The sequence below is a fragment of the Panthera tigris genome, chromosome A1 (genome assembly GCF_018350195.1).
Source record: "Panthera tigris isolate Pti1 chromosome A1, P.tigris_Pti1_mat1.1, whole genome shotgun sequence".
In the NCBI taxonomy this organism is placed as follows: domain Eukaryota; kingdom Metazoa; phylum Chordata; class Mammalia; order Carnivora; family Felidae; genus Panthera; species Panthera tigris.
In genome coordinates, this window is record NC_056660.1 from 22321279 (window position 1) to 22465398 (window position 144120).

Sequence of the window (144120 nt, forward strand, 5' to 3'; positions counted from 1 at the left end):
CTTGCCACATTGCAAACACTGATCAGGTTTACCTTCTCTATTTCAGCGCCTTATGTCTGCTTCCACAACCTATTATAGATTCCTAAGGGCAGGGACCACACCAAAAAGATACATACTCACCAGCTTGCTTAGCACAGCCCTCTGCATGTAACCAGAGCTCAGGACATAGCTCTGGCTCACTTATGTGCCTGAATGATAGACATTATCTCAGGGCAAATTGCTTCATCCTGTTTCATTTTTCCTTAACCTTGAGGCCAAAGTCATACAGACTGTAATGAAACCACAGAAAATTGGATATGAAGTGATTAACACTCACGCTGCTTCCCAGAAATGATTTAAACACTGTTTCTCAAAAAGTGCCATGATTCTGCCAAATGGGGTCTATGTCCATCCAGCCTGAGAAATGGCAGCCAGCATTCACACAGCACTGGCAAGGGGAAGCAAAGCCTTTTACAGAAATCCGTTCGATGAACATGTAGGACTTAAAAACTATACTTTCAGCAATTGTGTAAACAAAGTCGGTATTACCAGCGCTGGAGGGGGAAGTAGACATTTCACACACTACAGTGGGGGCCTCTATATGGCCTCTGACACACCAGGGAAGTCCCCCAGTCCTAAAGATAAACAGGAGTTAGATGCCAGAACCCAGTAGGGGTCGCCACACAACAGTGTCTGAATATTGTTCTAATTAGTACAGAGAGATTCGGCCATCTTTGGCAAATCCCTTTGTCATCTTCATAAATTATCCAGTCTGGGTGAAATATCTGAACGTGGTGGGCTCAAGTGACTCTTCCAGAGTGGACAGAGCCCAGTAAGGAGCCTCTCCCACAGCCTTTCTTCATCCGCTGCACTTTTGCCCTTGAGTCTGTTATAGACGCCCACCTGTAAACGTGGGTATTAGGAAGAAAGGGTGGAAAGGGAAATTAGACAACGTTTACTGAATACATACTATATACCGGGCTTTTTGTTAGGCAGTTCATTCACATTACCTGCAGTTCCTACGGGGGTCCTGAAAGGTGGCAACTGTTAACTTCATTATGTGAAGAAGGACACTGAGGCTTCCAGAGGTGAGGCCAACAGGGCTGATATTCCAGCTGGGAAACTCCACCCACCTCTGAAGCTCACACTGTGTGGCTGCCTGTCCCCGGGGTCCTGAAAATCTGCAGGCAGCCTTCGTTCTCCCTATCATTGGGGCCTGTAGAACCAGAACTGTCCTTGAAACTAGCAAAGTCATTTCTTAACACAAACAACAGTTATTTCATGTAAGGTGGCCTCTTGGTGAAGAGGTTTGGAACCTCGGGCAGGAAATGATGCATGTATCTGCACCGCACAAAGCCGTCCAGAAGGCAGCATGAGAAAGCTGCTCCTTGTGTGGCTGCCAGGCTGTCACCACTGTGTCCCTCAGAGTGCTCACTCAGAGCCGGCAAAGGGAGACTTGACTCACTGAAGGGAGTCATAAGAATAGTTTCCCTTGCAACTACCCCCCACCCCCAGCATTATCTAATTTAATCCCTGCTTTCCAAGGAAGGGAGCAGAGTCCCCAAGAGGGTAAGGAGGTGTCAAGGCCACACAGCTCCTAATGAGCAGGGCCGCCCAGCCTCCGGTGTTCTGCTTCTAGAACTCATGGCTTCCCCCGCTGCGGGGAAGATGTAACACTTTCCAGAAGAGCCTCTTCCTCCTCCCAGAGCTGAAATTGTGCCCCCAGCAGCCTCAGGCTGGCCGGCAATCTGGTGTGATTCAGAGGCACTAACATAACTGTCCACTGACCCCTAGATTCTCCATCCTACCTATTTCCTGAGGCTTGGAGTTTTGGGTGTTTTTTGTTTTGTTTTGTTTTGTTTTCTTTTGTTTGTTTTAATAAGGAACATGTCCTTTCATTCCATAACTAGACATGCTGCAAAATGCAAATACTGGCACAAAAGGTAGCAACACTGATTTAAATTTGCACTGACATGCAGATAGTTTACATAGTCAAAAGGGAAGAGCATGAGCTTTGGAGTCAGAACAGAATTCAAACTTGGCTCTACCAGATGTGAGCTGTGTGGCCTCAGGCTTGTTGGTTCACCTCTCTGAGCCTGAGATGCCTCATCCATAAAGTGAGCATCCATAAAGATCATTTGCGAAGTGCACGGAAGCACCCAGTGCAGAACCTGGTGGACAGTATGTGCTAAGTCAGTGATAATCATTCTTTTCATGACCATCATAGCTTCTTGATAGTTTTAAGTTTCCAAAAGGTATAACCAAACAGAAGAAATAGCAAATGTTATTTGCCGACTTCACCTCCACCGGCTGGTAGGTCTATAATCTGGGGCACATTACTTACCCTCTTACCCTTAGGTTCCTCACTTTAAAACCAGACTGTTGTGAGGATTAAATGAAATAATGCATGTGAAAATGCCTTGTAATGTGGGAAAGCCTGCGTCAATATGCAGCTGTGGAGGATATTTGAAAGTGCAGGGTGAGTCCAGAGGTCACATCAGTTTACAGTTAGAACACTATTGGTCAGAGTAGTAATCACAGGTTATACAATGTAGGTGGCAGAACCTTGCTGGAGCTGTAAAGAAATTTCGACTTAAATTCTCTGTATATCTCTTAGTATATATGTAAAGAGACACATATATTTTATAGATAAGTGTAATAATATGCTATATGATGATATCAGCCTAATTATACATCACATAAATCCAGCGATAGCCTTGTCCTTTTGTTTTGAAGCACTTTCTAGCGCTACCCTCAGGCCAATCTGGGAATAAGTCCTGCTGTCTATGCTGATTCACAAAAATAAAGCATGATACTGCAGGCGGGGTGACCAGACACCCAGGTGGAGCTCCGAGGTCAGAGCTAGCCTCAAAGGCAGTGTGCCCCTGAACAGGAGATCTAAAATGGCCAGGATTGGTATGAAAGCATGCACAGACATGAGCTTCCTCCGAGGTAACTGGAAAACAAATATGAAAAAGCCATTTGCAACTTTCCCAGACAAATGAGGTCAGGAATAAGCTCCCCTGCAGAGTGGAAAGCACCTTGGAACTGTTTCTGCCAGCTCATCTGCAGGAAGCTCGCAGAGTCTAAAGGGGAAGACCCTGTTTCCCCCCCCCCCCCCCCCACCGCCCCAGAATTCCTTCGCTCCTCCACCCTTATCCATCAGCTGAAACAGTGTTCTTACTGTTCATCTGCTTGCCACTGGTTCTAGATCTGTGTTTTACCGGAGGATTCTCTTCCCACCGGACAATTTGCCAATACGGCCTGGCACACCAGAGCAGTTTTGCTCCAGAGAAGTAAATATAGCCTTTTAAGGATGCAAATAAATGCAAGAGGGAAAAACACAGATTGTTTTATGGAGCTATTGGCCGAGTGATATAGTTAGCAGCTATCAGGCCCTTGAAATATGAAAATTAATTAAATTCAATTTGATGAATGACAATAATCGCTTCAAATAGGATAATGTGATAAATAACCCCTTTCATACAGAAAGGAATCATTTTAGTGCTACAGATGCCTTGTTTCGAGGATGGCTGAAATGCAAAAAAAATATGAGCTTATGATGTAAATGGTACTTATTATAGTAAAATGCTGCCCTGTAGGCCCCACCAGTGAGATTTCTGCTTCTCGATACTCGGTTTGTTCTCACATTCCGGCCAGCTGGGGTGTTTTGATCCCCAGAGGTAAACACTCCTCTGAGTATTCAATTCCTGTTGCTGCTGTAAAAAATTACCATAAACCTAGTGGTTTGAACAAATACAGATTTTTGCTCTCTTTTGGTTCTATAGATCAGAAGTCCTGATGTGGGTCTCACTGGGCTAAAATGAAGGCAAAGTCGTGTTCCTTTTGGAGACACTAGGGGGGGAATCATTTCTTTGCCTTTTCCAGGCTTTAGAAGCCATCTATATTTCTGGCTCATGGCATCCTCCTCCTTCTTCAAAGCCAGCAATGTAATAGCTTCAAATTTCTATCTCACTCTGACCCCTCTTCCAGTTTAGTATACATGCATCTAGTGTGCACACATTTGTCAAAACCTATAGAAAGTACAACAGTAAAAGTGAGTCTTAAGGTGAACTGTGGACTTCGGGTGGTTATGATGTGCCCATGTAGGCTCGTCAGTGATAACAATTGTGCCACTCTGGTGCAGGATGTTGATAGTGGGGGAAGCCACACGAATCTGAGGGAAGGGAATGCATGGGAAATCCCTGTACTTTCTGCTCAATTTTGTTGTGAACCTAAAGATACTTTAAAAGAAATTAAGTCTTTTAAGGAAAGAATGATGTGAACAATGTTCTTGTAAGGGTTTAAGGCACTAGAACGTAAGCTCCTTGAGACAGGAGACCGAACATTTCAACTTTATAACCTGAGAGCTGCATGAATGCCTGCCCATGGTGGCAGCTAAATCCATGAGAGAAGACCAGAGGGTGACCAGGGTGTGGTGAAGTTGCACGCAGCCCACGGCCACCCTCAGTGACAGCGACTCATTTTGCATTGTGAGGGCTCTTCCTGCAGCCCAGAGTGGAAGTGGGAAACCAGAAACCAGCACTGATCATTCAGCCCTGGGCCAAGTACTTCTGATTGTCCCACCTCAGGCTCAAAATAAACCTACAAGCTAAATATTAATGTTTCTACTTTTGAAATTAAGAGTGGGGCTCATACAGGTTAAGTAACTTGCTGAGCTACAGGTTGAAGGGCTTGGATTAAAATCTAGGTTTGTGTGGGTCCAAAGCTCATGCCAGGCTTCCTCCTCAAGAGACAAGTGTAGAGAAGAGCAGTTTGAGTGTTTCGAGCTCGGATGCAGGGGAATGATGCAGCAAAATGGACTTGAAACCAGGAGAGGTTCCCAGGGAGGATTCACTGTTGAAGTCAGCTTCATGCAGTCACGTTAAAGACTAGTTGCCACTGGAGTAATTCCCAACACTTTTAAGATGCCGGCAGTGCCTGTGGGCCCTCCCCGTCGGCAGGAACCAGGCTAAGGCCTCCAGACCAGAGCAAGCAGTGCTGGAGCAGAGAGGGGCCAGCAGAGGGCGCTGTGCATATGTGGTGGCGCAGGTCTTTCCAAGGCCTGGCCTGGAGCACGTCCCCAGAGCTAAGCCAGGGGTAGAGAAATGTCTTTTAAAACTAAGTCGGTTTCCTTCCCTTGAGACAAAGTCATGCAGAGAATATTTTTCAGGAAGCATTGGAGAGTGAAGTTTGCCTCTTGCAGATAGCAATTGTGGTTTTCTTTCTCTGACATAAAATGTCCTTTTGCTACAGTAGATGTCAGGAGGCAGTGCAGAAAAGTGAGTATAGCAGAGAGTGAGCATGTGCAAACCTAGATCTGTCTCTTATTAGAGGTGTGGGTTTTGTTTTCTTTGAGGCTCCTTTTTGTTTTCTTCTTTAAAAATGTTTATTAGGGCGCCTGGGTGGCTCAGTTGATTAAGCATCTGACTTCGGCTTAGGTCATGATATCACAGTTTGTGAGTTTGAGTTCCGTGTGGGGCTCTTTGCTGAGAGCTCAGAGCCTGGAGCCTTCTTTGGATTCTGTGTTTCCTTCTCTCTCTGCCCCTCCTCTGCTCACACTCTGTCTGTCTCTCCCTCAAAATAAATAAACATTATAAAAATTTTTTTTAAAATAAAAAAAAATAGAAATGTTTATTTTGAGAGAGAGAGAGAGAGAGTGTGTGTGTGTGTGTGTGTGTGTGTGTGTGTGTTTCTGTGTGTGAATGAGCAGAAGGGGGGCAGAGAGAGGGAGAGAGAATCTCAAACAAGCTGGGTGCTGTCAGCACAAAGCTGGACGCGGGGCTCGAACCCATGAACTGTGAGATCATGACCTGAGCCAAAATGAAACCAAGAGTCGGATGCTTAACTGACTGAGCCACCCAGGCTCCCCCTCCATTTTGTTCTCGGTATGCTGGAAATCAAAGGCTTTATCTGGGGGGTCTGTTCTGTAGGCTGAAGATAATGTACAGAAGAGATAAGTACATGATCTTATGCACTTTGCAATCATTTCGGTCTTACAATCCCTTTACGTTCTTGCAAGTTATTGAAGACTCAAAAAGCTTTTGTTTATGCACATTCTACCAATCAGTATTTTCCACATTAAAAACTGAAATTTACTTTTCAATTAAATTTCTTATTAAAATATTTATTTCAGTAGAAAAAATAATAATAGTGAACCCATCACATGCTCACTTTCTTTTAAAGTTTTTATGAGAAATAACTATATTTTCAAGATAAAAAAAAAACTGGAAGAGTGACAGTGTTCTCCATTTTTGTAAATCTCTTTAAGACCTGTCATTTGCATATATGTTCTCAGATTATGATATCACACATTAGGTAGTCTCTAGAAAACTCTTCTTTTTTTTAATTTTTAAAATATTTATTTATTTTTGAAAGACAGAGCACAAGTGGGAGACAGAGAGAGAGAGAGAGAGAGAGAGACAGAATTCGATGCAGGCTTCAGGCTCTGAGCTGTCAAAACAGAGCCTGGTGCAGGGCTCGAACCCATGAACCATGAGATTATGACCTGAGCCAAAGTCAGACACTTAACCAACTGAGCCACTGAGGTGCCCATCTAGAAAACTGTTCTATACTGTCATTGAAGAGAGTGAAAAATGCAAATAACATCTTAGTGTTCTACGAAAATAGTTTTGATCCAGGCAATCAATAAGGGATGGTGATTACATTGTTTGCTGAGTGAGTTCATTACAAATTTCTACGTAGCAACTCCTGACTGAGCTCACAAACCTTCCAGTGTATGCCAAGGTGAAGTCTATACTGAATATACAAAATCGAGAAGTCACTCGGAAAGCAACTGGTTAACTAGACACTTTACTTCAAACTTACATAAAATCTGCCTTTCAGTGACTTCCAAAATGTTTCGTTTCCTTCCTGCTTTTGATGATGAGATGCATTTACTGTGTTTCCATCTCCTCCCCAGCAGGCATCCAAGTCTGATGAATCCTTGTTAACGAACTTCTGCTTCCTGCAGAGACCTGTGAGACTTCCATGGGCCTTAATTGCCCTGCCTCTGCCCAGGTGGGCACAGGGCTTCCCCAGGCGCCTTCTGCAGGGGTGGGGGTGGGGGTGGGGGTCACGCCAGCCAGAGGGGTCAACGCTTCAGCATTGAGGCGGAAGTTTCCTCTGTCCACCCTGCCCGAGTCCTCCCTCCTGACCCACTGCTCTCTCCCTGTCCAGTGCCACCTCTGCATTTAGCCCCTTCCTCTTCCCTCCCCTCTTCTCCATGCATTGCAATAGAACACCTTCATGTGCTGGGGCCATGCTGGGCTCTCTTGCATGTAATTCAGATCCAATCTACAAAGTAAATAGCATTTGTACTCACTTTCCCAGATGAGGAATAATAAGATACAAAAGAATTAAGTGGCTTACCCAGGTTCCCATAGCTAGTTACTGCTCAAATCAGAGAGCGACCCTGTGGCTGCCTGGCTTTCCATCTCATCATTGATGAATTTTTAAAGTAGCTTCTTCATTTGAAGCTGTCTGTGTTGGCTGTCTTTCTCACGTGCCACTTTTGCTACATCTCACCACACACACCCCTACAATGTGCCCTCTGGATGCGTCTTCAAATAAACTACAAATTCACCGGGTACCTGTGATGTACCGGGAGCTGCTCTAGTCTGCAGGGAGAGGGCAGTGAGCGGGCCTTATCTCAGGCACTTTCACTCTCTTCCTTTCTGCACCGACAGTTGGGCCTGTTGAGGTTTTTTTTGCTTCTTCTGTCTTTAGCCCAGAAACACTTTTATATTGGGCACAAAATTTTGCTTTGTGCTTTGTCTTTGGCAAACCCCTCCCAACTTTTCTTCTTGCAAGGTCACTGTCATGCAATTTCCCATTTTGTTTCCAGCCTTGAAGATGTTAGCTGGCCCTGAGCCACTCTTCTCTTCCTCACCCATGCCCTCTGTACCATTTCAGGGTAGATGTCTTTTCTGGAACCTCTCATGTACTCATGGCAGCCTACCCCCCCCCCCCCCGCCCCACCACTGTCTGCTGAAAGCTGGCATGGCTATAGAAGCTGCAGGGTTGATGGCACCTTGGGGTCCACTGAGACACCAGTACCCATGAGGTCAAGGGCAGGACAAAGACCCCTGAGGGCCGGGCCTGAGAAAGGAAGAGCCAAGTTGGGAAGCAGTGCTCATTCAAGTCATTCATTCAAAATCTGTATTGAGTCACTTCTTTGTTTCAGGGACTGATCTTGGCATGAGCTGTAGCAATGAATGAAACTAATGAACCTACCCCAGTGGAGTTTGCAATACACCGGGAAAGACAAGCCACAAACAGATAAATATATACAATAATGTCAGACGGTAATAAATATTACAAAGAGGAATAAAGTAGGATCTAGGGATAGACCTGATGGAAGAGAGGAGTGGGGGCCGTTTCAGATAGTATGATCAGAGAAGAACTTTCTGGGAGGGGCAGCATTTAAGTAAAGTAATAAATGAAGTAAGAGAATGGGCCAAGTGAATACCTGAGGGAGACATTTCCAGGCTGAGGAAACGGCTGTTGCAAAGGCCCTGAGGTAGGAAGCATGCTTGTTGGTTTTGAGCAGAAGCAGGAAGCCAGCATTGCTGGAGGGAGTAAGAGAGAAGGGGATAAGGGGTGAGTGGGGAGAGCCAGAGCTTCAATCATGAGGGAGCTTATAGGCCATGATAAGCTGTTGGGATTTGAACCCAGGACTTCTGATTCCAGCTATAGCGCCCTTTATGTTGCACCACACTGCCTCTTGAAGGGTTTTCCTAAGAGATAGTCTAGTTTTAAAGGTCAGCAAAAGTGATGGTTTGGACTCTGTTGCCATTTACTTTCCTTCGGTTTACTCACAAGCCAGCTAACAATCAGAGGCAAGGTCATGTACAAGATCAAGAATACAAAGGTCAAATCTTCCTAACACCTCTCTTATTTTCCCCAGAGGTGTACCCTAAGTTCTGAGTTCATATAGCCTGTGAGGAGAGAAGAATCTGCCATGAGGAGGAGGCCAGAAGCATTGGGCCGAGGAGGGTCATGTTGTCTCAGGTGCATTGTATTCTTCTATGAACCCACTGTGTCACCCCCAAAATTTATGTTGAGGCCCTAACGCCCAATGTGACTATATTTGGAGATGGGGCCTTTAGGAAGGTAATTAAGGTGATAAGGGTAGGGTCCTAATCTGATAGGACTGGTGCCTTATAAGAAGAGGCACCAAAGAGAGTTCTCTGTCTCTGTTTCTGTCTCTTTGTCTCTCTCTTTGTGCACACAGAGAAAAGGCCATGTGAGGGCACAGTGAGATGGTAGCTCTCTCTACAAGTCTGGAAGGGACCTCATTAGTAACCAACCCTGATGGCACCTTGATCTTGGACTTGTAGCCTCCAAAACTGTAAGAAAATAAATATCTTTGTTTTAAGCCGCACAGTCTGTGGTATTGTGTTATGGCAGTCTGAGCAGACTAATATACACTCTAATGAGTTCCTTCTGTTTTCTGTTCTTTATTGCATCACTGGGCCTCTAGCAGGCCTGACCAGGGCCTATGTCACCATCAAATTGGAGAGGAGCATTGCCTCTGACTTCTGGGAAGCACAGTTTTGCTTACAGAAGGGCCAGGAAGGGATAATTCATAATCCAAGATGTCTTAACTTGTTTATGACTCTATTTCTTCATCTGTAAAATGGAGATCATCATATCATTGCTCTGGGGGAAGTCTTAGGTATAAAGTTCAATGTAATAAATAGTTGCTGACATTCGTTATGCATAAGGTGTTGTACTGGCAAGGATATAAGGGCTGTTGTACTGGCAAGGATATAAGGGCACATGTGTATGACCCTTATGGGAAATTTTTCTTCATAATAATGTACATGTATAAATCAGTTGTGAAAGCATTTTGGGAGTGTCACATTTTTATTATTTTTTTTTAATTTAATGCTTATTTATTTTTGAGAGAGAGAGAGAGAGAGAGAGAAAGACAGAGCATGAGCAGGGGAGGGGCAGAGAGAAAGGGAGACACAGAATCCAAAGCAGGCTCCAGGCACTGAGCCATCAGCACAGAGCCCAATGTGGGGCTCGAACCCACGTGACATCATCACCTGAGCTGAAATCGAAGGCTTAAACCAACTGAGCCACCCAGTGTCACATTTTTACGTAAGGAGGGGTTTTTTCTTATCATGTTAATAATCTTGTTACTTGTTTAATGTAAGTGCACTGATTTTTGTAATCATTATAATCTTCTAAGTATTACCTCTTAAGGTATTAAAATATTTATAAGATTAATGTATTTGTGAATTTAATTAAACATTTAGAAGTAGTGGATTAGGTTTGTAATATTTAAATATTTAGAAAAAAATTACTTTATTAAATGTATATATTTTGATTTATTATATACCTAGTCTAAGAATATTTGGAGGGTCATTGACTATTTAATGTTCAAAGAATTGCTAATTATTTAATAAATGTATACATAAGATTACAGCATTATGCACCCCTCCAAGGTAACAAAAAAATGGAGGGAAGTAGGGGCTGTTAAGAATGCAGAGCAGGGTGATGTAGAAAGACTCGGGAGCTGCTGCCAGATGTTTGAGAGATACAAAGAGAAGGAGAAAGATTGAAGGTGGGGATGGGGTGGGATGGGTTTCTGTATGCTAAGAAAACAAATCCTCTTGGGCATTTTCTTGAAGGGATGTATTAAAGATTCTAATTGCTTAATTACTCCTTAGTTGCCAGGCTGTGTTTCTTTGAATGTACCTCCATGCTATAACTGGACCACACAACTACCTGACTTCACACAGGTTACAGGAGCAAACGTGCAAGGTAAATGCACAGAATTATTAAAACTAAGCAGTTTTCTCTGCAGTATCATTCAAATAGAGCCAAAGTCTTCCCTCCTGGGAAGTCCAAACAGCCTATGCTTAAACTTTCTGCAAAGTGACTTGTCCAAGTTGGCTTACGGATGAAGGATGGTGTGTTTTCGGTGAAAGCATCTTGGAGAGGTCTACTCTGTACCCAGTACTTTGCTAGTTGCTTTTACATATGTTGTCTTATGTAATTTTCACAACACTATGAGATAGATCTTAATAGTTTCAGGTTTACCGATTAGAAAATTGAAATTTTGAGAGATTGCTTCCCTTGCCTGGGAACTCCAGAGCCAGAGTTCACACAGGACTCCCAGACTGTGAACCCACAGCCTCCCTGTTGCACTGAACTGCTTCCCAGGACCTTAGTCTTGAGTCTTGTATGTTACCCATAGTCCAGTCCTCACCGATCTGTGATTTTCTCTTTCTTGTAGCCTTGCGGCAAAATGAAAACAAACCAACACAAAATAAAACCCCTAACTTTTAGTTTAAGCTTGTGAATTTCAACCATCCCTAAAAAACAGGTGGTCAGGACTGAGCTCAACCAGATTTGGGATATTCCTGATTTCTAGTACACATTTTTGATGGTCTAACATTTAACTTTTGAGATTATGGCTTTGTTCCCATATTTCTGGATATAACGAAATTTATTTATGTAAAAAGCTTTTTATAGATGTCTGCATTTGAGAGGTTAAGGAGACCCAGAGTTGCTTTGAGTCATGATGAATTTGCCTTCCATGACATCACTTCTTAAGCAGAGGATTAAAGTCCTTTGTTCCAACAGCCCCTGGGGGGGGGTCACCTTGGAGCAGTTCCCAGATGCTTGCTTCTCCCTCATCTCAAGGGTGAATTCTGACTTCTGGCAGAAGTGCTACGTTATGCTCAGCATAATCACTGCATTCTTTTAATTTTTTAAATGTTTATTTATTTTTGAAAGGGAGAGAGAAAAAGAGAGAGAGTGCTTGTACGCGAGCGAGTTGGGGAGGGGCATGGAGAGAGGGAGACACAGAATCTGAAGCAGACTCCAGGCTCTGAGCTGGCAGCACAGAGCCCATCGTGGGCTTGAACCCATGGACAACGAGATCATGACCTGAGCTGAAGTGGGGCCCTCAACCTACTGAGCCACCCAGGTGCCCCACTGCATTCTTATAAGTAGGAATAGGAGTATACCATTTTCAGAACACTCAAAATAACAAAATCCAAACGTGAAGAACAAATTAGGGACCAACTCATAATTAATTAAAACTAAATAATAAAAACTCAATTGAGACAAAATATCTAGTAGCACATGATAGTTTGCATTTCTGTAGAGTTTTATAGGTTCCAAAAGGATTGGCATATGTTTTCATATTTTTTTTTGTCCTCATGACTACTTTGCAAGATGGGGCAAGTGTGTCAATTCTCATGTTACCGAGAAGAAAAACCAGGGCAAAGACAGCCAAGTCCTTTGCCCAAGGTCACATAGCTGGAAAGTGTTAAGAGCTGAGGCTAGGTCTCAGCTCATTTGACTCAGTGTTAAAACACTCTTTCCTTTATAAGCGTGCTTTTTCAGATTTATATTTTCCCTTGCAATAGAACTCAGATACTCAGAGCTATTTTGACATGTATTCAAATTTGAAATGGAGAACAGTTTGTAAAAAATGACCTGACTTTTTCCAAAGAGGGTAGTGGGAGGTCTGAAATATTCTGAAAAGAGTCTCTGAAGATATATACCATCAAGAAGCACTAGCAAATCTTTTAAAAAACACAGATAATCAGGTCTGACTACAAATATATTCAATAAAAATTTCCAGGTCTGGGTTTGTTTGTTTGTTTGCTTGTTTGTTTTAAAAGCTAAAGAGTTGATTCAGCCCTAATTAAAAAGCACAAACTCAAATGTGGCCCACACGAGGCAATCTGAGGACTGGTGAAAAGGGTCATCAATTTTCAAAGTGAATGGCTCCTGTGCTCAAAGACTTACGCCATTTCCTTGCAGGCAAACCTAATAAAATTAATTTGTACTTATCTCCTCAAGCAGAGAAGAATATAGAATGAATCAAGTACAGTTGAAGATAATCAAGAGTAAATTCCGTTTGGCTGCAGGACATTGTTCTATATTTATACTGAAGATCTACTCTTCATGTTCCTTCTAGAGTAATGTTCCTCAGATACGAATGACTCCAGTCATTATGTAGTCTTCCTCAGAAGTCTCCCATGACTTCCCAGTGCCTCTTGAATCATGTTCACAATCCTCCATGATCCCACCCAACCTGCTTCCCCAGCCTTTATGCACTACCATTGCCTACCAGTCCACATCAGAGTGTCACAATTTTCAAAAAGCACTAGATTTGTTTGGGTCTTTAAGTCCCTCAACTGCAATACCCTTCCCTTCTTCCTTCCTCATTGTCTGTCTGCTAAACTCTGCTCTTTCTTAAGCTCTGGACCATTTTCCATAAAACCGTCATTTGAACTAGAATTCTTTATACTCTGTGTTCTGTTGGTGGTTCATCTGTCTGTTCCTTGTTTGTAACATCCATCAGTTTCTGACTTATGTCTTCGTGTTATGTGGCATAAAAAAAAAATCAAGTAGTAAATTTAATTTAATGTAGTCCCAGGGTTGGAATTCATCCAAGAACCTGGCAGAAATAAACATAAAACCTCTCTGGAGGAGAACCAACATAAGCTTCAAAATATTCCCACTGATAAAGTTCCAAAGAACAGGGGCCCGGAGTCAAAAATCACAAAACATACCAAATCACCATGGATGAGAGGCAACAAAGATGATATAAATCATAGTAATATTTCAGAATACAAAAGATAGGAGATCTCAAGACCAACCAGGAAAAAGTCAACTCACTTATGAAGCAGTATCACACTCCAGTTTAGTGTATAGTACACAAGAAAATAAGGTATAAGTGGCAAGTGTAGTAGCTAAGAGCATGAGCTCTGAAAACACATTGACTGGTGGTTCTATCATTTGTAAGTACATTTTGGCAAGTGACTTTACCTCTCTGTGACTTAACTTTTTCATCTGTAAAATATGATTAATAACATTTTCAGTTTCTTGTATTTCATGAAAAAATGCACACATATTTCCTAGAAGAGTATCTAGCATTAATAAATTTTTTTAAGTTTATTTATTTTGATAGTACAAGTGGGAGAGGGGCAGAGAGAGAGAGAGGGAGAGAGAGAATCTCAAGCAGGCTCTGTCCTATTAGTGCAGAGCCTGATTCGGGGCTCAAACTCACGAACTGTGAGATCATGACCTGAGCCAAAACCAAGAGTCAGACACTTAAATGACTGAGCCACCCTGGTGCCCCTGCTAACTGTTATTAAAGGAATTGGACAGCTGACTTCTCATTAGAAACAACAAAAAGCAGAGGATAGTCAACCTAGCTATCAGCCAAGAACTCCTGATTTACCCATATATTTATCTACATCTTTACTATTCCTTCTTGCATTTCAGAGTGTCCATCTGTTATCATTTTTCTTTTGCCAAAAGTAAAATCTTTAAGTTTCCTTTTGTGAGGGCTTATTGCTTGTTAACTCCTTAAGGGTAAATAATATATGAAAACCACAGTGAAATATGAACACCACAGTGGAAGTCACTTGAAACTCACCAGGTTTCAACAGGTTAAAAGTCTCACTATCTCAAATGCTTCCAAGGAGGTAGATGTATGGAGGTTCTCATACACTGCTGTCAGGGGGTTGAACTAGTAAAGCCAATTTGGAAGAGAGTTGGGTATTACGTAGAATGGTTGATCATGAACACATTCCTAAGTATATTATCAGACAAGCTTTGACATGTGTGTACTGAAAGGCACATTATGAGAATATCTGTAGAAGCGTTGTTCCAAATAGCCAAAATCTGACATTAATCTAACTCTTCATTAACAGAAGTATGGATAATTAAATGTTACATTCATATGAGCAGCAGTATCATGACTGAAGTTCAAAAAGATAAAGCTAAATGGAAAAAAAAATAGTTACTAGATTATTCCATTTATAAAAAGTACAAAAACATGCAAAACTAAATACAGTTGACCCTTAAACAGTGTTGAGTATTGGGGGTGCTAACCTCTTACACTGCTGAAAATCTATGTATAATTTTTGACTCCCTCAGAACTTTACTAATAGCCTACTGTTGACCAGAAGTCTTACTGATAAAATTAAACAGTTGATTAATACACATTTTGTATGTTACATGTATTACATACTATATTCTCACAATAAAGTAAGGCAGAAAAAAGAAAATCTTATTAAGAAAATTGTAAGGAAGAGAAAATACATTTACAGTGCTATACTGTAGATAGAAAAAAAATCTGCATATAAGTGGACCCACGGGATTCAAACCTGTGTTGTTCAAGAGTCGACTATAATATTTTGCTTGGAGATATATTTATATGGTAAAAAGAGTTACTAACACAAAATTCGGAATAATGGTTACCTTCAACATCAGGGGTACATAAATATGTGTGGTGGTACTAATAAGATTCTATTTCTTAGGCTGATTAGGGAGTAAGAACAGAGGCAACAGTTTTACTCTTTAATTCAGACATTTTTATTTGTATGAAAGTCTTGTGAATAAAGAAAGTGTCATGCTTAGTTTTAAGAAAATTAATTTACATCAGACTCTAAGCATCCATCGCACAAGGCTAATAGGAAATTCAGTCTTGGCCATTATAAGGGTTATCCATTTTGAGAGTTATACAAGAGTTTGTTTTTCCCTAACTTGAGGGTTATGCAAAGGTCCTGATGTTCTACATGAGCCAACACATCAGGGAGGCCCTTCTGGTCCACTGACCCAGGCTGTAGCTTCCATTTATGTCACACGGGCCCTGCTATGTCCACTCTGCACTTGGAATGCTGGAATCTTTGGGGACAAGAGCAGGGGAGCAGGGAGGGGCCAGGGATCCCTGGGCTTATAATTTAGCCTCCTCAGGGGGTGCCTGGGTGACTCAACTGGTTATGCATCCAACTCTTGATTTTTGCTCAGGTCATGATCTCATCATTTGTGGGTTCAAGCCCCGTGTCAGATTCTGCACTATCTGCTTGGGATCCTCAATCTCTCTCTCTCTCTCTTTCTCTCTCTCTCTCTCTGCCCCTCCCCTTCTCCACTCATGCTCTCACTCTCTTTCAAAATTAAATAACCTTAAAAAAATAGCTTCCTCAGAACATCATACAGCTAACCCTGCTAAGACATTTCCAACTTCCATGTAAACTAGTCTCCATTCTAAGCTGTGTATCTTTGAACTCTGGATTCTTATGTCAGTGCCATACTCTTTATTTACTAGAGCTTTAAAATACACACTAATTTTTTTAGAACAAGTTCTATTTCATTATAATTCTCCTTGTGGCTTTTATTAGCACTAAATAGCTGCCTCTATGTACTTGGAGACAAAATGTTTCAGAGGAAGGATCTGTATCACCATATTCCCTGAATTACCCCCTCCCCACCTCACCCCCATTCTCCCTGGACAGGGCCTCTATTTTCAAGCTCTTTTCCAGGAATAAAAATGAATTCCTGGAATTCCTGGAAAAAGAAAGCCCCCCCCCACCTGTTTTTGGCCAGTTTGATATAATCTCTGCTTCAGAATAAATTGTAAGTCATCCTAATTAAATTTAAAACATAGAATTGGTCATTTAAAATAGTTATGAAATATAATGGCATTTGTTCTTAGGTCTTTACTGAAATAGCATGGTGTCCACTAAAGTTGACACAACAAAAATCCTTTCTCCCAGTTGAACAATTTATGCACTTGCTTGAGGGGATATCTAATCTCTCAAACAAAAAAAGAACTATATCTAAAACCTCAGGACCTTCTTGGCTTTAGCTTTGGTAAATAAAGACTTCCATTTTGTTTTCTTCCTGGAGGACAACATTCTTTACCAGATGAGATGTTTCATCCTGACTAGAGAAAGGAAAAGTCTTGGAAGAAGAAAAAGTCATTAAGCATGCTCTCTGTCTCTGTCTCTGTCTCTGTCTCTGTCTCTCTCTCTCTCTCATGCACACACATGCACACTCACCAGAGATTTAAAGACCCCTCCATGACCGTTCATCCCAAGGACCTTGGGTGCTCTCAGTTATCACAGCTTTATCTGGGCTAGCTTAACCTTGGAGAGTTGTTGAGATTTCTAATCACCCTTCAAAAATCCCTGTGACTTTACAACATAAAGTCCTATTTTAGCTTTCATCCTTCTTCCACCAGCACATCATTCCCTCACCCTCCTCAGCTGCTGGGGCTGCTGCCTAGGTGCTGGCCACGCTGAGCTTGGTTGGCTGTCTGGCTGGCAGTTCTTTTCCACTTCACTTGCAATGCAGAATATGTGGCCTCTGCAAATTCCATTTCAGTTTTCTCCCAGCTGAGATTTCAGTGGGTTTAACCCTACTGCAGGTGTAGACTCTGATCATCCTCTTTCCATCAGAGCAATCCCTTCTTTGGTCTAGTAAACTAGAGCTAGTGTGTAATCTGAGTAGGTCTGATCAAAGGGAAGCCCTATAACTTTATTAAATGCTTTGAGCAGGAGATACTCTGTTTCTTCTCCTGGAAATAATAAGTAAGGAAACGTAGCCTCAGGCTGTTTGCAATCAGCTTATTCCCATGAGGGGATTCAGCCATGGGACCAAGCCGATAACTGGAGAATAAGGCTCACAGAAGCCCCAGGTGAATAGGTCTGAAGTTTAACTTTTCTTTGGATATTACAGTTATATGAGACAGTGACTGTTTAACTCACTTGGAGTTGGGTTTTCTGTTACATGTGACTAAAAAATATCCTGATGTACCTCTGACCCCAGGAAGTGACTCCATTCATCCCAAGAGGGGTCTCCCCTCCCGTGGCAGGGCTGGGCAGGCCTCCCTCAGGGGCCCAAATCCAAGTCTAACCATTTCCTGCTTTCCTTTCTTTCCTTCTTTTTTAAATAAAGTTTATTTATGCATTTATTTAGAGAGAGAAAGAGAGAGTGCAAGCGGGGTAGGGGCAGAGAGAGACAGACAGACAGAATCCCAAGCAGACTCCTTGCTGACAGTGCAGAGCCAGACATGGGACTCAAACTCACCAAATGTGAGATCATGACCTGAGCCAAGATCAAGAGATGGACACTTAACCAACTGAACCATCCAGGCACCCCACCTGCTTTCCTTTCATCTGTCAGTGTTCATTTAGTGCCCATTTCTGGTGGCCTTTCTTTTCTGTCTTGTTTCTTTTTTAATATATATTTTTCAATTTTTTTAATGTTTATTTTTGAGAGAGAGAGAGAGCTCAAGCAGGGAAGGGGCAAAGACAGAGGGGGAGAGAGAGAATTCCAAGGAGGCTCCATGCTGTCAGCACAGAGCCAGATGTGGGGCTCGAACCCATGAATCTTGAGATCATGACCTGAGCCAAAGTCATCGCTCAACTGACTGAATTACCCAGGTGCCCCTGTCTTTTTTTTTTTTAAAACAAACAAACCAACAAACCAACAAAACCCGAAGAATTAATTTAAGTTTTTAAATTTAATTTTAACTTAATTTTTATTTCAGCAATACATATTTACAAGTTAGATGATTAGTTCTTAAAAGGGAAAGAGAAATCGCCACCCTTTTTCCCACTCCAAACTCCCCAGAGGCCAACCTTGTCCGTTCTTTTCATTGTTTCTTCTGGGCTGTAGCCCCTATTGCTAAATAACATTTTTATACAGCTTTTATCATTCTTTAGCTTTAGTTATTGTGCATTTTCTGTGATTGAAGATGGGGACCTAGATTTCTTATACCCCTCCCCCACATACATATCCTCTCCTCTCATTTCCCAAAAAAAGTTATATCACAGCATTTTGTTATTTACATTATATTGTGTAAACTTTAGTCACAGCTGAGCCATGTAGTGTACTATGATTATATTTCCTTTCTTAAACAACAGTTTCTTTTTGCTAGCATTCAATGATCACAGTGTCTTTTCCCTTGCTTACTTTTCTATGTACTTTCACTAGTTCATCCCAACTTCTTCAAGAAAAATATAAATCTCTCCAAATTGATTGTTCAAATCAGTTAGTTTCTTGTTTTTCTGCTACCACCAACATCCTGTGTTGTTCACCTTTCCCCTGTACTGGATTCCTTGTGTCCTAGATGTCATGTTTTCCTCTATTTTGGCTTAATCACTTATTTTGGAGGAGCACATCCTCACAGTAGGTTTCTGATAAAAAGTACATGGGTAATAAAAGTGTTGAGACCTTTCATATTGAAAATGTCTCTATCCTGATTTGTTTGTTGGTATTTTTTATGTTTGGACCTTTCCCCCCTGCCCATGTGTAGTGGTCATTGACTATTCATAATTAATAATGAGGCTCTAACAGGTTGACTAGATGCTCTCTAAATAGATTAGTTGCAGTGTGGGCCTCCCTGTCAGTAGGTAATAAGGCAGATGCTGGCTTTTATGTTGGGGAATTCTCAACAGTCTGTATCTGTTAGTCTTTTTCTTGCATTTCCCCATAGGTGAATTCTCGTCTATTGTTTTGACAGGATATTCTGTCAGCATCCAGACAGAGGAGTAAGGGAAGGGTTCTGGGACTCTTGTTTACAATGAAAACATTCACTTCTTCCCTGACTTTAGAGCACTACCTCTCTCCCACACTCTACTCTGCCTGGGATCAACAACTCTAAAGAGGAAATCTCATGACAGTGAGGAGGGGTAGGTGCCTGGTGGGGGGAGGGAACTCTTATTCAGATTTTCAACCAATTTGCCTGAAGATTTGTAGGAAGAGTGGTAAAGTAAGCACCTGGCCAACCCTTCTGCATGGAGATTTTTTAAACTCTTACAAGCTGTGTGAACTTGAACAAGTTTCTTAATTTCTCTGAGCTTCCATTTCTTCATTCATAGAGTGAATGGCTTTAGTGTGAGGGTTAAACGGGGTTCCTGAATGTCAAGTGCCTGGCACAAGTCTGCCCAGCGTGGAGAGGGCATTCAATTGTTGGTGGTACAACGTTCAGGGAGGTAGTAGTTGGTAGTCTCCCTAGCTTTTTTCAGTGGACAGAAAGGATCCCTTCCCACTATCCAGTTCTTTTCTATACTCCCTCAAAAGGAAAGCCACCCTACGCATGTTCTGCCAAGATATTAATAGAATTTCAGGGGTACAGCCACCTTTACAACTTACCCTCTACCCCACTCTCTCTTTCAGTGCCCAACCAAACCCTTAAAGCAACCTCCTCCATTCTGGCTCCCATCCAAATGGATTAATGAGCAGGACTGAGAACTGCAGTGCAGTCCAAACCCAAATCCTAAGAGTAATATTGATCCCCTCTATTCTGCTATTTCACACATAATCCCTCCACCCCCTAGGGTAATGCCCCAGTTCCTCCTCCTAGTCTTCTTATCCTTTCTAGCCCCCTGGCAAGAGAGACAAAGAGAACCTTCTTGCCTTCAGTGTGCTAGAGCCTCTCTCCCAGTGCAAAATAAAATTTGTCTTTCTCCCTACTTCTAACCAGCTCTTTCTTGCCCTAGTCCTTCTCTCCCTTTTTCTCTCACCGTTCTTTTTTGGGACCCTGACTGCCTTGTTAAAGGGCAGCCTTCTTCACAAAGTCTTTTCACTGATTCCTTAGGATACTTTTCTTACCTGCTCTGGAATCTCCTTTAGCTCTGGAACCTGGCTAGATCTTAGGGGACTGAAGATGGAAGAGGAGCTGGAGAAGCTGGGGAAGTTGAAGTTGTCTTAAAGTTAATTTAGATTGGCTGGTAGAACAGAGATCTGGTACAGAATCTGAAGAAAATAAGCACCCAGTGTGCTTAGCATTTTTTCCCAGTCTAACATTTTAGGTTGCAAGACTAGTAGAGATTTTGCCTGCTACATTCTCATTTAGACTCAACCACTGAAAACACACCTAATAAAATGTTTGAAGTAGGACTTATTAACAGAAGTCATGGTCAATTTAAATGTTAGGAATTGATCTTTGTTGGAAATAATGTAAATACATGGTCATGTGACTGGGACTATGTGTGAATGAAGGTGGACACAAGTATACAAGAACAGGCCTCATTTAATAACCCCTTAAACTTGTGTTTCCTCTTTCAACCACATGCAGACAGGAATGCTGTACTTTGTCTTCCAGGGTTGATCTTTTCTGAGTGCAGACCTTAGTCTGTCCTTAAAATTTTCCCCAGCAAAATAATAGAGCAAAGGATTGAGGCAGCTATTGGTTGCTGCCAAGGTCAGTGTGATGACCACAGCTTTATGAAGATTGTCTTCACATGTATCCACTTTCCACACGACCAGGTGGAGGGTTCTCAGTATGTGATAAGGCAGGAAACACAGAAGGAAGATGATCAAGGCAATGATGATGGTGATAAGTGCTTTCTTGTGAGAAACCCGCAGCCCAGATTCTGGGACCTTTACCTTTAACAGGACTCGAATGATTAGCAGATAACAGATGCTGAGCAAGCAGAATGGTAGCATGAAGCCTATCACCAAGGCAATGTAGTTCATCGTCTTCAGTTTAACAATTTTATTCATATTCAACTCTAAGCATAATGTGGTATTGCCATTCTGCTCAGAGCCATTGTTCAGAAGCACTACTGAGGAAGCCATGATAAGGACCCATATGACCACACACAGAATCCAGGCACTCCTGATACTAGCCACATGGAGGAGCCGGAAGGGATGAACAGTTGCCAGAAAACGCACAATGCTCAGCACAGTCAGGAAATAAATGCTGCTGTACATGTTGACATACATAGAATAAGACATAATCCTGCAGCTCAGGTCCCCAAATATCCAATTGGAGCCTCTGATGTAATAGTCAACTCTGAAGGGCAGTGTACTTGTGAACAAAAAATCTGAAATGGCCAGGTTTAGCATGAAAACATTCACAGACGTGGACTTCTTATAAGGCTGCAGGAAAACATATATGGAAAATCCATTTCCCAAGGTTCCCCAGACAAATATTATCAGGTACACGATGGGGTAAAATCCCCTTTTGAAGTTTTCGATTGAACAGTCCGTGTTGTTGTCATTACTGCTGAAGATGCCATTGGGTTCCATTTATGATGTGGAGATGTATAGAGGCAAGGGCATAAGTTTTCTCTCCACGCTGGATTAAAAAAAAAAAAAAAACACAGACACAAAAAGTTACTTCCTGCTCACTACTTACATCTTTCCAGGTTTTAATGAAACAGGGAGAAATACTAGCTTTTCTTTGAAACTTGAGTCAAAAATATCAGCAAAGTTTTTACCATATGCTCCATTATATTTCATGATACATTTCTAGAAATACAAAATAAACATTCATTTACTTTGTTGAAACAGAAGCCTCAAACTTGGGAGACCTTTGGTCCAGTGCTTATGTTCATACTGCAGTCCAAATCTACCAGACAGCAGATGTTACAACAAAATGTATGGAAGACAAAAGGAAGTGGCACAACATTTTCAAGTGCTGAAAGAGAAGTCTACCAACATTCTACTATGTTGAATAACAGTGGCAAGAGTGGACATCCCTATCTTGTTCCTGACTTTAGGGGGAAGGCTCTCAGTTTTTCCCTATTGATGATATTGGCATGGGGCCTTTCATATATGGCTTTTATGATCTCGAGGTATGATCCTTCTATCCCTACTTTCTTAAGGGTTTTTATTGAGAAAGGATGCTGTATTTTGTCAAATGCTTTCTTTGCATCTATTGAGAGGATCATGTGGTTCTTGTCCTTTCTTTTATTGATGTGATGAATCACATTGATTGTTTTGTGGATACTGAACCAGCCCTGCATCCCAGGTATAAATCCCACTTGGTCATGGTGAATAATTTTTTTAATGTATTATTGGATCTGGTTGGCCAATATGTTGAGGAAGAAAAGTCTACAATTCAGAGTTCTATAGCCAGCAAAAATATCCTTCAAATATAAAGGAGAAGTCAAGGCATTCTCAAATGATGGAAAACTAAGAGAATTTGTTGGCAGCAGACCTACCCTAAAAGAATGACTAAAAGAAGTTCTCATATCAGAAAGGAATCAGTAAAAGAAGGAACCTAGGAACATCAGAAAGTAAGAACATGATAAGCAAAAATATGGGTAAGTACAATAGGATTTTCTTCTCTTTTTTGATTCTAAGTTATGTTTGATGATTGAAACATTGTCTGGTGTGATGAGCTTTAATGTAGGGGAATTTTTAAAGATAATTATAACTATATTATAAATGGGGAAAGGTAAAAGGATACAAAGGAGGTAAGATTTCCACACTTCACTTGAGTTGGTAACATGATGATGCCAATAGACTGTGGTAAGTGATGTATGTGTAATGTAACACCTAGAGCAGCCATTAAAAAGCTATACAAAGAGATAAGCTCAAAACACTAGAGATAAATCAGACCAGAATACTTAAGAGTGTTCAAGTAGCCAACAAGAAGATAGGAAAAAGAAAATAGATAATACAAATAGAAAAATAAAATAAAATGGCACACTTATCCCTAAAAAATAAATAATTACAATAAATATAAATAGTGTAAATATACCAATTAAAATATAGATTGACAGACCGATATATCTATATCTGTCTCTATATATATATGTAAATTATATGCTGTATATAAGAAATTCACAGTATTGACATGTTGAAAGTAAAAGGGTGAAAAACATATATGTCATGCAAACATTAATGAAAGGAAATCAGGAGTGGCTCTTAAGACCAGATAAAGTAAACTTTAGAACAGAGAAAATTATGCAAGGGACAATATATAATGATAAAAGAGTTTATCTACCAAAAAGACACATCAATTCTAAATGTGTATACACCTAACAACAGTTACAAACTATGTGAAGCAAAAACCGATAGAACTGAAAGGAGAAATTGACAAGTTCATAGGTATAGTTGGTAATTTCAAAACCCTCTCTCAGTAAGTGATAGAGCAGCTAGACAAAAATCCACAAGAATACAGAAAAACTCAAATATAACATCAACCAACAGGAACCAATTGACATTTATAAAAAAATCCATTCAACCAAAGCAGAATACACATTCTTTTCAAGTGCCCACAAAACATATACCCAAATAAACCACATCCTGGGCCATAAAAAGAAAACCTCAACAGATTAAAAAAAAATTTGAAACCGTACAGAGTGTGCTCTATAACTACAATGGAATCAAACTAGATATCAACAGCAGAAAGATAATAGGAAAATCTCCAAATGCTTGGGCACTAAACAACACTCTTCTAAATATTCCATGGGTCAAAGAGGAAGTCTCAAGGGAAACCAAATGATATATTGAACTCAATAAAAATGAAAATGTATCATATCAAAATTTGTGGGGTATATCAAAAGCATTGCTAAGAGAGAACTGTAAAACACTAAATGCATACATTACGAAATAGTTTTAAATCAATCATCTAAGCTCCAATCTCAAGAAACTAAAAATTTTTTAAATGAGATAAACCCAAATCAAGAAAAAGGGGGCAAGTAATAAAGGTAAAAGCAGAAATCAAGGAAATTGAAAACAAAACAAAACAAAAATCAAGGAGAATCGATGAAAGAAAGAACTGGTTATTTGGAAAGATCAATACAATTGACAAACCTCTAGCAAGACAGACAAAAGTAAAAATAGAGCAGACACAAATTACCATTATCAAGAATGTGAAACAGGGAACATCGTGATAGATACATCAAAAATATAATAAAGGAATACCATGATTACCTCTACAAGAATAAATTTGATAACCTAAAGGAAATGGATTAATTTCTTTAAAAAAAAAACTACCCCAACTCACCAAATACAAAATGATAAGTTTAACTACTGAGAAAATTAAATTCTTAATTTAAAGCTGTAAAAGGAATCTCCAAGTCCAGGTGGTATCCCTGGAGACTTCTACCCAAATCTACCATATTTAAATAAGAATTAACACCAATTCCATGCAATCTCTTCCAGAAGACAGAAGAGGAGGATACATATCCCAGTTTATTTTACAAAGCTAGTATTACCTTGATATCAAAACCAGACACAGTATAAAACAAAAGACTACAGACCAATATTCCTTATGAATATAGACACAAAATCTCTTAGCAAAATATTAGCAAGTAAATTTTAGCAATATTACAAGAAGAATTATATATCATGACCAAGTATGGTTTATTTCATGCATTCAAGCCTGGTTCAATATTTAGAAAACAGTCAATGTAATTCATGTTAAGAGGCTAAATGACAAAAATCATGTGATCATATCAATGAATGCAGAAAAAGCATATGAACAAAATCCAATACCAACTCTTGATCAAAACTCTTAGAAACAGAGGCATACAGGGGAACTTCCTCAACTTGATAATTATCGACAAAAAACCCCCACTCATAGCTAACATAGTTAAGGGTGAAAGACTGCATGCCTTCTCCTTAAAATTGGGACCAATGCAAGGATGTCTACTCTTACTACTCTTATTTAACATAATGCTGTAAATTCTAGCCAGTGAAATAAGGCAAGAAAGGAAATCAACATCTTACTGATCAGAAAGGAAGAAAGAAAACACTCCCCATTTGCAGATGACCTGACTGTTTACACAGAAAATCCCAAGGAATCTACACCAAAAAGTCATAGAAGTAACAAGTAAATTCAACCAAGTCACAGGACACAACACATAAAAATCAATTGTATTTTTATATACTAGCAATGAACATATGAACACATTGGAATAAGAAATACAGTACCATTTGCAATCATTCAAAAATAAAATGAAATACTTAAGTGTAAATCTAACAAGACATTCCAGAATTTATATGTTGAAAACTACAAGATGCTGATGAAAGAAATCGAAGTTCGAAGTAAATGGAGACACACACCATGTTCATGGATTGGAAGGCTCAACAGAATAAAGATGTCAATCTTTCCCAAATTGGTTTATAGGATTAATGAAATTCGTAATAAAATTCAGGCAATACTTTTTTTGTTGTTGAAATAGATAAGATTATTCTAAAATTTATGTGGAAAGGGAAAGGAATTGGAAGTGCTCAAGACTGTGTGATATTGAAGGGATAGACACATAAATTAGTGGAACAAAACAGAGTACCTAAAAAAAGAGTTACACAAATATGCTTAACTAATTTTTGACAAAGGGCAAAAGAGATTCAACAGAAGAAAGATGGTATTTTTGTAGTGCTGGAGCAAGTGGACATCCATAGGCAAAAGAATGAACCATGACTTAAACCTCGTACCTTATACAAAAATTAACAAAAATGGATCATAGACCAAATTAGTCAAATGTGAAACTATAACTTTTTTAGGAAAAAAGGCATATGATAAGATCTTTGGGATTTAAGGCTAGACAGAGAGTTCTTGGACATAACATCAAAAACATGATCCATGAAAGGAAAAATTGATAAATTGGAATTCATCAAGATGGAAAACTTTTGCACTGCAAAAAGTTCTGTTAAGAGGATGAAAAGATAAGCTACAGACTAAGAGACAATATTTGCAAAACACAGATTCAACAAAGGACCAGTGTCTACAATATATAAAGAACTCTCAAAACGCAACAGTAAAAAACAAACCAACCAAACAAAACAAACAATCCGATTAGAAAATAGGCAAAAGACATGAAGAGATATTTCAGGTGTGTAGATGACATATAGGTACATAAAAGTTTGTCTAATAGCATTAGCCATTAAGGAGATGCCAACTATAACTACCATGGGATAGAACTACACATCTATTAGAATGGCTAAAAAAAAAAAAAATAGTGATAACCCCAAGACATTCTAGTTACCAATCAGACTTGCAAATGTAGTAAATTGTGATAATTGTTTCCTAAACTTCTAATACCCATTGTATAGTCTGTCTATTGTCCTGAGTGTTGTTTGCCTCTCAGAGGAAAAGTTTCTAAGGAAAAGACAAGGAAAGACCCCACTAGTCCATCTTCCAGCTGCCCCAGGGACTGAGTGTTCAGAAGGACTGGCATTCTTTGCACAAATTTTGTCCTTTGGATCAACTTGGTGTAAGGTCATCATTTCAAAAATTGGAATGACTTCCTCTGTCATATCTTTGTGACCCTGAGATCTGCTTTGTTGTTTATTCAGCCCTAACTTGAGACAGGTGACCTTTGCCCAAATTTCAGAGGCAGAAGTGCAGACAAGCACCATCCTTACACCACCGCAGGTCTCCTGGGGCCCACTCAACTTCAAACTGCACATCTCCCAGGGCCAAGAGGTTTCCTTCAGCTTTTCCTCCCTGTAAAGCACTCGTGCAACTGGCACAGTATCACCAGGGACAATTCAGAATTGTAATGGCCGCTTTGGGGAAGTTTTGACATAAACAAGATCGTTTACTTGAGAGCCACTCTAGAAACAAAGAGTTTCCTTCAAGAGGAAGTTGGAAGTTGTCTAAAAGAAAGATTCTTTTATTTAATGTTGGTGATACCCCTTCCTTTACTTCCTTCTGTTGGGGACTAATAAATGGTGGGGTTTTTTTGTTTTTTGTTTTTTGTTCTTTTTAAATAAGTCATTGACAAAATTGGCAAGGATGTAAGCCAATTTTGATGTCATTCCTTTTCATGTATATATTTTGAAATATGTTGTTTGTTTTTTTTTTTAGATTTTATTTTTAAGTAATCTCTATACCCAATGTGGGGCTTGAACTCACAACCCTGAAGTCAAGAGTTGCATGCTCCTCCGACTGAGACAGCCAGGCACCCCCCAAAAATTGTTTTTCTATATACAACCTTTCTTCTCAGAGGGAACATAATTGTCTTTTTTTAGTGTTAATGTCATATTCATCTAAAGGAGTTTCCTCTTCCTTTTTGTTTTTCATTTCCTCTTTCTCATTTTCCTTCTCTTAAGAAATAATGATTACTTGATTAAGAGTCCTTCACTCTTTATGTGTACATTTGAGGAATGTATAGTCCAGATAAATAGGTGAAATGTATGAAATGTAAAAAAAGACAAAGTTATTAAGATGTATTTCATTTGTGGACCCTAAAAGTATATTTACATAATAGCTTTGTTATTACACTTGTGAGAAAAGAAAGGGCATTACTTCTAAGTTAAAAGAAGATAACATTTTTAGCATGATTCAGAGTCTTTAAAAATTAGTTTAATATATAAAAACTAGTGTCAGCACAATATTTTGGTTTGTACAAGGCCAGGATTAAATTTCTTTTGATTAAACTGAATTTCCTGCATTGTTTATGAATTAAGCAATATTCCACTACTTCCATAACTTGTTTAAAATTCAAAATTATACATATAAAATTGTATTTAACTAAAATGACCGATAACAATGAATGCCTTTTTAAAGGTTTAATTTTATGACATTCTAACTTTGGGACAAAGCATAAGAATTTAATATTTTAACTAAAATTATAATTTCCTAAAATTATGATTATAATTTATAATTATAATCATAAATCCTTAACTAACTTTAGGACCTCAGACAAATAATTAATAAATAATCTTTAGAAGCCTAAACAGTTTCTAAATAAGAAACAGATACAAAACAGTGATCATTACATGTAATTTTTTCCTTAGTGTTTACAAGGGCAGTAGATGAACAAAATTTGTAAATGCCTTTGAATTATACTTTTTAATTATATTATACTTTAAAATTATTTAAATTGCATGACATAAATGCTAGTAGATAGAAAAATATCTGAATTATTCTTTGTTTTCTCTCCTCTAAATTTTCTTATGCTTGATGAAAAAGAAGGTTGTTTATTTTGGTTAAAGATGATAATTAATATAAATAGTTAATACAGAGAAATACAAATATGCATAGAAGATAATGATATGATTTTCTGTTTGTTTATTAAGAAAACTAAAATAGTTTATTCAGAGGGTAAATTTAATTTGATACACCCTTTGTTTTATTTAATAGATTTAATTTTAAAGCTATAGTTCAATACTTTAAATTCATTACTATTTGTGTATTTATACATTTGTGAATGCCTAAATGCATACATATGAGGGCATATTAATAAATCCTTTATTACAGACTGTTTTAGGAATAATGTACAAAAAAGTAATATTAGAATTAGTCTTTTTAATATAAAATAATTAGGTTATTTTATACTCATTAATAAAGATTTTTGTAAATAAAATATTCTGTTAAATTTCAGTGCTTCTGATATAATTTTAAATCATTTTTAAAAAGATTCCTTGCTTTCAAAATAAAGTTTCTAATAATTATTATTGAGTATTTTTATAATGTTGCCTATAGTTATTTCTTGACTCTGAGTTATATTTTCTCTTGTCAAACCGTTATTCCTGATTCTTTCCCAAATCCAGGCCCCCAATTTAGGATAAAGCTATTAATATGCCATTTGTGCCTAAACCATCTTTGGGTTTTACTACAATGGCCAAGGGGTAACACAAGATTTGTTCTTTCATCCTATGAAAGAAAGAAAAAATGAGAATAATTAGATTTCTAAAAATCCTTTGAATTTTGATTAATATAAAGCTATTATAAGAGTGTATTTATTAACCAAACTTAGTAATAAAAAAGCTCATAAATTACCATAAAAAAGGTTGAAGTCCCTAAGTTAATTACACTTAGGTAAAATATGCTAATATAAATATCTTTGAGGGATTGCATACTTTTTAAGTTAAAAGAAGCATGCTTATGTTTAAATACCAAGATTTCTATAGCTGAGTATAAAAAGATTTTTTCCAGGGTTCTAAGCTCACAAACACTTTTTCCTTTTTTGGCATGACAAATCTCAATAAGCACTAGACTTTCTGAGTCAATCACATGGGAATCATCAGAGACCAACTGTTGATTTCAGTCTTTCATTAGATCTCATTAAGCCATCTTGTTTAAGACTGACAGCAACTCCAGCAGGCTTATAGAGGCCTTACATCCACTTAGTCAACTTAGTTCTATGGTCTCCACTAACCTTTTAACAGTCTCCCTGTCGGTGGTGTCTGGCTGACTCAGTCAGAAGAATATGTGACTCTTGATCTCTGGGTCATGAGTTCAAGCCCCACATTAGGTGTAGAGATTACTTAAAAGAAATAGTTTTCCTGTTATACAGACTCTCCTTTTGATAGAAATAACCTGGGACTTTTCAGTCAATCACATAACTTCCTATATAATTTTGCTGGTTTCCCTTAAAACATCATCATCTGTTGCTTTAACACTAAACTAGCTACCCTCCTTTCCTCATCTATTAAAAAAAAGCCCATGATTGGTTACCTCAGTAATGGAGTTATCCATACTTTGCATGGACCTTTTAGATTCTCCCTTGGATATCCTGATTTAATTTTGTTTGTTGGTTGGTTCCTACTTTGGAAGAAAAACTAAAATTTCCAAGCAGGCTATGCTTGAATTTACCCTTGAAATAGGAGTTTTACCTTGAAATAAAATCAATTCAGATGACTAAATTAATTGCCTTTACTCAGACTTGCTGACAAAAGGATAAAAGAACCAATATTTATACTTATACATGGAATATGATTTTGGATCCATCCATGAATTCAAAATAGTTTAGAAATAGAGATTTCCTGACACTACAAGACTCCCTATAAAGTAGACAATGAATCAAAGAACCTTGAGATGTCTTGCTATTACCCAAAGAGAAAGCCATAATAAAAGTAGAGTTTAGCAAGCCCATTTCATGATTTACCTACAATGGCAGAGATAAACTGGCAATGATATTGAACCAACACTGGCAGGGAATTTGAAGGCTATTGCTAAGGACATTCTAATGCGTGCCCTACCTGCCATCAGCACAATTCTAGCAAGTCTGTAAAGGTAGAACATGGACAACAACAGCCCCAAGGCTCCTTTGAACATCCCCAGAAGATCTGTGAATGTGTTCTGGTTATTGTTTATTCTCAGAGTGTGTTAAGGCTTTTCTTTGCTAGAGAGCTCTGGCTGTATGGTAGAAAAAAAAATTGCTTAGTTTGGGAATCCCAACCTGTCTCTTCAGTAAGAGACACACATTTCACTGACATAGTCATCAAAGAACTGTAAAGCTTTACCTTTTACTTAGAAACGATACTCCTTATCCACGGACAACAGGGAAAGTAACACCTAATGGAATTCTAAAATCCTCAAACTTCTAATGGTTGAAGTATTTCCATTGGCCTTGATTGCAGGCAATGAGATCAGTCCCCTCTAGAACCAACAAAGTATCTCCTCCTGAGTATATAACAAGCTGCCTTGCGCATTTGGGAATTACTTCCAATCTTTGATCCTATCCTATTGCCATCTAACATGATGACTATAGGAAAGCTGCATTTCCAAAGTATTCTCCAAAGCAGTCTCTGTCTGATCAGAAACCTAGATATTTGGTCTTCTGGAAAAGACCTCAGAGAAAAACTTCTCTTAATCCCAGATGGAAAATACCCTATTGCTATCTTTAACAACTGACATTGTATTAACATTCCAATATTTTAATTTTTGGACTCATGTCTCCCAACTAAAAAGACATTCAGAACTCCCCCCACCCAACTACTGGAAGTCCATTCCTTTGAAAGACCTCAAACTGAAGATTTTTAGAAATTCTCCAGAAGTTGTTGATTTACAGAAGTGGGAAACTTCTGCCCAAAGCAGTGAAACAAATATTGACTGCAGAAGCAGATGGCTTTCACACAAGACAGAACAAATTTTCTAATTCTTTAGCACCCTCTTCTTTCCCTTTACTAGTCATCTTGTTCATCATTGTACTTTTACCATATTAACTAATATAATCTCCCTTATCTTCATCCTGTGACCTATTATAGTCTTTACCACTTAAGAGAAAACAAAATTCTCTGGGTTGTTTTTTCTTAGACCATAGCCACTGTTCTGAATTTAACTGATTACTGGCAAAATTTAACAACTAAAAACTAGCAAACGGGTGGCTGGGTGGCTCAGTCCATTAGGCTTCTGACTCTTGGTGTTGGCTCAGGTCATGATCTCACAGTTCGTGAGATGGAGTCCCACGTCAGTGTCTGTGTTGACAATGGAGAACCTGCTTGGGATTCTCTCTCTCTCTCACTCTCACTCTCTCTCTCTCTCTCTCTCCCTCTCCCTCTCCCTCTCTCTCTGTCTCTCCTTGGCTAATGCGAGCTCTTGTGATGTGCACTTTCTCTTTCTCAAAATAAATAAATAAACTTAAAAAATAAAAAAAAAACCAAGCAAACAAAAAACAAAAAAAAAAAAACACTTCAAGAGGTAAATTTTCTTCTATATATCCCTTCTGATATTTAAATTTCCCTTGCATAATTAACCAATTTCAGGCTTATTAAATTGTACATTGGCCCCATATCAACAAAATACTTCTGCTGAATTCCTTACAACCCTATCAGCAAAAGCTGACACTTTGGGAGTAAGAACAAAGATTTGGTCTAACTTGGATAGAAATTGCTACTTTATTTTCTTTCACAACCTTCCAGCTTGCTGTGCAGGACCTGTTTGACTCCACTGAAGGAGAATCTGTCTGCCTCAAGTGACTTTCCACCACAGATTCTCAAATAAAGAAAAAGGCTCATTCCTGTTTTGATAAATGATTCTTAAATTCCCAGTACCACCAGGTTACTTCTTATGTGGACATCAGGCTTACACCCACCTGCCATATGTACCCACTGCCCTATGTATTCAAGATCATCGTTAGAGAACATCAGATGTTTAAAACTACCACCCCTCCAGGAATCATGTTTCCCTAAAAAGAATACACAGAGACATCTGAAAGAGGCAGGCACAGGCTTACGAGAGAACTGTCAGGAAAGATTACTAAGTTCCCGGCATGCATACTGTGCAAGCAACAACTACCAGAGTTGGAACAATCTAACTGGAAAGAATTACTCATAACTTATCTCTGACCTTGGCAAAAATCTTAAAGGGTCCAACTTCTTCTCTGGAAGCTGACAAAAACTCTCTCCTTGATCAAACTCCAGCCAGACTCCTCTGAGCCCTCTTCCTGACTGGGCTTCTACCTCGGTCTGTAAGGACTTGAATAAAGGTCTAACAGTTTTTTTTTTTAACAGCTCAGGGTCATATCTCTAGGATGACCATAACCTTCCCTTATTATAGAGCCTGAAAAAACTCAAGGATGTCAAAAGAATTTACTATTTGTTCCAGCCAACCTGAAGATAGGGCTCCTGGCCCCCAGGCTCTGTGGGAGGGTAGAATCCTAAACTTCATAAGTGTCAGTTAGCAAATCCAGATGCAGTTTCCACTATTTGCAATTTTTTACTTCCCTGACTCTGCTGAGCTCCTGTTTACCGCCGCCCCCCCCCCCATTCCTTCATTCTTCCTTAAAAACATCCAGTCATCTCTGTAAAAATTTAAGTTGAGTTCAGTTCATGTTGGAGTCTTTTCTCTACTGCAACAGTATAAAATCTGTCCTTATTTTAGTGTCTGGCTTTGCTTTATCTTTGACAAATCCTAGGTTTAAATGTAAATTCATGAGGCAGAGTTGTCACAGATAATAACATAGTCCTTAATTTCTTCTTAACTAGCCAAAGAGAAATTTATGCTAGAATAAACAAACACTTATTACTGCACCTGTAAATATTACATAACAACCTATGACTGGAGGTGTGTGTGGAGAGAAGCTTCCTGGAAGTCTAGAAAAGAACAGCTGGATTTGGGTAGGGGGGACATGTTTTCACTGTCTGAGTATGATGGTATGGGTTTCTGTTTTTCAGTCTTTTATAAGAACTAATAACCATTTTTGTTCCTACAAAGTCTGCTTCCTTGAATCTTACTCCCAAATTATCTGATGCAAGCATAAATCCTATTATAATTCCTAACATCTTCTTTCTGAGATTCCCCAGTTTCCCTTTATGTGCATTCTCCTTTAACACAACCAGTCAATAAACCCAACCTTGTTCAACTGTAGGTGTGTTCCCAATTGCCTTTGACTAGAAGACACTGACTCTGAGAATCCATATAATGATCTAAAGGTATGGCAAAATATTAGTTAAATTAACATATCCAAAGAGATGGTTTGTAAATATATTTCTGAAGCAGCAAAGATGTTTTTCAATTCTCCTTCAGACACTTACATGAAAGTGTAACTCAGAAATCACATAAATGATTTCAAAAAACGAAAACCTTTTTTCTTTAATTCAGCACTTCCCAAAGTATCTTCCACAGAATATGAATTCCATGAGATGTTCTGTAAAAGACAAGGCTTCTATGTTTAAATCAGTTAGAGAAACACTGCAAGCTCTAGTATTCCTCTTTTGGAGATTCATAATGGAATTAAAGGCTCTATGGGGCTCTGAAGAAAGAAAAGAAAGAAAGAAAGAAAGAAAGAAAGAAAGAAAGAAAGAAAGAGGAAGGAAGGAAGGAAGGAAGGAAGGAAGGAAGGAAGGAAGGAAGAAAGAAGGAGCGAGGGAGGAAGGGAGGAATGACCTTTTTACAAGAACAAGTTATTTGGCTTAGGGCCCATCTTAATCCAGTAGGAGCTCATCTTAACTAATTACATCTACAAAGATTCTATTTCCAAATAAGGTCACATTCACAGGTACCTGGGGTTAGTACTTGGATATATTTTGGGGGGGGGCATAATTCAACTCACAACAAGGATATATAACATCAATTTCATGGGGTTGTTGTAAACATTAAATTAGAGAGAGAGAGAGCGAGAGAGAGAAAGAGAAAGAGAGAGCTTCATAGAGTAGTTGGCACTGGGTAAGTGCTCCCTAGCTGCTTTACTGTCATGAATGAATGTAGGAATGACCTAGCTTCAACATCTGTCATCCCACTGACCATGAGGATGAGTTGATGACCTCAGTTCTCAAATTCATTTGAAGTGTAAAAAGTAGATTCCTGTTGGTATTTGCAAGAAAGGCATTCTGTACAGAAATACTGATAACCTTTATTCTGTTTACGATGAAAATCTCTTGATTCCACTTCACTCCTTTGCTTTCAGTCTATTCCTACCAGGGAACCTTCTAATAACCCATCTGCTTCATCAGTCCTCTCTGAAAGGATGGACTTTGAATGGTGAACTGGAAGATTACAATAAAGGGAAAGTATAGCCCCCCATTATAAATGTCCAAACCAGAATAACCAGAATTCTGGGTTAAAAATGAATTCCCTGTGAGTTTGGCTTGTGTGAATTGATTTCTTGACAAGATGAGATTTCTTATACGCAGAGCTGAGGGCCACATCTTATTTCTGAGAGATGGTAGGGGCTTAGTTATGATTACACAGATAATGGCTCTCTGCTTTTGATCCATCTCAACAGCAAGTCTGAGGTTTCCAGCTCGGGTTATAGGGAGAATGGTGAGGCCATTAGCTAGGATGAGGAGCACACACTCTAGAGTTCAGGAGACAGGTCAAGGATGTACATATGGTTCAGAAAGATCATCCCTCAGAGGCTAGAAGTCTGTAAGCCTGACTTGGGAAAGGGAACACAGTAAAATGAGGAACTGGAGATAGTGTCTTAATTCAATGTTATAGAGAATTAAAGTATCTACTGGTTTGCAAGGCCAGGACAGAAGGATCGAACTTTGAATCAGGAAATGCTAGAGGTAGTACAGTCAACACAAATCAAGTCCATGAAGCAAGCATGAAGTTCGATTAGATGTCACAATTATGTCAGCTCTGGATGGGTGCAGCACTAGAACCAGGGTCAACAAACAGAGCCTTAGGGGACAAAGATACAAGACATGGTAAATAAGACTGGTGTATGACCAGCTAGAGGAATTCCTATGGAAGGCTTCCATTACAAATGACATTTTTTTTTTGGAAAGGATGGAATTCTACCCATATGACCATACAGAACCTACTTTAGTCTTAAACACCCTGACTTTGGAGCCCAGATTCTGAGAGAATCTTAGGGAAATCTCATATCTAACAGACCAGGGAAGGATCTCAAAAAGGAAAAATGGACTTGAAAGCAATCAAGTCCTTAAACTTTTTGACCATGAAGACTACCACTTCTCCCATCTCAAGACTAACATGGCTTGTGAATTGCAATGAGAAGGGCAGCCTGGGAAGGTTAGGAAGCAGCCTGCACTCTTCCCTGACTAGGGTGTGGCAAGCCTTCAGGGACACTCAGCTATGGATGCTGAGAAAAGTCCCATCTCATAGGTAGAGCATGGAAGCCAGCAGGTACAACCACAGACAAGAGGTCTCAATAGATAGTAATAAATGTTCCATCAGGAACTTGAGATGTTTGGGGGGACCAAAACCAGACTCTAGCAACAGGGATTCCTTGAGCAACTGGGAAGCAAGGCAGAATTCATGGGGAAGTCCATCTGTAAGCTGCAAGACCCTTTACAGCCAAGCCACAGTGCAAGGAGAGGGTTTGGGGCCTGAGAGGAGGCCTGACCAGTGCAGGCAGGCCCTGAATCCTGGAGGCCCTGAGTCCTTGAGAGCCTTGGGTCCCAGAAGCCCTGGATTTTGGAGGCTTTGAGTCCTGGAGGCCCTAAGTCTGGAGGCCTTGCGTCATGGAGATCTTGGGTCTTAGAGAGCCCAAGGGCTGTACAAAGCCTTGGACACAGAGACTCAGGCCAGAGATGCCGAGGCAGGGGTCCATTTTCCCTAATGAGGTGGAGACAAAATTTCAGGACAGGAAAGATGCCCAACTTCAGAGTCATGGCACAAAGTCAGGATCAGATCAGCCTAAGGGTAAAGCCGAGTTCCAGAATTGCAGGTAACACCGAGTTCCAGAATTGCTTCCATTCCTCTGCCTGAGATTGGGATTGTTTCTGGGCCCTATAGGGGCCTGGAGGGGAGTGGGAGCGGTCGATGGCTGGCAAACAGCCTGTGCTTCAGGGAGACAATACCTACAGAAGCTGGAGCTTTGAGTCCAAGAGCATCTTAATCCATGGAATGCTAAAGAAAGAGAATACACTAATACCCTTCCTAGAAGCCTCATTTACCTAACAGCCACAGGCTAAATGCAGGACCAGCTCAAATCCAAAATTCCATTTAGCTCAACACTTTCTCTTGAGAATCCTTTAAAACATTGATTGTTCTTTTCTGCCCACATAAAATATACCTGACCACATCACACTTCAACCTTTCACTAGAATGTAAAAAAAAAGGAAAACGAAAAAAAAAATTGCCTGCTATCTGTGGCTGTAAAATCAGCCAGACCAATTAAGTACGTGACAGGAAGCTGAGAAATACATGAAGAGGTAAATTCAAGGAAAATTAGGAAATAAACTGACAGCCTAATTTCCACCGCCTTGGCAGGAGAAGAGAAAGAGCATGTGTACAGCTTCCTGTACTGAGAGGGGGCTTGAAACAAGGAAAGAATTAGGGCTTTGTCTCCTGCAGCTTTACTGGTGATCCAACAACAAAGAAGAAACAGTGAGAAGCAGCAGCAGATGGGGATTCCATATTTTAGTTACGAAGAAAACCAAATGTGCTGCATGACCAGATAAATCTGACCAGGATGAATAGCTTCCATTGATGCTTAGAATGTTTTCATGGTTGTAGCAAAGCTGCAACTGTCCAAAACATCACAGAAATTATTTTCATCTATACTTAGAAAAATACACATTTTTAAAGAAAAATACATTTGTGACACATTCACAGGTGATCATTAGACCCTGTCACAGAGTGCCCCCCCCCCCACCCCAGTCAGCATTACTGTGTGTCACAGCTGCACTCACCTTCAATTCTGGGACCTGTCTCAGAACCTGAAGCCTGAGGCACTCAGACACACTGACTGTAGGTATACCCGGCAGAGCAGCAAAGGGAGCATTACACAACGGGATGCTGTGAGATTGTGATAAACTTCTAAAGAACAGAGAATCTTCTGGAGAATAAACGCCGGTGCAGTCTGCTTGCATCATCTTTACAAGGAACTCATGATGGGATTTTCAGCAGCACCTAATCTGTCAGCGCCATGTCAGGAGAGCTAGACCGGCCTGCCGGCAGCCTCCCAGATTGCCACTAGGTGACGTTCTGGGTCCTCTGTTTGGCCACTGTCTCTGGAACTTCTAACTCCCACACTGAGAATGCTTCTGGCAAGTTAACATCAGGCCCTTGGCTGTCTGATTTCATCAGGCAACCTCACTGCCCTCACTTCAAGCTACCCACCTTGGCCAAACCTGCCTAAGGGCTCTGGGAAAGCACACATCCTCTGTTAGCCACCTCCACCTCAAGCCACAGATGTTTGTTCATTCAAAATAAGCAACAGCCAACCTGTATTGTGTTTACTCTGTGGTAGGCACCTTGCAAATCTCCTTATGTATATTAATGCAATTAGTCCTCAAACAGCCCGAGGTACTCTGCATCAGCTATTGCACAGATGAGAACAACCAGAGGGCAAAGGCGTAGAATAGTGTGTGTGCCCAAGGTCACTTGTGATTTAGTGGTGGGATGGGGCTGAAACCCAGTTCCCAGCTCTCTGTTACAAAGCTGTTCTGTCTCTACTTGAGCCACAGATACTGGGTCCTGTGTATCTGACAAAGAAGAAAATACAGTCTCGGACCTACAGGAACCTCCATGGTGCTGACTAAATCAGATAAGTTAATAGATAAAGCAAGGTGAGAAGGGCCATCCAAATGAATGCCATAGGAACAGCCTTGGGGAACAAGGGAATTTTTAGGTTACTAAGGGGGAAAGATTGACTAGGGAAAGGGGACAGGGGTTCCAGACAGGGGAGCAGGATATATGAAGATTGGTTGCTAAGAGCACATGGCAAGTTTGGGGAACAGCAAGTGATACAGTATAGGAGAAGCATGAAAGGGAGAATGAGGTGAACAGAGGGTGATTTGCGAGTGACCTACATCCACACTAAGGAGTTTGGGTTTTACTCTGAGGGCAATGAGAGCCCTTGAATTATGGAAAGCAGATCTGTATTTTAGACAAGTGATTCTGGCAGCAGATGGGAGGGCAGTTTGGAAGGAGGCAAGCTTAAGTTCAGAGAGATTGCAAAGGACACTCCTGTGATTGTCCAGGGCAGAGGGGGTGGACATATTTGGATGGGACCAAGAGATATAAAGAAAAATGAGAGATGGCCAGAGTTGCAGATGGACCAGTTATAGAAGGGGGGACCAATCAAGGGAAGGGGGGATCTTCTCAGGTATTTGCAGGGAGAATGTTACCTTACACTAATAAAAAGAATACAAGAGGAAGATGTTGTTTGGGGGAAAATGAGTTCAATTTGGGACGTTCTGAGTTTGAAGCTTTTGTGACACATGTAAATGGAACTGTCCCCTTGCAGTCTAGAGCAGGGCCATCAGTGCTTAATGCTAACTGAAGCCAGAAAAGTGGATGACCTCACAGGGGTGTGAGAACAGAGAAGAAAAGAATGTCAAAGACGGGACCTTGCAGGGACATCCACAATTAAGGGGCAGGCAGAGAACAGGAGCTGGAAAGATGATTGGCAAAGGCTGGCCAAACCGTAAGAGACCAATCAAGAATGCAACATCAAGGAGGCCAAGAGAAAGACTGGTTGAAAAACCAGGTAGTCAGTGGGGATAAAGTCTCAAGGTTATCAGTGACCAGAGGGGTGGGGTGGAAGTCCAAGGACAGGGAGCTGATAGAGGTGCAGCAGTCGAGAAAGTTACTGCTAAGATGGGAGAAGACACTCTTGAGCTCTGTAGTTATGAAGAGGTGCATTGCCGGAGGAAGATTTTGAGTCAGGGAGGGAAGATGCATGTCTTCTTTTCTTTGGAGACATCTTGATTGTTACTCTTAGCCAACCTCCCTCCAGTGACTTCAGTCTCTTCCTCTCTTCGTTTCATCCACCTGAACCTCTAGACTAGAATGTACACTGTGCCTGAAGTGTAGCAGACCTGCTCTGACTCCCTACCCTCCCACATTCTAGTCGTAGAACACTTACCCTTTGAGCTTCAGCCTCCTCACCTTCAAAATGAGGCTAAGAAAGCCTGTAGGACTTGCCTGTAGTTGCAAGTGAAAGAATGTGTTCACTATGCCTAGCAGGTGGTCAACCAAATGCCAGTTCTCTCTTCTCCTACTAATTCTGTGACCTATTCAAGTTTTTGTTTTGCTTGTCCTGTTACACCTTAACTCTCTGTACTACTGAGCTCACTGTTGTCATTTTTTTCTCATCTTCCTCTTTTTAATTTACAACAAGAGCTGCCCTGCCCCATCCCCACCACCTCCTGAGAGCCCCCTCCGAATCATACATGACTAAGATAAGGTCATCTGCTCCTGCTCACCAGCGCGTACTACTGCTGCCTCTCAGACTTCCTTCTCAGTCACTCTAGAATTTGTTCCTCATGTCTTGTCTATGAAACATCCACTTCTCTAACTTCTGTGGTCCTGGGTACTTGTGGTTTTCCATTTCCTGATTGTTCAGTAATCCACTGTTAGTTCTTCTTTACCAATTGTGGACAACCACTGGAGCCCCACCAGCCATCCTCAGCTCACCTCTCTCTAATCCCCCAAGAACTCACCCACGATGAAGACTTTACTCCATCTCTCTGCCTCTGACTCCCAGATGTCTTTTTCATATGAAAATATCATATTTTTAACTTACAATTTGCAAAAAAAATTTCTCAGTTATGTCATTTGCTTCACTTGGCCTATCTTGTGTGATAGGCTGAGTTAGTATTATCTCAATTTTATAACTAAAGGAAAAAAACCTCTGAGAACTAGAAAATTTTTAAGTGTTTTTTCCTGACTTCTAATCTAAGCCATATTCCTACATTTCCAGTTGTCTACAGGATAGACTTATTTGGAGACTCTGTCTCTGCTCACATCTTCCTTGGGTTTCTCCTCCCTCTCAAACCAATCCCACTCAGCTGGTGTTATTGGGCTGAATGTTTGTGTGCCCCCAAAATTTTTATGTTGAAGCCCTAGCCTCAAATGTGACTGTATTGGAGACAGGGCTTTTATGGAGTTAACTGATGTTAAATAAGGTCACAGGGTAGGGCTCTGATCCAATAGGACTAGTGTCCTTAGGAGAAGAAACACTCTCTGCCATGGGAGGACATAGTCAGATGGTGGCCACCTACAAGCCAAGAAGAAAGGCCTCAGAATAAAACCTACCTTGTTAGCACCTTGATTTGGACTTCCAGCCCCTAGAACTGTGTGAAATAAGTTCTTGTTATTTAAACCTCCTGGTCTGTGGTTATTTTGTTATGGCAGCTTGAGCAGACCAATACAGCTGGTGGCCATTTGGGGGATGTTTTCTTTAATTTTTCTTTCTTGTATATCTTACATCCAATCAGTTGACAGAGTTAGCTCTACTACTTTTGTATGACGTGCCTTGAATTCTCTCCGTGTCTTACTCTCCACGTACAAAGTCATCACGGTCCTTGGATTTTGTTCGCCGATGCTTAGAAACTGTTAGCATCTCCTGACCTGTATACCATCGTGAGATTAAACCATCACAGAACCGTGGGATTTGATGGTCCAGGTGAATTCACAGCCCCATCAGACCTCTCCCTTTCCTCCTCTCATACATGTACGTCCTCACACTATGTCGCCGTGGGTTTGTAGTTCTCCACTGCATGCAGCTTCTACTTTAATAGCCACCCTGCGGTTCACTACTCCCCGACAATAATGCCCTTTGTTTCCTCTGTCAACTTTAGAGTATAATTTGGATTTTAGCTCCCAGAGCTACTGCATACTGTGGAATAGCAAATAGGACATTCTTCTTATAGTTCATGGAAATGTTCAGAGGAGGGAGTTGGTATAAGATCGTGGAGCCAAATCTGCCACTTACAAGCCTGGGGATCTTGTGCAAGTGATTTATCTTCTCTGGGCCTCGGTTTCCTCATCTGGAAATGGCACAGGGAGGGTGAAGTATCTCACACAGTGTGAGCACTCAACGATGTTGACTATTATGATTAAACTTCGAATTGGGGGCCCAGAGAAATGATTTAAAAGGTGAAAAGGCCCTGGGGGCATGGGTCACACTGGAAAAGCAAGGCTGAGAGATGATTTAAGGATAAAAAGAAATGGTGCCTCTGCAGGGAGGAAGCAGTGACTGAGCACTGGTTCTTTCACTCACTGGCTTTGTGAGTTACCCTGGGCAAGTAACTTCATCTCCCTGTGCCTCCATTCCTCCTTGGTAAAATGGGGGCAGTGATAGCACTAGTCATTTCGCCACGGGGCTGCTGTGAGGATGAAGTGGGGTGACGCACAAATGATACCCAGGCCAGGGCTGGGACGAGAGAAAGCACGGCGTGGGAGCTGTTATTACTGCAAAGGACCGCAGACTGAGCCCCCGAGGTTGTGAAGAGAGGATGCAACACTCTGGATTGGAAGAGTCTGCAAAATGTCCCTTGAAATCCCAGAGGCCCCAGAGTGCTGACCAGATACGTCTCCCTGACTCCCAAACAGGGAAGTATCATTGAGTGCCTGGTTCTTGAAATCCAAGACTGCTAACTTAATAGTTGGACCTGGCCCCAAATGTCATGGAAGGCATGTAAAGCTTCGTATACTTTCTGGCCTCCTGGGAACAGTTTTGTACTTTCAGATTTTTTCTAAAGGGATAACATAAATTAAGTTCTTGGAGACCAAAACAGAAATACAGACAAAAAGAATGGAGGTGACAACATCTTTTGATTGAGGAGCTGGGCTGGTCCCAGATTTCCAGAATAAATGGGGGCAGGAAGGCCCCTTTTCCTTGGAGTCAGCACTTTGGAGCATTCTGCTGCTCCAATCCCTCCCTTTCCCTGTCTCCCCGCAAAGTGCCTCAAGGTGCCCCAAAGTGCAAGTCACTTTGCAAACCACCAGGCTAATGCCCTTTTGCCTTCCAAATGCCATTTACCTCCCCAGGCCTCATAGCTGACAAGTCAGCACCTTGACCCAGATCTGCTGTAAAGCAGTAAATGTTGAATAGTATTTATGGCTCTGGAAGTACCCTGAGGAGGAAATTCTCTAACTGACTTTCTCTGTACTGTAGGGATTCTCCTTAACAGCTCTGGGACCAGAGGGACTTTTCAGCCAGAGTCCCGGGGCCTGATAATTCACCCTGAAGGATAATTGGAGTTTCTGCCCCATGGCCTATGCAGAGTTTTATTGTCTAATTCTTGTCCTCTAGTTAGGACTCCACATTTGGAAGTTGCAAAGCTCACAGAGCCCTGTCTTCCCAGGTCCCACCAACCTGTGTCTGATTCACCCTGGAACTCAGCAGGCAGAAAATTCAGTGTATTGTTCATAGGCTTGCTGTGGGTTTCTGGAGTAGCTTGAAACCTCTGAGGAAGGGTGTTTGGATCTGGCCTGTGTTCCATACAGAGAAGACCTGAGTGAGCCCTTGCAGCAAGGGCGGGGAGGCTTTCACAAGCAGTCGTCACAACAGACGGAGGATCTCTGTGGTGACCGAGTGCACGGAACACTTTCTCCCTTGTAATTGCCTAAACTAAGTGGTTTATTTTTATTTTTTTATTTGAGAGAGAGAGAGAGAGAGCGCACGTGAGCAGGGGAGAGGGGCAGAGGGAAAGGGAGAAAGAATCCCAAGCAGGCTCCATGCCATCATGGAGTCTGATGCAGGGCTCAATCCCACGACCCTGGGATTATGATCTGAACCAAAATCAAGAGTTAGTCTCTCATCTGACTGAGCCACCCAGATGCCCCCTAAGTGGCTTCTTTTATAACCAAAATCTCCAGCCCCCCATCGCCATCTCTCCTCAGATTCTTCAGGAACCCACCGGGATACTGAAGGAGGATACTGCGAATTGGTCAGTCTCCCTGACCTGCCTGCTGACTAAATTCCAGAATGTTCAGAGAAAGTTCAGAAACCCCCAAAATAAATTTTGAATTTCATTAATTTGATTTCCTATTTTAGCTCTAAAGACTAAGCACCTTATGATATCAAGTTTCCTAATCAGAATATTTTCGTAAAATCGTAGCAGTTGGATTGCCAACTTTTCAGTGATTTTGTCCAGCCGCTGATCCACATGTGCCCTTCAGTTTGCATCAGCCTTCCTCTCCTTTTAGCACCTTTCCCGACTCCTGTGAGCTTAAGGGAGCCGCCAGGGCTTTCCTGGCCCGGGCTCTTCCTAAAGCTGCTGGGCCCTCTTGAACTGTTGACTGTTAGGTCCAGTTTGGGAGTGGGGCTGGATATGCAGCACACACTGGCTGTGTTCCCACTGAAAGGGGAACTTTGCTCAGACCACAAAATGTGTGGTAAAATGACATCCACCGCCACAAATGCACAGGGACAGACGGAAGAAGCACCGTAAGAAAATGTGTATTGCTAGAGTTGCCACTAGGGCAAAGATCTGTATGGATGAAAAGTGACCATTTGGAAAGCGCTAGTGTGGCCAAAATGTCAGAGGTCAGATGTCAGCATCAGACTTAGAGGTGAACAACAGTTGCCTTTTTTTCTACCCCTTGCAGGTAAGCTTTTCTCCTCTGTTTGCTTGGTTGCTTTTCTCCTCGTTTATACATTCTCCTGTGATGTTCCTTTCTGGATAATTTTCCTGTGCAAAAAGGTGCCTATGAATTTTGGACACATTTGTGGATAATTGCCTCTTCAAATTGGACTTTCTTCACAATTTCATTCTTTATTGTGTATTTGGAGGGTACAAATGCTTCCAGAGAGCAAATTATCCCCAGAGGCATAGCAGGAGCTGAAGCCTAGCAGAAGGTCAGCATCCGAGCATGTGAAGGGGCCTCTCTCTGCCCCCAGGAGTGAGATGTGTGGCACTATCTCTGACGTCCTCCTTCTGCCTCTGTCTTTGCTTAATTTCCTTGTTTCATTCTCTACTATTCTCCCAAAGCTAGTTTTTCTTCCATGTTCTCCCTAACCAGTAACACTCAGCCGCTACAACAAACAAAGACAAATTGAACACAAAGAACCCCGAACACACAGGGACCACTCTGGGCTCCTTAAACATATAACTTCATTTTTTAAGCATTATTTTGACTACGTGCTATCTTTTCTCTGGCTCTTATAACTTTTCTCAGCTCTTTGTTAGTAATAATGTTAATAATGTAATAATCCTATGACACGGATTATGGATTTAATTTTATAAAAATACCTCGACAATTTTTTGTCCCCAAATGCCCTTCACCAGTGTATGCAGGAAGAATGGTGGTCTCTGTGATTTGCCCAGTTCCTGGCCTCAGGAAGGCCGCAGGGCCACTTTGCATCTGTCTCTGATTCTCCAGTCTTCGAGTTGCAAAGACAGAAGAAAGACAGAAGCCAGCAACTGTCATCTCAGAAGCCATTGCCCAACTCAGTCCAATAATTTCCTCATGACTGTGTCAGCATTAGGGACTTTCCTTGCCTGCAATGAAAGTGCCTAAGAGCCATGACTCAGAGGCTCCCTCAAAGCCCACTCATTCAAAATTAAAACTCCCTCTCTTTCTCTTCCCTCCTACCGAGCCATCTCATATTTCACCATCGAATTCACTTTTTAGAGCCAAGAAATCATTTACAAAGGGAGCTTGTTAAACGTTCTTTGTTTCCTGGAATGATACCGAGGCATTGCGATGTCATAGAAAAACTTTAAATTGCAACAGGATCCCAATCCCAGCTCTACCCCTTGCTAACTGTGTGAACATTAGCGAGTACTCAACCTCTCAGAGTTATCCAGAAGACCAGGAGGCAACACAGGTGAAAGAAAGCCTCCGACACGAAGCTGCCCTGAGCCTGGCACAGTCAATGCAGTGTCATGCCTAATGCAACTCTGCCTGTTGCCAAGGGAAGAAAAGCCTGAGAACTTTTTGGCATGCCGGATGTGGGATAATTGATAACAAATAGATAAGGAGGTGTGTTTTGATATGTATGGAAAAATGGAAAACCAAGGTAATGGCCCAGGAAGGTGCCCTAGGAAGCTGCCAGTGGCACGGGGGCAGTGGGCATCCGTAGCCTAATGAGGAGAGGGCACGGAACAAGAGCAAACCACGGGCTTTCCTCCTCCCCTGGCCTGTCCTGCTGTCCAGTGTCTTCTCCAAGGGAGGCCTGGCCTCATTACCCTCCTGTCTATGCTCCGGTATAGACGTTACAGAGGAGCTGATGGCGGTCCCAGTACAAGTTGTCATCTCTCACCTGCACAAAGGACACAGTCTCCTGAATGGCTCCCTGCCCCCACTCTTGCTGTTCTCAGTGCATTCTCTACACAGTGGCCAGAGTGACCTTTCCAAAAGGCATATCTGACCATATTACTCTTCTGTTTATCACCATCACATCAGAATCAAGTTCAACTCCAGGCACATCACAATATGGATCTTGTCATCTGGGATATTCTCTCCATTCCACTCCCCTCAGTAAAGTCCATTCCAGCCTCGTGAACCAACACACCTGGCTTTCTGTTGCCTATTTACTCTGAGCTCCAGCTGATCACCTGGCCATCTTTTACCCAATCTCAGGTTTCTTTATGACATCATTTCTTCCAGCAAAAGCCTTCTCTGCCCCCTGGAGCTCTTGGCTGGCTACTGCCCCACCTGGCCCTGCTGCCCCATGGGCTTTCTGTCCCAGCACCTACCCCATGGGCCAGCCATAGCTCCTGTCTAACCCCACCCACCAGACTGGTCACCACTAACGGCAGGAGGAAGCCTCACTTGTCTACCACTGTATCCTCAGGCCCTAGCATGGCTTGTGGCACATAAACATGCTCAAATAAATGGCCACTGAATGAGCTAATGAAGGTATTATTCACCTCCCTCATTTTATGTCTCACAATAAATATTTTCTAAGGAAAAGAATCCCGATGGTCTTTTGTAACAAAATGACGTTTGCACATTTTTCCTCACCAACTTTCCACTTCTTAAATTCAATCTAGGCTCTGGGGACAGGCATACAGAATCAGTGGCATGGGGGTAGAGGGGTATTGACAGAAAGAACCCAAATAGTGCTCTGTTCTAAACACTGTAGAAAGGGACACTGTATCTCTGAGGGCTGACAGTCGTTTTTCTCACTTTGTGCCAAGTTCCCCGTAGGGATTTGTGTCTGCCAGGAAAACGGACTTTAATCCTCTCAGAGAATTTATAAGAGAACAAAGTTATCGTTAAGGTAAAACTCAAAATACAATGAAACCAACATCCTTTAAAGAATCGGCAATGCCCCCACGTACTCTGTAGACCATCATGTGTTCTGTACTAAACATGAAAAGACGGGAAATTGTTTTTTTTTTTAATGATAAAAAAATTCTTGTTTTTATAATGTACAATAAAGGTATGTACACTGGATCCTTTTAAATTCTTCCAGCTTAATTAATCTTTAAATCCCTGGAGCAAAGAGGCTGTGCTCCCCGCTTTCCCTCCACTTAATTCTTCTGTCTATCCCCCACCCCCACCCCTGTCCTGTCCTCCCTCCCTTCCCCTCTCTTTTTCCTTCTAGTTCTCTTCAAATCTCCTTCCCCTTTTCCTTGAAACCTCTCTTCGAAACACCAGAGAAACAAAAAGTTTACTTTCCTGACCCTGGCTCTTCTCAAGGACGCTTCCAACTTTTGAGATGCTTTGGTTCCCACTCACTGCTCCAGCTTCTACTAGTTCCCTTGTCAAGGGCATCAGCCTACACTGCCACTAAGTCATCTATCCGATAGGAAGAAGTTTTGCTTTAAATACTCTGAAACCTTGTACCGTTTTCTCCATGGGTCAGTTAATGATATAAAGAGGTCAATAGGTTCAACAGAGATAAACATAAGCTATTAGCTAAACTCCACATTCATTAATGAATTAATATATTTATGCCTTCCCATCTAGTCTTTAATTTCATTTATTTTTGAGAGAGACAGAGAGCTTGAGTGGGGAGGGATAGAGAGAGGGAGACAGAATCAGAAGCAGGCCTGGCACTGTTAGAGCAAAGCCCGATGTGGGACTGGAACTCACCAACTGTGAGATCATGACCCGAGCCGAAGTCAAATGCTCAACTGACTGAGCCACCCAGGCTCCCCTACCTTCTCATCTATTCTTAACAGAGCTCATGTACTAGGTTTTCTGCAAGGACTCCATCTTCGGGCATTCTTGGTCAGTAGAAGGGTTGACACCTGCACATAACTAACTCCAATACAAAGAAGGCAGTGGTCAGTGCCCCCCAGAAAATCACAGATATGGTGCTGGAGGTTCTGACATAAATTTGATAAGGTGCAATGGCAAAGCTGAGCAATCCAGACAAATGTTTGTCTTTCTCTCTTTGGCTGCTATGTTAAGGAGAGCCCACTGGGTAACTGTACAAGCTCTCGTTAGGCTTTTATCTTCCAGGCTTAGCCTTGGAGGACGAGTGTGCCTCCCAAGTCTGGTGTGTAAGACAAACTTGAAAAATGGGAGTCTCTGAGTCTGGAATACACATGAGATACCAAAAACGCCCAAGGTGATCCTGACACAGAGCAATGAGAACATTGCAAAAATATGTTATTTTTCTTCCAGAACAGGTGTTATTTATGTTGTCTTGTACCCTGATAACCCCAGGTGGGTAGGAAGGCAGAATGCTAACAGATGCTGGGCTTAATTTTGATTCATTTGGAACATTCTGGAGCCCCAACCTCCCTATCTTTTAACCAATGCACTGGAAACAAATCCATGTCTTTAAAGCATTAGTAAGTTGAAACTCATAAATAGATTCTCATCTCAAGAGTTTATGTGGGTGAGGTGGATGATAGAAATTTCTAGAGGTTTTGTTCATTTTATGTTTCCCACAAATTACTTCTGCATTATTAATATAGTATTAAAAGAAAGATCTGGGTGGCTTGCCTGAAATTGTACCTCTCCTTCCCTTAATACATATTGATCTCAGGCATGGGTCAGAGACAGGAAAATGTTTCAAATGACCTATGTCAGCTATTATTTTGCTGGCCACCCATTAGAACAATCTGGGAAATTTTTGAAAAACAAACCAAAACAAAACAAAAGACTACTACACATGACTGGCTTACCTCTAAAATCTAGGTTTTAGTTATTTTAGGGATACTTTTTTAATTTCCTCAGAATCAGGTGATTTTGGCTGAATGTGCAGCTAAACCACTGAATCAGGTCCCAAAGAGGTAATAAACAGATTATACACATATGCTCTCAAACACACACACACACTCTCTCTCTTTCTACCTCCACGTAAAACCACTGACACCTACATTCTCAAATTTAACTTCCTCTCCCCCAATATATTGCCTCTCCCCTGAATGGGAAAAAGATACATTTTACATAATAAAATGACCCAGTTGCAGGGTGCCTAGGTGGCTCAGTTGGTTAAGCGTCTGACTTCAGCTCAGGTCATGATTTCATGGTTTGTGAGTTTAAGCCCCATGTGGGCTCTCTGCTGTCAGCGCAGAGCCCACTTCGGGTCCTCTGTCTCCCTCTCTCTCTGCCTCTTGCTCTCTCAAAAAATAAACATTAAATGTCCCAGTATATAAAAAATAAGAAAGATGCTCTATGGCCAAAAGCAAGGGAATGCTTGAGTGAGATGTAGCAAATCTCTTCAATGCAACAATATCCAGCAATTTAAAATTACCGTTATGAAGAATTTACAGCAATGTAGAAACAATTTATGCTCTAACGGGAAAAAAAATTATCATTAAGTAATCCACACTGTATGGACACAACAGTGGAGATCAAACTAAAACTATATGCAGACATGCAAAAAAAGAATGAAAAGAAATATCCCCCAAAATGTCAATAGAGACTAGCTCAGTAGTGGTTTTTACTTCCTTCTACTTTTCTATACTTTCCCAACATCTTTTAAACTGCCATGTATATGGTAGGAAAAAAGTTTACACTAGAACAAAATTAACATACTTTTCAAAAGTCATTCTTCCGACTATGAAGTGATAAGCAAGGTCTAATTCTCAGTAATGAATTAACAAAGCAAAGATGAAAATGCTCACCCAAAGGTTTCTGTGTTTCAGCTGGCTTTGCTTCGGTCTTCTCTATTCCTCCCACCTTCCTCCTCCAAGTAATCCAGCTTTTTCAGAAGAAAAGTGAAAGAGCAAATTTAGTTTATAAACAGTTTCAGCTCACAGCAAGAAGATAAGGAACTTTGGTCAGCTGGTGTTTCTGTGCTTATAGGACTTGGTGTGGGTGTTGGTCTGGCTTCCTTCTCAGGAAGAAGGGGGAGATATTTCAGCTAGGGACTACCTCTAAAAGGAAGAAACCTTTTAGGGATTAGCCCTGTCTCTCTAACACTGTTTTTATCAGCATCTTTCCCAACAGATCTGGGGAATGTGATGAGTTAGAGTCACCCGTATTAGGCAGCTATTGGTTCTCCTAAATGGTTTTTGTTCCCATGACAACACTAACATCAATGTCACCTCATATGCCTTATAGGTATAGCACTTTAGAGTTGTTTAGAGCATTTCCCATTACCCACTTGCTTTTCCGATTTATTTGCACATGGGTGGAGGCCTTCCCCATTCTACTGCAAATACTGTGTTGGAGGTCACCAGTGACACTCATGTAAAAGGTCCTTGCTCAGTCCTCATCTTCCTTCCCCAATTTGTTGCACAGTTAACCAAAGCCACTTTCTTGCAACTTTCTCCTTTTTGTTTCTCTGACTCTCCTTGTTCTTTTTCTACCCCTTCAGTTGCTTCTTCATTGCCTTCCTTTCTGATTCCTTTTCTTCTCCTTTTCTAAATGTGAGCTTGCCCCAAAAGTCTGTCTTCTGACCTCTTCCTACCATATTCTCTTGCTTTTATGTATGTTGTCCACATCCATGGCCACATTTAATATGGCTTCTCCCAAGCATATACTCCCCCAACTACACCATCTAATAAATGGCACCACAATGGTTCAACCAGTTATTACGTCTGTAAACCTAGAAGTCATTCTTAACTCCTCTCTTTCTCCCACAACCATATCCAAGCCAAACAATTCTATTTGTTCTAGCAGCAAAATGTGTCCTCAATCCAACCATTTCTCACTTTCCCAGCCCCCATTAAAATTCTCATAGTTTTTTGTATAGAATGTTGCAGTAACATTAGACAAGAAATAACAGACACCCAAATTGGAAAGAAATAAGTAAAACTATGTCTGTTTGCAGATAATATAAAATTATATGTAAAAAACCCTAAAGATGCTACATACAAAATAAAATCTGTTAGAATAAACAAATTCAGCAAAGTTGCAGGATACAAAGTTAACACACAAAAATCAGCTTGCATTTCTATATGTTAAAAATGAATAACCCAAAAGGAAATTAAAGAACAATTCCAATTACAGTAACATTGAAAAGAATAAATAGGGGTGCCTGGGTGGCTCAGTTGGTTAAGAGTCTGACTTAAGCATCCTTGGCTCATGGGTTCGAACCCCACATCAGGCTCTGCACTGGAAGTGTATAAACTTTAAAAAAATAAACTTTTTTAAAAAAAGAATAAATAAATAAGGTATTTAGGTATTAATTAAGGAGACTTATACACTGAACACTACAAAACAGTGCTGAAAGAAATTAAAGAAGACATAAATAAATGGAAAGACATCCCATGTTCATCGGTTAAAAGACTTAATATTATTAAGACATCAATAATATCCAAATCAATCTACAGATTCAATACAATCCCTAATAAAATCCCAATGATATTTTTCTCAGATGTAGAAAAATCTATTCTAAAATTCATATGGAATCTAAAGGACTCCCAAATAACCAAAACAATCTTGAAAAAGAACAAAGTTGGAGGACCGATACTTCCTGATGTCAAAACTGACTACAGCACTACAGTAGTGAAAAACAGTATAGTCTTGGCATAAAGATAGATAATAGCCTAATGAAGTAGAATAGAGATCTCAGAAACAAACTCACATATAGGGTCTAGTAACTTTTAATAAGGGTGCCAAGACCATTTATAGGAAAAGACAGTGTTTTCAACAAGTAGTTCTGAGAAAATTGGATATTCACGTGTGAAAGAATGAAGTTGGACCCTTACCTAACACCATATACAAAAAATTAACTCAAAATGGTTCAAAGATCTAAGCAAAGGAGCTAAAACTATAAAACTCTTAGAAGAAAACATAGAGGAAAGCTTCATGGATTTTGCAATGATTTCTTGAATATAATACAGATTTTAAAAGAAAAAATAGACAAATTCGACTTTATCAAAATTAAAAACTTTTGTGCATCAAAGGACACATCAAAGGGTAATAAGTCAATCCACAAAATGGGAGAAAATATTTGCAAATCACATATCTGATAAAGGATTAATATCCAGAATAAAAATAGAACTATAACTCAACAGCAACAAAAACTAACAACCCAATTTAAAAATGGGCAAAGGACTTGAATATAAAGAATATAGAGGGGCGCCTGGGTGGCTCATTCAGTTAAGCCTCCGACTTCAGCTCAGGTCAGGATCTCACGGTCCATGAGTTCGAGCCCCATGTCGGGCTCTGGGCTGATGGCTCAGAGCCTGGAGCCTGTTTCGGATTCTGTGTCTCCCTCTCTCTCTGCCCCTCCCCCGTTCATGCTCTGTCTCTCTCTGTCTCAAAAATAAATAAACGTTAAAAAAAATTAAAAAAAAAAAGAATATAGAAATAGAAAATATACAAATGGCCAACGAGCACATGAAAAGATACTCAACATTACTAACCATTATAGAAATGCAACTCAAAACCACAATGAGGTGCTACTTCACACCCATTAAGATGACCGTTACCCAAAAAAGAAAAAATAACAAGTGTGAAAAGGAAGTGAAGAAAACAGACTCTAGTGCATTGTTGGTAGGATGTGTGTGGTTTCTCCCAAAAAATTAAAAATAGAATTACCCTCCATATGATATGGCAATTCTACTTCTGAGTATATGCCCCAAAGGATTGAAAGCAGCTATTGCACAACGAGGTACATTTTAAGAGCCATTTGTACACTCATGTTCATAGTAGTATTATTCCCAATAACCAAAAGGTGGAAGCAACTAAAGTATCCATTGATGGATGAATGGATATGCAAAATATAATATGTACATACAATGAAATATTATTCAGCCTAAAAAAGGGGAGGGGGGAGTTCTGACACATGCTACAACATGGATGAACCTTGAGGATACTATGTTAAGTGAACTAAGCTAGTCACAAAAAGACAAATACTGTGTGATTGCACTTTTATGAGGTATCTAAAGTAATCAAATTCAGGAGCCTGGCCCAGCAAGTTGGCACCAGCTACATATTTGTGCCCCTTCTCCAAGCTGCTGGCTCTAGCCAAGTCTCCCAAGCAGCTCTGCAGTGCAATCAAAGTTGTACATTTGGGAGCCACCACATAACAGACCTGACTGGCTGCAAGTTGGACTGACCTTGGGCACCTCCATCTTCTTGTGAATCTATCTCATCAAACAACATAATGAAGGTGTTTTAGAGTATCAGAGAAGAAATGGGCTGGAATAAACTTCTGAAATACTAACACAGTATGCTCTATATAGTGATTATACCAGTTTCTTTGGATTCACCAATCTGTTGAGTTGTAAATATGAGAGAAAAAGTTATATGTGAGTGTATGTCAAATCAGCATTTGTGTTTTGCATCATTAAATGAAAAAACAAAAATACTTCCATATTCTTAAATAAAATAAAATAAGTCAAATTCATAAAGACAGAAAGTACAAGGGTGGTTGCCAGAGGCTGAATGAAGGGGGAAATGAGGAGTTATTGTTTAATGCATATAGATTTTTGGTCTTATAAGATGAGAAAAGTTTTGGAGGTGGATAGTGATTGCATAACAGTGTGAATGTACTTGATGTCACTGAACTGTAACTTAAAAATGGTCAATTTTATGTTACATAGATTTTACCACAATTTTTAAAAATAAGTAATTTTTAAAATAAATTAGAAAAAGTCCAAAAAAAAAAAAAAAGAATGCTGTATAACATCCTACCTAGTTGTCTTCCTGTTTCCACCCTTGTTATTCTACCCTTGTTTTTCAAGAGTAAATCAAATCACATCGTCTCCTGCCCAGAACTCTGCAATGGTTTCCCAATATTCTCAGAATAAACATCCTTATAGTCAAAAACAAAGCAAAACAAAACAAAACAAACAAAAAAGTCCTTATAGTCCACAACGGTCTGACCTATCAGTCCGTCTTATGTATCTGTGCAACTTCATCTCTATCCCTGAGGACTTTCCTACTGCTGTTCCAGGCACCTGCCATAATGTCCCTGTCCCCTTACTTCCTCACTTCATTTGGGTCTCTGCTTAAATGCCACCATGACTTTCTTGACCTCCCTTTCTAAAAGGCCCCTCCCACACACACACACTCTACCCCCTTAACCTGCTTTATTTTGCTTTACAGTGTTCATCACCATCACTATTTCTTATAACATCATATATTTGTTTGTGAATCATTGGACTCCTGTAGTATGTTGTGTAGACATCTCTAACTCATTGGGGTTCTGGTCACCACAGACATCGGCAGCTGCCGGTGTTCTTGTCCCACCCTTGGCTCCCTCACATGTTATCAGGAGCCCCACACTTAGGCCTGTGGATATTCCAGCTTTCTTGTCCATTCCCTGCCCCTGAGAACAGCTGCCCTTGACCACCGCTAGGCAGAACAGCTCCACAAATTGTATGCTCTTACACATCTGAGGAGGCGGCCACAAAGGAGTCCCCGGGGACATCTGGGTGCTGAATTCTCAAGTATCCTAAACACACTATAGACAGTGAAGTTGGAGGAGGTTAGTTCCACAGCCTCCCTGTCGCTTGGGACAGGAAGTACTGGAGGAGGACCAGAGAGGGATCCTCCAAAGCATGGTGCCAAGGCCAGTGGTTCCTCATGCCCACATCCGTGAGCAGTCTGCCTTCATGGACCCATTTCAGCCTCCCTTTCAGGTCACGTTTCCTGTTGGTGGCTCTCTTTCTCCTTTCCCAGGCTCCGGTCAAACGGAACTGTTTGTTCATCTCCCAAAATAAAAGGCACTATTTTAGGGCCTAACAGTAGCACAAAACGGTAAGTTGTGTTGGATAGAAAACATCAATTGCTTCTTTGAAGATAAACAAGGAAGGCTTTGTTTGTTTTGCCTGTTTAGAATTTGTTCACTGGACCTGGAACAGACCTTAAAAATCATCGTGATTCTTCCGAAGAAGTGCAGGCTCAGACGTGCAAAGGGTCTCAGTCCTGGCAGGTGGCTACGTGGCTGGTGCCACACCAGGCCTAGAACCTGGGACAGGGGCCTGAAAAGCTGCTAACAGTCCCCAGGGCCTGTACACCTGACCCCACTCCACTAAGGTCCTCTGCCAGCCCAAATACCACAGGAAAGACATGCTGGGTCTGGACAGGTCTAGGTCTCCTACAACCCTGGAAACCACTGATTCTGCCCCTGCCCCAGCCCTTCCCAGCCTTGACTCTGGCCGGGTGATAGGAGCCAGAACCACAAATCCTTCCTTATCCCATCTGTAGTTTCCACAAGTGACAAAAGTCTTGAAACTTGGAGAAAAATAAAAAAGTATGTCTTCCTCAAAAGTTCTGGGCTGCTGCCGCTATGAAGATGAAGAGGAAAGGGGCTCCTGGAACTACTGTACAAATGTCCCACAGCTCTCCCACAATGACTGTGGCCAGGACAGTGTGGTGACGTGACCTTCACACCACAGAACCGGGGGTACGGCGGGTGGTTAGCTGTACTGGCTCTTCATGGGGCTGTGGAGAAGGGGCTGGAGCCGAAGCTGCTGCTCAGAGAACGAGGTTCTTGCTGGGCCTGGAACTCTGTTTCTAATATTGGATTGACCCAAGTGGAAATTAACAGTGGACAAATATCACAACATTACTATTCTCACCTTCAGAAAAGAAAAAAAAAAACGCTTGAGAAAGTCTACAGGCAATCATTATAGGTGTTCCTTCTCCTCCCCGAAAAGTTCAGCAAACTGGCTAATGTCCAACTCATTAAAATAAAAGCAGTGGAAAAAATTTCACCCTGCACACCCAGAACTAAGTCTTGCCTATCAGGTTTTCAAGGAGCAGAATAAGACTCCTTTTGATGGTTAGAAAGATGAGTGAGGAGGGAAAATTCCCCTTTTTCCCCTCTACCTCTGAATCTGTAAACCTCAGGGAGGGAGAGGAGAAATCTCTTAAGACTTTCTTTTATTTTTAGAACAGTCTGGAATTTCTAAGCATTCCAGAGGCAGGCAGTCATTCACTGAGAAGGATCCACTAAAAAGTCTCTTTTTTTGGTACAATTTGGCCTGATAACACAAAGAGCTGAAATCTTACTATAATCCAACTTTCCAGGATGGCAAATGAAGGCATTTGTTTAGTGTAGAAACAGAAAAGATCCATGACTTTAAACAAAAATATAACCCTAAAAGAGCAGAGAAATAAATCAACACATTTTTCTAATTTGTTTTTCCTGACAACCTCGAGAAAAAAACAGGAATAATGTCAGCCTGTTTTATGTGTAGCATGTTTCAGGCCACAGAGATCTTCTCTGGAACTCATAGATTTTCTTTTTAAGTTTATTGATTTATTTTGAAGGTGGGGGGAGCGTGAGTGGGGGAGGGTGAGAGAGAGGGAGAGAGAGAGAAGCCCAAGTAGGCTCCATGCTGTCAGCGCAGAGCCCCACATGAGGCTCAATCCCACGAACCATGAGAGGGTGAGGCATGACCTGAGCCAAAATCAAGACTCAAATGCTCAACTGACTGAGCCACCCAGGTGGCCCAAGGACTTCTCTAAAACTCTTAAAGGCCTGCAGAATTCCTGGAAAGATGAGAATCAGCTCTGATTTTGAAGGAGATCTCAGTTGGTCCTGGATAACAAAGTGAATTAAGGAAAATCAGGGCCAATTTCTTGCTGATTTTATTGATACACCAGTCACAGAAGTTTTACTCAGACTTTTAGAGACATTGACTTGAATCTAGCAGGTATATTCTTGTAAACACAAACCTGGGATTCTTAAAAAGTCAGAACTAGTGTTAAGGGCATCAGGGAAAGTGTTTATTTTCATAATGCAAGATTAAACACCAAGGAAGAAGTCAGTATGAATCATGTTTCTATTTAGGTCATTAACAAAGGGAAGGAGTGGAAACAAAACTTGAAACCTTGAATTTAGAAAGCAGCAAAGTTTATGCATGGGAGGGCTCATTCTGTGATAAGACAAACAGATAAAAGAATTACCCAGTGTAGTGGGCTGAATGGTAGCATCAAATGTATGTCCACGTCCTAATCCCAGAGTCTGTGAATTTTTTAAGATGTTATGAATTTATTCTGAATCAGAGTAAATTGTGTTCACTGTGGCTCAATTCCTTACAAATCATAATCCTTGATAAACACAGTTAAGCAGTTTTAATGTTTATTCCTTACTTATAGTGGATACACAGCAGTTTATACACAAGGCAAAGCCAGCCTGGTTTACTGGGAGTGGAAGTGTGGTGAGGGGATCCTGCCACAGCCAGCTAGCAAGGGGTAAACCCACCTACACCCTCTAGGACCTCCTTCCTGCTGAGCCATCACTTGATGGTAAGGGGAGAATTTATAAACATGAAGTTTAACATGGCAGATGATGGAAAAGGACTCTTGAGAAAAATAGCAAATGAGCTACCAGAAAACCCTAAGGAATGTCCTGTTCTCAGCTTTCCCTGGGTCAAGTCTGAGTTTGAAGCTGGAGCTTTAAGAATTAACGTAGGGGGTAAGGGGCAGGGGACCCTCCTGATCTCCCAGCTCATGGCCAGGCTCTGTGCCAGAGCACCTGGGGCTCCCCGAGAGACCCTGTGAGCAATTTCCACCTAGTTCCAGGCAGAGCGGCAGAAGTGGTGGTGTTACCCTGATTTCCCTCTGCGCTTGGTCAGCCCAGGCACTGCTTGTGCCCAGGCATTTAAACAGCAATCACAATGGCAACAGGCTGAAGGCCTGTGCCTCCTCCTTTCACATCTGTACACAGAAGGATGACCCATCTTGAGCAGAAAACCTCAGAGACATTTGGGAAATAGAGATGGGGAGGCTGGGGACAAGGACAAGATAGGGGGAGATAGTTGGAAATGGACTGTCACCCCAGATGAAGACCTCCGAGCAAGACCATTCATCTGGTTCCTTTACCAGTGAGGCAGGATCTGAGGCCCACCTGGCAGCCTGGGGCTTGGGCTTGCTTACCCTCAGTTCTACTCCTCACCACCACCCCACCTTCTCCTCTGCTCTCTCTGGGGTGGGGTGGCAGGTTCATCCCTAAAGGATGCATATCTCAGACCCCCAGGTCAGCCCAGCTTCTGGCTGGATTTGGAGTGTGGAAGAAGGCAGTGAGGAGCCAGGGTATTTCTTCTCATTCTCCCTTCCTTCTGATGGCAGCTATGTCTCCTCTGTGGCTCCAGTTCCTGCCTTCTTGGCCCACCATGGCCCCAGATCCTGCAAGGAGACCCCTGGGCTTGGGGAAGGCCATGTCCTCCCTTTGTCCCTGCAGCCACCATGGTAATCACCTCCCATTGTGGGTCATCTCTGTGTTACCTCATGCCTCTCTCAGTCAGCTCCTTCATCACAGCATAAACCTTCCCTGTTGTAAATACTCAGAGTGGGCTCTGTGTTCCCGATTGGACTCTGGCAACTACACCACCCCAGCCCATGTGAGCTGATGGATGGGCTTCTCTGATGAGCTCTTTACTCTATGAGGGGCATGTGTTGATCACACTCAGATGCTCCCACAATCAGTCACTAGGCATCCTCCGTGGGCCCAGCCCATGCAGGCACTGCCACACACACACATGTATCATGTACATTGCAATGACCCTTTGAGATATTGTCAGATGACACATAGCCTAAATAATGAGGTGGGCACATTTCAGAGATGCTGAGTAATTATGCATCCTCCGACCATTAGCAATGTCTGGGATACAAACCATAGATCCCTTTGACATGATAAACCCATCTATCCATATTAAGTGATTTCTACTTACCAACAGAAATGATGGACTCTTCTTAGTATTACTGAGCTTTTCCACGGCACTCCCATTTATTTGGCACTGTAGTTTTCTTAGTTTCTCAGGCTTCTCTCCATTTCAACAGCCCTGAAAATGGGGGCAGAATGTTCTTCTTCAATTGGGCATGCTCAGTAGAATGAGCACAAGCTGATGGCCCAAGAAAACAGTAACACAAAATGCATCATGCATCCAAGTATCTAAAGAGTACTTTACAATTGCTTTAATAGCTGGAGACCTCAGAATTCCACATAGCCCAGGACATCTGAGTCATTAGGGAGGTCACACGCACCAAGCCACTGAGGAACTGTCCAAAAGAACCAATTCACTTTGCGTTTCACAGATGAGCCATGAGACTCCTGTTGATGACTTCCCAGGGCCCAATTAGCACTACTTTCTGCTCCAGTGGGGAGGGAAAGATGCCCCAGGAGGAAAGGAGCTTTGGCTGGCAGTCTAACCTGGGCTCTGTCCTGGTGGAGTAGAGAGAGGTGGGTTTGGCAAAGGAGTAGATGCTGTAGAAAAACAAACAGATGGGAAACATGCAGTGAAGAAGGCATTCTGACATCTGAATTTTCCACACTCCAGGAATGTCAGTGTTTATAAATTCCTTCCCCTGGCGTACATAAAAAGACTCTTCTGTTTTGAACATGTTAGGTAATTAGGAGCCTGGAAGGATGAAACCCCAGGAAACCTAGTAGGATACATTAAGGAACCAGCTTGCTGTATGGCTGTTGTTTTTCCTCTCTGTATAGAAGAGTAGAAAAGAATAAATGAATTTCTCCTATGGGCCAGAATTAGAAAAATCTCACATGTCTTTGTAGCACCACTGTCTATACGGCCACTGACACATAGTAGATACTTAGTAAATATATGTGTGTGGATGAAGAAAGAAATGAAATAATCTTGCCAACTTCAAAAAATACATCTTCATTTATTCTTTTTTTTTTTAAATCCATTTGTCCAACAAACATTAAGCAGAGTTGGGAATGCAAGCTAGTGCAGCCACTCTGGAAAACAGTATGGAGGTTCCTCAAAAAACTAAAATAGAACTACTCTACGACCCAGCAATTGCACTACTAGGCATTTATCCAGAGGCTACAGGTGTGCTGTTTCGAAGAGACACATGCACCCCCATGTTTATAGCAGCACTATCAGCAATAGCCAAAGTATGGAAAGAGACCAAATGTCCATTGAGGGATGAATGGATAAAGAAGATGTGATATATATATATATATATATATATATATATACACACACACACACACACACACGCACACACACACAATGGAGTATTACTCAGCAATCAAAAAGAATGAAATCTTGTCATTTGCAACTACGTGGATGGAATTGGAGGGTATTATGCTAAGTGAAATTTGTCAGTCAGAGAAAGACAAAAATCATATGACTTCATTCATATGAGGACTTCAAGAGACAAAACAGATGAACATAAGGGAAGGGAAGCAAAAATAATATAAACACAGGGAGAGGGACAAAACATAAGAGACTTAAATATGGAAAACGAACAGTGGGTTACTGGAGGGGTTGTGGGAGGAGGGATGGGCTGAATGGGTAAGGGGCATTAAGGAATCTACTCCTGAAATCATTGTTGCACTCTATGCTAACTAATTTGGATGTAAATTTTAAAAATAAAAAATAAAATTAAAAAAATACATTGTTGCTAAAAAACAAACAAAAACATTAGGCAGAGCTGTGTCAGTCCACATAGGATGAAGATATACAATAACACCTAAGATGTGGGTCCTGCCCTCAAGAGGGTCACTGCCAGAAAACGAACATTTCTGAGTACTTGTGCCAGTGGGGGCCAGTCCTAGGGCTCAGCGAACACTACAGGTACCTCTTTTTTAAAAAATAAGTTTATTTATTTATTTTTGAAACAGAAAAAGAGAGAGCACAAGATGGGGTGTGGTTGCAGAGGGAGACACAAAATCCAAACCAGGCTCTGAGCTGTCAGCACAGAGCCCGAAGTGGGGTTTGAACTCACAAACTGTGAGATCACAACCTGAACCAAGGTCAGACACTTAACTGACTGAGCCACCCAGGTGCCCCTCTGCTATAGGTAGTTCTGTGTGAATGACAGCCATTCTGGCTTTGAAGATTAGGATAAGGTGTAGCTTCATCAGTTCCCTGCTGTGAGAACTCCCTGGTGTTCCCCCTGATGTCCTGGTGAAGTAGAGACCCTCTCATCTGGCTCCCATCAGCTGGCTCCCATCAGCTCTTCTTCCTAAGGAAGAGCACAGCAGAAATGGCCTCTCAGAGGCTGTGGGGCAGGAGCTGGCTCTGGAGAGAAGTGGCTGCCCCAGATGGAAAGCAGGGCCTTCATGGCAGAGGGAATTTTGGAGAAACACCAGGTACTCTGCAGGGAACAATAGCCAGCCTTAGCTCCACTCTGCCTCACTACTTCCAGCTGTGTGTGTGTGTGTGTGTGTGTGCATGTAACTTACCCTCTCTGAGCCTCTTTGCTCCCTGTGAAATGATAACAATGATGTAGCAGTCCAATGGGGATTGTTCTGCAGAATAACTAAGTTAATGCATGCAAAGCACTCGGCACAGGACTTGATAATACATCAATATACAATAGTGGCTAAGTTTGGGGAAATGATGGAAAGAGGAATGGAAAATAGTACCTATTAGCAAGAAGCTGAAAGAATAATAGCTCGGATAAGACTTTCACAAAAATTATATATTTGATAGACTATAAACATTCCAAAGAAAAAACCAGATGAATTAAATTCCTTTAGTATTGATTATCTTCTAGGCCAGTGCGATGGTCAATTTTATGTGTCACCTTGACTACGCTATGGTGGTTTGGTCAAACACCAATCTAGAGATTGCTGTAAAGTATTTTTTAGATGAGATTTACACCTAAATCAGTAGACTTTCAGTAAAGCACAGCGTTCTCTGTCATGTAGGTTGGCCTCATCCAGTCAGATGAAGGCCTTAAGAGAAAAACTAAGGTTTCCCAAAGCAGAAGAAATTGTCAAAACTGCAAAATAGAAACCCTGCCTGAATTTCTGGCCTGCTGCCCTGTGGAATTTGGACTCCAGACATCATCACTTCTTAACAGGATTTCTAGCCTACCAGTCTGTCCCATGGGGTTCATTTGCAGGAGCCAATTGCTTAAAATAAATTTGTGTACGTGCATGCGTTTGTGTATCCTATTGGTTCTGTTTCTCTGGAAAACCCTACTATAGAGGGAAATAGGACAATTTTATGAGGAATCAGTAGGATTATACACAAGGGGAAAGACTTCATTCGTAAGAGTTCTGTTTCGGGAATAAAGATTGATGGCATTTGAGGAAAGGTGAAAACTACCAAACAAAGCATATATCTATTTGCAAGTTGTCTGTTTTGGGGCCCTTTCAGTCTCAGCTCCACAATGTATTACAGCAGGCTTTCCTGAGACCCTACAATTTCAAACAGACCTCTTAAGAAATTCCCTTCTCTGAAAAGAGGAGGCAAAGCAATGTATTCATTCACCGTTTGGCACTTAGCAGAAGCTGCCTGGCAGTTTAACGAATGGTTTATGCCCTCTCTCCAACTTGATTATAGCCTTTCCTAGGTACTCTCAGCACAGAGTCTGCCATTCTAAAGATATAAGGTTCTCGATAAACATTGCTCAGATTGAACTGAATCAAATATGTCTTCCCATGGACCTCAGATTACTCCATTAGAATATATTAAACACCTATAAATGGCAGCATTCTAGGCAGAACCAAGGGGATAGGTGATCATGTAGAGGCTACTCTTACCGCTCTTACTTCCCCTCCCTCCATCCTGCTCCTTGTTCACTTGCACCTGGCCTCATGCCCAACATTTAGTCAACAATTACCATGGACCAATGAGACACAAAACCTGTGCTTGATGTCTGATGGGAAAGGAGAGGAGAACTCTAGCCTCTGGTTTCTTGGCCTCTAACTCCAGTGGCCACTTTCTCCACCCCACCTCCACCATCTGCCCCCTCTGGCATACCTTGACTCTGTCTTCACCGTTAAGCACACCATCTCCAAATTCTCTATTTCGACACCCTGCCCATTCTTGGCCACCACCTCTTCACCTCCTGATTCACTCATTTGAGTTTCCCCACTCCAGCTACACTTCAAAACCACGTGGCCCTCTAAATCCCCAGGACACGTGTGCATGCACTCACGCATGCATGCATACATGCACCATACACTTCCCTGGACTCAGAGCCCATGGTCCAGCACATCAGCCTCACTGCTACAAACACCCTGGGCCTCCTATCTCTCCCGCCATTTAATTAACCCGGCAAAACACCAACCCTCATTAAACCCAACTGTCTGCTTGCTACATGGCTGCATTCCAGCAGCAGAAACTGGGAGAAGAAAATCAAACAATCCTGCTGCATGTTTTTCTTTTTCTTAAAAAATGTATAAGATAGTGAAAAGGCAGGCCTACGCCAGCTGACTCCATCTTGTTCTGTGTCCTTCACCTAGACCAGGCCTCCTCCCCTTGAGTAACCTCCGGCTCACCCGTTCAAACTTCCTGATCAAAACATGCCCAGCGACCTGCGTAACAGGACTCCGACCCTTCCCCAGCCAATCAGCTGAGGCCACAGCCATTACCTCACCAACTGCCCCTAGACCCCTATAAAACTTTTGTGCTTTTGAAACTCGCTCTCTCTCCCCAGTATCTCACCGCTGTGTGCACCGTGCAGGTAGGGGATTGAGTTCGAGCTAGCTCGAATAAAGGCTCTTTTGCTTTTGCATCGGACTCGGCTCCCTGGTGGTCTTTGGGGATCACGAATTCTGGGCATAACAATAGCTTTTAAATGGTCACATTTCCCTGGTAAATCAAGTCCCCTCTTCTCAAGGAGACTTTGTGGCAACTTCTCCTCCCTCCTCAAACCTACAGGAAACTTTTTTCTTCACTTTCAGCTTGCGACCTCATTTTATACTTCACTGAGAAAATACATACAATTAGATGAGAACTACCTCATCTTCCCACCACTGAATTCAGAACCTGTGTGAAAACCCACAGCTGATAGTTTGCCTTCTCAACCTGCTCTTCTCCAAAGCCAGACCCTCTCTTGTGCTCTCCAGCCAATCATCTGTCCCTACTCAAGCTCTTGCCTCCTATGGCATAAATTTCTTCCTCGCTGGATCATTCCAATCAACATATTGATTTGCCTCAATATGACCCATTTAAATAGATTCCTCAGTTCCATGCCCCTCTAGCTGTTTTTCCATTTCTTTGTTTTCCTTTAGAGCAAAGAAATTGTCTTTTTCATTCTATTCCCTCATCCTCCATTCTCTGCACAACTTCTCCTCCCAGCCAGGCTCTCGTCTTCATCAACCCACTGAATGACTCTTTGTTTTTAAGTTTATTTATTTTAAAAAGAGAGTGAGAGTGAGTGGGGGAGGGGCAGAGAGAGAGAGAGAATCCCAAGCAGGCTTCACGCTGCCAGGGTGGGGCTCGAACTCATGTATCATGAGATCATGACCTGAGTTGAAATCAAGAGTTGGACGTTTGGGGCACGTGGGTGGCTCAGTCGGTGGAAAATCCAACTTTGGCTCAAGTCATGATCTTGTGGTTCATGGGTTCGAGCCCCGCATCAGGCTCTGTGCTGACAGCTTCAGATTCTGTGTCTCCCTCTCTCTCTATTCCTCCCCCAATTGCACTCTGTCTCTCTCTCTCTCTCTCAAAAATAAATGAAAAGATTTTTAAAAATTAAAAAAAAAAGAGTTGGATGTTTAACTGACTGAGCCACCGAGAAGCCCCACCCACTGAATGATTCTTAATGAGACCCCCGCAACAGCTATTTTGTCAGCTCGAGGGGTCAGCTCTCTGTCCACATCTTCTCCGTCCTCAGAAGCACTGGCCATTGCCCACTATTTTCATGAAGGATGTTTTTTCCTAGGTTTCTTGACACCATGATATCTTGGTTGTCGTCCTACTTGAGTGGCCATTCCTTTTTTTTTTTTTCTTTCCTAATATGGAAAGTTTTAAATATGTCCAAAAGTCAACAGGATAATATAATGAATTCCCATGCTCTTATCACTCAGTGTCAATTCATGACCAGTCTGGTTTCATTTATCTCCTACGTACTTCCTGCTCCCAAATTATTTGCAAGGCCCAGACATATTATTTCATCTGTAAATATTTCTGTATGTTTTTCTAAATAAGGACTCTTTTTATAAAAAACATAACCACTCCATCATTGTCACACCTAAAAAAATTAACTATCCTTGATATCATCAAATATCAATGGCTCCTTCCTTTTAGCTTCCTTTACTGGCTTCCCTTCTCTACCTGACCTCTAAATGTTTGAGTCTCAGGCTGTGTCCCCTGTTCTCTTCTCTTTTTATTCCACTTCCCTCATCCAATCTCAATCCCCACAATCTCTTTTATTCCACTTCCCTAGACAATCTCATCCAACCATAGACCTTTGAATGTCATCTATATGTTTATGACTCCCCTGAGTTCCAGTTTTCTGCAGTCAATGGTTTAACTTAAATTTCTAATGAGAACATCAATTTTGGTGTGACAAAACAACATCTTTGATTCTTTCTTTATCCCACCTCTGGCCCCAAGCCTTCTCAACTTCCAGCTTTACCCATCCTAATAAGTGGCACTACCATCTATATTTTGTTCAGTCAGAAATCTGGCAGTTATCCTTGATTTCTTGATTTTACTTCTAATTCATGTAGTAGGGACTGCTCTGTGGTTCCAGTGTTTTCTGTTCTTCCATAGTAAGAGAACTTTTACCAGGCACATGTGCCCCCAGAATAAAGATGGCATTTCTCAGGTTTCCTTGTACCTAGTTGTGGCCCTATGACTTGGTTCTGGCCAATTGGATGTTAATGGAAGTACCAAAGGACCACTTTTTGTCTCCCTTATCACTTTCTCTATCTTGACATCTTGAATGCAGAGGCTGCCTTGAACCATGAGGATGAGGGTCACACCCCAAGATGCCCTAATAGTGAGCTGTTAGTATGTCTATCATTCAGGGTCTAGTCTGGAAATAGAACTTAAACAGGCAAAGTTTAATATAAAGAATTACTATTTATAGGGGACTGGGTACTAAAAGGGGATAAAAGAAAACTCTAAAGGACTGATGGCTGAGAAAGAGTAGGCAAAGAAGAAACAAATTTGAAGGGGGAAAAGGCTCAAAACTTGTTGAAAAGGGTATGGCTGCAGCCCACCAGAGGTGGAGAAGTTTGCTGGGTTCCCTTAGGCCAGTTACCTTAGAGGAAATTCACAGTCAGTGGACTAAAGGTGGTGGGTGGGAAAATGGGCCAAAGCTGGACGGTGATGGCCATGGGATGCCCCATATGCATGCCATTGGAAGTCACCTCGTGGGAGCAAGTGGAAGAGAAAGAGAACCATAACCAAGAAGAGAATCTCCTTCTTCCTGCCATATCCATATAGTACCATCTACTGACAAAGCTAACATCATGACAACCAGCAAAGGAAAAATGTTTACAGATTCCAGCTCCAGTGCCAAAACAACACAATGAAGAATGGATTTGGAGTTAAGAAGCAAAGCCTGTATTAGTTTGATAGGCTGCCATAACACAGACCAGGAGGCTTAAACAACATTAATTCTCTCACAACACTGAAGGCTAGAATTCCAAGATCAAGGAATTAGCAGATTGGTTTCTCCTGAGGCCTCTCTGTGGCTTGCAGACGGTCCCCTTCTTGCTGCGTGTCTTCATGCGGCCCTTTTTCTCTGCATGTGCACATGTATTCCCTGGTGTCTCCTCTTTTCTAAATGCACCAGTCTTATTGTATTAGAGCTCCACACTTATGACCCCATTTAACCATAATTACCTCTTTAGAAGTCTTGTCTCCAAATACAGTCATACAGCCTCCAAATAGAGCTTTGACATGTGAATCTGGGAAGAACACAGTTCAGTCCAAATGACTCCACCCTTTGGGCCCCCAAATTTATGTCTTTCTCTCAATCAAAATACATTATTCCCATCCTAACAGCCCCAAAAGTCTTAATGCATTTCAGCACCGACTCCAAATCCACAGTCTGTTCTAAACGGCATCTAAATCAGGCATAAGTGAGACCCAAGGTATGATCTGTTCTGAGACAAAATTCCTCTCCATTACAAACCTGTAAAACCAGGGAAGTTATGTGTTTCCAAAATACAGTGGTGGGACAGGCACAGGATGTACATTTCCATTCTAAAAGGGAGAGATTGGAGAGAAGGAAGGCTTCCTTTCTTTGGTAACAGGCACAGTGTGTGGTGCACTGGCCCTGGATTTCCTACGCAGACTTTGATTTCAGAGAAAAATAAACTTCTGTCCTATTATTTTGGATACAGCAGACCCTAATCCTAACTAAGCTGAAATACACATACAGTTCAGCAGCAAATCTTGTTGGCTGTGCATCTGAAATATAGCTCACCATCACCATTGCTCTAACCCTGGTCTGAGACACCACCATACCTTAGCCCTCTGCCATGCTGTGCTCTGGAGATGCTTGCCTAAACTGCTGTTTGTCTGTTCATTTTGCTATAACCCATTGCTATAAGGCACGACATGGGATACCTGATTTAGGGCTGAAGATTAGGATGTGCACTTGGCATCTAAGCACACCTCCCCATATCCTGGCTGGAATGAAGAATGTATTGCTCTCAGGTGGCCTGTGAGGACCAGACCAGCCCACAGCCCCACATTCTGCTTGGATATAATAGGACGAGAAACAGAGAAAACCTCATCACTCTGCTTCTGATGGGAAAGCGATGAAGCATAGGTGAGTAAAAAAAGAAAAAAAAATCCAGATGAAGAGTATTTAAGCCAGAAAACCAGGTCAATCACTCAAAATCTTTGTGACTATACTAGTCAAACATCTTGGTTGCAAAGAGTGAAAACCAGCTTTAGCAAGCTGGGCAGAAAAGGAATGTGTCAGAAAGCCACTGTCCCCAGTGGGGGGACAGCTGGGGGTGTGGGCGCAGTGAATGCCTGGAAGGTTAGAGGACCAGGTTTGGAAGAAGGCAAAGAACGAAGGGAACCAGGCCACTGACCCTGCCAGTGTCATGCCTCAGGACAGCCTGGGTGGGATGCTGCTTCTGGGACCGCACTGCCCTGCACAGCCAGCACTGCCCTGGCACCCCAGCCGTGGCCTCATCACTGCTGGACACGGGCCTCCTCCACTGCCAGCACGTCCGTGGAGCCCCGGGACAAAGAGAGCCAGTACTGCCACTAGAGAAGATTCTGAGGAGCCCTTGCTTGTTTTCACACCTCACGCCAAATCTGAAGTCCTTGGAAGAGCCCACAATGGGCCACACACCGCTTTGAAGGCTGTTTAGGGCCAGGAAAAACAACCACCGGTCTTTCCAGCTTGCCTGGTGAAAGGTGGAGCTCTGGCCCCCAGCAAAGTCACCCAATGGTGGGAGGTTTCACGAGAAAGGTTTCAGATAATGGGTACCCTCTATGCTAGTTTTCTTGGGCTGCTACAGCAAAATACCACAGATGGGGAGGGTTAAGCTACAGAAATTTATTTTCTCAGAGTTCCAGAAGTTGGAAGTCTGAGATCAAAAAGTCAGCAGGCTTGGTTTCTTCTGAGGCCTCTCACCTTCTCACTATATCTTCACATGGCACCTCTTTCTTCTGTGAGGTGCCTCCCCGGCTGTCTGTGTGTGTCCAAATCTCCTCCTTCATAGGGACAACAGTCAAACTGGATTAGGGTCCACTCTTCTGGCCTTGTTGTAACTTAATAATCTCTTCAAAGGTCCTTTCTCCAAATACATCACATTCTGAGGTCCTGAGGGTTAGAGCTTCAACATAGGATGGGGGTGGGGGGGCACAATTTGGCCCATAACACTCTCTGAAATGGAGAACATCTACCCCAGTGAATAAAAACAGAGATAGTGAGTGGGGACTAAGTCAACTACGTGTTCAAATACAGAAGGATTAACTTGTTAGAAAAGTTCCAGCTGAAACCTGCAGTTAACAAGTGCAATCAAGAGTCAGGTGTCCTGGGCCCTTGCTTCTTAGTCTCATGGGCCAGCAGCAGAAGCATCACCTGGACCCTGCCCCTGAGTCAGTGCCTGCACAGTAGCTGCAGCCCAGGTGATCTTCTGCCATAACAGTTGGAGACGCTCTCCTGTATGCACTCCCTTAAGTAAGAAGATCTGCTTGCTGCTGATGAGAGAGGGTGGGTCCATGTGCCTCAGTGCTCTACCTGCATTCTGATACAGAAAAGGGACCGAGTGGCAATAGGCTCCTGCCTTAGGGCCTGGCCATTGGCTGGAGCAGGCTTGGGAAGCCCTCCTTCAGGGCCACCATCATAAAGGTAGCAGGGACTCTCTGAAGTCTGTTTCCTGACTTGGGAAGGTAAACTCGATAATATTTTGACACTTACATTTAAAATTTGTGTAGTGGACTCAGAGGGGTAGGGGTGGGGTGGGGAGGTGGTTCAAGCTTTTCTGGCTCTATTTTCTCACCTAAAGGTAGGGATGATAGTATGTCTCCTGAGGCTATGTGAAGATTGGATGGGTCGGTCTTCACAGAGTGTGAGAACAATGGCTGGCGCAAAGTAAGTTAGCTATTACTATTATTATTTTTTCAGGAAAGGTAAAAGAGGTCCTATGACCACCTGTTTGGCTTTATTTTATCCTTAGAAGGAGTTAACATTCAACCAGAGAATGTATTCCCTATTCTCCCCTTGCACACCTAAATTTTTTGCCAGAATTTAAATTATTCACACAAGTGTTTTCAAACTACACATGCTTCTCTGGCTTTAGGGTCAGTTTCTGAAGCTGTTACAATCTGGCTGGTGAATAAATTTACATATAAAAAAAAAGTTGAGTTAATGGAATCAAATAGTCAACTCCTAGCCTGAGGAAAAGGAGACACAGAGCCTTAGTTCTTCCACAGAGGAGAGCACAAAAGGAGTCCACTCTGACCAGGGAAAACAATGCAGAGCATTTTATACTTCCCTTGCAGAGAGATGTTCTGTGTCTTCCTTAACAGGAAGACAGAATGAGAGACCCTAGAGCAGGAAACCAAAGAAAAAAGACACACATTTTTGCTACATAAACATACCAAAGGCAAATAATTAGCCCACATTTGCTGGCGTGGAAGCCAGTCAGCCCTTCCCTGAGAAAGAAGAAACCTGAAGCCTACAAAATACAAAGTCAGGCCAGGAGAGACCGTCACACCCTGCCTACAGCCTAGAGAGTTTGCTGAGGAGAAGCCAGCAAGCCCTGGCACCTGGTCACCACCACATGGCAGAAAGAACCGTTCACATTCAAGTCCGAACTGCATGGTGCAGGAGAAATGTGTTGGTAGGGGTTTGGTTTGGTCTTGTGTTTCCCTGAACTCGACACCCCAATAAAATGGAGTAAGGCCAATCCATGGGCAGGGATGTCCCAAGCCAGAGGCTCTGGGAATCAAGGAGGTGGCAGCAAAGGCTAGGGTGAGCAGGATTGTCCTCTCTTGTCAAGGAAGGGTTTGGATCTGGGGACTCCTCACTGTGAGAATAGGCTCTACCTTTTTAAAAATAGGTCGGGGGGCGCCTGTGTGGCTCAGTCGGTTGAGCTACCGACTTCGGCTCAGGTCATGATCTCACAGTTTGTGAGTTCGAGCCCCGCGTCGGGCTGTGTGATGACAGCTCGGATCCTGGAGCCGGCTTCAGATTCTGTGTCTCCCTCTCTCTCTGCCTCTCCCCCACTCATGCTCTGTTTCTCTCTGTCTCAGAAATAAATAAACATTAAAAAAATGTTTTTTTAAAAATAGGTTGGGTCCTTACATATCTCATATAATTTGTAATTATAGACTGCCAAGGAGATGATTAAGTGAATACTCAAGGTCTCAGTCCTCTTCTCTGGAACTTTTGCTGTGTGTCTTTTTTTCCATTGCTTTCCTTAGAAACCTGCCTTGGTGTCCAACTTGGGAAGTGGACAAAATTCCCTATTTCAGAAACTAGCTGACTAGCTTTGGACTAGAAGTAGCTTTGGCATATGATGCCACAACCTTGGTTCCAGCCATTATTCCTTTTTTTTTTTTTTTTTTTTTCTTATTTACTGACTTTGATGGCAGGTGATGGAAGACATATCACACTTTACAGAAGGTGACGCTGAGGCCAGTATCGTCTCCCTGGAATGTTCTTCTCACTGCACACTTGATTTTTTCTCCTCCTTTAGACCTCAGTTTAAATATCACCTGCCCAGATAGTCTTCCCAATCACCTATCTACTGTGGATACCCTCTGTGACAGTTAATGGCTAGGCTACGGTCCCCAGATGTGGACAAATGCTGTTCTGGATGTTCTTGTGAGGGTGTTTTTGAATGAGATTTACGTTTAAGTTAGTAGGCTTTGAGTAAAGCACCTTGCCCTCCCTAATGTGGGTGGGCCTCATCCAATCTGTTAAAGGACTAAATAGAACAAAAAACTGACTTCCCTTGAGCAAGAGAGAATTCTGCCAGCAGATAGCCTTTAGACTTCACTTACGATATCAGCTCTTCTGGTTCTACAGAAGACTGCTTTTGAACTCAAACTGTGGTTCTTCCTTGAGTGACCAGCCTGCTGGCCTCTCCCATCAGATTTTGGACTCACCAAGCCTTCACAACTGTGTGAGCCATTCCTTAAAATAAATCTGTCTCTATAAATCTCTCTCTCTGGAGAACCCTAATACACCATGCACGTACACATCTTTATCCTTTTCCTCAGAATTTACTGAATGTAAATTCCATGACAGCCAGGCGGATGTACCTTGCTCTCTCTGTGTCATGTTCGCAGCATTTCTGAGAAGTTCTTGGCACATGGCGGATGCTAGCAGATCTTGGTTAAATGACAGAATGGCTAAGGTTCTCAAATAAACCATGGGCTAGGGGAACTCATGTGTGCAAACCACAGTTCTAATGTGTGTGAGAATATTGTGTAGAAAATGCTCACAACCACAATAAGCCTCACTTCAACCCACTAGGAGGGCTAGACACACACACAAAAAAGACAATAACAACATTTGGCAAGCATGTGGAAAAAATAACTCTCATACTTTGCTGGCAGGAATGATGCAGCTGCTGTGAAAAATGATTGTATAGTTCCTCAGAAAATTAAATATGAATTACCCTGGGACTGCAGAATTCTGTTTTTAGATATATATCAAGAGAAATGAAAACGTGTCCCTAGTAATACGTCTGCACAAATCTTCATAGCAACGTTGTTCTTTTTTATTTTTATCTTTTAATGTTTATTTTTGAGAGAAAGAGAGAGTGTGAGTGAGGTGGGGACAGAGAGAGAGGGAGACACAGAATCCGAAGCAGGTTCTGAGCTTGTCAGCACAAAGTCGGTGCAGGGCTTGAACCCGTGAACTGTGAGATCATGATCTGAGCCAAAGTCGGGCACTTAACCAACTGAGCCACCCAGGCGCCCCATAGCATCATTGTTCTTAATGGTCAAAAGCCGCAAATCACCCAAATGTCCATCAGCTGATGAATGGACAAGCAAGATGTCATATGCCCATACAATAGAATATTATCCGGCAACTAAAAGGGATAATAATGAAGCACTAATACATGCTGCGATGTGGACGAACCTCGAAAATACTGTGCAAGTGAAGGAAGCCAGACACACGAGGCCACGTACTGTATGCTCTGTGTATATGAAACGCCCATAACAGGTAAATCCATAGTGACAGGAAGTAGATTAGTGGTTGCCAGGGGCCTGGGGGCTGGGGGAACTTGGGAGTGACTGCTAATGAGTATGGGGGTTCTCTGGGGGTGATAAAAGTGTTGTGGAATCAGTGATGATAGTGGCACAACCTTGCACACATACTAAAGGTCACTGCATTGTACACTTCGAAGTGGTGAGCTTTATGGTGTGTAAATTATATACATTTATTGTTTTTAATGCCAAAAAAGATGCTCTCAAGAGATGAGCCGTCATGGGCTAGCAGAGGTGCAGAATGCAGCCTCAAACTGAGAGGAACAGACAGCATCTCAACCACTCCCCTGCAAAACCTGCACCATGCAAGCAAGGACATCTCCAAATGAGGGTTATATTTATAATCATGAGGATAGTAATATTAATACTGCTCTCTTTTTCATGTTTTTATTTTATTTTATTTTATTTTATTTTATTTTATTGAGAGAGAGACACACACACAGTGAGAGTGGGTGAGGGGCAGAGAGAGAGGGAGACATAGAATCTGAAGCAGATTCCAAGCTCCGAGTTGTCAGGACAGAGCCCGACATGGGGCTTGAACTCACAGACTGCGAGATCATGACCTGAGCCGAAGTCGGACGCCCAACTGACTTGAGTCACCCAGGAGCCCCTCTATTTTTTTTTTTTTTTGTGGCATACAAATATGCTTGTAGGTTATTTATCATTCTTAAAACTCACTTAGCCATTATTTAAGAACCTGGAGGCATAGCCCCCTTCAAAACCATGTGTCAAAAACACTGGTCAAGTGCCTGCAGTGTCAAATGTGGCTCGTATGAAATGATACTTCTGGCTGCCACAAAAAAATAAAACTCCCCACATGTCAGCTTCCTGGAGGAACACTGTGGATGGTCATTCATCACGAGTCCAAGCTCACCCACAAAAGCCAGATCCCCTTCTTGTCACCACCCTCTTAGCCATGTGCTCTGGCTACTTCTGGTTTCACTTCCTGTTGCTGACACCTGCTCCATGGCAGCCTGTCTGTTGTTGAGGATACACTGAGTGGGAGGCACTCTCCCCCACAGAAGACCCCCAGCCAGCGACGACTCACAAAAGAAGCCAGCAGCATCTCGCACCCCACAGTCACCTGTCTGGTCTCGGGGAGAGCCTGGTGAAGGAAGAGAGGGTTACTCTGCAGAGATGTGCTAGAACACATCTCCCACCTACACGGAAGGCCTCATATGCTTAATGTATCTGCTCATGTCACTGAGAATTTCAGAAGAAAGTGCAGTGGAGCACATTGGCACCCCTTCCTCCCCTGGGAAAGCCCAGTACACAGGAATTAGGAAAGTATTTTCCAAGTATTAGGAAAAATTCGTCTGAAGAAAAGCAAGGGATAGCCTGGAAAGACCACAGCCGACTTGTGAGCACATGCTCATTAAGTCTGTTTTTGCCAGATCCAGGACAAAGAGCACCTGGCCAGAAAGCACCTACGTTCTTTAAAAAATAAAAATCAACCGATCAGTTCTGTAGCTTTTCACTCCCTAAAAATGATAGGTAGGCACTAAAATCCCATTTTGAGGGGCATCTGGCTGGCTCAGTCGATTAAGCGTCCAACTCTTGATTTCAGCTCAGGTCACGATCCGAGTTCATGGGGTCAAGTCCCACATCGGACGCTGCACTAACAGCCCAGAGCCTGCTTGGGAATCTGTGTCCCCCTCTCTTTCTGCCTCTTCCTCACTCACAGGCGTGTGCTCTCTCTTTCAAAAATAAATACATAAGCTTTAAAAATAAATAAAATAAAATCCCATTTTGAATGCTATTCGGGAACAATCACTGGAAGCCTGAGGTTTTTCAAGCAAACTAATTTTGGGTAATCTTCTGAAATTTGAGCAGGGCTGTGGGTACCAGGAATAGTGCATGGAGGGCCAAGCATATTTGCAGGAAGTTTCCACCCAAATTAAATGAGTAGAAATAGATCTGGTTCTACTAGATAAGTCCCTAGAATTAGTCCTCTGATGATGATCAACAGCTTGTTGCATTAAGGGAATGGGAGGGAAAGGACCTTCAGTGTAGTCAGTACAAAAGCAGGAATATGTGGAATTCTGAGTGTGGTAACAAAGTAGCAGACATAACCGGCCAGTAAGTCAGTAATGTTCATGTTAGAATTCTCCGCCCAATGGGGCTCATCAACATGTGCCTCCTGAAGTGAAGTACCAAGAACTGAGCATCATTGCTGAGTGGTGTGCATAACCTGACTGATCACCAGGAAACATCAGCCAAACTCAGACTGGGGACAGTCTACAAACTCATTGACCTGTACTCATGAAATACAAAGACAAACTCAGGAATAGTTATAGATTAAAAACAGACTCAAGAAACAAGACAAATGCCTTGGATTTTCTTTTGCTGTAAAGTATATTATTGAGCCAACTGACCCAAAATGCACCTGGGTGGCTCTGTTGGTGATTCTTGATTTCAGCTCAGGTCATGATCTCCAGGTTGTGAGATCGAGCCCCGTGTTGGGGCTCTGTGCTGTGTGTGGAGCCTGCTTGGAATTCTCTCTCTCCCTTTCCCTCTGCCCCTCCCCCATTTGCTCACATACTCTCTCTCAAAAAAAAAAAAAAAAAGACTTAAAAAAAAAAAAAGAAAATATACACTGAAATATTTAAGAATGAAGAGATGCCATGTCTGTGTCTTGCTCTTAAACGATCCAGAAAAATAATGAGAGAGAAGAAAGAGGAGACTTTCTTCATGAGCAAAATCATGATTCTGCTAGCAAGGAGGATGGGAAGAATGGATGTTTTATCTCACAATAAGCACACAGATCTTAATAAGGTGGCTTTTGTTGCTGAAAAACAACTTGGGTAAATTCTACCCTAAACTATTAAAACATGCAATTATATGTAACAGACCATCAAGTGAAATTTTTCCCATAGCCCTAGAATTAACCAGATGTATTAAGCACCCCACATTCAGAGAGTTGCTATCAGTTGGGGGCATCTATACACCTCAGGTTCAGAGCCAATCCTACTTTCCTACCACACCCCCACTCAGTGACTATAAGAAAAAGTTTAAGAGGTAAAGGTGTCCTCAGGTTTTTGACTAATATAGTGTTTATGAAAAGAAGCTATTTCCTTCCATTCTCTAAAACCCAGGGTAAGACCCCGAGAGAATCAGCTATAAATGTTTGGGAAAACTACAAGGAGGGGAGAATTGCATTTTATTCCTTGGTTGAACATCAGTCTATCTAGTAGAGGTCAAATCTGCCCCTGTTAGTTGAGCACGAAGAAGAGAAACTTCAGGATGATTGCAAGATGGAGAGAGGTCTCCACAATGGAACAGCTTATACACTCAACATTTGACAAGACAAAGATTCATATTCTTCCACTATGTCAAAGAGACTCCAGTGAAAATCACTAGGTTTAGGTCACATTGCGGATGCCAGATCAAAGACAGTTAACCTGAAGGAAAGGATAATCCCCAGGTCAAGAGGTATGGGAAGGACAGGGGAAGTGAGAAGGGGGAAAAGAGAAGCCAGTACAATTACAGAGCCATGTGGTCTGGAATGTTGCCTATTAAATCAAATCTGATCCTGTCAAGGGAATCAAACCTGCTCTCAACCACACTTGTACAAACCACATTTAACCTCATAAACTCCGATAACTAAGACAGGTCTAGTTAGTCCTAGGAAGACAAGGAAAAATAGCTTGGAATGACTTTTGAGGTGGAAGTTTGGAAATGAACAGGAATGGGTCTTAAATATCGAAGTGAGACTGTTCTAAAACAAGAATGCCTAAAGAATTATAAAATTTGGAAAAGATATTAATAAAGAATGACAGACCCATTGGTAAATTTTGGCAAGCCTGGTCGGACAAAATTACTAGAAAAAAAACATTAAACATTTTTTTTCTTTTTAAAGTTTATTTATTTATTTTGATAGAGAGAGAGAGAGAGCACACAAGCAGGGGAGGGGCAGAGAGAAGGAGAGAGAAAGAATCCCAAGCAGGTTCCTCACCATCAGTGTGGAGCCCGTGCAAGGGCTGGAACTCATGAACTGTGAGATCATGGCCTGAGCCAAAAGCAAGGGTCAGACACTCAACCAACCGAGCCACCCAGGCACCCATGGACATTTTTGTTTTAAACACATGAGTTTAGACTCCTAAATAACCTGGTTATTTATAGAAACTAAAATAGGATAAAACATTGGTCTTGAGTCATAATCCTTCCCGATGTAACTCACACCCCTCCCTTTCATCAGCCCTGTCCTTGTGGTTGACCAAGCAGCAGAGAAATGGCAAGAAACCCTTCTAGGTGCTATGGCAAGAGAAGGAGAGCCAACTTTTCCTAGGACATGTCAAGGGAGTGAAGTCAGAAAATCCACATCAAGTAGCCTCTGAGGGTGTGTTCTCCAGGGTCTGCCACTGCTAAGTCACCCTGATCGATAGTTGGTCAGTGAGCTGATGCCAAAGCTGACCTTCTGTCCCCTATGTGACATGATCCCTGTGACCCCACTTTCATGGGGCCACCACCTTGTTCCAAATCTATTACTGGCAAAAAAAGAAAGGTAGGAAGAAAGAGGTAAACTAACTGTAGCAACAGTCAGAATAAGATTTTATTTACCTTAGGCTTCCTTATCTAAATTTGAGTGGGGTATTGACACAAGTATTGATGTATTTTCTGGTTGCAATTCTAATTACCATTATACCTATTGCTTCCAAAGAAAACACTGCATGGGACAGGGTATAGAGGGAGAGTGCCTGGGTTCAAATGCCAGCTATCCCATCCATCAGCGTTATGACCATGGGAAATTATTTTATCTTTCCATGCTTCAATTTCCTTATCATAAAAGGTCATTTGTACCCCCACTGAATTATTGTGAAGGTTAGAAAAGTTATTATATGTGAAGCCCTGAGCACAGTGTTTGGCACATCATGAACACTTACTAAATGGCTATTTGGGTCCTAGCAGCCATAGTCATCATCAGCTGAAAGGTGATGGGTCTTGAGGCGACAGCTTAGTAAACATTCCTTTCTGAACACAAAAGTGTTTAACCTTGCCCACGGGAACTTCAGACACACTCTCAAAAATGAGGGGTTGAGGGGTGCCATGATGATTCTGTCAGTAGCGCATGCACGTCTCAATCTCAGGGTCATGAGTTCAAGCCCCATGTTGGGCATGAAGCCTACTTAAAAAAAAAAAAAAATAGAAATGAGGTGTTAAGGGTAATCAAAGTTAAGAATAGGAAATTAGAGGTACTTTGAGAAATTGAGAAATGCTTTCCTAAGAGAGCTCTACACAATGCGTACAGACACTTGTAAGGTTAAATAGCACCGTGTTCAACATCTCCAATTCCACTCTCAGACAAACGTGTGTTTGAATCTCCACTGTGCCACTCAGAAGATGGTTATCTCTGAATGAGTTACCTAACCACCTTAAAGTTAGGTTTTCTCCTTTGCAGTTGAGACTAGCGACAATACCAATCCATCTCAAGTGGTTGTTGTAAGTATTGAATGAAAAAGCTTACAAAATAAATTCGGCATGTAATAGGAGCTCAATAAATGTTACCTATTGTCTTAAGTAACCAAGTTTCTTTGTCATATTCCTTTCCTACAGAAGGATAAGTGACTTTGAGGGTTTTGTTAAGAAACCTGGCAAATGCTTTACTATTTCACAGCCTTTCTCTCTTTTTTTTTCTAATGTTTATTTACTTACTTTTCACAGAGAGAGAGAGAGAGAGAGAGAGGGAGGGAGAGGAAGAGGGAGAGGGAGAGGGAGAGGGGGGAGGGAGAGGGAGAGAGAGAGAATCCCAAGGAGGCCCTATGTTCAGCACAAAGTCTGACATAGGCTTGATCCTACAACCCTGGGATCATGACCTAAACTGAAATCAAAAGCCAGATGCTTAATAAACTGAACCACCCAGGCTCCCCAATTTCACAGCCCTTTTTGACATCAGCATAACTTCCAGATATCCAGCTATAGCTTTCATGCAAATATTTTCCTGATATGGTATCTATAGAATGGCCAAGATAAGGAGCTCATTGCCTATATGCCCACAATTCCCAATTACATCTCTAGCTCGGGCCTCTCCCCGAACTACTACAGACTTGATTATTTAATTTCCTACTCAACATTTTTCCTGGATGTCTGAAAGACATCTTAAATGAAACATGTTGAAAATAGAACATCTGATCTTCATACCCCAAGTCTGCTCTCGCCACAGCCTTCCCCGTTTCAATCAATGATATCTCTAATCTTCCAAGTGCTCCCATGAAAAACCTTGAGACGTCCTTGATGCCTCTCTTTTGACTTCCAATGTGTCAGGAAATACTTTTTGCTCAGATTTCAAAATATATCCGGAGTCAGACCACTTCTCATTACTCTTCTACTACAACTTAGATCCAAACTAACAATCTCTCTCTTACCTGGGTTGCTGACATTGCTTCTTAGCTGGGCTTCCTGCTTCCACCCTTGATTCGTTCTGTGGGTTGCACCGTGTCTGAGGTAAAGATATATTGAAGTCCTAACGTCAGTATCTTTGAATATGACCTTATTTGGATATAAGGTCTTTGCAAACATAATCAAGTTAAGATGAAGTTGGATTAGGATGGGCCCTAATCTAATGACTGGTGTCCTTATGAGTGAGAGAGTTAGAGATACATAGATACAGGAAAGAAGGCCATGTGGAGGGCGCCTGGGTGGCTCAGTCAGCTAAGCATCTGATGTCAGCTTAGGCCATGATCTCATGGTTTGTGAGTTTGCGCCCCCTTCAGGTGAGCACTACTCCCGCTTTGGGTAGAAACACCAGCCCAGACTCAGGTGAGCCCTGCTTCTCTCTCTCTCTCTCTCTCTCTCTCTGCTGCTCCTTGGATTTTCTCTCCCTCTCTCTCTGCCCCTCACTCACTTGCGCTCTCTCTCAAAAAAAGAAAAAGAAAAAAAAAAAAGAAGGCCATGTGGAGATGAAGGCAGAGATTGAATTTATGCTACCACAAGCCAAGGAACATCAAGGAATGCCACTGATGGAACCATTAGGAACTGGAGGAAGCCAGGAAGGATTTTCCCCAGAGTCTTTAGAGGGAGTATGGCCCTGATGACAACCCCTGGATTTCAGACTTCTAGCCTCCAGAATGTTTAGAGAATAGACGCTTGTTGTTTTAAGCCACTCAGTTTATGGTATGTTGTCACAGCAGTTCTAGGAAACTGACACGCCTCTCTACAGTCTTATCAACATAGACCCAAGAGTGATCCCTTTAAAGAATGGTTCTAATCTGATCAGTCCTCCAGCAGAAACCCTCCAATACCCTCCATGTCCATCCTTACAGTTGCTGATGAGATCCACTATGATCTTTACCTCTTCTACCTCCCCACTGGTGATCTCGCCTCATTTACTCTATCCTAGCTGCTGTTCCTGCTGTTCCGTACAAGCCAAGCACCCTCCCACAGTAGGACCTCTGCTCCTGCCTGGAAGGCTCTTCCCCAGAAGCCCACATGGCTCCCCCCTCACCTGCTGTAAGTCTTTGCTCAGGTGTCATCTTCTCAGTGAGGTGTACCTTGACCACCCTGTTTACCCCCACACTCCCAAACCTTATCACTCTTCTTTATTTTTCCCATCCTGCAAATTATCTTTTCATATAGCATATGTATTTTGCCAACCTATTATGTCTTCTCCCCAAGCTAGGATATAAGCTTCACAGGGTAGATATTTCTGACTAACACATAAAAGGCACTTAGTAAATATTTGTTGAAATAATGAATGAAAATGAATGAATGATTCTGTTGGGACAAAACTGTGGTTCTTTAACAAAAAGTATCTTTTAAAGGCAGATAGTCCTTCTCCCTCAGTCTGGGAAGGCTGAGTTCTTTGTTCAATTTATCTGCAGGCCACATCCCCCATATCTAATTTAAGCTAGGATCTTTCCAACTTAATCAAATGAGGATTAAATGTATGAGAACAAAATATATGTAAATGCAGCTGCCTTTTTCCTGGCACAGAATAAGTGCCTAATAAATTAAGTTTCTATCCATTCACCCCCCACCCCCCCGCCCCATCCATGCCAGTGAATACAGGATTTGCTTTTCCTGAAGGAGTGGGCTGGGGGCTTCTTTAACATAAGTCCTTCTAGTGACAGGGACAAGTGATCTGGGGCCACGGTGGTACCTACACCAGAGACCGCTCTTCCAGACTTGTGGGTAAGCAATGACATGCCAACATGCCAACATAGCAGAGAGGCAAAAGCACAGACGTACATTATGGCAATTCTGGGCATATAGCAATATGCCTTTTCAGTCCATTTGGGAATAATTTTTACTGTTAAGGATGTAGTTCTTGCCCCTCAGTGCCCTCTGGCACTTTGTGCTAAAGCACAGCATCAACACAGAGGACCCAGAGGAAAGAAGCAGGGGCTGTGTTCACCACCTGCCCTGGCATAGTGAGTGTAGCTTAACACAGCCCCCCAATCTGGGACCCCCCAGACCGTGGGACTTAGCTTTCCAAGTAACAAAGTCACATAGCAATTGCTGTCATAAAGGGAAGGAGAACTCTTAAAGCAGAGCCTAGGTAGCTGACACTTATTCCAATTCATGTTCCCCTTTACTTACTCTTTTGCACTGGAATCATATGAGATTTCATAGAATTTTTCTCTGAAGTTCATCTTCCATTGAGTTTATAGTCATACTGCCAAAAAAATATAAAACTATTTCCCAGAATCCCCCAAAACAGTATCTTTGTGAAGCATATGAGAATTTCTAAGAAATAAAAATTTTGAATTAGAAAGACTTCTCGCTGTTACTTATACATGATCTTGTTTAATCCTCTCAAGAGGTGGCTATCACTGTCGTATAGATGATACAGACTAGATGAGTTCAGAAAGTGGCACAAGGTCACTGTATTATTTTCCTGGCCCTGCAATAAAACATTGCTACAAACGTGGCATTTGAAAACAACAAAAATGCATCCTCTTACAGTTTTTGAAACCAGAAATCTGAAATCAAGTTGTCGGCAGGCTTAGCTGCTTCTGGAGTGTCTGGGGAAGAATCCTTCCTTGCTGCTTCTCGGTTCCTAGTGGCGGTATCCATGCTGGCATTGTCTGGCTTGAGGCTGCGTTGATCCATTCTCTGCCTTCACATCCACACAGCCTTCTCCTGTGTGTGTCTCTTTGTGGTTAAATCTCCTTCTCCTCTCTTAGAAGGATGCGCTCGTGGCCCACCTTAAGTCCAGGATGATGTCATCCCTCGATATTGAATTTAATTACATCCGCAAAGACCCTATTTCCAAATAAGGTCACATTCACAGGGACCAGGGTTTAGGACTTGGACGTATCTTTTAGGAGATGACACAAGTCAACCTGCTATAGTCAGCAAGAAGTGACAAGGCCAGGACTCAAGCTCAATTCTGATGTTAGCATTCTAATTCCATACTGTCTTCCTAAGGAATCCCAAAAGAACTAGCATAAGCCACTCTAGACTTAATAGCTGTCTTGAGAACAAGTATCTCTTCAGTTGTCTTCTTTTCCTAAGAGAAAGTTTTAACTTTCCCACAATCTATTAGGATTCAGATGGAATGTAATCTCTGAGTCCTTGTCAGAATTCCTTGGGAAGTATACAGAAAGTTATTCTAATGCTAAGCATGCTTTGTACCATCTGTCTTCCTACTAGATGTTGAAGCTGTTCTGAGACAGAGTCCCAGTGCACACTACAACAGAGAGCTTCTAGCAACAGTGCCTAGGCAAATATTGCATTTGTAAAGATGCTCCTACATGGGGAGGGGTGATTTAGACTTTACTGTAATGTCTGATTTTTTTAATGTTTATTTTTGAGAGAGAGAGAGAGAGAGCACAAGCGGGGGAGGGACAGAGAGAGACACACACACACAGAATCCGAAGCAGGCTCCAGGCTCTGAGCTGTCAGCACAGAACCTGACACTTGGCTCAAACTCACAAACTGCGAGATCATGACCTGAGCCGAAGTTAGATGCTCAACTGACTGAGCCACCCAGGTGCCCCTGCCTGAATTTTTTTTTTTTTTAACAATAAGAATGCATTTGTGTTCTGTGTAGTGAAGGATTATTTCAGCAAGTCTGTGTTGTCCAAACACGTACATTTCCTGGAAAAGTTTGGCCCTTACTCAACTCTTAGGAGATAACCTCTGGGTCATTGGAATATCCTGCCTGATAAAAGTATCTTTGTTTACCTAAGTTTCTTGGGCTATCCCAGATAGTTTACGCTAACAATGTGACTTATTGAGGGCCTTGGGCCACATGTTATTACCCTGAGGGTCTGGAGTCAGGTCAACCACATGGGCAGTCACCCATACATATGTAGTAGAACCCCAATAAAAATCCTGGACTACAAGGCTCAGTGAGCTTCCCTTGTTGGCAACACTTCATGTGCATTGCCTTATAACACTGCCTGAAGAATTAAGCATTGCCTATATGATGTCAGTGGGAGAGGACAGCTGGAAGTTCGTGCCCAGTCTCTCCTAGACTCTGTCCCATACACCTTTTGCTGTTGTTGATTTTAATCTATATCCTTCCACTGCAATAAGCCATAACCATTACTGTAACAGTTTTGTTGATTCTCATCCTACTGAATCATTGAATCTGAGAGTGGTTTGGGGAAATACCAAACGCAGGAACTATCGCCTAATAAAACTCCATAATTTTGTAAACAATGCATGGTTGCTTCAACATTCAATTCTGGCAAAGTTCTGCTGAATTATAAACTCCATCACAGTGAGGATTGTGCCTTTCTATATTCATCTTTACCTCTCACCCCCAGTCCCACAATACTCCTATGGAGCTTGGCATGTACTAGTTGTTCAGTGGAACAAATGGAAACGACATTGAAATCTGAGACCAGGCTGAAGAATCTCCTATAACCAGAGCTGACTTTCAGGCCCTTGACGAGCACTGTTGTAAATGTAACTCAAACAATGAAGATCACACAAGGTTGAGTGATGTGAGCCTCCATTTGATGATTTTGAATGATAAACTCTCTTAAGGTGGCCTTTCTCCTTGAAGCCTCTGTTCCCTCCCTCTGTGGCTTGGCAGACAGTGCTTGAACCATGGGCAAGTCTAGTATATTTGAACTGATCCTGAGTTGTTAGGAAGTACACATTCTCTCTTCCCTTCCCTTTCAACAAGAGATCTGTTTGCGAGGACAGTATTTGAATTTCAGCTCCTGGATTTTCTGACGCTTTTAACACTGCTATGCCATTATTATAAATGGGAAGTCTCCCTGAATCCAGAGCTTTAGTGGGAAGGCAATCCTGGGACTGAGCAACTTCTTCAACTGCAGCCTTGAAAAAGATGCCATGATGCCACAAGAAAAGCGGCAATGTCCTCAACAGGTTTAGTTTACAACTAAAATTTTAGTGGGCTCCCAGGTTGGTCAAAATCTTAGTCTAAGAAGAAATAAAGCTGGTTGAATTGTGGCAAATGTTAAGCTCTACCAAATTGTCTAGAGCCAGCATCTTTTCAGGAGTCTCCGTTTGGTTTGCTCTGAAATAGAATAAAATCTTTTCAGCACATGATGTCAAGCAGCAAATAGACAAACCAGCCAGCATGCACTAAAACAGACAGTAGTAGAAGCATTTAACGCAGGATGGAGGCCATTCTCCACTGCCACCCAGAAATAGTTGAAGAGTCTGCACTGCTTGCTTTTATTCAATGCACCTGTCTGTTCATGTGTTTGTTTTTGTCCCATATCAATATCTACACCAGCAAAGTTTTTTTGGGTAAAAATTTGAAATGAAACAAAGTGGGTGGACCAACTGACTTTTTGACAAGGATGCCAAGACAGTTAAATGGGAAAAGAAAAATCTTCCCAACAAATGGTGCTGGGACAACAGGATAACCATCTGCAGAAGAATAGAGGAGGACCCTCACTTCATGCCATCACTAACAAAACTGACTCAAATGGTCAAAAGCCTAAATGTAAGACTTAAAACTGTAAGTCTTAGAGGAAAACATAGGATTAACCTTTGTGATCTTGGAATAGGCAACCATCTGTTAAGTATGACACAAGGCACAAGTGACAAAATACAAAAGGATTACAAAATAAGATATCATCAAGATTAAAACTTTTGTGCATCAAAGGACAGCAAGTAAAAATAAAAAGACAGCCTAGGGGTGCCTGGGTGGCTCAGTCAGTTAAGCATCCAACTTCAGCTCAGGTCATGATCTCATGGTTCATGGGTTTGAGCCCCGCATCGGGCTCTGTGCTGACAGCTCAGAGCCTGGAGCCTGCTTCAGAGTCTGTGTCTCCCTCTCTCTCTGCCCTTTCCCTGCTCATGCTCTGTCTCTCTCTCAAAAAGTGAATAAACATAATTAAAAAAATTTTTTAAAGTAAAAAGCCTACAGAATGGGAGAAAATACCTACAAATCATATATCTGATAAGGGACCTGTATGTATAATATAAAAATAAAATATATAATAATAAATAATAAAACATACACATATTATAAAAATAATAAAAATATATAAGCCAGTTGTAAAATAGGAAAAGGACTTGAATAGGCATTTCTCCAAAGAAGATATACAAATGGCCAGTAAACACATGAAAACATTTTCAACATATTAACCATCAGGCAAATACAAATCAAAACCACAATAAGATAGCATTCCACATGCACTAGGATGGCTGAATTCAACTAGTCAGATAGATAATAAAGTGCTGGTAAGTATGTGGAGAAATTGGAACCCTCATACACTGCTGATAGGGATGTAAAATGGTGTGGCTGCCTTGGAAAACAGTCTGACAACTCCTCATGTGTTTAAACATAGAGTTACCAATATGATCCAACAATTCCACTTCTAGGTATCTACTTAAGATATAGTCAGTTCAGGCTGCTATAATAAAAATACCATATGCTGAGTGGCTTAAACAACAAACATGTTTGCTTCTTACAGTTCTGGAACCTGGAAGTGTGAGAACAGAATGCTGACATGGTGGGTTCTGGGGAGAGCCCCCTCCCTTGTTTACAGTTAGCATCTTCTTGTGTCTTCATGTGGTAGAGGAAGAGAAAGAGCTAGGGATAGAGCTAGAGCTAGAGGTAGAAGAGAGAGAGCATGGAGGCTTCTTCCTCTTCTTGTAAGGGTACTAATCCCATTCATGAGGGCTCCACTCCACCCTCATGACCTAATCACCTCCCATAGGCCCCACCTCCTAACACCGTTACATTGGGAGTTAGGGCTTCAACATATGAATTTAGGGGAACACAAAACATTCGGTCCATGACAACATACATCTGCACAAAAATTTGGACACAAATGTTGATAGCAGCATCATTCATAATGGCCAAAAGGTAAAATGAAAATCAAAGAACAACAAATTCATCAATTGGTAAATAAATAAAATGTGATATATCCATACAATGGAATATTATTTGGCAATAAAAAATGAAGTACTCATATATGCTATACAGTGTGGACGGATTTCAAAAACATTCTGTAAGTGAAAAAAAAGCCAGTCACAAAGGACCACATACAGTATGATACCATTTATATAAAGGTCCAGAATACGGAAATCTATAGAGATAGAAAATAGGTTAGTGGTTGCCTAGAGCTGTGGGCAATGAGAAGATGGTGGGAAGGACAATGGCTAAGGGATGTATCCTTTCTCTTTTTAGGGTAATAAAAAATTGCTAAAATTGATTATGGTGATGGATGTACAATTTTGTGAATACGCTAAAAGTCATTAAATGATGCACTTTAAATGGCTGAATTGTAGGTATGTGATTATATCACAAAAACATTTTTAAGGCTGTTTTTTAAGAAGGGATAAAAATTGAGCAACTTTTTCTGAAGGGCATTGACCTGTACAAAAAAAATCACACATAGGTCAGCCCCCCGTCATGTCCCAGCACTTACTGAGCATGTCATTGGTGCCAGGCAATCCTGTTCTAACTCAGGCAAGATCACACAACCAGGAAAGTGGGAGGCTATGTCCCCATGAGAAAGTACCTTGTTACACTGCTAACAATCTGTAGCATCAATCTTCATCCCAGCCTTCCCCCAAAGGGAGCTTCGGCCATTTACGAGGGTGACTGTGCACCGGAAAAGAGGAAATCATCAGACTTTTGGGGGCTCACTGGACACTAACTCTGAACTGACACTAATTCTAATAGGCCCCAAACATTACTGAGCCAGTCGGAGTGGAGGCTTATGGAGGTCAGGTGATCAATGGCATTTTAGTTCAGATTTATCTCACCATGGGGCCAGTGAGGGCCATCCCGTGGTCACTTCCCATTTCCGGCATGTATAAGTGAAATTGGCATACACAACAGCTGGCAAAATCCCCACATGGGTGGGGTTCTGGACTGAAATCCAGGTCTATCTGCCTCCAGAGGCCCGTGTTCTCTCCACCATGCCAATGCCATGAGAGCAAAAGATCAGATTACTAACAACAGGCTCCAGCAGCCCTAGAATGTATTCCTAGCTTCTGCATAATGAAGTTATGGCTGGTGATCTGGTTTCTCAGCACAGAGCTGATTAGAAGCAGCAAATGTGAAGGGAATACAAATTAGAGACATTCTGATGCCAGCCATGAGGAATAAATACCGACAATCCTCGATGAGACAGAACCTACAAGAAGGAGGCAGACAGTCCTCCTGCAGAGAGAGAAGCACCCCTTGGGGACGGCACACAGATGCTGCCCACTGCCACAGCCCCCGGGGGGGGGGGGTGTCCATGTCAGTCCCCAGTGGGCGTCACAGTCACCTGGAGGCCTTGTTACAGCAGATTTGCTGGACTCCACTTCCAGAGTTCCAGATTCAGTGGGTCTGGGGCGGGGCCTGAGAATGTGCATTTCTAACAAGTTCTGGGGGCTGCTGATGCTGCTGGTCCAGGGACACACTTTGAGAACCGCTAGCCTATAATTGAGCCCAGGGCACTACCAGGTGTTCCCAATAATTGAATCTTTTTTCTAAAAAAAAAAAGATTATTTTTAAGAAATTTGTTTTTACCTTCACTGTCTTTCTCCTCACAAAAAGTAAGCTTCTTGGTGTCATTGTCTTTTGTTCACCATGAATGCCCAGAATCTGGAACAGGCCTGGCACTTACTAGGGTCTTAATAAATAATTATTGAATGAGCAAATGAAAAAAATATATTGTTTTGCTATAATGTTGGTTAAAAGGAAGGGTTGTGTATGCCTCTGTGTGTGTGTGTGTGTGTGTGTGTGTGTGTATGTATTGTGTGTATAGGGCATGTGTGTATATATTGTGTGGGGGGCATGTGTGTATATATTGTGTGGGGGGGCATGTGTGTATGTGTCGGTATGTATTATGTGTGTGTAGGGCACGTGTGTATGTGTATACATGAATTGTGGGGGGGCGTGTGTGTATATAGGGCATATGTGTATATACATATTGTGTATGTGTGTGCATATGGCATGTGTGGGTATGTATTGTGTGTGGGGCATGTGTGTATGTGTATGTATGTATTGTGTGTGGGGCATGTGTGTATGTGTATGTATGTATTGTGTGTGTAGGGTGTGTGTGCATAGGGCATGTGTGTGTAGGGCATGTGTGTATGCATGTGTATGCATGTGTATGGCATGTGTATGGGTAGGGCATGTGTGTGGATGGGGTGTATGTTTGTGTGTAGTGTGTATGTAGTGTGTGGGGGGGCTGGGTAGAGAGGATCAGAGCACAGGAAAGCTAATTGTTGGGCAGGAAAGGAACCCTCCTGCCTTCACCTCCTTTAAGAAAACGGAACTTGAGGAGCACAGTGAGTGGGAGGAGTGACTGCTGTTTGTGAGAAGCTGATTTTCTTCTCGGTGCAGACGCTAAGAGGGCAGGTCCAGCCTCAGGACGGGTTAGAAGCCCACCGTGAGCACACACTCGGGTTTGCCTCTGCCAGGGCCGCAGGCTCGGCCCACACTGAACCGTGGACAGCGGGTGCCGGGATGAAAGCAGGCTCGGTTTATCTCCTCTGAGTCCTGTGTGTGCTGGAAGCAGGAGCTCCCTGGTGAACTGCCTGCACGGTGACTACCCAGTGCTGCTGAGAAAAGATGGACATTTCTGGTGGTAAAATATATATATATGTATACACACACACACACACACACAGTGTCTGAAAGTTCCCACCACACACCTTTCTGACACAGAAATGTTACACCAGAAAGCCAGGAGATCAGCTAGTCCAGCTTCTTGATTGCAGAGGAGGGTAATTACAGCCCAGGAAGCAGAGATCACTCATGCAAGTCAATAGCAGACCCAGAACTGGAATTCAACCCTGTCCATCAAGAGAGCTTTCCACTACACGCCCTGCCATCACCCTGCGAAGAGATGTTGCTACATTCATCCCCCGGGCAGGGTCTGCTATAGAATAGGTCTCCAGAAATACCTCAGCAATGAATATGTGAATAACTCACTTCTTTCTGTGCCTACATGTGCTCTCAAGAGGTAGTATGATTATATATGACATATGAATATCTCTGTTGAGGTTAGAGAAAGAAAGGGATGTGACGGGGAAATGATAAAAGGAGATTTAGGCCTGGTGTGGCTATAGAGAATTAACTTTATGGGGTCGTCACTTTCCAGGGTCTAGTCATTAGTTGTTCGAGTCAGGAAACCCAACTTCACGGTGCACTCATGGTTGAGTGTTGAGGACTACCTCAAGCTAACCAAAATCCTGAGACCAGAATGCAATTAGCTTTTATTGTGCCAAAGGGACTGGGTATTTGAATTAGCTAATCAATCAGTCTTGCCCTATGGAAAGATCTAATTGGGAAGCCATTTCTATTAACTGTGAGTCCCTAGAGGGCCAGTCTTAGCCTTTATCACCATCACTCCAACCTCTAGCAGAGTGAATAATCACTCAAGAAGTTATCTCTTCATAGACGATAAGCTCCAGGAGGGCAGGCAATTGCCTTTCTTGTTCATTACTGTATTCCAAGCACTCAATAAATATTTGTTGAATGATTGAAGAGTTTTTTCATCAACGTAAAATTAGGACAAAAAAATGTGTTTTATTGTCCTATTGGTGTTGATAAGCTTACATGGACTGACACAGCCATCTATGCTAAGAAAATGAAGGTGCCAAGGAGCTGTAATGGGCCTGTGCCCACTGATATCTTCACTGGATGGTATTGAAAACACTGATAACATTTTGCTCCCTGACGTCCCTTTTACTCTGAAGATCTTCCCTTGGGTTGGCACACTGCTTCTTCAGACAAGGTACATTCCAGTTGCAACTTTCTTGGTTACACTCACCTTCGAATCACTCCTCCTGATAACTATACCTTGGCACCCTGGTCACCTTATTTGAAGTGGGTGAGCTGAAGTCTCCCCGGATGCTTGTATTTCTTGGGAGGAGTCCTATTCAGCACATGTTGATTCAACTCTGTTTCCTCCACAAAGGGCAACTGAGTTTCCAAGCCTCCTAGGAGTCTAACCATAGTCTGTAGCAAACATTCAGAAGGAGTCATAAAATGGGCAGGCAGCTGGGAAGTAAAAAACCCTGTGCTCTGTCTTCAAATATGAGATCCTCCTGAGCAACTAGCTGTCGATACCATTCACTGTCAATTCTAATTAACATGTTTGTGGGGCTCTTGGGTGGCTCAGTTGGTTAAGCACCCATCTTTGGCTCAGGTCATGATCTCACGGTTTGTGAGTTCAAGCCCTGTATCAGGCTCTGTGCTGACAGCTCAGAGCCTGGAGCCTGCTTTGGATTCCTTGTCTCCTTCTCTCTCTCTCTGCCCTCTCTCACTCCTCTGCCTCTCAAAAAAAAAAAATAATAATAATAAATGTAAAAAAAATTTTTAAAGAAAAAGAAAGGGGATGTAATTGTTGGCTCAGCAGTGGACATTTCCACAGTGCTGTAATGAACATTCTAAATGTAGATTGAATAAAAAATATGATGTAAGTTTATTGGTAGCTGTGGGTGAGAGGAGAAATAAGGTTGGGATATACAGCAGCTAAATCTTCATCTATCAGAACAGGACAACAATAGCTACTATCTGAAACTGATGAGTCAGGAAACAGCGTTGTGTTTATATTCCTTAAAAATATGGAGTTAAATACCAGAAAAATGAAAGGGGTTTAGGAGGGTTGAAGGTGATTGCCATCAAGGAGCAGGAACAAGGAGGTGGAAAGACAGAAATGTGAAACAAGTCACCCTTGGTATTTATCTTTTAATCTTTTAGCACTATTAGGCTGCGTGTGTGTCTGTGTCTATGTGTGTCTATGTGTGTCTGTGTGTCTATGCATATACATTCCACTGATAAAAGTTAAAAATGCTAAGAGGGGCACCTGGGTGGCTCAGTTGGTTAAGTGTCTGACTTTGGCTCAGGTCATGATCTCCTGGTTCCTGGGTTTAAGCCCCTGCATCGGGCTCTCTGCTGTCTTCCCAGAGCCCACTTGGGATCTTCTGTCCTCCTCTCCCTCTGCTCTTCCCCCGCTTGTGCTCGCTCGCTCTCTCTCAAAAATAAACAAACATTATAAAAAAATGTTTAAGACTGTGGAATGTGGTGCATTATAGAGAGATTTCCTTTAAAAATCCTGCTGTCAATAAGCACCTACATAGGATCTAAGATGCAAGCTTTAGCTATTTGAAAAGTGCCCTCATGTGGCCTCCTTCACCCCAAACACTCAGTTCAGCACAGTTCATGATACCCTCAGGCCTCCCTTCAGACTCCTACCTGGTAAGTCACCTGGGCAAACAGAGGCTGTTTACTCTGCTTATCCAGGCACTGAAGGTTTTCTCCAGAAAAAAAGGTGCCTGTGCTTTTCTGTAGCTGATAAAGCGTGTCTCTTAACTCCCCACAGACAAGGGATTTTGGTGGCTCAGCCCTTCTGGCCTTTGCCAAAAGGCAGCTCAGGCTTTTAACTCACTCTCAGAAGTGAGTTCCAAAACTTCTGTTTGCATCATGACTTTTCAGGCTCAAGCCTCTTTTGCCCTCCAAGTCCCTTCCTCCATAAAAAAAAGTATCAAACGTTTTATCTGACAACTGCACCAGTAAAAAGATTACTACAATGCAGGCTAGACTCACTGTTATGTATTCATTACTATGTGTCTTTTCCTTCTAATTTTAAGAGAAATTACAATATTATCGTGAGTCCCTAGAAGTCTCATGGACCTTTTGCACCGTGTCTGTTGTGACTAACGGGGAGATGGGCCCTTGAGAACCTGAGGCAGCAAGAAGGGAGAGCCTACCGAAGCGCTCTGCCGCCCTCTGCAGGTTCTGAGAGCAAAGTGTCAAAAGCAAAGAAGTGCTAGAACCCGGATGGGACGAAGTAATGGCCACATACTAGGCGGTCTTTGTTAGGCAGTTATTATATGTGGACTGTGCTGAGGAAGTTGCAGACACATCCTGGGAGCCTCAGGTCGCTAACATCTGGTGACCCCAGAGGTTAGGTTTCGTGCCCAAGTTCGCCCAGCCGTCAGTGGCAGGGCCACGTGACCACCAAGCTTGGCTTTTCCGCCTGTCCATCAACCGCTTCAGGAGCAGGTTGTCTGCATCTCCTGTCAAGCTCTGAGCCCTCCCTCCCCATCTCACTCGGCGTTGCCTGGAGAATAAGCATCGTGACCAATGAGAGTGAAGTCAGAGTCCGATATACTGTAGAACTCCGTAAGTACGTGCTCCTGTGTATCTACACAGATCAGAATGTTGGTAACCCTTTTGCCTTGTTGGGGCCCCGTGTTCCTATTTCATTAGTATTGTGAGGCGGCCTGAGTGGTGAAGGCTGAGCCTGCACCTCGGATGTTTACCCTCTGAGAGACGAGATTCAGATGAAGTCACCGCCAGCCAGTAATTCTAACGCACCTCATTTTCCTCATTTCTGGGCCTAAGAGGGACTCAGCAGGTGGGGGACGTGACGATCTGCATTTATACAGAATCCTGGCTTTAAGGTAACTAGCCAAAATATTAAGCTACCCCAACAAATCCTTCAGCGAAAGCCAGAAAGCTAATCCCTGGTGCACCTTGTTTGAAATAAATTCTTTGGGCTGGGGCAAAATCTTGCAACAGGCCTCCTAAACCTCACGACCTCTCACCTGGGGTAATTATTCTCTGTAGGAAGACCCACTCATTTATTCCAGCAAGGCGATTTTCCTTTCCACTTTTCCTACCCTCCTATCTACTGCTACACCCACACCCTCCCTCAGCCCAAACGAAACCTGATTAAAGAAGAAAAAAAAAGAGATTCTTTTGCTGAAGTAAATGAGAACCCATGCAAGGATGGGTCGAATATCCAAGCTGGCGAGACCCCAGCGCCCACGCCCTTTGGGCTTCTGTGACCCGCTGGAAAGCTGTAAATCACCCAGTGAAGGAAAGGCAGGCCTATGGCAGAAATTGAATCAATAGCCACAATAAATACTGGGATTGGGCCCCCAACTGTTCATAAGTAGTCGCCTCAGGGAAATAGTTACCTTGGGGAAATAGAGAGGAGTCTGTCACACATGCAGACATCTCCGCTTTGTATTCTTCTGAAGGTTCTTAATGTTTGTTAAACAAAGAGCATGTATTTGTTTTACCACACACACAGACACACAAGATTATAGAAAATACATTATTGTTTTCAGCTGCTGCATAAAGGAAATTAAATGATAGCCAGGGGAAAACTCCAGGAGGAAAAAAAAAAAAAAGATGAGAGCAGAGAAGCCAGAATCAAAAGATTTTTATCCCTGACGCAGCTTTCTTTGCCTGACATTCTTCATGTGAAAAATGGAGGAAATTATAATATTCATCTGCCGTGGTCACCCCAGGAGGATTAAATGAGATGAGTAAAAAAAAAAAACAAACAAACAAGTGCAGGGTTTTTTTCCCCCGCTTAACCCCTCATCCCTAAACCCCCTAACTTTGCCCAATGATGGAAGTTTAAATGCTCTGTCTCCGAACACAATTTGCCAAGAGGCTTGCCTTCAGATGGTGTCCTAGGCAGCTGTGAGGCAGCACAGGTGAGAAGGGGAGAACATTCGGAAGAAGCGTCTGGTGGTGATAGTTAATGTAGAAGCATCTAAAGCTGAGTGGTGAAGACGTGGGTTGTTGCTGATTGTTAAACCACCCCGCAGATTACCACGCTAGTTTAAAACCAGAAACTAAAAAAAGGAAAAGAAAGTGTCTTTTCCAAATGTTTACACTAAACCGTGAGGGTCATCTTTACTTCATACAAGTGCCACTTAGCAACAGAAAGAGTAATATGTACAGGGTGGCCGTTCTATTACTGGGTTCAGAACTCAGGGGCCTAGGTAAACCATATTAGCTAGAGGATCTGAGAACTGTCCTTCACATTCCAGGGTTGAAATAAAGGAGTTTTCCTTTTTTTATTTAAGAAGGTAAGATAAGCGGTGCTAGAGATGCAGAAAAAGAGGTAAAGCCTGAAAAGAAATAATTATTGTATCAGAAAAGAGAATAGTCAAACCTCAGGACACCCGTTAATGAAAAGTGTGTTATTCATAACCTTTCTCAGGGGGAAGAGTGCATGTTCTTTTTTTTTTCCTTTTTTAAAATTTATTTTTATTTTAGTTTTTTAATTTACATCCAAATTAGTTAGCATATAGTGCAACAATCATTTCAGGAGTAGATTCCTTAGTGCCCCTTACCCATTTAGCTCATTCCCCCTCCCACAGCCCCTCCAGTAACCCTCTGTTTGTTCTCCATATTTATGAGTCTCTTATGTTTTGTCCCCCTCCCTGTTTCTATATTATTTTTGCTTCCCTTCCCTTATGGAGAGTGCATGTTCTTTTTAGGTAACTAAAATAGTTCCAGGTTGTGCAGCATTATTTCCTCCTATGAGGGATAAACGGCAGAAACAATGGATGTAAAAATTAGGACGTTTGAATCCCTGTATAAAGTTGCCAACAAGATATCCCATTATATTCAATCTCAGATAGATAAAGAATAATTTTTAGTATAAGTATGTCCCGTGTGTTGTACATTCAAAAATTCTTTGCTTTTTATCTGAACTTCAAATTTAACCGGATGTCCTATATCTTTATTTGCTAAATCTGACATCCCTACTATTGCAGAAAGAATAAAAACTCTCACACACTTGGCATGAGAAAGGCATTTAGAACATAAGAGAAAGGTTCGTGAGAGGTCAGCCAACAAACACCACAAAGGGTTTTTATAGAGGATGTTGGAAAAACATGTGGTAAAGCACCAGCTTCTCGCTCCTATGAAAGGCTGGCTTTGTTTCTTAGCAGGATGGAGGCTGCCCTCACTAACCCCAATTTACAGACAGACTGAAAAACTCTCCCAGAGTAGAACTGGTCTCCATGGGAACACTCTGCCTGCCAAATACTCAGGTGCCAGGAGTACAGAGCTTGTAGTAGGTGCTCAGTGAAGATGGGCAGGTTGGGTAAGAGACTCGGCAGGTGAAGTCTCTAAACTTTAGCATCTAAAGATTGGATGACTCTTCAATAAGACTAATTAGCAATCCAAAGGGTCCCTATCTAGATGCACTTGTTGGCCAATGTTCAATTTTTTAAGTATAAAAATGGACAGATCTTTGGGCGAAGTCACTCAGCTGGTTAACAGCAGAGCTAACAAGAAGCTTCCAGGCAAGAAACTGTTGTTATGTACCATAAGGCTTGGCACACATATCCATTCCAGAATTTGCTCTCCCACTCAATAGCTAAGATCATTCTTATAATGTAAAATAAAACCACATAGGCATAATTTTTTATGCATTGTATGTAAGACAATTTACATGGCTCCCATTTTCTGAATTCTTTGATTTGTCTGAGTTGATTTGTATTTGGATAACCACTGTCTTGCAGAACATTCCAGCTACTCTATTTATTTGCAGATTTATGAATATCTAAATGAGCTCAGCCCCTGCCAATTTAGATATGACTTGGGTGGAAATTTTTCATCCCTCATTCTATTCTTCATTTATCCTGTCTCCATGAAGTGATGGTACATGACCATCATTTAAATCTAAGCCACACATTTAATTGGGGGTTTGAATATGCTGAGTGAGTTACCGTGAAGTTTGATGTTTGTTTATCTCATGATATTTGTATATCTTTGATAAAATTTGGAAACATTCCCAAAGATCTTTGATACTTGGCATGTTTTAAAAACTATCTCAATTAAGAAATGAATGTGGGTCATGAGCAGAATAACTCCTACAAGAGGCAGGGAGGTGGGGGGAGATGCATGAGCCCAGACTGAGCTCCCGTATGCACCGTACGTCATCACCGGACGCAGTCTATTGACCTTGAAGCACCATGTGGTGCTTTAGAAATGCCACCCAAAGTGTGTCATCATCCATGACAAAATCCCCGATCACATTAATAATTTCCTTACCCTCACAGATGTTTTGTGCTGGAACTCCAGAAGTTACTAAGTTTTAGAACTCATCCCATCATTCTTCAGGTGTGTGATGAGAAAAAGTGCATTCTTTGATTGGAGAACATAGAATCTGTATTTACTTGGAAAGTATATTTTATAAACTCACACAACAGCATCGTGGGGTGGACCTGGGGCCTGAAATGCTTTCTGATTACCTGCTCTATACCAGATCTTGAACTAGGCAACTGGGAAATAGAAGGATTAATTTGCCTCTCACCTCAAAGGACCATGAGATGTGAAGTTAAATAATTATAGCATAAGGAAGAATACAATACATGCCCTAAAAATAGTATAGAATGTTACAGGATTAAGAGAAAGGAGAGAGGCTTATACCAGGGAATAATCAGGAAAGAGTACTTTAGCCTTTAAAGACACTTTGACAGAGCAAGATGATGGTCAAAGCAAGTCAGACAGAGGGAAGGGCACAGGGTGTGTGGGGAAGCCCTTTGTATTCCCATCAGTGGGATACAGGGTGCAGCAGGCGCGGAGCCTGAAAAGGCGGTGCAAGACCTACTAGAGTGTCTTAGTGTGGCATTCAAGGGGCTCCAAGGCAGACCGGAGATCATCTTCACATCCTCCATCCCAATCCCATTAGGATTTCCTGCAAGGAGGAAAGAAGACAGCTCCCTTTGCTTCGCTCTCCTGTGACTCTTGCTCTTAGATCTGAATTTTCTTATGGCGCTGTTGTCTGGTGCATGTTCTCACACCAGGACGGCGTACTTAGTCAAATGCAAGATGGTAGAAGGTGCATGTCTTTCTTTTGTTAGGTGGGAGAAGGGGATTGTGACAGGGGAGTGTTGACAAGAGGTGAGTGGGCAGCCCAGGGATGGAACTACCACAGGCACTTTCCCGGGCGTTTGGTTTTAGGAGCACAGAAGTCAAAGATGTAGACGATTTAAGTCCTGCAATGCTCAGACGGCTGACTTGATTCACCTGAAGAACCCAGGAACCTGAGTGCCCCACTCTGGCCACTTCAGGGTCCAAGGGGCCATTTATGTTAAGGAGGCTCTCTTTGTCCCTCCACTTTTGCTCTGGCCTTTACCAGACCACAGCTTCCCTTCAGGGTTTCCTAGAGTGCAGGACCCTCATGTGTTTTCTAAAGATTAGGCCTCCTGGAAAGGAATTCTTCCTTCTCTGTCTCTCTTGAGGTCTTGAAGAGAAGTTTTGGTCCCCAGTAGCCTCTGAGCAAAAGGTACATGCCACCTTACAGCAGCTCTCTGTATTGACAAGTCAAGAGGTTCCCCATCTGGTGGATAAACAGCCAAAAAAATTGCCACCAAAAACCAGTTACACTGAATGGAGAATGATCAAACTTTTTTTCCTGTCAAAAAGCAATTCTAATTTGATTGATTGATTTGGCAATGAAGGCTGTTTTTACCGTGAGGTGATATAGAAGGTATTTTTCATAAGTTTGGTGAGCTCAGTCTGCATCTATTTAAACTTTTTTTAATGTTTATTTATTTTTGAGAGAGAGAGACTGAGACAGAGACAGAGCACAAGTAGGGGAGGGGCAGAGAAAGAGGGAGACACAGAATCCGAAGCAGGCTCCAGGCTCTGAGCTGTCAGCACAGAGCCCAACCAGGGCCTGAACTCACAAACTATGGGATCATGACCTGAGCTGAAGTCGGATGCTTAACGACAGACTGAGCCACCCAGGCGCCCCAGTCTGCAACTATTTAAAGCACATAACATATGTGGGAACGTTCAACCTTCACAGCTGTGAAATTGATGATACAAATTCATACGTCAGTGTTTTCAAAAATATGCAAGAGGGCACATGATTGTTCACAATTATTTTAGGGGGTTTATGAGCGAAGTCTCAGGGCCCCTGGACCTTCAAGCTCTCTCCAAAGGAATCAATGTTGAGAAGTTTGTACACACTGCTGAGTTGAGATTCCAGGTTTGCCCTGCAGGGAGCAGCATTGGTAAAATGTTATGAGGCTGTAAAAAAAAAAAAAAAAAAAAAAAAAAAAAAAAATTTTTTTTTTCCTAACCGCTGTTTCTAGGCAAACTTTCCTCTTTTGCCTTCAGGTAATTTTAATTAGAGTAAGAATGAGCATCAGTGTTTGTGGCGTGGAGGAGAGTAGCTGTTTGACCAGAACGGAAATACAAAAGGCCTATGTATCAAATACCTGTTTCTAGGGCTGACACAGTATTCTTTTTGCTTTTCATTTTTTACTAATTTTTTTTCCCCCTGCGTCTAATAGTTCCCAACACCAAATGGGTGCTCAAAAAGTGTCTGATGGAAGAACAGTTACACTAGTTCCAGCTCCAGGGAAGCTTTTGGTTGAACACACAGGATAATTGCAGGTCTAGAAGACAGTGGCAGGGCTCACCTGGTCTCTAAAACCCACCTTGCTCAGACTGCTTGAGTCCAACACTCCTCAGGGCGGGCACCATCTATGATTTAAAAGGACTTTGCACTGGGTGGCCCAAAATGAGAATACAGCTGTTTATAGTTCTCTCGGTGACTCCAGGAAATTATTTTCTGATGCATTCCTCTAAGAAAATCATGTCATTTCCTTATTGCCGGTTAATTTTGGCCAGGCCTTGAATAAATGGCCGAAATTTTAAATTTAAAGCACAGGTAAAGCACGTAGACAAATAATCCATGATTCACCTTGTACATTGCTGTGTCAGCATTTGAAAGCTTCTTTCAAAGATGAGACAGGGAAGGGAGATCAGGTTGAAAGAAAAAGCATGACTTAATGAGCTGTGACTCTGAGGTTCTCAGTTCCTCTTTCCAACAACACACCCACTCCCTGCGGTGATCTTCTCCTTCCCGCCCCTTCCTCTTTCTCTGGAGGTAAAAACTGCCTTCAGGCAAGTTTTAATATGTGGTTGTTTGTTGCTTCCACTAGGGCATTGGAATATTTGTTTAACTGCAATTGAAATAAAAGGTTATGCTCCTAAAGAAGGAATTCCAGTATCAGGGAGAGGAGATTGAGGCAATTTTTCCACACGGCGGGCTCTGCAGCTGTTGCTGAAACCACCCCCTTCACTCCCCTGTGACCCCCCCCCCCAACCCCTCCTCTCACGGCAGGTGTAAAAGGAGCCCTTCTTGCAGCTGCCCTTCACCACCATGGTATCTGCAGAGTGTTAATTACAAGGGATCTAGTGCTTTCAAGGGATTGAAAGTTACAAATAAAATATACAATAAAAACCACAGATTACTTTCTACTACCAACCAGTCGCCTTGTTTTTTCTAAAACAGGAGCCTATCAAAGTACCTGTGTACATATGCATATGTATATATGTACATATGTGTATATACTATGTAAGCATACAGTTAACTGCAAAAGTATAAGGCTTACTATATCAGGAACTGTATAACCTGCCAGAAAGGATCTATCATCACCACCACCAAAGGCAAAGAGTTATTGATTAAACCCTCATATTCACATGACATTTCCCTGAGCAAACAAAACAGCTGGCAGCTCTCGCTGAGTTTACCATGTGTGGTAACACCAGCGTGAGCCCTTCCATAGAGGGAAAAGGCAGACTGAGAAATGAACAGTAGGGCCAGGCAGCTGACTAAATCAATGAAGACATGCTCACTCTGTGGTTGAATCTACAGGATGCGAGTGTCCACACTGCATGACATCACGGACTTAGCTCTGCCCTTTCTCTTCACATCCTCAGGGACATAGACCAGTTGTGATCCTGACCCACCGGCAAGCTGGCTTATTCAGGCATTGGCTTATTCCAAACTAAACCCTTGGCTTCCTATTTCTAGATGCTAACACCAGGACTCTGGTAGCAAGGTGCAATGGGCTGAATACTTGTGTGCCCCTCCTCCATTCATTTGTTGAAATTCTAACACTTGGTGCGATAGTATTAGAAGGTGGGGCCTTTGGGAGATGTCATTTTTCTTATATGGTTGTGATGGTGAAGCCCTCATGAACCAGATTCATGCCCTTATGAAAGAGACCCCAGTAAAGCTCATTGTCCCTCTGCCAGTGAGAAGAGGGCCATCTATGAGCTAAGAAGCAGGCTCTCACCAGACATTATACCTGTAGCATCTTGCTCTTGGACTTGCCAGCCTCCAGAACTGTGAGAAATAAATGTTTGAGTGTTTAAGACACTCAGTCTCTGATATTTTTGTTATAGCAGCCCGAATGGTCTAAGACACAGATAAAGGCAGTGTTCAGGGTCCCAGAAACTAATGCTGTCAGTCGGATACTGAAGAAAGTGACCACAAAACTGGTGAAATGCAAGTTTACAAAAAAAGTTGTTTCCAGTTTACTGTTGACTGGAAAACTCAGCCTTGGCCCACCTTAAAATGGAGGCATTGCCTGAGTGTTCTGTAAGTCAGGAGGGTGAGAGGGAGGAGAGTCAGAAAGGGCCACCATCTGTGTTCAGTTTCTTACTTGCTTTGCTTCACCCCCTATAAACAGAGGGTTAGTTCCAGAAATACCAGAGAGATGGCATTTAAGGTTTCAGGAGGAAACTCTGAAGGTTAAAACCCACATCCTATGCCTCAGCATCTGCCAGGGACTGCCCAGAATATCCTGTGTCCATAGGAAGGGGCACCACCTGCCCCCCGAGACAAGGGGTCTCCAGGTACTTTCTCTGTGGGTCAGACTCAAGGAGGTTTGGTGACCCTTGGGTGTGATACTGGTTTTGAAGGTGTAGGGATGAGAAATTAGTTGAAGAAGAAAAATGTCACCCCCATATACCCTCTCCCCAGAGGAATTAAAACCTAAGAAGGGGCTCTAAAGAATACAAGTGTCAGAGATGATAAGACACAGACCTTGAGCTTAGCATTTGATTCTTGCTTTGTTTTGTTTTGTTTTGTTTTGTTTTGTTTTGTTTTGTTTTTTTGGTTGTCTATGGTTTCCTCAGACCAGACTCTCAAAGGGAGACTGAAATTCACATGAATTCTTAAAATAAAACCAATTTAATTCTATCATATTTAGAAAAATTAGTGTATGTCTTACAATATGCTCAGAAGGACACAGGGAAGGCTCTTTCTTACCCCCCAAATAATAAAGTGATTGCATTCACCAAAGACCAGGAATCTCTTTCTCTCCCCCTCACTATCTCACTGTATATATATATATCTATGTATATCTATATATCTATATATATGTCTATGTAGATATATCTATATATATATACGTATATATAGATATATATCTGAAGATAAAGGATGTTAATGAGCAGTGAGCAGCACCTTCAGTTACTCCTATGGGGCATTTTGCGTCATTATCTCCCCTAAACCTAAACCTCACAGAAAATCATGTGAGGAAACCAAAGCTTAGAGAGGTTGTGAGTTTCCCAAAGTAATAAGATCAGGCGAGATCAAACCTAGATCTGTTGAGCCAGAAGCCCATGGCTTTAACTGACTCTGCTACACCAGTTCCCTGGACTCATTAAATGTTTGTTGAGCAAAATAAAATCCCGTAGAGAGCTTCAAAAAGAGGAAAAGGACGTTGCATCCCGCTGCTGTCAGCCTCTGTAAATGAAGATTACTGGTAAATACACTATCTGTGGTATAGTTAACATATTATTTCCATCTGTGTCTTTGAGGGAAGAAGGGAAGGAGGCAGGAGAGGGGAGAGGGGAGAAGGACAGGCCCTAAAACAGCTTGAGCTCTCAGACGTATGTGCAGTTTTCTTTCCCACTAGGTAAATGGACAACATGTTTTTTGGGAGAAAAGTCAAGCCATTCCCCCATGACATATCTCTTCCCCTTAGAACAGCTATTTCTTTCAGAGGGAGAAGAGTTATCCCTGCAGGCAGGGTTAAGCACCTGGTCTCACAAAGGATTAGGAAATCAGAGATGTAATCTTCCTCATTGTGAAGACCCTTGGCAGGGCAGGTGCATGAAGCAGTTCCCTGGTTTGCAAACTTGAAGAATTTGAGTGCTGGCCAGAATACTGCTGAGGAGCTTCCTCTTTCCTGATGGCGTGGCTGAGTGCCCTTACTCCGGGGATTCTGGCAGCCTGGTTTCCTGGCCAGATGTTTCTCATCCACACCTGTAGACCTTAGGAAACCAAGGGTGACCTCAGTAGGCATGGCGTTGATTTCCTTCCCACCACTGCCCTTGAGATGTGGTAATTGAATGAACATCCACACCAGGACCATCCACTCAAACAAGCAGATCAGGGAGGGAAACTTCCTCACTTTAGTCAGCAAGTCAGCTGTTGGGTTACCTCCTGTCACATCTGGTCAGAGGACAGGGTCATCCATTCAGTGGATCAGGCTGTGTTCTCACAGCATGGTGTGGTTGGGCTTATATCTCATGGCTCACCCAGAAGTATGGACTTGATTCTTAAGCGATAACCCCAGAGCCTGTGCGAGACCAAGGAAGCCACCCATTTAGGGTCATTGGACATTGGATTAAGCCAGACCATTGAAGAGCTGCCTTTGTGCGCTACATATTATCCTGGCCTCTCTTAAAAGCTATTTCATATACTGCCACTTTTTGTATCAAGGGATGTTATATCAGCCACATGACAATTTCTGTGATAACCACTGTACAGATGCTTTTGAGGATGTGGCCAAATGCACCTGACAGCACTGATTCTCCTTCTCAACCTCATAGGAGAAATGTTTCTCAGTTTAAAGAACCAGAAAAATGTATATTTCTCCTAAGTGTTAACATGTGATTCTCCTCAGCATTGTGAATCTTGTAGCTTGTAGAATTCCCCTCTTTGCTTTGGATGCTGGGAAACTCAAAGACATATTTTGCCTATTCCCAACAACTTGTACAGCACCTTGTAGCATACATTTTCTGTACATGCTTTGCACTTGTGTTCATCTTATTTCCCTATCCTTGTTTTCCTTTTGCCCTAACTGCTTCATCTCTAAGTTGTTGCTTATCACATGAGATGTATTCTAAAGGTTTCCTATATTAGAGCAGATAACTGCAGTAAAAAAAAAAAAAAAAAAAAAAAAAAAAAAAGACTCTAAATGACTGCAGTGACTGCAGTGAAAAAGGTTGACTTCCGCTTACCTGAAGTCTAATGTGGATGTTACTTGGTGATTCCCTGCCAAGTGGGGGACACAGGAACATACATTCTTTAGCTTTGCCGTCTTTAGCATGTAGCCCTGCAGTGACTGCCAGAGGTAGAAAGATGGGAAGCACGTCAGGCCCTTCACTCCTTCAGCCTGGAAATGACACACACCATTACCTCTAACATTCCATTGGCCAGAATTAGTCACTCAGACATAAAGCACTGGGAAATATTGTTCCCAATTGGGCAGCCACTTCCCCAAAACAACAGTAGATGGGAGGGAACACAAATCCTTGGTGGTCAGCTACTGTTTCTGCCACACTCTCTAAATTCCCTCTGGAAACAAGAAAATTAAACAAACTCAATAGACTTTAGAGAAAAAGGAAATCTCTCTTCTTGCCAAAGAACAGGATTATCAATTAAGAAATGACCAAAACTGGGAAGATCTATGGTGGGACTGACTCTGTGCTGGGTATTAGAGGTGGCACAAAGCATGAGTTATAGTTCTTGCCTTCAAGTTGATTATAGGGTTTCACACACACCTTCCACACTTCTGCTTCCATGGTTGGAGATGTGGCAGTTCTCAAAACCAGTCTGTAGTGGAGACATCATTCTATAAGGTCTCTCCCCTGCCCTCACTGAACTCTGTAAAGAAAAGGGTCAGATGCAGCAAGGAGCTGGCTCTGCCTGTGGAATAAAAGCAAGCCTTTCGGTAGCCACCTTTGAGGTGGCCAGTGGAAAGTAAGGAGGCAGGGAGTCTTCATTTCATTTCTAGTCTTCACTCTGAGATGACCTTGGTTAAGGGTTTAATTTCCTCCTGCCTGGATTCCTAGTTTGCAAATTGGAGGTAATGATATTTGCCTACCTTGCCTTCAGGATTAATTAGTGGTTGTGTTGCACTTTGAGCCTGCAGATGAAAGGCTTTTATGTGATCATAGTACATCATCATCATCACCATCATCATCATCATCATGACCATTGTCATCATCGCCATCATTACCTTGTGTCCTAAAGATAAAATGATGGACTTCCCACTCAAAGTTTCCAAGACACTTGACCTTTCTAACTTTTCTAACCTCTTCTTCTATGCTTTTTAAAGGATTAATCCACTTTCCTCTTCTTCTTGGCCATGTTGCCAAGGACTGAGAAAGTGGGAGCTAATCATACCTTCTTAGAGACCCATGTTTCACACACTCTAACGTGACAGTGCCTTTCTCCCAACAATCAAGCCTAGACATTTCAACTATACTCCAAATCCAGAATATAAGAGATCCATCAGAAACAGAAGGAAGGGAAAATTTTTAAGGAAACTGTTTTAAAAATCTCAGAACTCCTTAAAAAGTAATTTTTCCTCCCAGAACGTCTCACTAAGTAAATTGACCTTTTCTCCTTGCTAGATTACATTATAAAGAAGAGAGCTATTTCCTTTCAAGTCAGTACTCTGGGCTGATCCCATATCCTCTAGAGCTTCTCAGTCTCTAAACTCAACAGCAGTTCAAATTCTGACTCAAAAACTGGAACCTTTTCCTGGGGAGATTGGAGGACTTTTGGTGACATTCTGCTCTTGAAAGTGGGGGTAGGACCAGAAGTAGTGTGGGCTGTGAAGTGATAAAAGCAGAACCAAGCAGGTACGTTCAGTTTCCCTGCTATGTAGATTTAGTGTTCTGGATCTAAGACCAAGGATGGTGAAATCAAGTGGGGACTTTACTAAGCACTTCTAGTCCCCAGGACGAGTTTAGCTGAAGTCTTGTTACTTGTGGGAAACCATTAAAATCAAATTGTTTCCCAAGCTGGTGGAAGCCTCTTCACTTTTTGATGCAGGTGCCACTTCATTTCACATTAGTGTTGAAATGTGAAAGCTGGTCAGGATTGGAGGAGCTGGAATGACTCAGTTACTCCTATGATCCCAGCCCCAACTTGTCTTCAGCGAACAATGGCAAGTTGCACAAGGGGATTGAGGTTTTGATTTCGAGTTTGTGACTCACATGCTTTGTCGGGCAATAATGATAATAACCAACATGTTTACAGCTCTTCCTGTGTGCTAAATATTGTTCCAGTCCATTTCTATGATATAAGTCATTAATTCTCAACGGACCTTAAGGAAGCAATTTCTTTTATAACCTCCACTTTAGAGACAAGGAAACTGTGACAGGAAAGTTTTAAATGTCTTATGCAAGGTATCATGGCCAGTCAGAGGCAAAGGTAGGATTTGAACGCATCACTGTAAAGAAACAAATCTCAGGAGGGCAGAGAGTTTTGTCTCTTTAGTCCTCTGATATGTCCCAAGAGCCTAGAATTATTCTTGGCATAAAATAGAGTTCTATAAAACAATATTAGGTGTTTCAGAAAGAAAAGGCAGACTAAGTGGAAAGGATGAGTTTATCAAGGAAATAATACAAGAATATTTTCCAGAACTGAAATATCTCCAGATACAGAAAAATGAAAGAGAAATGGCTCAGCAAGACATGCCATTGTAGAGGTTCAGAATACCAGCAATAAGGAAAAGATCTTGAAAGTTTACAGAGAGAACTAAGAAAGAATGGCCTTGGATTTCTCAACAACACCAGAAGCTAGAAGATAATGGTAAAATGTCTTCGGAATTCTCAGGGAAACTTTTTCCAACCTAGAATTCTGTGTCTTGCTAAACTATCAATCAAATATGGAGGTGAATAAAGTCATTTTCAGGCACCCAAGGCTTTAAGATTTCCCTCCACCAATTCTTTCTCAGGAAGTTCCTGAAGGATATGCTCTAAGTAAGAGATTAAACCATGAAACAGGAAGACACAGGGGCTCCGACACAGAGTGTGGGCAGAGGGGAGTACAGGGTGGTAGTGAAGGGAGGTGTGGCATCACAGATCAGCAGCAGGCCCAGTCAGCAACCAGTCCAGATTGGAGCAAGAGGACAGAGAGGTCTCCACTCAAAAAGAAAAAAAAATGTGTACATATTGTCATAATAATGTAAACACCAAATATTGGTTTAACCCCAATTTAAGAAATGTCCATATTGGAAGGTAGAGAGTGGAGGGGAAGATGGAAGAGAACTATAGTCTCTTGTTCTAGAATAAAAAGTCAACAGACGATGCTGACAATTAAAAAAATTAATAAATTGCGATATAAAGCATATGGTGAGAATATGGAGGTAAATGCCTGGAAAAAAAAGAATCAGGAGTTTCCCATAGGGAGAAGGCCTCAGGGTGGGGATTGGGAGCAGAAATCTGCTGGTCCTTATTAGAAACCTCGTGTGCTACTTGCCTTTTGAAGCTAGCACATATATAATTTTGCATAAATACAAACTCGGAGTAACAAGGGAAGAAGGGGAAGGAGGAAGGAGGGGGGTGATAGTAACCCTGGAGGCATGCAAGTAGGTCCTTGTGGGGCTGCCTGTCTGCTGTGTTGGGGACGTCAAGGCCATGGGCAGGTGGCCCATCCCAAATCCCTCTCTTTCCCAACAAGACACAGAGCCCAGGCTGTGTCTGGGGTAGCTGAATAAGGTCATTTTGGTGCATCAGCAATATCATTTTCGGTCTCCGTTTCTGTGTTCTCTGCATCTCTCTGGCTTTGAATCCTTGCAGGTTTGGAAAATGCTTTAAATCATACCTTAGCACCAGGGGCAGATCCAGATTTTATGGGACCAAAAACTTAAATGATTTGGGGGACCTTTTCTAAGAAAAACAGTGCAAAAGGATGCATCCAAAATTAGGTATGAAAGTGAATATTTATTTAGAATGAGAAAATGTATCATAATAAATTACAAAATTTTAAAAGCTGTTAAATACCAAAATTCTAAAAATCCAGAGAAGCGACAAAATGTTTTACTAATTAACTACCTGAAGCATCTCTATGCTTTTTTCCTATATTGTTTTGGAGGTATAATCTTTGATTACCTCTCAATATGACAAAATTTTGTCATATTTTCTATAGAGAGAATATAAATATGATTCAGTTTTCCCTCTAGCAGGGTTGATTAAAATCTATTTTCCACAATTGATTGTTTAGAAAAATTTCTCTCTGGTTTCCAACTCCTTATTGGTAAGTCATGTACATTTTTAAGATTGTTGTCCTAAATTTTGAAACTTCTCTCTCTTTTTTTAAAAATTATGAACTGCTACAGACACCTTGCTTTTGTAGTATTGCTTCAGACTTGTTGACTGCAAACTCAGGAATTTTGATAAATGTTGTTGCATGTAATTTCTGTCAAAAAAAATCGAGAAAAGAAATCTCAGGTGTAGTTGTCTATACTGCATTTTCAAGGGTGTGCCTGAAAGGAAAGAGCTTGCATTTTGACTCTGCTTCTTTGGGAACTGAATCTTCCATTGAGTGCTGATTGGCAGAATGTTCCACAGACTGCCTTCTGGCTCCAAACGTTTCAAACCTTGTTTCTCTTCCACTCACCTCGTACTTCCAGTGCCACATGCCATCCATGTCATGAAATGACCTCTGTTCCCTGCATCTTCCTGTCATGACTCCCAGTGAGCAGGCAATAGGAGTGTTCCTAACAATAGCTTAAGTGCATGCATCCAGTATATCCCGCTGAGCCCAGACTAAATGCATCTCCAATTCAACTTCCCCCCAAATGCCCATGGAAACCCACAAGGCCCCTAACAGATGGGGAAGCATGCTGGAAGGGAAATCAGAGTAGAAGTAACAGGATCTTCAGTGATTGTGGTTAAAATACGTCTTGCAAATTTTATAAAAAGCCATATGACCATGAGAACATAGGCCTAGAGCTCAGAAGGGCCAATGCAAGTGAGGCACCCTGCAGCTTAACTGCATTCCTTCTGACTGGCACTCAGGCAGGAAATTGTGCTCCAGTCCTTCTGCCCTGACATGCCATGGGAGGACCTCTGCCCAGAGCTGGAGGGGAGAAAGCAGCCAAGGGAGGGAGAGGGGGTGGAGGGGGAGGGCTGGCACCTGTCTCCCCAGAGCCACCTTAGTTAGCTATGTGGCTTAAGGAGTGTGAGCAAAGGGCAAGGGAAGGAGCATTTCCCAGGAAGCGCTTTCTCTGCCAACTGACAAGGGAGGGGTGTGGACTCTGGTATTTATTGAAGGGAGGCAGGAAAGAAAGGAAAACCAGTCCAACTCTTCTGGGCCCCAGCACTTACTAGTAGGCACCAGAGAAGGTCTCTGCTTTATTGAAATCTTTTTATCACCTCACTAGGATAATTGCCTTCTTACCATTTTTTCCAAAAACAGTCATCTCTCCTTTATCTGCATGTATTTATGCATTCTGTAGTTTATAACTATAATGGCCTGCCACAAATTGTCTCTCCCATCATCAGTTATATTTGCAAAAGAAGTAAAGATTGATATTGCTGGTAGACCAAGCAAAATATAATGAGAAAGATGATTTAAGGCAGAAAGATAACAATACATTCCATAGCCAACACAAATTATTCTTGAAAGTCTGTTTACTGTTACTTAAAAGCAAACATTTTTAGGGGCCCATCTTGCGCCTTTCATATTATATCCTTTAATTCTCACAATAATCCTGAAAGGAGGTATGATTATTCCTAATTCACAGGTAAGGACATGAACCCATAGTGGAGAAATAATCCAAGGAGAGGAATTGGGGCCTGTCCAAGACAATATGCTAACAAGGGTTTTCAAGTCATGTTTTTTTTCACCACCCCACACTGATAACTGAAAAACACCCATGGAATCAATCTCCCCAGATGGCCTCCCCACTAAAGGCCTTGGTGTCCAGAATTGTCACACTTGGGCGTCTGGACACTTACGAGTGCAAAGAACCTTGCACAATATCTTCCTTGTACTTTACGGGGCTCCTCAGCTCTTGCTGAGTGCTCCAGACAACTAGTCAACATATTTTATTATTTTCCAGATTCGCCATTACCTTTAGAGGAAAATCCTAGAGCTAAGAAAAAATGCAGAAAAAATTATTCTATAAGTACTTTAAAATTCCATTTTCAAACTGTACATTAGGAAGCACTGAAGGTTAATCGTGCTAAGTCGGATGAGTAAAAAAAATTTTTGTTTTTTCATTTTTGGGGACTTTGCAAACATATGGAGGCATATTTACACACTATACCCCGAGGAAACAGCCAGCCAAACATTTGCTTCCTCTAGGTTCACGTATCTGAAATGAAAGCTGATATTTCTTGGTTGCGTGCTTAGTTTCAAAATGAAACCAGAACATTGCTAGCCTTCAGGCAGCTCTGGTAGCCACAGACAGCTGGAAATTCTGCAATCACAATAAAGTAGGTTAGGGAGAATCTCCCAGCAGCTCCCATACAAACATGGGGTATTGATGTGTGTGTGTGTGTGTGTGTGTGTGTATTCATTTGTCAAAACTTTAGCGATGTTTCAAAAAAAAAAAAAAAAAACTTTAGCGATGTTTCTAAAATAATAAGCATACTACCTCTTTTTCCCCTTAAAAAAAAGTACATAAAATGTATGGCAAGGAATAGACACTGTTGCTTTTTCTCCAAGCATACATATTTTAGTGTCTGTTGGAAGAATGTCCTTGAACTGTGTTGTCCCATAAAAGAGCAGAGGTAATCATAATGCTAGACCCATACCTGCAAGTTTTGAATGACTTTTCAAATGACAATAATGGTCACATTTGGGTAACATTTTTCCTAAGGGGAGCCTATAGCATTAGACCTTTCCCTCCAAGACCCTAAATCTCATTCTCTACAGAATTGTGAGGCATCTGCTCCAGTCTCCATCTTTTAAAAATTTTTTTTTAATGTTTATTTGTTTTTGACAGAGAGGGAGAGACAGAGCATGAGTGGGAGAAGGGCAGAGAGAGAGGGAGACACAGAATCAGAAGCAGGCTCCAGGCTCTGAGCTGTCAGCACAGAGCCCGACACGGGGCTCGAACTCACAGACTGTGAGATCATGACCTGAGCCAAAGTCAGACGCTCAACCAACTGAGCCACCCAGGTGCCCCGTGTCTCCATCTTTTTAATCTCCCTCTCTCCCTCCCTAGTGTCCCCTCATCTCACTAGATGCCCAAGGCTCTCTGGTGGCTCTGGATTGCTCAGATCCCCCAAAGCAGGGCACAGGGCCATCTACAGCCTTTCTACTCGAAGCCCAGCACCTCGGAGCTGGTTAGAAATGCAGGATCCCAGATCCCAGCCCAGACCTTCTGAATCAGAGCCCATATCCTAGCAAGATTCCTGGTGACTTGTGGGCACATTTACATTTGTAAGGTATTGGTCTACACATTCTTATGGGGTACCGTTGAGCTTGGTCACCAACTTGCATGTGACCTGGAGCAGATGAGGACACCTCTCTGGGCCTCAGTTTTCTTGTTTGTGAAATGAAGACATAAAGCCATCTCCAGATCACACTGTGATAGAGAGAGCTGGCTCCAGAGTCAGGCCATCAGCTCACCTCTGAGTCAAATGAGTCAACCTCTGTAAGCCTCATCTGCAAAATAGCAGTATTAAGTACTCATCAGATACAGCTGCTCTGAAGGTGCAATGAGAGCACCTGTATTAGTGCCCTCCTGCTGCTGCAACAAATGACCCTAAGTTCAGTGGTTTAAAGCAACATTCATTTTCTGTGTTACTGTTCTGGAGGTCAGAAGTGTGAAATAGGTTTCACTGGGCTAAAGTCAAGGTGTCAGCAAGGCCAGGAGGCTCTAGACAAGAATCTAGACATCTGTTCCCTTGCTTTTCCAGCTTCTAGAAGCTGCCCACATTCCTTGTTCCTTCTTCAAAACAGCAACAGCAATTGGAGCCCTCCTATCATATCACTCCAACCTCTGCTCTGTCCTCACATCTTCTCTGACACTGACTCCTGCCTTCCTGCTTATAAACAACCCCTGTGATCACACTGGGCCCACCAGATAATCCAGCATAATCCCTCCACCTCACAGTCAGCTGCTTATGACCTCAACTCCATCTGCAACCTTAATTCCTCCGTTGCCATCCACTATAACATGGTCACAGGCTCCAGGGATTGGGACACAGATGTCTTGGCGGGGGAGGCAGTTATTCTGCCCACTACATGGCATAAGGGGTTATTACTGCGCCTGGCAAGTAATCAGCACCCAGTAAATATTTGCCGTTTTTATGGTGGTCTGTGATTCTGAAGACAGCCCGCCTTACTCTGTAGGAGCAGAGCAGTGGGCTGGCTGTATTTTTGTGATGAAATGCCCAAGACATGTTCTCCAGAAGTATCATTTAGTTTTGGCTTGACCTACCCTCTACAACCAGTGGCTGGACACACACACACACCCCCACCCTTATTAGGAAGCTCCCTCACTCCTGGCAAGCCACCACAATGACCCACATCCATCCTTCCACATCTAAAGCTTGAGAAACCTTTACATATAACTAGACATGCCTTACAGCCTCATGGTGTAGTTACAGAATCCACTGAACCCATTTATCTGAATTCTCTCCTGCAGACCACCTACCCTCTGTTGCATTCATTCGTTTAGGAAATATTGAACAGCTCTCACGCGCCGGATGAGTGGGCCTATCTCCGTCTCTCAGTAGAGCCCTATCTCCCTGCAGAGGTGCCACCAATAACACTCAGAGGGAGGCTGACTGGCCCTGGGTCCTCCAAGCCTTGCTTCAGTAGGACAGCTTCAGCTTTTCTGTTTTACATATTGGGGTTCTGTGTAAGATTTTGTTTAAAACCAAGGTCCACTTTCCAGTCCCTGGCACACAGTGGACACTCATAAATAAGTAGATCTCCAAGTGTCTGAGAGCCACTGGTCTACAAGGATTATCAAGCCCTTTCCAGCTGATTCTCCATGTTTGGCCTCTTTAGTCCTAAGCCTGGAAACGCCTTGCCTCACCCTGTTGTGCAGGTCCCCTCGAGCCACAAGCAGCCACCATTCCTCTGCCCTTTATCAGTCTCCACTTACTCTCTTTCCTTCCACTCCTGGGCCACATCTTTTAGTCCACTTGTAGTTTTTCAGGACCACAGTTGTCTCTCCCACCACCTCTGTCTCTCGTTGTTAAATCCTGTTTCATGATCACAGTTCTCAAAACCCTGTGATGTTACTTACCTTCTCCAGAAAGTGCTTCAACTCTCCCCCATATTGATGTGGAGGAGAGGAAAGGCACCGTATTCCTCACTCCAGCCCTGCCCCCTCTCCCCTTACCGAGGAGCAATAAAAATATCTAACACTCTCACACAGCTCTGCTTGCCCCCGAGCCATTTAAAATTACTTAAATTAAGCTGTCTCATCATTTACTTTCAAGGGCATCTAATAACACCTTATATTTACAGTTCTTTAGAGTTCACAAAGCTCTCTGACCTTATCGGTTTAATTTGAGCCTCAAACGCCCTTATGAGGTAAGCAAGGCGGTGACTTTTATTCTCCTTGTGCAGAGAAGGAAGCAGGCTCAGAGAAGGCCAGCACCTTGCCCAAGGCCAGAGGGCCCAAAGCAGCAAGACCAGCCAGGAACAGAGATTTCCTCAAGCACGGCACTCTCTATACCGAGTGTTCAGCCTCACTTCCAGAGACTATGAAGAAGGTTCAGGGCCTGCTTCGTTTTTGTTTCAGGAATGGATTTCACAAAAGAACAAGATAGTACACTTAATCCTGGCTGCAGCTGCTGGAAAATTTGCTGTGGCCTCCTCATGTTAGCTGCATGTTGAACTTGGACCGTCAAACAAAGCACAGCAGGAGAAAGACAAAGAGATCTTCCGCTGGTGGCTGGAAGTTCATTTTGGTTCCCCCTTTGACTTCACAGAAAGAAAGAAGCAGGAAACCTGCATTTCTGTCATTGTTACAGTCACTTGAACTATGCAATGCCACTTGAAAATTGAGCCAGCTTTGTTATGAAAAACAATTGTCTTTTGATGAAATAGAGCAGCCTTTTAGAGCCAATGAAGATACAAAGGTCAGCAACATTCTTTGCAGCAGCACTTGACCCAGAAAGGAATAGAAGGATAGTTCCATTCCTTATCCTATTCATCTGGTAACAGAAATAAGCTCTCTGAGTCTCAGACTCCAAACATCAAGAAAGGAAGTTAGAGGTTGTAAGAGATCATGAGACAGTCAGCCCCATCCTTCCTGTTCTCTCTCTGCTGTTCTCCCTGGAGGAAGTTGTAAAAATTAGACCTTGGAGACATGTGAAGTGTTTCGGATTTGGGGGAAGTGAGGGTTTTTTGTTTTGTTTTGTTTAATTGGTAGTAAAAGAAATGACAAGTCCTTCAGAGCCAGGCAAAAGGAATGGAAACTGTCGTATTTGGGAAAAGTAGTCTCCATAAATGCTAAACAGCCTTCAGATCAACAGCTTTCCCCTCACTGAGTCATTCTACCAGAAGAAGAAGAAATAAACAATTCCAAACTCAAAGGCAAAACAAGAAACACACCTGACTGGAGGACACTGACTTGCATGTGTGTGGTTTTGGATTAGGAACAGAGGACGCAGTGTGATTCAGCCGTGAAGTAAACAAATAGATATTCTAACTCTCTCTACTGCAGGGGCCTGGAAGCAATGATACCTCATAGCGAAAGACATACCTTTGCCCAGATATTGGTTTCTAAATCATTCCAAGTCTCCTTGAGAAAAGGAACAGTTTCAGAGCTGGGGGAGGGAAACTTCAAAATGAGCCTGTGCTTTACCAAAAAGCAGGAAACACTCAAAGACTTACAGGCTTCTGGGAAAAACATCGTACAAAGACATGCATATTGCTAAGTGAAAGAAGCCAGTCTGAAAAGGCTACGTACTGTGGGATTCCATTTCTATGATATTCTGGAGAAGGCAAGACTATGGAGATGGTAAACAGAACAGTGGTTGCCAGGCATTTGGGGTTGGGGAGAGAGTAGAACAGGTAAAGCTCAGGGGATTTTTAGGATGGGGAAACTGCTCTGGAATGTAAAGAATCATTGATAATATGAAAAGTCACTTTGAGGGTTATCTGTTTTTCAACTTCAGATTTTATTGTCCTGGACTTTTTAAAAGGAAAGAACACACATTATACTTATGTATATATGTATTATCGAATATAAGAAGAAACGAAAAGTGTATGTGTTGATGTACGAAGTCTATAAGTGCATATAGGTAGTCACTTTGATGAAAAGAGTATAATAAAGTTCCAATACATATTGTAATTTTGTCTTGATTAACATGTAATGTTTCTCTCTTCATCACACTCTGCCGTACAGCCACAAAGGACTTACTAAAGGACCTATGTGTCACAGAACCTGAGACACAAAAGGCCAGAATATCATTGACGAAGCTATCACTGTGCTAACCCCTACTCAGAGGTCCAGGGAACCCACCTGTATGCCTCTGAGAAGGAGGACGTTTAGATTTAATGTGACAAAGTCAAATAGGCCACATTAAACCTTAAGAAGCCACCCTTCCTGGGTGACTGGGTGGCCCAGTCGATTCAGCATTTGACTCTTTATCATGGCTCAGGTCTTGATTTCAGGGTTGTGAGTTCGGCTCTGTGCTGGGTATGAAGCTTACTTAAAAAAAACAAACACCAAAAAAACCACCCTTCATGTTCCCCATTGTGAGAATACCTGTAAAATATAGCAGTAAGATGACTATCACCTGAAGTCTACAGAAATTAAAGTCTGATGCCTTGTGGGGTATATGTGCACACACTTACACTGACACTCACATATACACACACTTATGTCCCCCTTTCCTTCCCATAATACTCAATTCTAAGATAAATTCTGCATTGCCAGCAAGATTTGGTTTTCTTTCTTCTTCTTCTTCTTCTTCTTCTTCTTCTTCTTCTTCTTCTTCTTCTTCTTCTTCTTCTTCTTCTTCTTCTAAATAAGGAGCATGGGACCAAGTGTACTGATAACTGCAAACTTATGCAGAGTCAGTATTTGTAAAAGCCCTCCAAGTGCCTCTTATCGCTGTCATAATAGATAGGTCAGAAGACCAAAGAGGAAGTAAATCACAGACAAGGAAAGACATTCTTTTTAAACTGGTGTAAACATCCTTTATTTGCCATGGCTTCTCATGATCATCACTTTTTGTCTGCTATAATAATAATAATATTTTTTTTGTGTGAGCTGTTACTGCCAATTACCCCAGAGAAGAGATAGCATGCATTTATCACTCTTTATTTCTACATTAAAATAAATGTGAGGATATTAAGGGCCCTTCCGCCTTTCTGGTCCCAAGTTTATTTTCCATCTCTTTCCAAGATGTTGGTTGGCAACTGTGTATCATGTCTTCCCTTGGACACTTCTTTTACTACCAAACTTTAAACAGTCTAAAACACTAACAGGATCTATTGCTTTTTCTGGTGACTCAGTGTATTTAAAAGTGTATCAAAGCCAGTGCAAGCTTGAATGTGTTGATAGTGGATGAAACAGACACAGGAAGTTTTTCTAACCAAATGAAGGCTCACATAGCCTTATGTTAAGGTTCCTTTGGCCATTGTTTCTTAAAGTTCAAATTTTTACATTTAAATGTGATATTGCCTTTAAACAACTGAAGCAAACCAGGTTTTGCATACAGAGCAGCCAGAAAATGGGATTGATAATTGGAAACTTTATAGAATAGTGAAAGAAAAGATTACCACCTCCATACTCTGCGGGACTAGGAAGTGTTGAGGCAGGGAGGGACTTTGGGAATTTATCTCACTGAATCCTTTTGTTTTATGGATGAGGAAGCTGGGAACCAGGGAGTCCTAGTGACATGTAAGGTCAGCAGTTAGCTGCAGGGCAATACAGACATTGCCGAGTGTTAACTCCATTAAATCATTAAATCATTGATTTAAATTATCTTTGGACATTGGGACAATAAAAAATATATTTTTTAATTAAGTTGCAACCTCATCATAGTTGTAGTGCTAAGTATCATATGCATCTTGTAGAAAGAAGTGTGCAAAACAGAGAGGAGCAAAGAGCATATGGCTCCTCTAGGATTTATTTATTTATATTTATTATTTTTTTAGTGTTTATTTTTTAAGAGAGTGCAAGTGGGGGAGGGGAAGAGAGAAAGGCAGACAGAGGATCTGAAGCAGGCTCCACACTGACAGCAGCAAGCCTGATGTGGGGCTCTAACTCAGGAACCTTGAAGTCACAACCCAAGCCAAAGCTGGAAGCTCAAACAACTGAGCCACCCAGGCACTCCAACTCTAGGGTTTACACAATAATTTCTGGGAACATTTAGCTATTAGTTACGTGTCAGTTCAGTGAGGGGCTCAGAAGAAGAGAATCAAGTCCATCGTTTTCTGATTTCATTGAATAGGTAGCAGTTTGGTCAACAGAGAATGCAATCAAGTATTGCTAGAAATAAAATATTTTCTGTCAGTTGCTTTTGGTTTTAGCAACGTTTTTCTTCCTTCTTTTGTTGAGGTACAATTTACATATAATATTGCATTAGTTCAAGGTGTACAACACGATTTGATGTATGTATATATGGCAAAAGTATAACCACCATAGGTTTAGTTAACATCAATCACCTCACATAGTTACAAATGTTTTTTTCTTATGATGAGAACTTTTAAGATTCTGTCACGCAGCAACTCTCACATATATAGTATGGTATTGTTAACTACAGTCACCAAGATGTACGTGACATTACTAGGATTTACCTTATAACTGAAACTTTGTACCATTTTACTATCTTTACCCATTTTGTCCATCCCATATCCCTCACTTCTGGTAACCCTCAACCTGTTCTCTGTATCTTTAAATTCAGTTTTATTAGAATCCAAATATTTCATGTATCATACAGTATTTGTCCTTCTTTGTCTGACTTATTTCTCTTAGCATAATACCCTGTGTTGTAAATGGCAGAATTTCCTCCCTTTACAGTGGCATGATAGTCCATTTGTGTGTGTGTGTGTGTGTGTGTGTGTGTGTGTGTGTGTGTATGCACACCATGTTTTCTTTGTCCAGTCATCTGTCAATGGATTAAGGTTGTTTTCATGTCTTGGCTACTGTAAATAACGCGGCAGTGAACATGGGGGTGCAGGTATCTTTTCAAGGTAGTAATTTCATTTCCTTTGGTTAAATACCCAGAAGTGGCATTGCTGGATCATATGGTAGTTCTAATTTTTTGAGGAATCTTCATACTTTTTCTGTAGTGGCTACATCAATTTTCCTTCCCACCAATAGTGTACAAGGGTTCCCTTTTCTTTAGGTCCTTGCCAATACTTGTTATTTCTTGTCTATTTGAAAATAGCCATGCTAACAGGTGTGAGGTGATTTTTCATTGCAGTTTTGACTTGCATTTTCATGATGATTAGTGATGTCAAGCACCTTTTAATGTACCTGTTGTCTTCTTTGGAAGAATGTCATTTCAGTTCCTCTGCCCTTTTTTCAATTGGACTGTTTGTTTTTGCTATTGAGTTGTATAAGTTGGCTTTAGCCATCCAGAGTTGAGACCCCACTGAGAAGGAGATCTAATGGGGAGAATTCAAGGCAAAGAGACCATTGTGGTTAACAGGTCTATCTATCATTCTAGATAGAGATGGAAAATGGCATTTCCTAATATCTAAGTTACATTAGAGGGCAGAAATAGTGGTCAAGAGGGGTGCCTTGGTGGCTCAGTCGGTTAAGTGCCAGACTTTGACTCAGGTCGTGATCTCGCAGTTTGTGGGTTCAAGCCCTGCGTTGGGCTCTGCGCTGACAGCTCAGAGCCTGGAGCCTGCTTCAGATTCTGTGTCTCCTCCTCTCTCTGCCTCTCCCATGCTCTGTCTTTCTCTGTCTCTCAATAATAAACGTTAAAAAAATTTTAGAAATAGTGGTCAAGAGCTCTCATTTGTATCTTCCATTAACCTAATTATCATTAGGTTCCTTTTCCTATTACTCCAGATAACAGAACCACTTAAAAATGTGTTCTCTCATATTTTTTCCGAGTCTAGGCATATAGTAAAACGTTAATTTGTTATTATGGCTTTAAGTTTGGTACAAATTATTTACTTGAAGAGATTGTACCAAGTTTGGGTCTGCAACGTGGGTCATGAAGTTAACTACATGGTGGAAGAGAAACCTATGCTTGGAACCTCCCACATTGTCCAAATGAAGCCACACTTCTTGTGAATATCTACTTATGTGGCTCAGATCCCATTCTCACTGCCTCTTACTGAACCTCTCTTGTGTGCATTTTCTCTTTCTCTTCCTCTGAGGTCAGTGGTACTTCCTGCAGATAAGGTACTAAATATCTCAAGTCAGATTACATCACTTTTTCTATAAGATAACATTCAGGGAGGAAGACACTGGTCAGCATAAATTCTATTTGCATTAGACTTGTCTGATTTAGCAGCAGCAGCAGAAGTAGCATTATAGATTTGCTTTCAACAACAGATTTGTGTGTACAAGTGTATGTGTATACATTTGTCAGTAAAACCATTTCAAAGAACTCTCACTAAACACCTTCATTAAGTTCACTGTCCTGACAAACACTGTAGAAAATATGGCCTTTTCAGGCACTAGTAACCTGTCATGTTATTGTAATTTACATGTGTTTCCTATAAATTTCTCAGGTTGTTTTGTGTCTCTCAGCCACTTTCTTTTGTGAAAACATCACAGCAGTAAATGGTGCAATCATTGCTTAAGTTTTTTTTATGCACTTGAGTCTTCTGCTTAAGAGCTTGTAAATTCACCAAATCGGATGCTAATCTGTCATGGTCTGTGTTATGTAGTAAAAATTAACCAGAAAATAGTAATATCAATATTTGCCAACACTTCATTGATGATGTCAATCTTGTCCCGACTTTATGTATTTTAAAAACTAAATATCACTGTAAACAGTGGAATCATAAAAATTCCTGAGCATTTTGGCTTGGACTGTCAAAGTCTTAAAAGGAATGAAGCAGCCTGGGTTATCAGCAGTCATCTTTCAAAAACCAAGGTGCTTGGAGAAGAGCCAAAATTGTAATGAGCTTGAAGCAAATTATCAAATTAATCCTGGTTGATGCAACTGTCATAACTTGCGAAGATACCTGTCTCCATTTGAAGATGTCAACATCAAACACCGAGCAGCATTTACTGAGTGCCCATAGGGCTGCAGGCAGTGAGGAGAAAACCAAATGAAAGAGCCTCATTCCAGTGATCTTGTAATTATAGGAGAAGTAATGGGTAGGGTATCTTAAGGCATAAATAAATAGAAATCACAAGATAATATTGAGCAAGAAGACATTTTAGGATGAGCTCAGGAAAACATTCCTATCAAACTTCCCAGTATAATCGCTGGAGCCATTATACTATATAATGTTGTTGGGGCTATTAGTATTAATAATAGTAATCATCATTTATCACAAGTGCAGCATAGAGAACAATTCTGCAGTGGTAGGAAGATAGAACTGATAGACTTGAAGAGATAAGTCTTTTCAATTCTGTGATGCTGTGCATGTTATGAACTCTAAGAACAGAAGGTCTGAGCCATTTCATTATCAAGTAAAGTACTCCCTGACCACATCCAAGGCAAGTGTATTCTTTATAGCTCTGTTCCTTTAATTAAAGAAGATGATTCTTAACATGACTGACTCAGTTGCAAAAACACTAGAACCAGGAGTGATCTGCTGACTGTTTGTTAGTTGGGAGTGGATTTATCCATCCTACTATTTTCTTTCATGTTGAAGAAATAATCTACAAAATGAGCTTGTCTTGTAATTGCGTCCAATAAATAAGATAAAGGATAAGAATGAAACTTTAGTAGAAAAATGAAAGAAATTTAGATTATTTAGTAAGGCATTTTTTAATTGAATTTCTTTTATATCTTCTACCCAGTTCCTCCAAGGGTAACACTCTGTACCTATCTTATTCATATTGCCCCAGCTTAATATGTACATATTTGTGAGTATTTAGATCTATACAATTTTATCACGTATGTGGGTTCATATGCCATTCAGCCCAGTCAACGTATAGAACATTCCACTACCACACGATCTCTCCTGTTGCCATTTTATTTTATTTTATTTTTATTTTATTTTTAATGTTTATTTATTTTCGAGGAGACAGACAAAGCATGAGTGGGGAAAGGGAGAGAGAGGGAGACACAGAATCTAAAGCAGGCTCCAGGCTTTGAGCTGTCAACACAGAGCCAATGCAGAACTGGAACCCACTCATGACCTGAGCCGAAGTCTGACACTCAACTGACTGAACCACCCAGGTGTCCATCTCCTGGTACCCTTTCATAAAAACATCTAATTATCCCCTCCATCCTTACCTCTTGGCAACTGCTAATCTGTTTTCCATTTCTAAAATTTTGTCATTTCAAAAGTAGTTCATAAAGGAGTCATATAGTATGTAACCTTTTTTTCTTTTTTTTCTTTTTTTGTTTTTTAATTTTATTTTTTTTAAATTTACATCCAAATTAGTTAGCATATAGTGCAACAATGATTACAGGAGTAGATTATTTAGTGCCCCTTACCCATTTAGCCCCCCCCCCACAGCCCCTCCCGTAACCCTCTGTTTGTTCTCCATATTTATGAGTTTCTTACGTTTTGTCCCCCTCCCTGTTTTTATATTATTTTTGTTTCCCTTCCCTTATGTTTATCTGTTTTGTCTCTTAAAGTCCTCATATGAGTGAAGTCATATGATTTTTGTTTTTCTCTGACTAATTTCATTTAGCATAATACCCTCCAGTTCCATCCATGTGGTTGCAAATGGCAAGATTTCATTCTTTTTGATGGCCGAGTAATACTCCATTGTATATATGTACCACATCTTCTTTATCCATTCATCCCAATTGCTGGGTCATACGGTAGTTCTATTTTTAGTTTTTTGAGGAACCTCCATACTGTTTTCCAGAGTGGCTGCACCAGTTTGCATTCCCACCAACAATGCAAAAGAGATCCTCTTTCTCTGCATCCTCGCCAACATCTGTTGTTACCTGAGTTGTTAATGTGAGCCATTCTGACAGGGGTAAGGTGGTATCTCATTGTGGTTTTGATTTTTATATCCCTGATGATGAGTGAAGTTGAGCATTTTTTCATGTGTCAGTTGGCCATCTGGATGTCTTCTTTGGGAAGTGTCTATTCATGTCTTTTGCCCATTTCTTCACTGAATTATTTGTTGGGTGTTGACTTTGATAAGTTCTTTACAGATTTTGGATCCTAACCCTTTATCTGATATGTCATTTGCAAGTATCTTCTCCCATTCTATCGGTTGCCTTTTAGTTTTGTTGATTGTTTCATTCGCTGTGCAGAAGCTTTTATTTTGATGAGGTCCCCTAGTTCATTTTTCTTATGTTTCCCTTGCCTCTGGAGATGGGTTGAGTAAGAAGTTTCTGTGGCCAAGATCAAAGAGGTTTTTGCCTGCTTTCTCCTGGAGGATTTTGATGGCTTCCTGTCTTACACTGAAGTCTTCCATCCATTTTGAGTTTATTTTTGTGTATGGTGTGAGAAAGCGGTCCAGTTTCTGCATGTCACTGTCCAGTTTTCCCAGAACCACTTGCTGAAGAGACTGTCTTTATTCCATTGGATATTCATTCCTGCTTTGTCAAAGATTAGTTGGCCATATGTTTGTGGGTCCATTTCTCAGTTCTCTATTCTGTTCCATTGATCTAAATGTCTGTTCTTGTGCCAGTACCATACTTTCTTGATGATTACAGCTTTGTAGTATAGCTTGAAGTCTGGGATTGTGATGCCTCTGGCTTTGGTTTTCTTTTCCAAGATTGCTTTGGCTATTCGGGGTCTTTTCTGGTTCCATACAAGCTTTAGGATTATTTGTTCTAGCTCTGTGAAGAATGCTGCTGTTATTTTCATAGGGATAGCATTCAATATGTAGATTGCTTTGGGTAGTATCTACATTTTAACAATATTTGTTCTTCCTATCCAGGAGCATAGAATCTTTTTCCATGTTTTTGTGTATTCTCAATTTCTTTCATAAGCTTTCTATAGTTTTCAGTGTATAGATTTTTCACCTCTTTGGTTAGATTTATTCCTAGGTATTTTATGGGTTTTGGTAAAATTGTAAATGGGATCAATTCCTTGATTTCTCTTTCTGTCGCTTCATTGTTGGTGTATAGGAATGCAACCGATTTCTGTGCATTGATTTTATATCCTGCAATTTTGCTCTATTCATGAATCAGTTCTAGCAGTTTTTTGATGGAATCTTTTGGGTTTTCCATATAGAGTATAATGTCATCTGCAAAGAGTGAAAGTTTGACCTCCTCCTGGCCAATTTGGATGCCTTTTATTTCTTTGTGTTGTCTGATTGTAGAGGCTAAGACTTCCAATGCTATGTTGAACAACAGTGGCGAGAGTGGACATCCCTGTCTTGTTCCTGACCTTAGGGGGAAAGCTCTCAGGTTTTCCCCATTGAGGATGATATTAGCATTGGGTCTTTCGTATATGGCTTTTATGATCTTGAGGTATGCTCCTTCTATCTCTACTTTCTTGAAAGTTTTTATCAAGAAAGGTGTTGTATTTGTCAAATGCTTTCTCTGCATCTGTTGAGAGGATCACATGGTTCTTGTCCTTTCTTTTATTGATGTGATGAATCACACTGATTGGTTTGCAGATATTGAACCAGCCCTGCATCCCAGGTATAAATCCCACTTGGTCATGGTGAATGATTTTTTTAATGTATTGTTGGATCCGGTTGGCTAATATCTTGTTGAGGATGTTTGCCTCTATGTTCATCAGGGAAATTGGTCTATAGTTCTCCTTTTTAGTGGGGTCTCTGTCTGGTTTTGGAATCAAGGTCATGCTAGCTTCATAGAAAGAATTTGGAAGTTTTCCTTCCATTTCTATTTTTTTGGAACAGCTTCAAGAGAAAAGGTGTTAACTCTTCCTTAAATGTTTGGTAGAGGGGCACCTGGGTGGCTCAGTCATTTAAGCGTCCGACTTCAGCTCAGGTCATGATCTCACGGTCCGTGAGTTCGAGCCCCGCGTCAGGCTTTGTGCTGACAGCTCAGAGCCTGGAGCCTGCTTCATTTTCTGTGTCTCCCTCTCTCTCTGACCCTCCCCCGTTCATACTCTGTCTCTCTCTGTCTCAAAAATAAACATTAAAATAAATAAATAAATAAATAAATATTTGGTAGAATTCCCCTGGAAAGCCATCTGGCCCTGGACTCTTGTTTTTTGGGAGGTTTTTGATTCCTAATTCGATTTCCTTACTGGTTATTGGTCTGTTCAAATTTTCTATTTCTTCCTGTTTCAGTTTGGGTAGTGTATATGTTTCTAGGAATTGGTCCATTTCTTCCAGATTGCCCATTTTATTGGCATATAATTGCTCATAATACTCTCTTGTTACTGTTTTTATTTCTGCTGTGTTGGTTGTGATTTCTCCTCTTTCATTCTTGATTTTATGTATTTGGGTCCTTTTCTTTTTCTTTTTGATCAAACTGGCTAGTGGTTTATCAATTTTCTTAATTCTTTCAAAGAACCAGCTTCTGTTTTCATTGATCTCTTCTACTGTTTTTTTGGTTTCAGTAGCATTAATTTCTACTCTAATCTTTATTATTTCCTGTCTTCTGCTGGTTTTGGGTTTTATTTGCTATTCTTTTTCCAGCTCTTTAAGGCCTCAGGTTAGGTTGTGTATCTGAGATCTTTCTTCCTTTTTTTGGAAGGCCTGGATTGCTACATACTTTCCTCTTATGACTGCCTTTGCTGTGTGCCAGAGGTTTTGGGCTGTGGTGTTATCATCTTCATTGGCTTCCATGAACTTTTTAATTTTGTCTTTAACTGCTTGGTTAGCCCATTCATTCTTTAGTAGGATGTTCTTCAGTCTCCAAGTATTTGTTACCTTTCCAAATTTTTTCTTGTGGTTGATTTCGAGTTTCATAGCATTGTGGTCTGAAAATATGCACGGTATGATCTCGATCTTTTTGTACTTGCTGAGGGCTGATTTGTGTCCCAGTATGTGGTCTGTTCTGGAGAACGTTCCATGTGCACTGGAGGAGAATGTATATTCTGCTGCTTTAGGATGAAATGTTCTGAATATATCTGTTAAGTCCATCTGGTCCAGTGTGTTATTCAAAGCCGTTGTTTCCTTGTTGATTTTTTGATTAGATGATCTGTCCATTGCTGTGAGTGGGGTGTTGAAGTCTCCTACTTTTATGGTATTACTATCGATGAGTTTCTTTATGTTTGTGATTGATTTATATATTTGGGTGCTGCCACATTTGGTGCATAAATGTTTACAATTATTAGGTCTTCTTGGTGGGTAGACCCCTTGATTTTGATATAATGCCCTTCTTCATCTCTTGATACAGTCTTTATTTTAAAGTCTAAATTATCTGATATAAGTGTTGCTACTCTGGATTTCTTTTGTTGACCATTAGCATGATAGATGGTTCTCCATTCGCTTACTTTCAATCTAAAGGTGTCTTTAGATCTAAAGTAGGTCTCTTGTAAACAGCATTTAGATGGATCTTGTTTTCTTATCCATCCTGTTACCTTATGTCTTTTGATTGGAGCATTGAGTCCATTGATGTTTAGAGTGAGTACTGGAAGATATGAATGTATTGCCATTATGTTGCTTGTAGAGTTGGGGTTTCTGGTGGTGTTCTCTGGTCCTTTGTAGTCTTTGTTGCTTTTGGTGTTTATTTATTTGTTTGTTTGTTTGTTTATTATTTATTTTCATCTTTTCTCCCCTCAGAGAGTTCCCCTTGAAATATCTTGCAGGGCTGGTTTAGTGGTCACAAACTCCTTTAATTTTTGTTTGTCTGGGAAACTTTTTATCTCTCTCTCTCTATTTTGAATGGCAGCCTTGCTGGATAAAGAATTCTTGGCTGCATGTTTTTCTGATTCAGCACATTTAATATATCCCGCCACTCCTTTCTGGCCTGCCAAGTTTCTGTGGATAAGTCTGCTGCAAACTGGATTTGTCTTCCCTTGTAGGTTAGGGACTTTTTTTCCCTTGCTGCTTTCATGATTCTCTCCTTCCCTGAGTATTTTGTGAATTTGACTATGATATGCCTTGTTGATGGTTGGGTTTTGCTGAATCTAATGGGGGTCCTCTGTGCTTCCTGGATTTTGATGTCTGTGTCTTTCCCCAGCTTAGGAAAATTTTCTGCTGTGATTTGCTCACATAACCCTTCTACCCCTCTTTCTCTCTCTTCCTCTTCTGGGACCCCTATGATTCTGATGTTGTTTCTTTTTAATGAGTCACTGATTTCTCTAATTCTTTTTTAAAAAAAATTTTTTTTAACGTTTATTTATTTTTGAGACAGAGAGAGACAGAGCATGAACGGGGAGGGTCAGAGAGAGAGGGAGACACAGAATCTGAAACAGGCTCCAGGCTCTGAGCAGTCAGCACAGAGCCCGACGCGGGGCTCGAACTCACGGACAGTGAGATCGTGACCTGAGCCGAAGTCGGATGCTTAACCGACTGAGCCACCCAGGCGCCCCTTCTCTAATTCTTAAACCATGCTCTTTTGCCTTAATCTCCCTATTTTTTTATTCTTCATTATTCTCTGTAAGTTTGTCCTCTGTATCACTGATTCTCTGTTCTGCCTCATCCATCCTTGCCGCTGCAGCATCCATCCATGATTGCATCTCAGTTATATCATATTTTATTTCATCCTGACTAGCTTTTACTTCTTCTAACTCCACAGAAAGGGATTCCAATATATTTTCAACTCCAGCTAGTATTCGTATTATCATGATTCTAAATTCTGGTTCAGACATCTTGCTTGTATCTGTGTTGGTTAAATCCCTGGCTGTTGTTTCTTTGTGCTCTTTCTGTTGGGGTGAATTCCTTCGTTTTGTCATTTTGAAGGGAGAAAAGGAATTAATGAGGTATTAACATTAAAAATATTAAAATTAAAAAAATTAAAATTAAAAAAATAAACACACACACACACATACACACACACACACACACAAATAGAATAAACGATGCTAGATCCTAGGTGTGTTTTGGTATAGGTGTTGAAAGTGGTTTCACAGATTAGAGAGAAAAGGGGGGGGGGAAGGAAATCGTTTGAGAATTTGAAGAAATGAATACACTGAAGTAGACTAAAATGAGATGATGGGAGTCCAATAGAATTTGAAAACATTTACAGAAAAGTAAAGCGTATAGTAGAAAAACTTAAAAGAAAAATATTTTTAATAAAAATTCAAATAAAAATGAATTTTTTCTCTTTCTGTATTCAAGAAAAAGAAAAGAAACGAAAAAGAAAAAAATGAAATCCTTTGAAAATTTGCAAAAGTGAATACACTGTAGTAGACTAAAATAAAATGAAGGAAGTAAAATAGAATTTGAAAAAATTTACATAAAGGCAAAAAATATAGTAAAAAATTAAAGAAAAATATTTTTAATAGAAATTGAAAATAAAAACGAAGTTTTTCTGCATTCAAGAAAAAGAAATGAAATGAAAAAGAAAAAGAGAAAGAAAAAAAGGAAATCATTTGAAAATTTGAAAAAGTGAATACACTGAAGTAGACTAAAATAAAATTATGGAAGTAAAATAGAATTTCAAAAAATTTACACAAAAATAAAAAATATAGTAAAAAAATTAATGTAAAATATTTTTAATAAAAATTGAAAATAAAAATGAATTTTTTCTTTTTCTGTATTCAAGAAAAAGAAAAGAAGTAAAGAGAAAAAAATAAAAAATAAATAAGAAAGAAAGTTGATTAGATGGACCTGGTAGCAGATTGAAATACGACTGAAATTACTTCGTTTTCCCCTAGAAGTGAGACTATGATGTGCTTTATAGTCCATAAACTAAGCAGGTGGTGAGACTTGTGATCTTGAAGAGCAAGGTTGGCCCAGTTGGGCTGGGATTAGTGTAACGGCTCTGTTCTCCAGTAGATGGTGCTGCTTAGCTTACTGGGGTGGATTGTTGTAGCGCTCGTAGGTGCGTGTGCACATGCGCGGGAGCAGTAGAAATGGCGTCACCCAGCTACCCAGTCTCTAGTATCGGCACTCTGTTCTCCCCGATCACCAATCGTGCACCCGTCCTCTGTCTTCAGCTTCTGTCCACTCCCAGCTTCTTTGGTCTCCGTGACCAGGTCCCAGGCAGTACCTCTCTCCCGAGTTTTGTCTCAGATGCGGCTGTTTTCCCTGGCCCCTTACTTCTGAAGGACTGCAGCTTTCACTCGTTCTGCCCCTGTGCGGGAGGGTCTCACCAAGCAATGGCTGAACAATGGCAAAATGTCAGCTGCACCCAGAAACGCTTGCTGGACCCTGCTGCTGCCGGAGCCCCGAGACTGCGGCCAGGTGCCAGCCCACCCCAGAAAAAGTTCATGAGATAGTGTAGCAGCAGCGTTTCAGGAATTATGGAAAATCACAACACACATCTGGCACCAGACTTCACCCTCAACGACCTTGTTCCAGCACCAGCGAATGTGGCCGTTCTCTGGGGTCTGCTCAGACCAGGTGGCCGCAACAGTCTACCAAATGTCCTTCCAGCAGTGGAACCCCTTTTCCCTGTGTGGCCCAAGAACCTCCAAGACCCCACTCCACTCCTGGGGATATGCCCTTCCACCAGACTACCACCACGTATCAAGCTGCGGAGTTGCATACTGTGCTTCCCTTGTTTACAGTCTTAATGGAATTTAAACCCTCTCCTTTCTCCTTTCTCCTTTCTCCCTTTTTAGTTTAATCCCTAAGGCTGTTTCTAATTTTCTAATTTCAATCCAGCTGCTTTTGGGAAGGGGTGCTTTTCCCATACTCCCCCCCACGCCCCCCCCATCTCTGTCCTCTCTCTGCCCGCAAAAGCACCTCCCTGCCCACTGCGGCTTCTTGCTCCCTAAGTTCACCTCTCCATGCCACGTACCTGCAGAATTCTGTGGTTCAGGTTGTGCAGATTGTTGTGTTAATCCTCCAATCAGTTTTCTGGGTGTGTAGGATGGTTTAGTGTTGGTCTGGCTCCATTTCATGGACGCAAGACACACAAAAAACTTCCATGCTGTTCTGCCATCTTGACTCCTCCTGTATTTTATGTAACCTTTTAAAATTGGCTCCTTTTAGCCTAATGTCCATCAACTGATGAATGGATAAAGAAATTGTGGTTTATATACACAATGGAATACTACTTGGCAATGAGAAAGAATGAAATATGGCCTTTTGTAGCAACATGGATGGAACTGGAGAGTGTTATGCTAAGTGAAATAAGTCATACAGAGAAAGACAGATACCATATGTTTTCACTCTTATGTGGATCCTGAGAAACTTAACAGAAGACCATGGGGGAGGGGAAGAAAAAAAAAAGAGAGGGAGGGAGCCAAACCATAAGAGACTCTTAAAAACTGAGAATAAACTGAAGGTTGATGGGGGGTGGGAGGGAGGGGAAAGTGGGTGATGGGCATTGAGGAGGGAATCTGTTGGGATGAGCACTGAGTGTTGTATGGAAACGAATTTGACAATAAATTTCATATAAAAAATAATAAAAATAAAATTGGCACCTTTCACTTAGCATAATTCCCTGTCTATTCATCCAAGTTATTATGTATGTCAATAGTTCATCCTTTTTCATTGCTATATAGTACTCCATGGTCTACATGAACCACAGTTTATTTAATCATTTACCTGATGAAGGACATCTGGGCTGTTTCCAGCATTTAACTATTACAGAACATGGCTATGAACATTGTACAGGTTTTCATTTCATTTTTCCAAGAGTTCAATTGCTAGATCATATGGTAATTGTCTTTTAGCCTTATAAGAAAATGCCACTATTTTCAGAGTAGCTGTACCGTTTTATATCCCCACCAACAATGTAGGAGTGACCTGTATCTTCTTCATCCTTGCTGGCACCTGGTTCTGTCTATGTTTTTTATTTTAGTCATTCTCATTGTGTCCAGTGATATCTCATTATGATCTTAATTTGATTTTCCCAAATGGCAATTGATGATGAACGTTTTCTCATATACTTACTGGCCAACTGTAGGACCTCTTCAGTAAAATGTTTCTTCACAACTTTTGTCCATTTTTGTTTGTTTGTTTGTTTGTTTGTTTTTTAGAGTTGAGTTTTGAGAAATCTATGATGTGATGTAGTTTTTTACAGATGCTCTTTATCAAGTTTGGGTTATTCCCCTTTATTCCTAACTCGCTGAGAGCCATTGTTTGTTTGTTTGTTTGTTTGTTTGTTTTAGAATTAATGGATGTTGGATTTTGTCAAGTGATTTTTCTGAATGAATTGATATGATCACTTTTTTTTTTCTTTATTGATATACCATCAATTGATTCTGAATGTTGAACCAACCTTCCTTTCCTGGAATAAGTCCAATTGGGCATCGTGTGTAATTCCTTTATACACTATTGGATTTCAGTTTGCTTAGATTTTGTTCAGGATTTTTATGTCTAAATTTATGAGCGATATTGGCCTATGCATTTCTTTTTTCTTTTCCTTTTTTTTTTTAAATTACTGTCTTTGTCAGGTTTTGATGTTAGGGTAATATTGATCTCATAAAATGAGTTGGCAAGTATTTCCACCTCCTCTGTTTTAACATTGGTATTAATTCTACTTTAGATGTTTTGTTAGAATTCTCCTGTGAAAACATATGGGCCTGGAGATTTACTTTTCAGGAGATTTAAATGGTGAATTCAACTTCTGTAATGGTTATAGCAATTCAGATTATCTATTTTATTGTGGTTGAGATTTGGTAGTTTATGGTTTTCAAGAAAATGATCCATTTATTTAAGTTGTCAAATTTACAAACATAAAGTTGTCTTTAGTATTCCTTTATTAACTTTTTAATAGTGATAAGATATATAGTGATAGCTGTTAGATTATTTATGATTTTGGTGATTTGTGTCTTCTCTTTTTTAAAATTTTGGTCAGTCTTGCTAGAAGTTTATAAATTTTACTGATTTTTTTTCAAAGACACAATTTTGGCTTCATTGATTTTCTTTATTGTTTTCCTATTCCATTGACTTTTGTTTGTATTTTAATTATCTCTTTCCTTCTGCTTACTTTGCGTTTATTCTCATTTCCTTTCCTAGTTCCTTGAGGCAAAAATTTAAATTATTGATTTGAAAACGTTCCTTATTTGTATCGTAAGCCTTTTGTGTGAGAAATTTCCTGCTCAGGACCGCTTTAGCTGTGTCTCACATATACTGATATGTTGTATCTTCATTTCACTCAGTTCTATGTATCTTTGTCTATTGAGGATTCCTCTTTGACTCCAAAATTATTTAGAAGTGTATCATTTAATTTCCATGTGTTTAGGTATTTTTCTGTTGTTTTTCTATTATTGATTTTTAGTTTGATTTCATTATGGGCAGAGAAAATAACCAATATAATTTCAGTTCTTTTAAATTTGTTGAGGTATTATTATTATTATTATTATTATTGCTATGATATGGTCTATCCATGTTGCCTGGGGAAAAAAAGGTGTATTCTGCTGCTGTTTTGTGGAATATTCTATATGTGTCAATTTGATCCTATTGTTTGATTGAGTTACTCATGTTGTCTACATTCTTGATGATTTTCACTTTAGTAGTTCTATCAATACCTAAAAAGGGGTAATAAAGCATTTTGAATCAGAAAATCTAAGCTGTAGTTAATCTGTTCACAAACCAGTCGATGAATTCAGTAAGCATAGAACTTTGAGAAAAATATTTAGTATTTTATGAAGAATAAGGATTAGCAATTACTAAAATAGTTCTCACTTTATTTTCAATTTCTAGGAAATCTAGATTTTTTTTAATGTTTTTATTTGAGGGAGAGAGAGCAAGAGAGAGGAGGGGAGGGGCAGAGAGAGATGGAGTCAGAATCTGAAGGAGGCTCCAGGCTCCGAGCTGTCAGCACAGAGCCTGATGCAGGGCTCGAACTCATGAGCAGTGAGATCATGAACTGAGCCAAAGTCTGCCACCTAACCTACTGAGCCATCCAGGCGCCCCTCAATTTCCAGGAAATCTTAAAGTGAAAGGAATCATCAAAACCTAGAAATTATTTTTCAACCTGAAAAAAAGACTTTTTCATAAAATCTTAGATGAAATAGACTATTCATATTTTGTTAAATATATAGCAGTTTCACATCTGACAATCAAACATTTCTCCTCATCTGAATTTACTTTTTAAAAAAATCCATGTTAGGGTGCCTGGGTGGCTTAGTGCTTAAGCATCTAATTTTGGCTCAGGTCATGATCTCGGGTTCATGGGTTCCAGCCCCACATGGGGCTCTGTGCTGACAGCTTGGAGCCTGGAGCCTGCTTTGGATTCTATGTCTCCCTCTCTCTGCCCCTCCCCCACATGTGTGCGGGCACACACAGTCTCTCTCTCTTTCAAAAATAAACAAATATTAAACAAAAAAAAAGCCGTGTTGTTTTTTTCGACTATGTCTAAAATCATTTTATTTTGTGGCAAGGATTAGTCTTGACTTATGTGAACAGTGACTAATGCAAAATCTCTACAGTTGCATGCCTCCCATAAAATTTGGGTACTCTGTATTAAAATCCTGGTTAGGTGAAAAGAATATCATGGTAGAATTAAAAGAACTGAGTTGATGAAAGAAACCTCAAGTTATTAAAATATGAGTTCTGAGGGGGGAAAAAGTAACTTTCTATGTTTTAGTAGATTTACATAATAAGAAGAGTAATGAGAAAAAAAAATGAAGCAAACTGAAATGAAATTTAAACTCATAGCACATGACTCAGTGGCAACAATAGAAACCAGATGACAATAATGTATTGTATTTAAAGTACTAAGAGAAAAATGCCAACCTACAATTTTATATCAATGTAAACTATCATTTAAAGGTAAGGACAAAGTGAAGAACCTTTGAAACTAATAAAAACTGAACTTAACACTCACAAGTTCTTACTGAGTGATCAACTAAGGGATGTAATTACATCAGGAAAAAATTGGACTATGGGGATGGAAGAAGCAAAGAGATAGCGTGTTGGTATATCCATGAAATATTAACTATAAAATTATTTAAAAATGACTAATTTGAGATGTTTAAAGGTAATATAGACCTATAAAAAGATTACAACATGAAAGATTGGCAAGCAGGGAGAAAACTGGAAATAAAGCATAAGAAAGTATGTAATTCAGTATGAGGATCAAGATTTCATTAACATTTCAGTTACCTGTTGTTGTGTCGCAATATACCTCAAGTATCAGAGGCTGAAAACAACAATCATTTTCTTTGCTCACAATTCTGTGCTAAATGTTTTTTTCACTCACTTGTCCAATACCTGTACTAGTGTGGCTCAACCACCTGGTACTGGCTGGACCACTCAACTGAGGTCATACGCTGGAACCTTGATTCCCATAGTCAGCCCATTTCCTCAGTTCTTTTCTGAATAATCTCAAGGCTTCTCACTCTCTATGTGGTTTTTCTGCATGGTCTCTCCATGTGGCTTTCCAGCAGGAGCCAGACTTCTTACATGTAAGCTCAGGGCTTTTGAGAGTATAAAGGTAGAAGCTACCAGGCCTTTTAAAATCTTAGACTGTGATCTAATATAGCATCGTTTCAGCCATATTCTGTTGGTTAAAGACAAGCCAGACCCAAGGGATGGTCATTAAACAAGAACAGGAACACCAAGAGGCATAGTTCAATGTAACAGATTGTCACAATTAACTTCGGAGTTTATTAATAAAGGTCAATTATGTGTGCTAAAAATTTAAGGTAATTAATAGAAGAATTAAAATAAAATGCTGAAGGACCAAGAAAGCTCAATAAATCCAATATTAGAGAAAATCTATAGTAATAGGGTAGAACAAAAGCAAAGCAAGGTAAATACAAAATAATAAGGCATCAGAAATAAAACCAAATATGTCAGTACTTACAATACATATAAATGGATTAAACTAGCTTATTAAAAAACAGAATTTCACTAATAAAATGTTTAAAATCCAGTTCTATGCTCTTTGTTAGGAATCACACTCAAATCATAAGGACACAGAAAGGTTGAAAGTAAGACAAAGAACAAGACAGATACAACAAGTAAATACCAAGCAAAACAAAGGAGATGTAGTTAAAGCAACATCGGACAAAAGAGACTTTAAGTCAAACTTTACTTTTAATGATAAAATGGATTGGTACTTGATGATAGAAATAATTTATCAGAAGAGGTAACAATCTTGACTCTGTATGCAATGAACAACATAGTCTTAAAAACATATTTTTTAGAAAGGAAAATTTGATAAAATATCAGAATAGATGAATGAGAAGATAAAGAGAAGAGACAGAAAAAAAATAGAAAATGTGAACAATAATATTGAAAGGCTTAATATAATGAGTATATGAGTCACTGCCCCCAATAATTAAAGTTCTGAATACACATAGAGAATTTATAAAAAACAAAAAACAAGCACTGAGGTAGGCCACAAAAGAAGTCTTAAAAAGTACAAATGTTCAATAGCATATAGATCACGTTGACCACAAAGCAATAAAATTAGAAACTGAAACTTAAAGGTAGCCTGAAAATAGAAGAATCATAATTAAATTTAAGATGTGTTTAGACCTGAATAATGATATTGCATTAAAAAAAAATCTCTATTTTTCAGAGAGAGATAGGAAGAGCATGTGAGAAAAGGGAGGGAGCAGAGAGAGGGGACAGAAGATCCAAAGCAGGCTCTGCACTGACAGCAGTGGGCCTGATGCAGGGCTCAAACTCATAAATCATGAGTTCATGACCTAAGTCAAAGTCAGACACTTAGCCAACTGAGCCGCCCAGGCACCACATGATACTGCATTTTAAAACCTATGAGATATAACTAGTGACACGTAAGGAAAACTTATAGTCTTAACTGTCTACGGTTTTTAAAAAGATTGAAAATAAATGAGCTAAGTGTTCAATCAAAAGTTAGGAAAAAACAAGAGAGTAAACCCCTCCAAATTAGAACTATGTAAAGGCTAATAAAGTCTATGCGAACCTCTCACAAAACTGATCAAGAAAACACAAAGAAACCATATTAAAAGTCAAAGAACTACTATAAAATTTTTAATATTTATTTTAAAAAATTTTATAATAATACATTTAAAAATTTAGTTTTAATAGATTTTGGTTAAATGTAAGCCATTCAAATTATCTCAAGGAGAATTAAAAACGTGGAACAGGTCTATACCCAGAAGTAATATTTTAAAATATTTGACAACTGGGGTGCCTGGGTGGATCAGTTGGTTAAGCGTCCAACTTCCGCTCAGGTCATGATCTCCCGGTTTGTGGGTTCAAGCCCCGCGTGGGACTCTGTGCTGACAGTTCAGAGCCTGAAGCCTGCTTCGGATTCTTGTCTTCCTCTCTCTCTGCCCCTGCCCTACTTATGTTCTCTCTCTCTCTCTTGAAAATAAATAAATATTTTAAAAAATTGAAATATTTGACAACTGATGTAGGGCAAGCAGTGGTAAAACCAAAGGACAACTAATAAGTCCAAACAGACAATTGTTGAAAATAACCAAAGTAGGCTTACCATGCATACTAAATTACTACCAATCCCCTTCATCTCTGTTGAAGAATATAAAATGTTTCAGATACAAAATATTTCAAGTAATAAAAAAAGAAGAAGAATTTCCCACATTAGAAACAGGAAAGAGGGGTGCCTGGGTGGCTCAGTCGGTTAAGCCTCTGACTTCGGCTTGGGTCACGATCTCACAGTTCGTGGGTTTGAGCCCCGTGTCGGGTTCTGTGCTGACAGCTCAGAGCCTGGAGCCTGTTTCAGATTCTGTGTCTCCTTCCCTCTCTGCCCCTCCCCTGTTCACACTCTGTCTCTGTCTCAAGAATAAATAAACATTGGGGCTCCTGGGTGGCGCAGTCGGTTAAGCGTCGGACTTCAGCCAGGTCACGATCTCGCGGTCCGTGAGTTCGAGCCCCGCGTCAGGCTCTGGGCTGATGGCTCGGAGCCTGGAGCCTGTTTCCGATTCTGTGTCTCCCTCTCTCTCTGCCCCTCCCCCGTTCATGCTCTGTCTCTCTCTGTCCCAAAAATAAATTAAAAAAACGTTGAAAAAAAAAAAAAGAATAAATAAACATTAAAAAAGAAATTTAAAAAAGAGGCAAGAAAGTATAAGAAGAAAAATTTGTGTGCAAGCTTAGTTATGAATATGGATGCAAATGTCCCAAATAAGATATTAGCAAACGGAATTAATTAAGCAACGTGAATAAAAACTTAACATGACTAATTTGGGGGCATTCCAGGAATATAAGGGTAGTTTAAATCATGAAACCCTATTAATGTAATTTGCCACATTAATAAATTTTAAAAATATATGTGATAATCTCAATATATGCTCCCAAAATTTAATCAAATTCAACATTTGTTAACAAATGTTAACAAAAAAGAACACTTTAGAAATCAGGGTGGGAAGGGAACTTTTTTCAACTGATAAAGGATATTTATCAAAAACGTGCTACAAATATCATACTCAGTGGTGAAACATTAGAGCATTTTGTTTCAAGTCAGGAAACAGAACATAGCAAGGATGTTGTTACCATTACTATTTCCATTCAACTTAGTTCTAGAGGTCTTAGCCAGAGGTAGAAATGAGAAAGATAAATGAAATGCAAGGGAAAAAAAAACATTTCCAGAGATTTGGATGGTCTACACAGAATATCCAAGAGAATCTACAAAGAGTTTAGCAAGCTAATATGTTACTTGAGCAATATTAAAAATTCAATGGTATTCTAGTACACTAGCAACAACCAATTAGAATGTAATTTTAAAAATCATTCCATTTACAAAACAACCTAAGAATACAATAACATAAAAGGTATGAAAGACATTTATGAAAACATTGCAAAGTATTATATAGTAACATAAAAGAAGACTTAACTAAGTGGGGAAATAGACTATGCTCATGTTTGGGAAGACCCAGAATCACACAAATGTCAGTTCTTGTCCCAAATTAATCTACAAATTCAGTGGAAATCCAAACAAATTTTCAGGAGACTTTATTTTGGGCTTTGACAAGCTGAGCCTAAACTTCAAGTGAATAGTAAAGGGCCAAGAATAGCTAAGAAGATTTTGAAAGAAAAAATATAAGATGGGTGAAAAAAAATAGATTAAAAGGTATCTTTCCAGATATCAATACTTATTATAAAACTAAATAAAATAAAAGAATGTGGCATTGGCAAAGAGACAGAAAAATAGACCAATTAACCAAGAAGAAAATGTCCAGAAAAAGAGCTTGCAAGTGTGGAAATTTGGTACATGACAGAAGTGGCATTACAACCCAGTGTAATAAGATGTCCTTTCAATAAATGATGCAGGAGCAATATGTTACCATATGGAGGGAAAAGGTTAGACCTTCATTGTGTACCGTATATATATTCAACTTCAGATGGATTAAAGGCTTAAATGTGAAAAACAAAACTTCAAGACTTGGAGGAGACAGTGGAGAAGAATGTCTTTCTGACCACAAGGTAGAATGAATTCCTACACATGATTCAAAAAGCACAAGTCACAAGTCACAAAAAATATATATAATTAGAGTGTTTTCAAATTTAAAACCTCTGTAAAACAAGGCATAATGGAAAACAGCCCAGACATTTGGAGAATATACTCACAATGCATATATTTAATAAGATTCAGTAGTCAAACTCTTTGAAGAACTTTTAGAAATCAAGAGAGAAAATGTCAAATAATTGTTAAGTAACTGGGAATTATATAAAGAGTAAATTCAAAAAAATGAAGACCTGAATGGCCAATTAATACAGATACAAATAAATATAAATGATATAAAATATAAGTACAAATTGGTCAGTAACCAAATAAATGCAAATTAAAACAAGGAAACATCTGTTCAGGTTCATCAGATTGGCAAGATTGGTGATAGTACAAACTGTTTGTTGGTCAAGATGGAAAAAATCTCATACAATGCTGGTAAGTGGAAATTGATGCAAACACTTCGAGAAATAATTTGGCATCATCTGATAAACCAGAAGTTATGCATACCCGAAGACCTAGTATTTCTACTTTTCAGTAGATAACCTAGGGGAAACCTTTGCACTTGTACTTGAGGAGATATATAATTGGATTTCCATTACATCATTGCTTGCAATGGTGAAATATTAAAAAATATTTAAATGTCCATCAATTGGAAAATAGATAATTGTGGTATTTGGTTGAATCATATGAAATTGCTGCTTTTCAACCATTTTGACATGGTTCAATCTAAAACTTTATAAAACTGAATATTATTTAGGAGCTAAAATGAATGAACTACTTGGCTAAATCTCAAAAATAGTGAGGGAAAAAAACCATGCTATAATATATATGGTATGGTCACAAACACACTTGGGCAAAAATCAACTTTTTAAAAATAGAGTATCTACACATAACAATAACCAGAAGGGTTTTAAAAATTCAGAACTTTTTAAAGATGACAAAAGGACTTGTTGAGGACCATATGCTCTTATAGTCACATTGAAAGTAGAAATTCCCCTAAAGGAAACCAAGCGCTGTTGAAATAAGAGAATGAACACTGGGTAGCCAAAAATTTCAAATGTCCCCTGTACCATCCTAGTTCCTTACTTTTATTTTAATTTATTTCTTACTTACTAGTGATCCATTACTGGTTATTAATCCAAAAAGAAGAGAGTAAATAATTTTATGCAGAAGACCAGTAAATCTCCAGAGCTAGGGAAAAAATGTTATTAACTGAAAAATTTATTCCAACATTTTCCACTCATTTCTTAGAAATTTCTATTCATATCATATCAATACTAAACTTGTTTTAAGTAAAGATTAAGATAGGTAAATTCACCTCTATTGCTCCCTTTGTTTTCTTTGCTCATGTGGTTAATGATCTATGCATGAAATTTTAAAAGTTATGTTCTAGTTCTTAGTGATGTAAAGGGAAAATGCAACAGTACCACAAATGTGAATGAAATTTTCTTCATATCCAAAAATTCATTATTTGTTCCCTATCATATGTATTTTACAAATCTGAGTTTCTTAGCATAGAATTCAAGGCCTTCTTGATATTACCTCAATAAAGTAGGTGATGTCCCTATTAGTATCAATTAAAATAGGTTCAGCTACCACATGCAGAGGGCTCTTAAGACAGAAGCTGGTACGACAACTCTATAATTATCAGAGACCCAGGCTCCTTCTAACTTTTTGCTCTGCCATCTTAAACATTTGACTTTTACCTGTGGCCCAAGAGGTCCACATATGCAATCTGGACAGCAAGAAGGAAGAAAAGTGTAGGAGAAGGCATATCAACTCTAAGGACACTTTCAGGATATACATCACCTTATGCTTACATCTCATTGTCCAGAACTTAGCCATATCCTACACATAGCTTCAAGGGCAGCTGGTAAAAATAGCTTTTATTCTAGGTAGCCAGAACCTATCTAAATTTGAGGGCTTATTGCTGAAGAAAAGGACAGTTAATATTGTGGGGACAACCAGTAGCTTCCACCATACCATCTTCATCCTTTCCTCTTCTCCTCCAACTGAGGGACTAGTAATTTGATTCTAGAACTAATCCTGGGTCAAGATTACTTTTCAGCAGGACCACTATGCACTAAGGTTTCATGAATGGATGCATGGATGTAGCCATTTCTTGGATGATCTGCTCCATTGTTTCTTGCATACAGCTGAACTGGTAAACTGATCAAAACTTGGCCTAAGGGATGACCCAAGCATTTCTATCCCTGGACTCTTTCTCTTCATTTACAAATGTTTGAGCACATTCACTATTTTCATGACAGCAGTTGGCTGATGGCTTGCTTTGGCCACACAAGGGCTGTGTATCACATTCTATTTAACCAGGAAGTCATGCCTTAAGGATTATGGTTTGAGACCACACTTGTACCCCAATGTTTATAGCGGCACTTTCAACAATAGCCAAATTATGAAAAGAGCCTAAATGTCCATCAACTGATGAATGGATAAAGAAATTGTGGTTTATATATACAATGGAATACTACGTGGCAATGAGAAAGAATGAAATATGGCCTTTTGTAGCAACGTGGATGGAACTGGAGAGTGTGATGCTAAGTGAAATAAGTCATACAGAGAAAGACAGATACCATATGTTTTCACTCTTATGTGGATCCTGAGAAAATTAACAGAAGACCAAGGGGGAGGGGAAGGAAAAAAAAAGGTTAGGGAGGGAGGGAGCCAAAACATACGAGACTTTTAAAAACTGAGAACAAACTGAGGGTTGATGCGGAGTGGGAGGGAGGGGAGGGTGGCTGATGGGTATTGAGGAGGTCACCTGTTGGGATGAGCACTGGGTGTTGTATGGAAACCAATCTGACAATAAATTTTATATTAAAAATAAAATAAAATAAAATAAAATAAAATAAATTGCTACATTGGTTTTAGTTTTAAGGAAAAAGCACTTGAAATAGAAATCAGAATCTCAAGAAAATACTCAAATGATATAAGATGGCAGCTAAATTGTTTATGTAACAGAAGGAATCAAAGGGTCTGCAGGTTGTACGGTGGAAGAATCAGAAGGGAACCACCTCCGTTAGGAACAGAGAGACAAGAAACCCCTATGGCAGTTTGTTGGCTATGTGCTGTGGATATATCTTGTCAGCCTCTTCTTTTTTTCTCTTCTGTGAAATATTTAGGAAACTTTACATTGTTAACAAGGATTTATATGAGTAAATTCATGATGGGGCTCAAAGATGAGTGTTGAATGCATGGTGTGGAGAAATAGAAATTGACCAGCAAGATGGTCTAAGAATGCAACTTCTGAGTCAGAAGAAAATTATGGAAAGAATTTAGTTTAGTCTGATAGCTTTTATGCCCAGTTCATGACAGAATACGTTTCTAGATTTCTAAAAATAGGATTAATATGTCAACAATTGTTCATATTTAATGAACTACCAAAATTCAAGTTGCAATGCAAAAAAGATGTTTCAATGTATGGTCCCATCAACAGTACATAAGAGTGCCTGTTCCCCACACCTCACCATTAGCCATTAGGGAAATGCAAATTAACACCACAATGAGATACTAGCACATACGTATTAGAATGTCTAAAATTTAAAAGACTTGCCATATTGGGGAAGACATGGAGAAAGTGGAATTCTAAGATATTGCTCATGGGAATGTAAAATGGCTTATCCACTTTGGAAAAGATTTTAATAACTTTTATTCCTACTGTGTGATCCAGCCATTCTACTCCTAAGAATTTACTTAAAAGAAAAAGAACTGAGGGGCCTGGTGGCTCAGTTGGTTGGGAGTCTGACTCAATTTTGGCTCACGTCATGATCTTGTGGTTTGTGGGATCAAGCCCCACACTGATGTGTGGGGCTTTGCGCTGATGGCAGGGAGCCTGCTTGGGATTCTCTCTTTCCCTCTCTCTCTGGCCCTACCCTGCTTGTGTTTTCTCTCTCTCTCTCTCTCAAAATAAATAAACTCTTTTTTTTTAAATAGAGAAAGGAAACTGTATATATCCATACAAAAACTTAAACACAAATGTTCACAGCAGCTTTATTTGTAAGAGCCCCAAACTAGAAACAATCCAAAAGTCCATTAACAGGTACATAGATAAACAAGTTATAACCATACAACAGAATACTAATGAGCAAAAAAAAAAAAGGAATGAACTATCAATACATACAGCAACATGGATGAATCTCAAAATCATTATGCTAAATGAAAGAAGCCAGATTAAAAAAAGAGTACATACTGTGTATTATCACTTATATAAACATCTAGAAGATATAAATAAACAAAGTAGATGGGTAGCTTTTTGGAGAAAGGAACAGTGAGGAACAGAGGTGATGAGATTGCAAATAGGCACGAGGAATCATTTGAGAGTAACACATGTTCATCATCTTGAACACGGTGATAGTTGCCAGGGTGTGTACACATGTTAAAACTTGTCAAATTGTGCACTTTAAATATGTGCAGTTTAATGTTTGTCAACTATATCTCAATAAAGCCCTGTATGTATATATGCACATGTACATATACATGTAGACATATATTACACATATATAAACATAATATTATGCCTCAATAAAGCTGTATACATAGTGATTGATAGATTGATAGACTGAGTGCTTACCATATGCTAGGCACTGTTTTGGATGTTGAAAATTCAGTAGTGTCAATTGAAGTCCCTGGCCTCAATGGAACTTTCCTTATAGCAGAAAGACATTACTCACCTTCTCTCCCAAAAGCAAATAACTATATAATAATAAAGAAATGAGCCACCAATAATTTTCCTTTTCTCTTCCAATGAAGAACAATATAAATGAAAATGGCAAAACTCAGTGTAACAACAAAATACTCATTTTTTTTCATAATATTGGAAACAGACTGCTACTTTAATTGTTAAGGTTCTCAAGTACAAACTATTAACCAAAGGTTAAGTACACCTTTCCTCAAAAAAATCTGTTTATCTAAACTTACTTCTAAATATCTTCTGGGCTAAAGAGGAAATGAGAATTGAAATTTTGTACTTCAGAAATGATAAAAATGAGAACATCCTGAGGGATGTAGTCAAAACAACACCCAGAAGAGAACTCATAACCTTAAATACATGTACTTAGGACACAGATGATCTAACCATTGACCCATGAAGCTAGAAAAAGAACAACATAAATTCATGGGCAGTTGAAGCAGATTAATAAAAATAAAAGTAGAAAATGACAAAATAGGAAGAAAAGTAGAATTGATCAACAATACCAAAAGCTGATTATTTAAAAAGAGCAATAAAACAGACAAACCTATGAGAAGTCTAATAAAAAGAAAGCTGAGAGAGAAACAGAGAGAGAGAAAACCTGTTAGATGTTAGATTCAGGCACCCCTTGACTTGAAACCCAGTTCATTTTGAGCAAGTTACCTGACCTCTTGAAGCTTAAGTTTCTCATTCATAAAATGAGGACAGTGACAAGGTGCTTATCTCATGGGATTGTTATGAGGATTAAATTAGGTCATATGTACTTAGCACAATGCCTTACACATGATATGTATACAGTAAATATTATCCTTATGATTATGATTAATTGTGCCCGGTACCTGGTACATTGCAAGTACTCAGTAAATGTTAGTTCCTTTTCTCCTTGTTGCCATGGTTCTATGTATCAAATCATTTTCCATTGTTCATGACTTATCACTAATTTATTTCTAAAGGCAAGTCTGCTCAGGCAAATGAGATGTGCTGAGACAGTAATTTGGGGGACAGTGATGAAAAAACATCAATGTTTGAAAAGTTTGACATGAGATTCCATAGTCTTTGTGTGAAGAGTAGATTTATTCATGACTCAGAGGTGTTGGCTTTCTGGCATTATTGCCAAAATACAATTCTCCATTATACAATATGGGGATACCCAATATCTTACAAGGAGGGCTGGAAAGAGTGTCCCTGTAGTCAAAATAATCAGGCACCTTCAAGTCCCAAGCACTTAAGAGAAAACAGAGAACTGGTGAGCTTCCTAAGGGTTGTCCATTTGAGGTAGGGATCTCTCTGAACTTTTAGGGGGATGACCGAGATACATCTGAACCATGAGCTAGTTTGAGTGGCCCCATGTGAAAAAGGAAAAGGAGGAGTTGAGACCAGGAGAACCAGGAAGACTGGTTAAACTAGGGCCTGGACATTGTGATGCATGAAGTAGGAGAAAGTCCTGGGTCACAGATGGAGATCACAAGAGGTAGAAGAAAGGTTGAAAACAAGGGTTTGTGGAGAGACCAGAAGGACACTGAAGCCCAGAGCTAAGCCAGAGAAGAGCTATTGTCAAATCCTATTAGTATTGTAGTCCAAAACAAAGCCCCATTAAGTCCTGTGGAAAGAGATTGGAAATAGAAGCAAGTTAAGAGGTGAGTATTAGAGAACATAGAGTATGGCCACAGTTGGGCAGTCTTTTGTCACATCTTCCTGGCTTCTTGATGGTGTATGTTCTGCCTATTTTGCATCCCTGTTGTAAACCCTGTTGACTAATAATTGATTCCTAATTTGCCAAAGGTCTTACTCCTTATTTCTCCTTCTATATGTTACTTGGGAAGTCCTCTGAGAAGAGGATCCATAGCCATTTGTATGGTGATGTTGAGACAAATGTTCAGTACATGGTCCATACACCAGGTTAGGTGGTTCTACGCGATGGGGCCAGGACTTTTCTACAGTATTCTCTCCTAATTTTAATTTTAGGGACCTGAAGTTGGCTTTACCTCAACTCATTATGCAGGCAATTGTTTCAATGTATAAAAAAAGTAATAAATTTCATTTTGTTCCTCATTTCTCTGTGATACACACGAGATCATCTGTTCAGACCATACTACTGAGCTTTAGAAACATTAAACCAAGCCTGGAAAAATGAGACAATGAATTGGTTTCCAAGTGTTCTCTAGTGACTTGGGTCTGAAACATGAAACCCTAGCTAGGAACTAGCACACCAGATAGGAATCTCAGAAGGGAGCAGGATTAAATAGACATCAGCCCTAAATAGTAGAGTCTCAACAAAGTTTCTTCTAGGTGGGGCTCTTATACTTTCTCACTGACCTATGCTTTGTATTTTCACCAGTTGAGATGGACTTCATGACCCAAAGCAGATCCAAGATCCTGATTCTTGAATAGCTTGGTAGGGAGACAGTCACAGCCTTTCCTTCAGGTTGCAGATATGCTACAGTATTTTCTCCAGACCAACATTGGTTCAAGCTTGGGGGGGCATAAGTTTTGAGTTCCTATTGTTGCAGGGAAGTCTTAGGGAGGCCTTATCTGACTTTTGACTAGGCTTCAGGACAGTCTGTCTCCTCAAAGGCAATTTTGGTGAACAGCTAACTACACAGGAAGGCTGTAAATGACCAGGTCCACTCCAGAAGTTATAAGAACACTCCCAGGTGAGAGTGTGAGGAATATCACCTCACTGAAGACTCTGAGGCCAGAACAGAGAGAAGATACTAAGGCTATAATATGGCCTTGGGATTTCAGGCCTACTATATTTACATTGGGGTCAAGGCTGCATCCCTATCTGTAGCAGGAGGTAAGTCCTACCGCCAGTCATCAGGGGAGGGGCTGGATCTATCAGACCACATAACAAACCTACAGATGACTTGGCAAAGAGTTTCAACACTTCCATCCTGGCTGCCAGGAGTAAGCTGTTTCTCCTTCAGAGCTCTGACCCAAGGGTGGATGGAGAAAACCTTGTTCTCAGTTCCCCTCACCCCCGCTAAGATACTTTAAATCCTGCTGAAGACTCCAGTGATGTTAAGAGAGAACAAGAGAGAGGCTATATGAAGTAAGTATTTGATTATTCCCTCATTTCTCCTCTCCTCTCCCTCCCAAAATCACTGCTCAAATTCAGGCTTGCATTGTCTCTCATCAGGACTTTTGCAGTCACTTCTTCATTTGCTTCCCTATATCCCTCTGTCCTCTGCTTGCCATTCTGGGGGAATGTATTGGATCTCTGTTTAAAATTCATCAATGCCCTCAAGGAACTGCCTTTCTAGACTCATCCCCACGTGGTCTTCAGGGGCATTTCCCCACTGTAGATTATGAGGTCCAGGAGAGCAAGGTTATCTCCTTCATTGAAGTTGCCCCAGCAACTATGGTAACACAGGGCATACAGCATGTGAGCGGTAGAGAGTTGTTGGTTCAGTTTCCTTTGATTACTGTCATGATTGGCATAGCCCTGGCTTCCTGTGCTGATGGCCTGGCAGAACCAGCCACATAAATGGTAATTAATAATAGGAAGAAAGGCCTTTTTCTGATTTTATGCTGGAGGCCTAGATTTTTTTTAAAAAAATATCTTTGGTTTTAAGAATATGCAGCTTCTTGGGAGAATAGAATGTACTAAAAAAAGTAGAAATTTCTTAAATGTAAGCTAAAGGGAGACTACTTATTATTTTTACCACCAAGTGAAAGTTGTGCCAATTATATTTTATTGGTGACTGGAAAATGTCTTTAGTAAAACCCATGTTTTTCTGGACGTTTTTTCTTCAACAGGATGATTATGTTCCACTGGACTAGGAGTATTGTTAATTATAACAATAAGATACACAAAGGGAAAAAAAATCACAAAAATTTTCAGATCAGGAAATGCTTAAAATGTTTCCAAAAAATGTTTATCAGGAAATGTTATTCCAGAATCAAAACATTTCCTGCCTGGTGATTATACCATGGAGAAAAATCATGTGATGTGATGCCAGTTATGGGGTCTTATGAAAAAAAGACTTTTTATCATGAGATACATTTATTTGAAAGAAATTCATTATAAGTAACATGAGATAAATGAGAATTGCCCAGAGTCATACTTTTCAAAAAGTTTATTATTTACATA

The 144120-nt window shown here is 41.0% G+C and overlaps 1 protein-coding gene and 1 pseudogene across 14 annotated transcripts; one reads left to right on the forward strand and one right to left on the reverse strand.

The window, feature by feature from the left end:
- Positions 1–18310: 18310 nt before the first annotated feature.
- Positions 18311–103107, reverse strand: CYSLTR2 (cysteinyl leukotriene receptor 2). 14 transcript variants are annotated; one of them, XM_042968417.1, is made up of 8 exons: positions 103045–103107; positions 102722–102824; positions 102179–102333; positions 78345–78418; positions 58300–58410; positions 49345–49421; positions 33697–33809; positions 18311–21832 (listed from the first exon to the last, which is right to left on the reverse strand). In XM_042968417.1, the coding sequence occupies exon 8, from the start codon at positions 21781–21783 to the stop codon at positions 20794–20796; it is 990 nt and encodes a 329-aa protein (XP_042824351.1). In that variant the 5' UTR covers positions 21784–21832; positions 33697–33809; positions 49345–49421; positions 58300–58410; positions 78345–78418; positions 102179–102333; positions 102722–102824; positions 103045–103107; the 3' UTR covers positions 18311–20793. The 14 variants fall into 14 exon arrangements, with proteins under 14 accessions (XP_042824351.1, XP_042824428.1, XP_042824125.1 ...); XM_042968494.1 differs by lacking the exon at positions 103045–103107 and adding an exon at positions 102900–103035; XM_042968191.1 differs by lacking the exon at positions 103045–103107 and having other exon boundaries at positions 102722–103035.
- On the forward strand, positions 36094–52822 carry LOC102952647 (annotated as a pseudogene).
- Positions 103108–144120: the final 41013 nt, after the last annotated feature.

Bases quoted from the DNA above. Each gene is read 5' to 3' on its own strand.
- CYSLTR2 (XM_042968417.1), bottom strand. From the start codon at position 21,783: ATGGAACCCAATGGCATCTTCAGCAGTAATGACAACAACACGGACTGT.